The sequence below is a fragment of the Melospiza georgiana genome, chromosome 14 (genome assembly GCF_028018845.1).
Source record: "Melospiza georgiana isolate bMelGeo1 chromosome 14, bMelGeo1.pri, whole genome shotgun sequence".
NCBI classification, from domain to species: Eukaryota; Metazoa; Chordata; class Aves; order Passeriformes; family Passerellidae; genus Melospiza; species Melospiza georgiana.
In genome coordinates, this window is record NC_080443.1 from 16,598,706 (window position 1) to 16,742,884 (window position 144,179).

General features: G+C 40.3%; 1 protein-coding gene across 1 annotated transcript; it reads left to right on the forward strand.

The window, feature by feature from the left end:
- Positions 1-60,360: 60,360 nt before the first annotated feature.
- CDYL2 (chromodomain Y like 2) lies at positions 60,361-120,034 on the forward strand. Its single transcript, XM_058034314.1, has 7 exons — positions 60,361-60,528; positions 92,184-92,778; positions 100,787-101,004; positions 107,765-107,937; positions 112,369-112,579; positions 113,280-113,423; positions 115,525-120,034. Exons 1-7 carry the CDS (start codon positions 60,505-60,507, stop codon positions 115,681-115,683), a joined length of 1,524 nt encoding a protein of 507 aa, XP_057890297.1. The 5' UTR covers positions 60,361-60,504; the 3' UTR covers positions 115,684-120,034.
- Positions 120,035-144,179: the final 24,145 nt, after the last annotated feature.

Sequence of the window (144,179 nt, forward strand, 5' to 3'; positions counted from 1 at the left end):
AAGTTTCTCTCCAGCTGAACTGTGGAAATAGAACCCAACATCAACAGGCTGAGGCAGCTACTCCTGAATGCCTCTTACCCACAGACAAGGGCTTGTGCAAGAAAATATTTCTTCTTGGAGCCAGTACCATCAGTGGAAGTAAGGGCTCTTGGAAAAACATTTCTTCAATAAAAGTTTCACTCATTGGCATACTAAATTAAATTATTGCATTTAAAAGTATTAAAAACATGCCAGTATTTTAAGGTGTGCTTGTGTGCATGGGCAAAGTCTTGCTGTAATTTTTTAGCATAGGGTCCTCCCTATTTAAATTTTTATTAAGTTTTCCTGCAGTTCTTAAAATGTTTGCTCAGAGCTGCTCTGTGTCTGGTGGGACTGTGCTGGGTCAGCCCCCTTGAAAAGTTTCACAGCCATAGATTCAACCCAGCTCTGATGACAGCCAAGGCAGTTTGGAATTCTGCCCAGCCTCCTGCCCATCTCCAGCAGCATGGCAGGGAAACTCTGGGATTGCCAGGATCCTCCCTCCTCAGGGGCTGCTCCAGCACCTCCAGAGCAGGTGAGTGACCCCCTGAGAGCAGCAGCAGAGAAGATGGAACACAACCAGAAAGAACCTGACACATAAAAAGTAACCAGATCCACTGGTGATTCAAGCTTGTCCTTGAGAACAAAGGAGTACACACCATCATTTGATAATCTAAAATATATCACAGTGACTTCTCAGAATTTTCAGTAAAACAAGCTCAATAAAACTATCTGAGAAAATTGTTCAAATATTTAAGGGCAACCATAAATTATAATGCCCATAGAAGAAAGACATTTCCCAAGTTTTATCTGTCCATGGTCTTCTACTTAGTTGAGAATCTTTTAATATCCATCTACATGTGAAAATATGCTTTACACTGAAAGCAAAATCAAAGTAAACACTTGGTGTATAATATGCTCTCACTAAACTTTTGAAAAGCTTTTATAAAAGCAGTTATATCAGGTTATTTAAGAAAAAAAATATATTCTTTGAAAAACAAGGAACAGATATCCCTATAGTACAAGCTAAAATTAACCACAGGGGCATCACAGTTAATGAAGAGAAGTTATTATTCATTGATATTGATTAAATACAAAATGTATCTATTACAGCTCTATTAGGCAGGCTGTGACCACCATAAACACACTTTTATCTGCTAAATATAAACCTTATTAGAGGAGTTTCCTACAAACAGTCCTAGGGGTAAATTTAATTTTCCTTCAATTATCTTAGGCGTGAAGTTGAGAGTTCAGAGAGGTTTTCAATAGAAAACACTGTTTTAAATTCTCCAGCAGTTCCACACAGATATTCATTTTGAAACTGCTAATTTCACTGTCCTTACCTTTAAATAAGTTTATCTTTTTATGACTAAGAGACTTTTAATGAGGTTTTTGTTGACTTAGAGCTCTATTTCTAAGGGTATTTTTTAAAGTAAAAGTGGTTTTCAGGAGTTTATTGTCCTGTATTTAGGAAAACTGTATTTGTAGTAGTACATTTACATACTACTACTACTACTAGCACAACTGTTTTACACGTACCTTCCCAACTGCCATGCAGTTAAGCATAACAATAAGTGTTAAAAATTACATTAAGAAATAAGGGATGTGTCTGGGTATGTATGCCTTTGAAAAGGTGTGTTGTTTCTCCATTTTTTAAGTGTGATTACTGTATTTTCAACATGTCAAAGAAGCAATCAGAGCTCAACCAACCAGCCAGGTCTCCACTCTTCAGAGTGTACAAAAATGAGCTTTGCAGCTCCCACCATGGTGATCCTGCTGGACATGGCATTCCTGAATAACTCAGACTTGCAGGTTTTCAGTAGCACCTATTCCAAGAAATCAAACTGATTTATTCCAAGAAATCAGACTGGATTTTCATCTGCCCTTACCATAAATAGCTATTTTGCCATATATTTCAGTATCACCTATTCCAAGAAATCAAATTAATTTATTCCAACAAATCAGACTGGATTTTAATCTGCCCTTACCATAAATGGCTATTTTTGCCATGTGTGCACAAGAGGGGGTACAAAATACAGGCACACAAAGGAGTCACACACCCTACACACACATTTACACACACATTTACACACACACACATCACAGCAGCTACAGAGAGGCCCAAGGGCTGAGCTCCAGCTGGGTTTGTGCCTGCAGCACCCATGGCTGTGTCTCTTTGAGGGCTGATTTTGTGGGATGTTGGCCCCCACCCAGCTGAGGAGAGGTTGATCGATGTGTCACTGTTCTCCCCCTCTGAGCTGATCTGTACTTGGAAAACAACCAAGCCAAGGGACCTGGTGGCACCTGGATGACTGAGCAAGCATGGCCAGGTTCAAGTGCCCAGAGAGGAGGAGCTGCAGGTCCATCCCAGCAGCAACATCAGCATGGTGAGAGCTGGAAAAAAGCCTTGATATGGCACCAAAGTGGAGAACGCTGAAATGTTCCTGGGAATGGCTGCTCAGGCTGCCACACCGTCACAGAGAGATTTCCAGATGTCCAAGGAAGAAATTTATCAAGGGTTTTCTGGCAAAAAGAGGAGCATAAGAAAGAACCAATTGTTCAAACTAAAGCCACACAAAGTCAGATTAGAAATAGGCACATGTTATTAGCAGTGAGGTTAATTAATCATGGGAGAAACTTACTCATTTTGTGGTGGATTTCTCAATACTGGGTAATTTAAAAACCAACATGCATCATTTTTCTGAAGTATATGGTCTTGTTCCAACAACAAGCAAAGTTAGTGGATACAAAGCAAAACAGAAGAGAGTTGCATGACCTGTCTTAGGCAGGAGGCTAAATTTGCTGATCCAAGCAGCCATTCCTAATTTAAACTTTGTGGGAAAAGGGATGGTTTTGCAATGTGCAATTAATCAACATCCACTTACTGAATTGACATGAAACATTTCTATACAAGATACCATAAAATAACATTTCTGAATTAGGCTCATTGTTTTCCATAGAGGAAGTTTCATTTTACTGAAATGTATTGGTATTTTCTTTATGAAACTCAAAGGAACTGCAGAGATCATAAAACAAGGAAATTTTCTCCATCAAGTAAGAGGTAAATTTTCAGTAGGACAATACAAGACATTAAAAAAAAAAAAAATAACCTAGATTATTTCCTTTAGGAGGTTATATTTTGCCAGAGAAAAATATGAATGAATAATGGAGTAATTCTTGATTAAACCCAGTAGAATAAAAAGCAGCAGAATAGGCAACATAATATATGCAGGACCAGAGCATCTGTATGCCATCTTGTAATAAATACGGCAGGAATAAAACATTAAACTGGCAATGGAACTGGGTGTGGAAGTGTGAAAGACAATCGGGGATAGATTTTTTTGAGAGTTATAGTGTGTATAAAATATCAGCTGTGCTGGAGGACAGAAGAGATTCAGACTGAAATTATGCGCAGACGGAAATTACTGAAGGCAGGAAAGGCTGCAGCCTAAGTGCCTAAAACATGAGAGAGGTGAGATGTTATCAAACAGATAAAGCAAAAGAGATGGGAGAAAGGCACCACAAGTCATCTGAGAGGGTGACACCATTGTTTGCTGCAAGGCTCGGTGACATATGAAAGGAAGCACCAGTCTATTGCTATGCTCTAATTTTCAGTATGTCTGTTTGGTTTGTGAGAGAAAGCAAATAGCTTTTAAACAATTAATTTTTCATTGTATCAGTCCAATGGTGCAGCCCATGGAGAGGCAATTTGATGGATCTTTTAGTGGCACAGCTCTCCTGACTCTGCCCTCCCACAGGAACATCCACTCTGGTTTCCACGTGGCTGCCACACAACACCAGGCACTGACAAACCTGGTGCCCAGTTTTGATGGGCTGTGGAGGGAGAGCACAGGAGATGCACCCAGAAGTGCCCTGCTGCAACTCACTCTGCAATGTGGGAAACAACATCTCCATTCATGAGCTAAGCTACCTGCCCAGAGAAGAATGCATTGCTTCATGGAGAAGGGTGAAGTATTTCACCTCTTTCCTGGGAGAAGGGAAAGAGTCTGGATTCAATCCTGTGCCTGGAGGAGCATTTGTGCTGGGACAGACTGTACAGCTAGAGCCTGGTCCTACCCAGTGGCAAAACATTGGTTTTTCATTAAAAGAAATATATATATACTTGTTAAATTTTTTTAGCTTCTTATTAAATACACTCCACTTGTCTGAACAATAAAATTCAGTAAGTTATTAGCCATGTTATCTGAACAGCTTAATTTTATGCCACAAGAAACACTTGCATCTGCTGATTAAGATCTCTGATTTACACTTTGTACCCTATGAAAAAAAGTTACCTGGAGCTAGAAGAAAGGCAGAAAATTTCTTTTAATGAAATATTAATATAAATTAATTCAGTAGTAGTAGTAATTGTAACTGAGTTCATTCTTCAAAATTGCAATTTCAATTCACCATCTTGGTGTTTTATTACTGCCTTTTCACAGTGCTTGTGCAATGAATCACAGCAATATCTCAGCAAGACAAAGATATGCTGTGTGAATTACTCCTTGTTGTAAAAATCCAAAGTGCTCTGTTTACAAAACTGTACCTGATGTTTCCATGTGTTATCTAGAAGCCAAGTAAATCTGTGCCGCAGTCTGAAATAAGGTTCAATGTAAACTTGAGTCATGATCAGTAATCACCACAGTTTTGGATAATGGAAATACCAAAGAAAATTCTGGAGCAGTTTAGGAGTTTTTAGTGTGCTGCACATGGCAGTGACCTCCTCCTGGCTGCCACAGGCTTGTCCTTGGCACTCACTGCTCATCCATGCCAGCACCCCGGCACACACAGGGCAGCCCAGGACAGGGTGGATGCAGGGGGTGACTCAGGAAGCCATGGACATCAAACCCCAGCCCCACAGGGCCCAGGGCCAGGAGCAGGGATCAGATCTGGCTGAGCAGCAGCTCCTGCCCCACTAATGAGTCCCAGCTGAACGTGCTGAGAAGGGGTGACCACCTCCACATTGAAGTCATCTCCATCTGTGTTGAGTTTGGTGTTGTGTCTGTGAAAGTCCCCAGCCACAGCTTTTGCTCCCTCTGCCTCATCAGGGCTGGTGGTTTCTTTTATCAGTTCTGTCACTGACTCATTGTCTGACTGTGGGAAATTAATTTAGCTTTGTCTGCACTTCAGTTTTCTCCATTGCAAAATAGCAATAAACTGCTTTATATACATGTGTGTGCCAAACACTCAGAGAAGGCTTTCTAACATGCTTTGTATGTTGAGGTCAGCATTTCATAACAAACACAATATTTTAAACCTCTTGGCACACATTTCCATACACTGATAAGTTGCCCAATAGCAGTGGTCTAACCCAACAAAAGCATCATCAGGTTCTAAGCCAAGAGAAAGGTGATTTAAACATTAGTTTATATGCAAAAGTGACTGGGGCGTGAGGCATATTCACATCTAACTGATCATAGATGTAAGATTTTTATTAAATATAACATCACACTGTGTAGGCATCTCCAGGCACTATGAAGACAGAGCATCACATTTAATCTTTCAGCTTCATATAAATAGAAACTTTATGCAAAATATTCAGAGGGAGAATTATGGTTATCACTGGCTATTTCTTTCTTTTTAAAAAGTAACTAATCCCTTTTTCAGGCTAAATGTTTTCTTCATTGGTGATGCTGTTTTCCAACTGGTACAAGAGGTTAGAGAACAGTTGCTGCACTAAACTCTCACTTTTTTTTAAGATAGGGGAATAATTTAGAGGCAGCATTTCTAAACTAATTGGTCTAATCACAGTTTCTCAATTTTTATTTCACATTTCTTCAATGTCAGATCTGAGGCTGATTAATCTGTGTTACATATGCATTTGGTGGAAAGAAACTTGATAAGTGATTCAAAAAATTCTAGACATTCCCTGATAGTGTGAATTTCAAGTGAATTAGAAACAGGTTTAGAGAAGTCAATAATTAAAGATCCTAAGAAAGCCAGATAGCCAGGCAAACACTCAAATAATACTTGCCTAATCTATTTTATTTATTTGGGTATTTATATGGCAGTAATTAACCCTGACATCATTAATCTTGAATGAGCATGGAAATGTTTAATTTTCATTATTTTGCTTTCAGTGTTTGCTCTTGCTTCTGCAAACATCTCAAGACATTTAGCATCTTGCAAATGCTTTGGAAAATAATTTGTTGCTAATGACTTGGACAGATTTTTTGGTTTGTCTCCATTAATGAGCATGAACAGTGCAAGTAAAAAACAAGGGCAGCTTTCCAATGTTGCTGGACCTAAAGCACCTTCCACTGGAAGGCACATTTGGAGATCTCATCACACCCAGCCATTCCTGGGACACACTGCAATGCCACCAGTGCTCTGTGAAATTCAGCCAGCCCAGGTTGTGTCTCATGTGGAAGCACCAGGGCTTTGTCAGCTTGAACAACCTCTGAGCCTTCCACGACAGCTGATTTCCACTGGCCTTTGCTTTCAGCCCAGTATTTTCTCGTGATGAGTATGACTTCAGGTATTATTAACCTTGCTGTCTGAAGTGGACATTTTGTACACTATTCCCTCAATAGACTTGATGAAAGTCCCACTGAAAGCAATGGAGAAATTCCCATTGACTCTGTACTGGATGGAGGCCAGGAAAACTGCTCTGTGATGTTATTTTTGGTTACAATCCATGTTGCTTCACCTTTTATAAATTGCATATTATTTATTCACCCAGGAACTTCAACTACAGAATCCAGCCACACAAACAACTCCAGGCATCCAAGAAACTCAAAGACAAGAACTGAAACCCTGACTCTTCACAGGAACTTGTACAAGACACTAAAGTGCTTAAAATAAAATAAAACACAGATGCAGCAAACCTTCAGTTCTGCAGTTTTCATGAGAGCCAGGTGTTGACATGTGTATCCCTAATTGCACTGGGACTCACCTTTCTAGCAGTGTGGTAATAAAAAAAATTGTGTTAAATAAGGAATGCAACTTGCAGAAATTCTTTCTCATAGGACAAGCATATGAAGGAGAAGCTGAGATCTACATATGCACAGGGGAAGTGGAAACCAGAAAGAAAGGAATGAGAAAGAGCAAAGCTGGTAGGCAAATGGAAGTGATGAATAGACAAACTTGAGAGACAATGTAGGGACTGAATGTGAAGAAGTAAATGTACCTGTGATTCCTCAGGTTTTAGCTTTTATATTTTTCAGATTCTGTACTGCTTTAGTGTATAGTTCTGAGCTTCATATCAGAGGGTGGTGAACTCTCTTCACGGAGTAGGGAGACAAAACAATTCCTGCTCTAGCTGGGCACCAAGGACAAATGATCCAAATCTCAGCCCAAGAGCACAGACATCATGGACTGAAGACAGAAAAACAAGCAGGATGGGACTGCATGGGCTATAGCTGGAATTGGACAATGAACTTCAATATGCAAATGGAGCAGAACTTAAAAGTGAGAGACTTCATGACCAGTCATGGATTTTGTGACCATCTTGGTTCATCTTGGGTGCAGCCCTGGCTGGGTTCTTGTGCTACCCAAGGTGGATCCATTGAGGCCTTCTAATAAATCCCTACTTTATTCTTTAGTTCTGTCTAGCCTCTATTCTAGGTCAGCCTTCACAAGGCATCACCTGTAAGAATAAATTGGGTATTATTCCATTTGACCATCATCCAAAACTTCTTTTTCCTTCCCTTCCCAGCAGGACTAGGCTTTGTGAAGCCAATCTTGTTATTCTGTGCAGGTTTGGGCGTGGTTCAGTTGTTGTATCTTTCAACAAGCTCACTCACAGGTGTGTATGTGTCCCAGCTGCACTGGATCCGTGCACATTCCATGGACCTGCCAGCTCTCCCAGCATGGATTCTCATCTGTTGCTCACAGCAGGAGAGCCTCTGCTGCTCTGAGCAGTGCCTGAACACATTTCTCCCAATGCTGAGTGTCTGGGTACTCCCAGCAAATGGCCATTTCCCAGGAATGCTGAATGACCCCTGCAGAGGAGCTGCTGCATCAGCTGCATTGCCTGCACGCTGCCGAGGGCTGCACAGCTGGGACCTGTCCCGTTCACCCTGCAGGGACCCAGCAGCTGTGCAGCAGCCAGCTCTGAACAGGACCTGCCAGGGTTGATGGTACAGCTCAGCTCTGCCCAAGGGAGCTCCAGCACTGCTTTAGCCTTGGCCTTTCTGCAGCAGGTGATTCTCCTCCCCTGTACATCCCTTGATCCCTGGTTCACAAACCCTCCTCTCCTTTCCTTTGGTCTTTCTAGGCAAGCTGGTCCTGCAGCTAAAAACATTCCTCCTACCAACACAGCACAGCTCTCAGTGTCTGCTCCCTTTCTCAGAGATTATCTGCATTCCTCCACCTAGCAGGTATCTGTGTGCCAGACCCAGTCTTAACACACAGTCTTGTAATCCAGTTTCCAGAGGAATTACCACCTCCCAAATAGCTGAGGACAAACCTGGAAGTTATTTTTATTTAACCAACAGCTGTCCACTGCTCAGACTGGAATAGATTCTAATGTTTACTGACCCTCCAATATAATATCACTGTGAAATACACAGCCTGTGGATAATCCCACATCCACGGGGGAAAATGTTACCAGGCAGGAGCTTCATCACACCAGACAGACCTCACAGGTAAATACAATCCTGAACATCCCACGTTATCATTACATAAAAAACTAAATGTCAGATTATCATTACTACATTATAATTCCTTCTGGCATGGGAACTGATCTTGTTCCACTTAAACCAACTTGAGTTTTGCTACTGAATTCAATGAGTGGGAAGCAAAAACATGCAGAGGAAACACAATGAAAAAAGGAAGAGCAAGACCATTTACCTTTTAACACACAGTAAACTCTTAGTTTTTCCTTTCCTCAAGTGTAATTGTTCAGCATGGATATGCAGAAAACCTGTATGACCTCAATGAACTTCCAGACTCTCTGGGCACCAGAAGGATCCTCCTGGTGACCAACTGGAACATCCTGCCTGCTCTGTGGGGGTTTGCAGGAGTTCTGTTCCAGCCTTCTCGTGCTCCCCTCGAGACTCATCTGTCTCTGACATGAGCAACAAGGGAGACAGAGCAGCTGGGGAATCAATAGGGACAAGCTGAAAGTTATTTACAGATGTTAGCTGAGAAAATAGGAAACCCACAGAGCAGGGCAGCGTGTGTGACTCTGTCTCAGAGGGAGCGTTCTCCTGTAATTAGAATCCCAAAGGTTTTATACTGATTTTTAGCTTTTGCTGTGAGCAACAGCACCTAATGCCAGCAACTGGTGTCCAGATATTCTAATACTCCTGACTTGGAGATTCTAGACTCTCAAACAAAATGAAAGGGAAAAGCACTGTGGCACAGTTCCAATTATCTGCAGACACAAAATCTGCAGCATTTTCTGTATGTCACTTTGCCACAGCACCACAGCAATAGTTCAGAGGAACACAGGATGTTTATGAACCTTGGCTGAAAGAAACTGAGTTATATCAGCCTTAACACTGTCTTCAGTAAACTCAACTAAATCTGAAATCTATTTTTACATTTCCTGATGATTCTGACCACATCTCTCCTTGCTTCACCCATTGCACCAGACTCCAGCCAGTCTGTGATCATTTAACCTCTCAGAAATAAACAAGCACAACTGAATCATAATTATACCAACCATTATTACCAGCATCCCATCCTGGATGTCAGGTTTGGGAGTATGACACATCAATACTGCCCACAGATGTCTATTTGTTTCTGATCTTATAATTTAAATTGATCACTTGAGTAAAATTACACAAGAACATATTGTACTTGCAGGATGAAAGAACTGAGCAAATCTACTATATCCTTACAAATTGCCTATCAATTAGATTTGTAACATCACACTTCTCACTACTGCCTGTAATTGAATTCACACTTTGGAAAAACAGTCCCTGCTACCCAGTCCACGAAATCTAGTGTAATTTCTATTTTAATATTCTTCTTCTGCTCATAGAAAATAATTAACTCAAAAAAAAAAAAAAAACCAAAAAAAACTCCTTACTCCAGACAGATTGAAACAGTGCAGCCTTTAAATTTATCTCCCAAATATTTGGTGTTATATTCCAACTGCAGTTTGTTCATATAGGCCATAAATCCACATTAGCTTCATAGTGACCACTCTGAACAATTTTGACTAAAGGACACAGTAAAAATATGAATGTTAAAACATGTCAAAAAAACCAATCTGAACCTATTTCCACAGAAATAGGCCTCAATTTTAGGATAGATGTTCAACACAGAAAAGAAAATTTGACTGTGCCCCTGGCACCCACCTTTCCTTCGTACTTGCTAACTCCATGCAAGGTTTCTGCACCAGCATTACCAAGTCATTCAAGATTTTATTTTGTTAAGTGTTGTGTTTCCAAGACTGGCCTTAATTAGCCTTGTAATGCCTTCACAGCAGGCTCTTGCTCTCAGACTTCTATTAAGACTATAATTAATTCTACAGTTCTGAATGCTCCATAGCCATAATTTATTTATGGGTATAACATCTTCCTCACATCTGAAATTAGATTTGCAGCTCTTTTGTTTTTCCTAACTCTTCCCTTGATCCTTCTCTCTATATATGGCTACTACATTTTGCATTTTTATCTCCCTGATATGTTCAGAAAAGGCTTCTGGTACAGAACTTTTCTAGTTGAGTGAGTTGTGATAGTGTCACCCAGACTAAAGGTCTGGACTAGTTATTTTCTCTGGAAGGCTGACTCACTGCTATCATTTGCTTTTCCCTGTTTTAACTTGTCTTGAACAGCACATTAATATTTCTGTTCTCACCAGATATCATTCATTTTCATCAGTCTTTTCTAAGAATGTCAGAAATGCATTGTGTCTTCTTGAACTTTCAAAGCAATGGAATATCAGGACCTTAGTATTTTTAAAAATCAGTAAATAATCACTGTAGTGTAATAGATTAATTTATTTATTTTAGCCACTAATTATGTTAGGTGGTTTAGGACTTTGTACTCACAAAAAGCCAATATCTCCCAATCAAGCTGCCCAGCCAGCACATCCACACATCCTGACACAGCTCAAAGGCACTGCTGCAGCCCTCACTGCTAACCAGGATTCTCACAGGGAGATAATCCCCTCAGATAATCTACCAACAGAATAGAATGAGCCTTAACTGTTTCTTTTTTAAGATTAAGAGTGAGTATGTCTGCTTGGACTCACTTGTTTTGCAAACAGTTCTACAGACACAAGCATGGGAAGCATCTATTTCCCAGACATTCATTTCTTCAGTCTCTGTTTGCAAGGAAAGTCAGGGTGGTCCAAGGGAGAACAGAACAGGCATGAGTGAACAGACTGCTTTGTCTCTTCAGCTGTGCCCCTGGCATGCTGTGTGGAACAGCACATTTAGCTTTCCCTTGGTCATTTGTGCATGGCACAACCACAGCGGGAGACTTTGGGACCTGTCCTTACCTTATTATCTGTGTAAACTGGTTTAGTCCATCTTGGAAATGCTGCTTGTATCCTGCATTTCCCTGGCAGGCTCACTAATGCTGATCCATTACCCTGTGGTCTGTGCAGTTGATACTGGCAAGCTAAAACTGCCCCCACTGAAGAGAAAGAGCAAGAAAGATTATGACTTTTTTTTCCCAATAGTAGGTATTATGCAACTCCACCAGAAGCTTTTCCTTGGAAATCTCTCTGTTGTGTCCTCACATGCTTTCTCTGTCTCAGCCAGAATTCTGCCTTTCTTAAAAATTACCTCTCCAGGAACTCATACAAGCACAGTTTCTTCTGTTCAGGGGTGGAGAAGAGAGCTTGGAATGCCAGTGCCTGGCTGCCAGAATACCTCTCATCCTCACCCGCTTCCATCTACCCAAGAAATGATCCTCCGTGTCTTTACACATTATGTCAGGGCACAACTGACAATATGATGGGAATTAGGTATGTAGTGTAACAAGAGTTATGTTTGCTGATCATGTGTTAAGAAAACAGGAAAGTCACTTGGTTCAGTTTCAAGTGTGTAGGCAAACCAAGAACTTACTCCTGTCAAAGCCATACCATGAGCAGTCTGCCACGCTAGGGAAACCAGGCAGTGCCACAATGATCCAGAGTCTCCTTTCCAGATTTGTGTCACATTTATTCTTTCAGCTCAAAAACACACTTGGTTCACAGGAAAAAAGAGACAAGGAATGGCTTTAAATGACTCATTTATACCTCATCCATACTGTGCTGCTCTGCAATGCTTTTTCCTAAGAGCAGCCACTCCAACTCAGAGCCTGTTTTATTCAGAGCCCTGCCAGGGCTATGACAGCAGAGCTCCTGGAGTATATTTGCATATTAAATCCAAGCAGACATTTCCATGATGAGGGAACCACAGTGAGGGAGTGGAAGAGCAGGTGGGTGTCAAAGAAAACCAAGGAGCTCTCTGGAATGTTCAGTGGGACAGGAGCTGAGCTGGCTGCTCCTCAGCCATGAGACCCCACTCATGGCACAGTGGTGAGAAGAAAAGTAAACAAGAGTGTCAGAGGGAAAGGAACATGGTACTGGTGCCCCAAATTAAATGACATTATTGGCAATTCCACTAAGTGAATTGGATCAAGAAATCAACCTGATGAGGGCAAGGAGCCCCTGAGGAATCAGGGGCAGGGCTCAGTTAGTGAGCAAGGCAGCAAAAAGAGGCTCTACAATAAATTCAAAAGAAAGCAGGCAGAGCAGAGAGAGTTTCCAGCTGCCTGTGTGTAGAACATGTATCAGTGCTCAGGGAAAACATTGAGTCCTGCTGAATCACTTGTGATGAGGGAGGTGAGAGTCCATGCTACATATTCCAAAAGGAAATAGAAAAGAAACAAATATTTTTAAAAACAGAACCAGGACATGGGTAAATATTGGCTTCAGATAAGTATGTCTATGAATACTTTTACAGAGGGGAGAAATCTAGAGATAAAAATGCCCTTGTGTTCAGCCTTGGTTTAGGAAGTTTTAGGCAAGCACACTGGGTTTTCTAGATACTTATCAGGTCTGTACCTGAATGTCTTGCCAGAATTTCCCAACCAAACCTCTGTGTAACTCCAGCACTTGAAACAGGTGAGTTCCTACAGAATAAAAAGGGGAACAGAATAAATCTTTCAATTTTATTCATTTATTTCAACCTTATACAGTTCTTTTAACACCTGTGATTGAAACTCCTCACAATCACTTAAATTCAAGATGCAAGAAAATGATACTTCTGATTAGAAAAGCAAATAGAAATACATTTAAAATAATTAACTGTGAAAACATGTATTAACTATCATTATTCTTTATATGGAAAAAATGTGTGCCACCTAAGAACTGGTGTACCCAGCCATTCAAAATGCATCATTTATCCAAGGCAGGAATGTCAAAAATAATCTCTCCACATATTCAGCTACACAGACTTTTACATAAATCACTGAAGCTATCACCCTAAGGGAACCGAGGATGAGTTGCCAATTTCATTCTGTAGGCTTGCAACAAAACTCTCTCAAAATGAATTTTGTCAAATCATAAGACCAAGGGCTGTTTGGAAAAAGCACAATATTTTGCTGTACTCATCTCCTCCTACTTGTGCCAGTAGAGATTTCCAGAGCACACAAGTTAGACAAATAGTTGCACCTGAATCCAGCATTAATGCCAAAGCCTGTTGAATTAATCCAAGCCATGACAACTAAATTAAGGAATTTTGCTGTCCACAGAGTGACAGATCCATTGACTGAATCAGGAATCAGATTATCAGTGAAAGGCTGTGCTATCAAACCAAAGCAAACAGGTTTTATTGCAGGCACTACAAGAAAAGCCAAAGCACTCCAGCTGCCCAGTTTTAAAGGACAAATTCTCAGGATGCTGAGAATCACATCAGGGCCAGAATAAGCAGCCCAGGGGAAACTCCCCAAGCCAAAGAACAGAAGTGGGGAATTTACCACAGAGCATCAGGGAGTGAGGAACAAGCACTCAGCAAAGGCTCCCAAACAAATGCCATTGAACTTCCAAACAAATCTGCTCTGACTGCATTGCAATCTTCTGTGATTACCATCCATGAATATTGTATCAAATGAAGATTGCTCACTGGAACACTGAATTTTAAAGGAATGTTGCACAGTAGCTGAGGAAAGTGAACTATGAATTTTTAATTTAAGCATTCACATCAGAAACAAGCCTCTAAAAGTTTTGGGTCTTCCAATCAAACAGATACTTTGTGTGACCTGTGAGAGCAAGAAATAGAGATTAAATCTCAAATGCCAAATAAGAACAATGACTCCTGACAAGCAACAGACCAAGAATTAATAAGACATGACTTGTATTTTTCCTGACACTAAAATATTTAATATTTGAATTTTAATGACATGGTATTTTTCAATCTTTTTTTTTTTTTTTTAGTTTTTAGCAGAAAAAATACAAAAATAATTCAAATTCTATAGTCTACTGTCAGCCACATGTAGTAATTTATTCAACTCCAACCCACTCTAACTCCCACTTATACCAAAAGAAGTTGATCCAGCTGATTCAAGCCAGTGACTTAAGAGGAGGGGGATCCAACTGATTCCATTCCTGGAGAAATAACAGAACTGCAGCTCCCTGGCTAAATCCAGTAACAGGGAATTTTTCCTTCTATTGAGGCACAAAGGGTGTCCAAACTTCACCAAGCCTTAATGAAGCTGAGTCATAAACCCACATGACAGCAAGTGCATCAATCTCTCCCCTCTGGAACTTTGCAAGATATTTTTGCAACATAAAATTACTGGGTATCATACACAACAAAAAATATAGATATTAACCAAAAAAGCCACATTTTAGGTTACACTACACAGAAGTTCCAGCTGAAAAGAAATTCAATCAAATATACTAACCATCTAAATTTCAGGAGCTATTACAAAAGCATCAATGAGGCATTGAAGACAGTCATTATTAATTAAGGAAATAATTAAGAGAACATGTGCGCAGAACTTAATGATAATCCCATACATTGTCTAATTGATACAAGAACATGGTATAAACTTGATAGCACTCCTGTTAATAATAACAGCACCATTTTGTCATGCACAGCCAAGAGCATTAACTTCCTGTAAGGCTCACTGGAAGTTCTCTCTCCAAAGTGGAGCTGAGAGGAAAAAGAACAGGAGGAGACGACAGAGAAGGGGGAAAATACACAGAGATGTTATTGCAGAGGTTCTGCCGAGCTGGAAAGGCTCCATGTCACCCCAGAGAAGTGACTCCTGTGCCCCAGTGAGGCAGAACAGCACATTTTAAATAAAGTGTGGGGCAAAGGGAAATTTCTGTTTGCTTTTTGCAGCTGTGCTTCCAAAATAACTCTCTGCAGGAAAGAGCACCGTGGCAAGGGCAGAAGGGAGGATTAACAGCTCTGACCAGGCAGAGCTGGAGCCAGATATCTGTAGAAACCCAAAGGGGTATTAAAAAATAAAAATTAAAAAAGACAAAATGTCTGGAGTATTTAGGCCAGAATGAGGGGGAAAATTAATTATCCATATGGAATCTTCATAAGCTCAGCCCATTCCTCAAATCTGGGCTTCTAAGGACACCAGTGAGTTAGACAGCAGCTTTTACATGTTTTAGTGATTAAAAAATTAGATGGATTGTCAGTGGCTGGACAGGTATGAATCAGTCTGTAAACATCAAGACAGAGTCCTGGTGAAAATCTCATCTTCTACCAGGCTTCAGGGTTATTTAACATGCCAAGACACATGTCTTAGGCTCCCAGATTAAAGCTTTCATGACCTTTGCTAAATATCATCTTTCGTTCTCCTCTTTTATTCATGTGGTGACCCATGAAAACATCAAACCTTTCTTTCCTAAACAGCAAGTGCATAATACCTGCTTTCCATTGTCACACCTCTTCTGTCACTGTCACTCTTAAATAAATAAATGAATAATCTTTCTTTTACTCAGTCTCCTACAATAAATACCCCAGAAATGTTTGCTAAGGGCTACAATAGTCAGAGTCATTTCATGCTAATATTTCATGCTCTGATTATCTCTTTTTCCAATGCATTACCTTTCAAAAAAACCCTGTTCAATAATACTATATACACTTCATTTATGTCTTCTGATTGTTTTGTGCTTATTCATGATACTGTTTTTATTTCTTTGGTTGATGACACTGTCATCTGTCACCTCATCTGCCATTTACATCTCATTAATATCAATTGTGCCCTCAGGGATCAGTTTTGTCATCAGAAAATGGCACAGAGGGTCTGCAAATGGAAGAAATACCAAGCATCAGTGCCAAAAATAGCAGCGAGGCATCTCATCTCTGTTTCCCAGACCCCACAGATGCTCCTGTGGATAATCACAGCACGTTTGACATCATTCTGGTCACTAAGGTATAAGGAAGCTGTATTTAATCATTACACTGGTTTTATTGGAAAATGAACTAAATAGCAGAACAGCAAGCTGGTACTGACTGAAATCCACAACTTCCCAGTGCCCATGACCTTGAAACACAGAAACAGAAGCGACTGAAGACAAGGCTGGATCATTCAGAGTGAGACAGAAGCACTAGGATGCAAGAAAAGCCAAGTAGGATGTGATGTAGATAAATTCTCCTCAGGCCAGAGAGAGGAGGCAGAAAAACCATTTCTCTGAATACCCAAGATGTAAACTCTTTCCATGTTTACAAACCATGAAAAGTCTCTACATTGTGACACAGAGATGCCCTTTGGAAAGAAACTGAAATACTGTACCCTTCCAATCACACCACTGCAGCAGTGCTGCCACTGCACAAGGTGTGAGGCAGGCTGCCAGTTCAGCTTCTGTCTCATGACAGACACCTGATGGCTTGGATGCTGCAGGTTTTCCTACAGAAGAACCTCGTGAGCTTTCCTGCAGTTGAGAGCTTTGGGGTTTGTCCACCTGTGTGGCTTTGGAAGATGCAGGTTCAAGAAAATGCTGTGAAACACTTGCTAAAGCCTTGCAGCCTGCTGGGCTGTCCCACTTGAATGCTCCTGAGCATGTCCAACTCCTTCTTTCCGCTCATTTTTATTGCTGAAACACAGACCACAGTTTGAAAAAATCATTCCCCAATGAATGTCCATAATGTGGCACTGGGAGGCCCCTGTGAAAATCATAGCTGTAACAGCAAAATTTTATGTTCTATCAATGCTACAGCAATGTCACTCTCATTTCACACTGGACAGTGCAGCCACATAATAAACCAACTTTTAAACTATGGACATGCTTGGCTCATTTGCTTGCAATTATATTGGGTGAAAATATCTCATCCTGTTGGCTGCTCAGTCACTTCCCTCTGCACCTTATCAGCCTGAGCACTGGGAGAATCCTCCACTGAGTCCCAAAAATGCAGAGCAGCAGTCTGCACAGACATCTGCCTTACTGCAGAAAAATGAACTTGCATCCTGTTTTATTGCAAATAATGCCTACCAGATTTTCCAAGAGGTATGAATATCATACCTCCTCCACTACTTACCACCACCCCCAAAACCTTCATCCTAATTCCACTCCTCAGTGTCTGATGTCTTTATAGATCACATTAGCATCTAGCCTGCCTCATCTTTTCCACTCCAGTGGCCCTAGATCTCATTGTATGCAGTTTATCCATGAGGCCCACACCTTCCATGCTGCAGCATCATGATGACCACTCATCCAGATAATCCTGGTCAGTCCTGTCACAGCTTTGACAACACACCACTGTACCTGTCACATTAGATAAGCCATCCCATTTGCTTCACATTAAACAGCAGGGCAATACAGAGATATCATCTGTCACACGAGAAGCCTTGGTGAAAAGACAGCTCTATCACACACAGCACCCATGAAAAGCAGGAAAAGCCCAGCAGCTGGAAGAACTGTGTTTTAATATTTCAAAGATTCCCCTTCTGAATAAAAATCAGTTACAAGGAAAAATCTCACACACATACACCTAAAGACAATCACTTTTCTGAGAGGTTGGCCTATTGTTGCCCTTGACCCTGACCAGACATCTTGTTTCCATCAGAAATGCTCTTAATATATGATAAGTTCAAAAAATGTGAGGAATCAGACACAAATCTTCAACCAAGTGACAGACTCTGCTCCTTGCATTGGCTTGAACAGAAAATGCAATGATAAGGGTTTGAAAGTCTGTAAGCAGAGTCAGGGGAAAGATGCCCTGGAAACACTTGCTAAAATATGAGCAAGTTAAATCTCTCTTTATTGAGCTTTGTAGGAAATATATTGTATGAAATTCACACCACTTATGATGTTTTATCCAAATAGACTGAAGTGAATGTAAATTGTCATCAAGCTTCAGCTTTTCATTACCTGAGCAGACAGGATGCTGTTACCCTGGGCTCTGGAAACTCAGGAGCTTTTCCAGCAAAAGTCAGTGCAGCAAATGCCTGACAGAAAGGGGCAAAGGAAACCAGGTGGGGTGATGGACACCTGACCAAACCACAAGCATTTGCACAGCAGTAACAATTCAGTAACAATTCAATGTAACTTCACTGATTTAACTTCTGATTTAACTTTGTTTTGATATCTTAAAACTGATTTATGGCATGATATATATCGATTATTGTCACATTCCAAATGAGGTGTTAAAATCATTCCTTGTATGCAAGCAGAAGTGAATTTGGGAAATTATTCAATACTTAGGGGACTTAATAAACTCACCTCCTCTACTGTGTGATCTGTTCTTGTGAAAGGTCAGATAAGGGAAGCTGACAGTCAATTAGAAAGGACAGTGATTATTAAGGTCTGATGGCACTGTCCTCTTGGTGAAAATCTAGAAATCAAGTTCTTTTTAGCAGGCAAAGCCTGACTCAATATTACCATGCACTTTTCTAAAACTCTCCTGGGTGAGCTTGGGCTGCAGTGCTCAGCTGACACCACTCCAGCTCTCACACCAGGGCTGCAGGATCAGGTCAGGATCTCAGATTTTATGCCTGGACACCACTCATGAAAAAGAGCAACACCCAAAATCAATTTCCATGGCTGGTGGAAGAGGAGTTGGAATAGCTCAGAATTTGCTGTCTTCTCTCTCTCTTCCCCAATCACTAAAAATGTAGACTTTCTGTCAAAAAATTAAAACTCTCAAGTTATTTCATCAATTTTCTATATTTTTATCATTTTCATAGCAGTTCTTTTACTTTATGAAAAACTTAATATTTTCACTTAGTAAAAAATTCAATTTTACATCTAAGAAAGTATTTTATATAAAATTTTCAAGAAATACTTTCAAGGTTGAGTTTATATACCCTTGTTAATGAGGATAAAAACAACCAAAAAGTGCTAAGAGAACAGCAGGCTGAATTTAAGACAAAAGTGGAATCTTCAAACCAGATTAAATCCCAAACCAAACATGAATTTCCCACCAAAGTGATGCTCTGCATGATCACATCTGAAACGCTTTTCCATTCATCTACACAGATTATTAACAATCATATATTTGACTGGAGTGTGTACATACACAAAGCCACTTAGCTTTTAACCCAAGCAATATTATCATCTCAGCAGGAAGCTGTAAGGGTAGACACATTCAAGATCCTGCAGCATCCATATATTATAACAGCAAGACTAATACAAGAATCTTAATAGAATTTTCTGCCCACTGCTAACAGATTTACCCATTAACTCTGGGAACACAGGGAGCCTCTCAGGTACAAGGCAACATTTTCAAAACCCTCAGAGTGGTTTAAGAATTCCCACAGGACTTGGGCTGAGTCACCAGGGAGTGTTAAAAATGGCACACAACAAAACTTTAGCCCAGGAGTTTGTTTCCCACACAAAGGGCTTCACCCAAGGCAGAGACAGACAGGAGCCCATCTCTGGGGAGGTGACTCTCAGAAGGGAGAAGTGACATTAATTTGAGGATGCTTTCCAGGTGGGAGCAGAGGCAGTTGGAACATGCAGCTGCTGCAGCTCTTGCTGGTTTTCCAGGCAAGGTTTTCCATGCAAGGTCAGCCCCTGTTGGTGCTGCTTCAGCAGAGCCTTGAAACAGGGCTGGGGCTGTGGCCAAGCAAACTCAAAAACCCAAGCACACCCCCCGTGCCTCTGAGTGTGCTACAGCCCAGCCAGACAATAATAACTGTGAGCAGTCACAGGTGAAGTACAAAACTACACCTAGATGCTGGAATTCACAGGGAAAAATGAATGTCTGAGCAAGTGCTGGGTTTTGCTTTGACTTGGTATTTTGCTATACTTTAACAGAGCAGTGTCCCCTTCTGTGGGCTGGGGATGCTCTGGGATCCATCTGTGTGGTAGTTACTACCTGCTCTACAGGAGAACTGTCAGATTTCATCAGTTTATACCTAAATTTTCTAGAAATGGAAATTCAATGTCAGGCCAAAGTACTACTGTTGCTTAAGTACTACAGTGCAGGTGCAGCATTTCAAATCTCAGGTGATTAGAAAACAGGCACTACATAAAGCATAATACAAACATTTCATGTTTGGGGCAGCTGCTGCTATGTTGCTGTTATTATTTTCTTTCATTATTTAAATTCAACGTTAACAAAAAGTTAGGTCATACTGGAAATTACTGTTTAATATTTTATGAACTTCACACGTTTTTGTCTTTCTCTTACACTTGTTTATGTACTTGGAGTAATTAATGCTTTTTAAAAGGATCAATTCATTTTTAAACATGAATCACACAAAAATCTTACAGGGGAAAAGAGGAATTAGTCATAAAAACAATTGTGTATTTAAGCAGAGAAGAATGTGTAAGACAACATGGGGGGAGGGAGGGAGGCTGAGACAGACACAAAGCTGCCATAGCTATTTTAATCAGCAAAAATAATACTGTCATGGAAAAAAAAAGTAAAAGGAAAGGAAAAAAAAAAAAGCTGAACCAGCTTCATAGCCAGCAGAGGGAGCCAGGAAAAGCTCTTAATATCCACAGTTAGGGAATAAAGACAAATTAAAAGAGATGCATCTTTTCTAACACTATTTCTCCCATCTTCCTCTTTCTGGGGAAAGTCTCACACTCCTGGATTCCTAATCCAGATTATCCTTTTCCAGTCCGGTGGAGGTATATTATATACAATGAAGTATCTTCAAACATTTCAACTCACTTTCTATCAGACACCAACAGGATTTAGCCAATTTGTAGAGAAAACAGAGAGTTCTGCATGGACCTGGATGACTTGCCTGCTGTGGATTTTGATCCTGATATCAGGGACACCAGTTCTGCTGCAGCATTCTACAGAGCTGAGCCACAGAAAGGATGCATGCACTGATCCATGCTCGTGCTTCTCCCAAAATACCTCTCCATAGAAAACCATCCCTGAACTGAGGAACTGATACCACACCTGAGCAGAGAAATGACTAATGCTGGATTAGCCACGGGCTCAGACATTGCTGTCATTCATCAAATTGGACAGCAGATGATTGGAAGCCTTATTCAGCCAGCAACAGAAATGACTGAAGAACTTACTGGATAGATTAATAATATCACATAAATCAACTCTATTTCTAACTGAACAGACTGGATCACTATGAGTTTGGAAAAACCCAGGTGCACTTCTTTCATTGCAAGTTGTCTTATTTACACAGCTCTGAATTTCTCACCCAGGGCTGGGAAAATGCTCCTTTACAATAAAATCCAGAAAACTTCCTTTGGGAGAGGGGATCCCTCCTTTGCATCAGCTCAGCATTTCTTGGGGGCTCATTTTGGGCACTGCTCTTCAGCTACAGAATGACAGCAGCAACTGTTTGAGTAACCCAGAGTCTGAATGGTCTGCTCTGTCAAAGAGGTGCAGCAGCATTTAACTTTGGGCAAATTGTTCATAATTAATTTTTCCCCCATAAGAAAAACACTTGTTCCAGTACATGATCATTTTAATTTACACCATCAGAGTATCTCCACTAGCTCCAGTTTCACTATTGCTGTATCTTGGCTGTTCAAAGACACAAGGTTCAAGTTGCAGGCATTCTTCAAGCCAAGTTTTCCAAGGTTTCTGAATACAAATTTTTGTCTAATACTAAAAGAAAGATATATTCATATTCATAACCCTTCATGTTCACAAAAGGCATTTGAAGCAAGCCATAAAATTCAGCACAGCATCACTTCACTTATCCCACCTGAAGGACTTTGATCAACATTCACAATGTATCTGCTGTAGTGAGCCAGGGACCAGGATATTTTTTGAAACTTATTTTGTAAACAGTTCTGGAGTGCAAGGAAATGTCAGTCTATTCATGAACAGGATGTTAACAGAAAAATTTAAAATATGATTAATAAAACCCTGCTCTTCTTCAATATCCTTCTGTGCCCTTTGGACTGCCTGAACAAAAAGTAAAACCAGGCATTTTAAAAGTCTGTAAGTTGGTTATGAGTGCACTTAGGACAAAAATGATTTACTGAAGCTTACGTCATGTGCTATTATTTTCCACTCTGACACAGAATCATGGTTGTTCAGCCCATAACAGTGATATGCAAACATCTTCAGCCTCAAGCATTTGCTCTGTGACAAGGAATACAGAGCACATTATGTTCCCAGCTCTCAGAGCAGGGATAGGGCAGTATTCTACTGGTGGAACAGAAAAGAAAGGAAGAAAATGATTCCACATAGCCTGTATTTATGTAGAGTCTTCTGCAATGGTACAAATGTTGTGTGTTTGGCTGCATGCTTTGGATTGCAAATGCTGTTTGATCTACTAGAGTTACCCTGAACACAAACATATTTCTCTAGCTGTTGCATATTATTATTTCTCTTTGGTATTTTTTTTCCTGAATATTACTTAAAAGTCTTGTCAGAAGACTTTACAATGCTGTAAAAGCATGGTGATAAAGCTCAGTCAAAGGAAATACTCAGCAAACAGGTCCTAACTTCTTCTTTTTACAAATTCAGTGATTATAATAGTCCTGTTGTTTTTCCTCTTTGCAAAGTGTATACAAGCTTCTAAAGATACTGATATGTGTGCCTTACCAATGTCCTTTATCTTAAAAATAGCATTAGTTACACACAATATAGCAGTTGCTTTGGTAACTGATTTTTCCCCTTTTAAAGGCTGAATAAATAATTGTGTAATACCCATTTAAATTATCAGTGTATGTGATTGCATTGGTCTGAAGCAACTTTTATACCATAATTTTTTCTGTGGTGCCATGAATATGCATAAATGTTGAGGTATGGCATGATTACTAAGTAAATAACTGTGTCAGCATGGCATGTTGTGATTAAAGGAAAGTATTTGGACAATGATGATTTTGAAAAGAAACTGCAAAATTAACAAGTGTTGTGGAAAGCAAAACTTCAACTAGTTTCACTCTACTGGTAATCTCCATTTTAATGAGAGTCCCAAGTGTGCAGGACTTTGGGAATTAAACCATTTCATCATGTGTGTTTTGAGATGATCTCAGTAGCAAAATCCAAGCTTGTTGTCTTGGGATTCTGGGCAAAGCAACAGAAAGAGACAAATTTCTTAAACTGCACAAACTATTCCACTTCCCCTGAAGATCCTCATCTTTTAGAGCAGGCACAGCTCCCAGCAAGGCAATCCTGTCCCAGGACAGCAGGGAAACTCCCTCCAGGATTGACACCCTGGGCAAATGAGGGAGCAGCTCAGGAAGGGTCGGGTAACTCCAAGGGACTCCAGAGTGCAGCTGATCTCAGAGGGCAGGAGGGAAGGCACTGTCTGTCTCCTGCCAAAATCACCCACATGACTCAAAGCAGCACCACTTCCACTGACAAAGCTCTTGTGACTAATGCAGGAATGCATTTATTTTACATATGTATGGGCATACTAGGATATAGTTATTAAAAAAAAGATAAATCATACCACTGTGTTATATCATTTCTCCTCCTAGAATGAGTGCAAATACACTTGATCTCAACTATTATAACATCTTTCTAGTGACTTACTTAAAATAAAATACTATTTTATTACCGAGAGCATTAAAATGTCATGTTTATATAGCAGAGATTTAATTAAAATTCAGATTATAATAATAATTTAATACAGGAGCATAGAGCTAAATTTCTGTTGCTGAATTCAAGAGTACATTAGCAGAGACAGATGTGTCAGGAAAGCACCACACTATCACATTGGGGTATTAGGTGCAGATTGGAGCAGATGACCACATTCTTGAATCTGCTGTTGAATGCCCAAGTACATCATCCCAACCCAGTCAAAGATTCCTGGCAGTACCAGAGAATGAATAAATAAAGGTAAATATTTCCTAAGAGTGATTCCTCACAAAGATGGACCAACAGACCAAATGTATCTCAGACATGCACTACCAAAGTCAACACAAAACTTCCTACTGATTTTGGCTTTGGGCCTTAAAAAAAGAAGTTGCTTTGGAAAAGCAGTAGCCCTGCCTCAGACTCTCTAGGAATGTAAGGATGGTGGGTTCAGCAGCAGCTCCAGTCTTGAAAGTCTCAGAGGTCCTTCAAGGGTGACAATGTAGTAAAAAAACCCCATGAAACAGGCACAGCACCAAATATATTGAGATTTATTACAATACACTGTTTTATCAAAGGAATTTGTAGATTGGACACAAGGAGTAGCTGATACAGCTGACAGGAGTGACTTTGTGCATCACCTCCAAAAAAATGCTAATCCTTCTGCACTGTTTAATATTAAGGATTTACTTTTTCCTCAGCCTCTGAAAAAGACTGCCCCATTGCCCTGAAAGGGCAGTACCCCAAAATTAGAAGTATCCTGGTTTACTCTGTCCAAGTGCATGATCAGGTATCCTCAAACATCATCCTGACAGTGGCTACGTAAGAGGAAATAAGCAAATGGGTTTTCAAGTTGTTTCATTTTTCTCCTTAAAGGTCCATACCTACACCTTGGCCTGCTCAGAAACTTAGAAAGAATTTTATTCACTGTCATCAATTACTTCCCTGTGTGTGACAGTGCAGAGATCTATAACATCTTTGTTTGATTGGTTCCACACTCCCAGCCCCTATAAGGGTTTTGATGTTTTCAAACAGCCATTTCACATAATCTGATGCCCAGTGGGACCTTTGTTCATTTAATGCTTGTTCCATGGGATTGTCATATCTACTCTGCTCCTGTTTCAGACACCCCAACCTAATTTAAAACACACAGTGCCACTAACCTGCTCTGATGCCTCACATTAACCAGAAGTTCCACCAAGTGAGGCACTTCCCTTTTATCACTATAGGCAGTGAGTTTCATGTGATCTTATTTTCAACAGCAAATTACTTCCTGTTGTGAGTTCAACTGTTTGAAACACTCTGCAAAGGATCCTACGCTGCAGGAAATAGTCCTGTTCTATTTAAATATTTGCTAGTTATACAAATTACTTCCTTTCCAAATTGTTTTGTGCTTTTTTTTTTTAGTTTTTTATATTGTTCTGTTTAATTATCAAACTGCTTTCAAGTACAGGGTAGTTTGTTTGGGGTTTTTTTCAGAATACTATTAGTTTTAAGTTATTTCTGTAAATAATACATGTTTTTATTACATGCATTTCAAGTCCCACAGAAGTATTTTGAAAAGAACTACAGCATCAGAAGAAGTAACACTGGGATATTTAAAGGGTAAAGTTTAAGTGACAACTAAACAGTGATTTTTCCATTCTGATTAAGATAGACCTTGTAATGTCAACCCTTTAAAAAATCAAAATAGTTTAAAAAGTTTAATAGTTAAACATTTCCTTTCTTTCTTTTTTCAAAGCCAAAACATATGATGATTTTATTTCCAAATGGAAAATAAAGGTAGTCTTGACTTAAATTAATTGTATTAAACAAGTTCTTGGAATACTTGATGAAATGTTTTGGAGGCAAATGCAGAGTGACATGAGCCGAATGAACTTCCAACACTGGTCTGATCCCAGTGACACCACTTCCAGGTTGTTTGGAAAGGTCACTGTAAAAATAACCATGCAGTTTTAGGAGATTAGCCCTGATACCTGCTTGCTCAGTGGACCAGCAGGCATCAAGCAACAACAAAAGCAGTTTTCTGAAAGTTGAGTAGTTAGGGCTTAGCTCTGGGGGTGATATCAGGGTCTAATTTTAGGCGGCTGGGTCAGGCACTGGCTCTGCCCTTCCTTGGGAGCACGAGGAGAGGAGAGGAGAGGAGAGGAGAGGAGAGGAGAGGAGAGGAGAGGAGAGGAGAGGAGAGGAGAGGAGAGGAGAGGAGAGGAGAGGAGAGGAGAGGAGAGGAGAGGAGAGGAGAGGAGAGGAGAGGAGAGGAGAGGAGAGGAGAGGAGAGGAGAGGAGAGGAGAGGAGAGGAGAGGAGAGGAGAGGAGAGGAGAGGAGAGGAGAGGAGAGGAGAGGAGAGGAGAGGAGAGGAGAGGAGAGGAGAGGAGAGGAGAGGAGAGGAGAGGAGAGGAGAGGAGAGGAGAGGAGAGGAGAGGAGAGGAGAGGAGAGGAGAGGAGAGGAGAGGAGAGGAGAGGAGAGGAGAGGAGAGGAGAGGAGAGGAGAGGAGAGGAGAGGAGAGGAGAGGAGAGGAGAGGAGAGGAGAGGAGAGGAGAGGAGAGGAGAGGAGAGGAGAGGAGAGGAGAGGAGAGGAGAGGAGAGGAGAGGAGAGGAGAGGAGAGGAGAGGAGAGGAGAGGAGAGGAGAGGAGAGGAGAGGAGAGGAGAGGAGAGGAGAGGAGAGGAGAGGAGAGGAGAGGAGAGGAGAGGAGAGGAGAGGAGAGGAGAGGAGAGGAGAGGAGAGGAGAGGAGAGGAGAGGAGAGGAGAGGAGAGGAGAGGAGAGGAGAGCTCCCCTGGGACAGGCTCCTCTGCACCTGCCACCTGCTCAGAAAGGCACAGCCACATCTCATTTCAATGTTGACATTTCTAACACAAAAAAAAATGCTCAAAAGGAGAAAAAAAAAAAAAAGGAACTAGGAGAGTGCAATGATCATTCTGCATGACTTCAATCTTCACCTATTCAAAGCCCCCAAATGCAGATTTTGCCAACAAACGTGTTTCAAGAAACGCAATTAAATGTGTGAAATAAACTATTTCTAGGGTTGCTGGGTTTTTTACACCGTTTACTTGATCATCTCATTGACAAATTAGGGAGAAGTCCACAAACAATTTTCATCCACAAAAAAAGAAATCATCAGATGGGCTGTAAGCTCAGACTTCCAGGTGCTTTCTAAAAGCACCAAAGACTTGCATTATTTGTAAACTTACAGGAAATTTGTCTGCTGTGCAATACAATTGTGAAACAACTAAATTGTATAGGAGGAGGACAGCATGTTGTAAGTGGTGGAAGGCTCTGAAAATTAATACCAAAACCTGCACTTAAGAATGCAGGAAACTCTTTCAGTTTCTCATGCTGAAATGGAAAAATCAAATTGTAGCTTATCTAGGAGCCAGTGTCCAAAATGCCTTTGTTAATAGTGTCAATACATTCCTTCTATTTTTTATTGGCTATGCTTCAAAAATTTAGTCTACTCCTGCTAGATAATCTTTTAACTTCTTCTCCATTTACCACATTTTAATCTCACAGGGCAACAGAGAGAAAGGTCTGGTTAAATGAACTTTCTACAAAAATGCTGGTCATTATAGATAAAAGAAGTACTGTGAAGTTTGGGGATCTTTTTTGTAGGCATCATCAACCTTTCCCAAGACTCTCTGTTCATGATTTTTTGCATCCAGGGATTTTTACAGTGATGTTAAATGTTGCTTTTTTTACAGTTACAAATTACAATTGAAACTCTTTCTACACATTGAAGATTTTATTAAGACAGATGTATGTAATCATATCTGAGGAAGGAAATGTAATGAACTTATAAAATCCATGTTGTCTGATGAGTGAGCCCTAATTCTGAGTGTGCTGAATAACTCCAGTCTGAGGGAACAGGAAGGGTTACTAAACACAAAGGATATTGCAGTATGAAGGGAACACAGTATCTTCATTCAACAAAGCAGGGAGCAAGAGGGTTCTGAAATTAGGCAGAAGGTGGAGTGCTTACAGTCTTCCTTTTAATTAAGGTGATAATTTTATATGACTGTATTGAAAACAAAAGAAGGTGCCTGATCATTGCTGGGAAAACACTGCTTGAAGGTCAAATTCCACTGCAGCTGCATAGAAGTCACCTGCATTTCATATAAAGGGCAGAACTGGCCCTGTGCTAGGAAAATACCTCTAACCTGATTCTTCATCAGCTTTTGGATACTTACTGCATGATTATACTGAGGTTATTGTATAAATTTATAAATCTGAGGAGCCCAGTCTTTGAAGAGTCTTCCAGAACTCACCTACAACCACAAAAGAAGGCAGGTATTTGGAAATCTTAGCAAGCTTTGCCCATCAAGATATTTTCCGGCAAGTAAAATTATTTCATTATTTTACAGGCTGATGAAGTTGAAGCATAACAAAAGCCATAAGTTACCTCAAATACATAATGATTCTCGATATGTTCAGTGCAAGATACCAGTCCTGAATCAGGCAGCTGAACACTCTCCTTGTGCTGCCAAGCCTTGTAGGTTAATATTTAGATCAGTGAACAGCCACTCCTTCAGACAGTCATCTCCTTCTGTTGACACTAGGCCAAAAGGAACTCTGATATTTCTCTCTCATAAAGGACATTACAGTAAGCTTTTTGTCCTTCCCTTTCCAAATACATGTTAAAAATGCAGTCAGAAATTATAAAGGACATTGTTTAACTGGAGGAAGCGTGACACAGGTTGGAAGATTCACATTAATGGTGCTGTCCCCAGAATAAACTCCAGAAAGCTTAAGTGAACATCATCACACCAGCGAAGGAAGAAATTTTAAAACAATGTAACCAAGAATTTAATAACTAATGAGGACAATGACTCTTTAGTTCTGTGAGCTGCTAGGTGTCTGACTGAGGAATATTATGAAAACCATCCAACCTTGCTGTTTACAAACAACAACAAACCAAAACATTCTCCAAAAACACAACGTTGCTTCGTTTTGCTGGGAGGAAGAATGACAAGAGGTGATTGCCCTGCTCTGCTCTGGTGCAGCCTCACCTCAGCCCTGAGTGCAGCTTTGGAACCACAAATGAGAAAGATACAAAGCCATTAGAGAGTGTCCAGAGGAGGAGCATGAGGATGGTGAAGGTCTGGAGTAGAAGCTGTGTGAGGAGTGGCTCAGGGCACTTGAACACTCTCACTGGGATTCTTGCCTTGTGCTGGACTTGAAGTTGGACTTGATTGTTCCAACTCAGGATATCCCATAATTCTATGACTCAGAGTTGACTGAACATCAATACTGTTACCTTATAATATAACACAATTTAGCATTCACTCTCACTTTTCCAGAAACCTGCTGAAGTGAAATATTTAGAAAAACATCTCTGTCAGTAATACAAAGAGCAGAAAGTAGTCCTTTTACCATTCTTTTAGACATCAATTTTCATGTACAGAACACAAAGTTCACCTTTGGCGCTTTGCCTCACGCTTCCTTGCTTACACTATGCACACTTTCAGGTCAATATCCCTGCTCCTTCCCAGCTGCCAGGTGCCATAAACAGCTGGAACCTCTGTCAGCCCTGAGCTGCACTGGGCTGTGGGGCTGTGGGGCAGGAGGGTGGCCACGGCAGTGCACCCCAGCAGGGCACCCCACACGTCCCAGCAGAGGCTGCTGCTGCAGCAGGGCCAGGGATGGTGATGATGGCATCAAAGGGCTGCTGTCACACCCCAGCAGGGTCACACCCTGGGATCCACAACTGCTCCATGGTCTGACATGTGAATTGATTCCAGCAGGGACACTCCATTCTGGTTCCTTAGCAGATCTGGGCTTCATGCCAAGATGTTAGTAAATCATAATTAGGAGCTCAGATGGCAGGGATTGGTATGATGAAGAGATCCAAGCAGGGAACTTGGTTCCAATCCCTTTTTTTTCACCACAGAACTAGAAGAATGACCACCCAGCACTGAGAAAGCTCAATTTAGCAATGCTTATTGCTCAGTTGAACAGAGTGAATTGCATGTAATAATCTTCCACTCTCAGAGCAATCCGTCTCCTGAAAAATTCTACTTCATCATTGTGGACTAGCTCAAGAAGAAATTATTTTAACCTTGGCATGAGAATTCTGGATAAGATATTCAATACTCACAACTGGACAAAGAAAAAGGTCAGAGGAGACATTGTTCTGAACTCATTTTCCTTTTTTATAGCTTTCCAATTGTATTGGAGACTAAGAACACAGTAAGGAAACTATTGGTCAGAAACAGATCCTCTCCTTGTCAGAGCTCAGCTTGCTGCAGGAGGCAGAGCAGATATTAGTCAGGACAGAGCTCCTGGGCTGAGCTCCAGCTTTGCAGCCCCAGCAGGGAATGCTCCTCCAGCAAAGGATTTCTATCCCAGCCAGCTGTGGCTAAACCCCATGTCCTTTGCATAATGGAACACACAGACCAGGATGTCAGGATCCATTCCAAGGATTTTGCCAGATAACAGTTCACAAGGATACTCATTTTTACATATTTTATAGAAGCTGATGGCTTTTATATGAAGGCTTTGGGCTTTGGGGGAGAATAAGCATGAAAGAGTCTACTTTACTTCCTCCACTGAGGTTACTTCTCTAGTTCCAAGCAGCAGGACTGCAGCAGAGTCAAGATAAAAGGGTAGGTCATGCACAATTAAATATTAATTTCTACCATGTTTTTAGAAATACCAATAATATTATTCTCAGTGTGTCTGAGAATTTGAGTATTTCACCACTTTTCTTGAATGTTTTACTTGCAATAACCTGTTTGTGATATATTAATTAATTTAAATTTATTTTCACCTTTTATAATTAATAGATTATCTATATAAGATCTTATTTTTCTCATGCTGCGTATTTTTCCTCACAAAGTTATTCTAATACTAAAAGTAATTTCAGATTGGCTGCATCTTTTGAGGGAGCAAACATTTTTTCTTAGTAACTTTTTAAAGGAATTCCATGTTTGGAGCATTCTACTAGCATTAAAGTACTCAGTATTCTACCACTGATTTAAATGGGGAGATTAAACTAAAAACAATATATATGGCAAATGCCACCCCTACACTTGGTTTTGAGCAGGCACCTCATTTTTTTTTTTTTATCAGATATAAATAGACGTCATATCTAACAGGATCACATTCCTTCTTGTTAGTCAGCACTTTAATAGTAAAATACTTGACCACTGCAACATTTTTCTACTGGAGTAGTTAATGGAAACCTCAGTATAGCTCCTATTATGCATTCAAAGTGTTTGCCAATTTCCTCTCAGCATGTGAAAACCCTTATTTGTGAGCAATGTGCTTCATACACGGGGACTATCCCAAGGAAGGCAATTCCTGCACAAACCATGCTTACACTGTAACGTCCTCCAAAGCACAAAAACATCAGGCACAACACACCAAAATGGCTTTATTGTACCAGAGCCTGCAAAGCAGAGCCACCCTTTAAACCAGCAGCACCCAAGGCTGACCTTTCCTGAGGTAACTCAATCACATTCCATTTGGCAGCAGAGTGATTTTATCAAAGCACCTTCTGTTTTCATAATTGACTTCATCAATTTTTGCTGAATTGGCTGCATGTTAAATTTTTAATTCAGGTGCAGCTTCTCTTTCAGGAAATACAGAATATTGAATCATCTGAACTTTAAGATACAGAAGTAAAGAAACAGATTTACACACATCAGTGATGCCTCCATAAGTTTTATGGACATCTACTTTCCTTTAAAGTACCTAACAGATGGCTCACAAGTTTCCAGAAACAATCACAAAAGTCAAACTTATAGGTCAAACCATCCTCTCTGAATATTAACAATAGAAAATGCTGTAATTTAAAAACCAAAAAACCACAGCCCTACTGAAGTACTTTAATATAAAAATAAAATGAGCCTAAAATACTCTAATACCTCCTCAGAATTCAAAATGTTCACAGGAAAGAGTGAAAAAAATCCAAAAATCATAGCAAGGAAAAGGTGATTATGGATATGCAAAAAAGAAGTTTAAGAACAGTTGTTCAAAGACCTTTCAAAGTAGGGATGTGGAACTAAATGAGAAATAAAATTCATGTCCTAGAACACAACATAATCATCTTGCAAACTAAAAACGTGACAGCAAAACTCATCTCATATGAGCAATGATGAAGCTAAAAAAATAATGGTATTTATGACTCCTGTAACACCAAAACAACACCAGAAAGCAGACCCCAAAACACATCAACAACCATTCCCAACAAACACCGAAAGCAAGATTTTAAAAGTCAGCTTCAAAATGACTCTTCACACTTTAAATGCATCTTGTGTGATCAAACCCCTTAATTCCCTTACAGATCCAGTTCGTCAGGAACTGTGCTAATAAGCAGGGAACTTTGGACTTATGTTTTCCACCTGAGGAATTTTCAGCTGGGTTGCAGTTCCAGCTGTGAAGCCACAGAGCAGTGGCAGCCTTTGGACAAGCACAGTGGGCTGAGTGTGCAAACACCCTCCTGCAGGGGAGACTGGAGTCAGTGGCTGCTGTCAGTGAGCGTCCCATTTCCTCAGGCAATGGTGAGGGCTTTTTTTTATAACTATGAAGGTTTTCAGAGCAAAACACCCACATAATTTTAGCAGAGGCTTTGCTGGCCCTCTAAGCCCACCCAGGTGAAGATGACCAAACATTTTGGAGTATTTCAGGGATGACTTACACCCATTCATTTTTGTGTCTCTTTTGTTTGCTTGGCACCTGACTGGATTCTTCCCAAGGTAGTGGAAGGGGAGAAGAAAATTTACTTTTGTAGATTTTCCCACCCCCCTCACTGCTCTTGTTGAAATAGCCAGGGCAGCAATTTGTGAGTTTGGGTGATGGCTGCACAGTGAAGACAATATCCAAATTGAAGACAATATCCAAATTTGGATCTTGTGCTGGGGAGGGAAGTTTACTCCAATGTGTACAGATATTTCTTCTGGGGAGAGTTCTTCCCTCCCCTCTCATCACTGATCTCATATCTAAGATCCCCTTCCACCTTCTCTGCCTTTATATTTTTTAATATTTTGAAGTCTTTGCTGCTCCAGGGGAGGATCAACTCTTCTCATATGTCTAGAAGGAACATCATTGTTGTTTTTGTGAGTGTTCAAGCAGCATTTCAGGCCAAGGAACTGCTCAGGGCAGCAGGGACTGGAATCAGTTACCCACTGAGTTCCATGTTGTACCTCTGAAAGGATGACACAGCTCATGAATCACTTTTCCTTTACACCAGTATGGAATATGACTGGGAAATACATCTATAAACTATACAAGTTCGTGTACTATAAGGAAAGATGCAATTTCTTACCTTTCATTTGTTAACTTTTATAGGAATTACCCCTAAGTAATAAAACTTAAATGAAAACTGAGATTTTGCCTCATTTCTGAGGTCAGAGGCAGTTTTCCACAGCTAGACAGGTGATTTATCCCAGGCAATAGACAGATTTTTGCTTTGCTTTCTCACTCATGTCTTTAGCACTGCTGGTGTCCCAATGTACAAGTGCTCAGCCAGGGAGAAGGGATTTTTCACTGCATGGGAAGGAGGAGGAATTCCACCAAGGAGTGGAATGCTGTGTCTTCAGAACCAAACTCCAGGGCTCTGGTGCCACCTGCATTGCCCCATACAAATGTTCTTTCACCTTTCTTTGGAGCCAACCCTTTCCATGGAAGCACCTCTCTCACAGTGCAGCTCCATCTCTTTTTTCCAATTAAACCTTCTTACTCCTCGAATAATTCCTAAATTAATTGTCCCAATCCCATGTAAAGGGTGGGCTGGGTAATGAAATCTCCTCACAAATGGGAAATAGTTCAAGCAGAAGTGATAAGCATCAAATTGTTTTGCTAGGGCTCAGCTGAAGCCAGAGGTTGGTTCCACGTTTCCAGCTGGCCACAAGGTGTGGCCCTGTTCTAAAAGAGGTGGCAATGCCTGGAATGTGAAAATAACTGACGCAGACTCTGCTCTACCTGGGGATTTTCCATTACAGATCTGATATCTTAATGATAGGTTGGACTTCAATAGTCCTGCATGGAAACATTCTTTTGGAAATTAAAAAATCATAGTCTTGGGATTCTTTGAGAGTTTTTGCCCTCAAAAATCCTATACAATTTTCTAGGAAGCTGTGTCACTGGTATTGAATTTTACAAGCTACTGCAAAAGTCTGTCTGAGGTATCACTTACTGTTTAGTTCTAAGGGTAATCTTCAAAGTTTTGGTGGGACTTTATTAAATTCTTGTAGAATCCTACTATACTTGCTCCTATTAAATTTCCTATTGTTTTTCCACAGGGGTTTGCACAGCCTGTTAAAGTAAAAGCCTGGAGTCAGTATAATTTAATTTGGACATTCTGATGAATGAATTTAAAGGGGAAAATTGAGTCATCATTAATTTGCAACACATTGCCAGACTTAACAGTAAATACTATCACCATAGTTTTGGAAATATCTATCACAAAGCTTATGCTCCAAGTCTTTTACAAACTGGTTTACTACCACAAACAAACAATCTCAATAATTTCATGCTGATATAGACAGCTGGATCCTAAACCCTTATCCTTGAAAATATAAATTTAAAATTCAAAACAACTTAGCTTCTGCCTTCAAATATTCTTATAGAAAATAAAAACAAGCAAACAGAAAATGGTTTACTGTTATCTAATTAGAAAGCAGAGGTTTTTGTTTGAAACAAACACATTTTATGACTATCCAGGATGAACAAATTGGAGCTGAGAGCTAATAATTTATACCAGCATTGCTCCATGCATCAAGGATCTTTTATGCTCCTGGGAGGGCATTACAAAAATTAGAGTAATGTAGCAGAAAGAATGAGTTTGATCTTCCATTACAGCATTATTCTATCACTCTTGCTTTGCATTTCTGGCAACTTCACAAGGAACATCTCAAAGACTGAGAGAAGTGTGCCTGCTGGTCAGAATTCACTGGGCTTATCTTGGACTGTGAGACTTCTAAAAAATATGTAGCAGATGAGAAAGTGGTATTTCCTCTGTGCTTGCTCCCTTTCATGCAGAAAGTTGTATATTTGATGAGAGTATTAAAAATCTTCTCCAGCCCCTTTGATCATGTTGTTAATTTTGTTTAATTGGCTCCATCCCTGCCTCAAGAGCAGGGAATTTATAGGATTCTCTTTACTGGCACATGCGCATCACAAGGGGGAGGACCCAATGAGTTTCAAATGGCAGTTGGAAAGATACTGTGAAAATAATGTGATGAGCAGCAAGAAGTTATGCAAGTGAACTCAGGATTCACATTTTGAACTAATTCAGTACTTCAAGTGAAGGAAAAATTCATATACATCCATTATTATTGATAATAATAGTAAAGTAAGCACACAAAGCCCAACTCACAGGCATTATGCATAATCAGCTTTGCAGTGATCACAGAAGGCAGCCACCTTCAGCACAATAACCCAGGAATGGCCTCACAGGCAGTATAAATTACAGGGGTTTGATGCTGAACACACACACACACACACACATATATAAAATACATACACACACATATAAATTTATATATTCAAGATTTCCAACAAACATTTAATGAAAGTAAGATGAAAGTGGCTACTGATTTATACTCCTGTTCTTCAGATATCAGGATCACAGTTTCCAAAGGTGGTAAGAAATTAAACCAAGAAGGGATCTGCAATGTAATTCTCAGGCAGGCCATACCACCATATCTCCAGCTACAAATAAGACCCTCTGCAGAACTGTACCACAAAATGGAACTGCAGTTGCATTGGAACTGTTTTGTAGGAGATGCTGCAATGAAACTTCCCTGCAAAGTCTGACCCTTTAGAACACAAAATTAATAAAGACTTTAAGAAACTTTTTATTGAAATCATCAGAAAGTCTTTCAGTGACCCTTGGTTTTCATTATTAACTTGTAACACAGCTGAAAATAAATATTTTTTACTGTAAAATAACAAGCAAGGGCAAATGAGGAGGTTATGTTACTGAAAAATACATTTCAGTATGAAAGTTCACTGGCTAAGTAAGCACTTCACAGTACTTTTCCTAATGTTTTTTACATATATATTATAAAACCAACTTCCATTAATGATACAGAAGTGCATATATGACAATTTTGTACTTCTTGCACTTTCTCCATTCAGGGTACATTTTGTGAACAAACCTCCAAGACACAAATACTAGTAACTCATTAGCATAACAACAGTATATTAATAAATCAGTGGCATAATAAAACAACAAGCAACACTAACATTCTGTCACCCATGTATCTTCCATGAAAAAGAATACTAAAATCAATGCCACTGATAAAAGTGTGATTTCATTCTTCTGTCACACACTAAACATCACTACCACATAATTAATGCCACTAAACTCACAGGCTGTACACGTGTGTTGCTTTTATCCCCCTTGGAAGGAAATAATTCCAGTGGTTCTCATCATATGCAAGTCAGTTTTGCTTTTCAATCCTAAAAGAAAAGCATTGTTTAAGAATTCATGAAGCAGAGCGTTTTCAGCCCAGACTCCTGTGCACAGAAGGAAGGGCATTCACAGGAAGGGAAGGATTGCTCCTGCAATGGAGCCCCCTTGCCCATGCTTAGTTTGCCAACCTTCTGTGAGGGACTGAATCCTCACCAGCACTTGCTCTGGTTGATAAACTGCTTCTGCTTACCAAGGCCCTAAAAAACATCTTCCAGCAGTTGTTGCATTAGGCTCTAACTCAGATGAAAGCAAAAATATTTACTGCAAAGAAAGAAGAAATTGCAAATGCAGCAAAAGTACAAATGATATTGAGCCCCTCAAGATCTGAGCCTGCTTTCAGGACAGAATCAACAAGTTTTGCTCCTGACTATCCACCTGCTGCAGGCAAAATGGGGCTGATTTCTGTTATCGATCAGCCCACACATGGCAGCAGCTGCTCCAGCACATCCAGTGACGCAATCTGACCAGAAAGGTGAGAAAGGAGGTGAGTCACTACCCTGAGATGAGACACACACCGGCACTGATGCAACAGCAGGGGGGAGTCAGTTTTTAAATTAATGCTGGAGTGCCAAAACAGCCCTCAGTCCTGGGTGCTTTGTTAAGAAGACCCAAAGTTAAGATCCTCTCAGTCAGAAGAGGCAAGACTCATCTGGACCCACTTTTAGTGATGTTTCTTCCTCCCCTCAAAAGTTACTTGGGCAGGGATGAAGTGGAACCCACTGAAAGCCACCTGCAGTACCAGAACTCTGAAATGAGAGAAAGAAATCCCTCCTGATGTCTGGAAATCACAGCGATTTGATACTTGTCCATGTTACTTCTGACTAGAGGGTCATGCATTTAAAAGCCCTGGCCCTACACTAAAGCAGATGTGTGTATTAAGATCTCTTCTGTGATTCATTATCAATTCTAGAACAGAATTTTGTTTCCTGAACAGATCAGCATCATCATTCATTGCTTTTCACTTGCAAACAGCTGCTATTTGCATGTGAGTGGAGTCCTGTTTCTTAAAGACAAAGGAGAGAAGGAAGAAAAGTGTGTAGTATTGTTCCTTATGATGGCCAGCTCCAGCCCTCATTGCTGGGCATGAGGCCTCATAAAATAGACCTTGCAAAGCTGAGCTGTTCTTTGTGTTCTTCTGCACAGCTAAAACCATGCATCAAAAGAATGTCTTCTGCTGCAATGTCTTTTCCATACAGAAGAGAATATGTGAAACTTAAAACTCCATGATGAATGTGAAAAATCTTCAAGAGCAAAGAAGAATTAAATGCAAGCTGCTGCAGCCTGTGAACTCTGCAGCACAGCTCAGTTCTAACAGCATGAAAGGAAGAGGTGGAGTAGACAAATGATGGTAAATTGAATGAAGTAGGAGGTTAAAAGGGAAGAAAAAAGGTAGTATGTCTTCTGGAACTGAAATTGCAGGAAAACACCAGAAAGTTGGAAACCGAAAAAAGAAGTGGAATGAAACCTTTATACGCTGGGTGAATCACTGTTTGGCCAGAAACCAGGAAATAATTGCTGGAACAGGCAAACAGTGAAAAGCCATTACAAGACCCTCAGCAGGAAACAAGCAGGATGGCTCGGGAGAAGCTGCTGGGCTGGCTCTGGACAATCCCAATGGTGATGCAGGTTAACAGAAAACAGGGAAAACAGGAATTAGGGAACAGACTCCTGCTCACTGTGAGATGTAACACCACAATGGTCTGACCTGACAAGCTACAGGAAACACTGACCCTAAGAATCACAAATTAACTTGGAAAGAATTAATCTAAGTCAAAAGGTGACATTAAAATCCCTAAACTGGAAGCAAAAGATTTCTTTCCCCTCTCCTTCCATAAACTGGATGGCTACATCTGGTTTTAAATTGAGTCCTTTTTTGTTTCCTACTAAAAAAAAAAATTAGTTTTCCATAAAGTGTTGGCTTTTCTTGGTAAAATGCTGATTCATTAAAATAGAAAAAAAATCGTTGTGAAATACACAGAGGGCTTTAAACTGTATTAAGGTTCTAGGACAGACATGTAGTTTGAGTCTTGTACTTCCATGAGAGGAAAACTGTACTGTAACTCTGAAAAGCCAATAGCAAAAATAAGACACTGGAAACATTTCCAAATTCAAAATTTGAGATTCTAAACCAAAAATTTTGTGTTTTCACTGTTTACTCTTTTTTTTTTACAAAACAAAATCAAAAAGTATTTCCATTAGCTTTAAAGGCAAACTTTCAGAATAATTATCTCTAAACAGACAGATATTCACTTAGCTTGATAAATGAAGAACAGTTGAGTAGGGCATGCCTTTGAGAAGAGCAGGAGGATCAGATTGTACTAACTGGGTTTAGGCAAAAAAATGTTCTTCTCTCCCAAAAGAGGTTGAAGACATTAAGAGGTTGAAGACATTACTGCACTATATTTATCAAAGTACAAGGCATAAACAGTTGCTAAGATCTCCCTCCTGTGAGGTCAGATAGAGTCAGCAGCAGGAGGATGCTGAGGAGTTGCTGCAGTGTGAACCAGGCTGTGGCTCCTGGCCCACCCCAGAGCCCGACTCGAGGGAACTCTTGCTGTGAAGAGACTGACATGGGGGTATCTGAGCACTGGGCAATCCATAAAAATATAAAAATATTCAGTCCTCACTCTTGGCAAGTCTGACTTCTGGGTGGTCATTAAATATTACAATATTAATCCTTTGCAACAGCCATGAAGACACACTCAAGTGAAGAAGATTTTAGCCCTCAGCCATTAACATAATTAGCTTTTATTCTGTTTTTTTCAGGCCAACTCAGAGCATTAAATGCACATACAATTTTCCTACTTCTTATAGAGGACACAGATGTGAGCTAATTGAAACATCTCAGAAAACATGTATCTTTTGGAGGAAATATGTATTTCTTGTGCCTGCTGATGTCTTGGTAATTTCACCCTCTTAAGAGATAATAGCAATCTTCTTTCCCCCTTAAATTAAAGGTACCCTTATTAACTCAATAAAATAATAGTGGTAAAAGGGAACAAGTACCAGGCCATTATACTCTTGCATTGCAAAAAACCAGTATTCTTCAATAGAACTTTTCACTGTAACTGGTCTCTAGAAATCAGACCTCTAAGGAGAAAGAAATATTTACACAGGACTTTGAGATTTAAAAATTTAACTTTATTCTAAATTAAAAACCAAAGCTTATAAAAGCTGTGCACACTATCACACAAAGACTGCAAAGAACAAGTCTAGAAGGGAATGGTATTTCCCCCAGAATGCTCTTTCACAATACTAAACCAAATATTTTGTCTCTTAATTAATAGCTGTTGATTGATTTTTCTTTCATAAATTTTTCCAATTGCTTTTAAAATCATGACAATTTTTCCTTTGCACAGGATCTTGTGGCAGAGAGTTCCACAGGTGAATCCCATGGCTCTAAACTTTTGCTGTTCTGAACCTGCCTGATGCTGCTTTCATTTCATACCCTACATTTTGTTGGGAGACACAGTGAGCAATTTCCTCCTCACTTTTCCCAAGCCACTCTGATTTCATGGAGATCTATCATATCCTTCATTTACAGGCTAAAAAGTGCCACTCTTTATTCATTATCCAAGAGGAGGCAGCATCACTCCTTTGATTTGGAATGCTGTTTCCAAAATTTTCCATCTTCTGGAATTCTTCTGCATTTCCTTTGAGGCACAGAACCAAAAATTGCATACAGTATTATGGATTAAAAAACATAACATGCAGCAAGTTTATAATGCTTTCTGCTTTGTTTATATTTTTTCCTGATTTTTGTCAATATCCAGGGGTTTTTTTTACCAATCCTGGGTATTGAACTGACACACTGAACTGAGTGAGACTCGACTGAGTGATGCCCTGGCCCTGCTTTGAGCAGGGGGTTGCAGTATAAATTCCCTAGATGTCTCTTCCATTTCAAAAACTCTGTGAGTTGGGATTCAAGCTTAGGGGATGGCAGATGAAAGATTTCTATTTTGCCACTGTCCAAGACACTGGAATCACTCCTGTCTGTCCCAGCACAGCCTCAGCAACCCCCGCTGGAGAAAAATGAACACAAACTGGATCAAGCACAGAAAATCATTACTAAGATGAATGGGAAAGGCAGAGCTTATCTTCCACAAGAAAACTAAATGAACTTAGGCTCAGCCTAGCAGACTGAAGCCTGCAAAGGTTTATGATTGATGTCTGAAGTACATGAGAGAGCTAAATACATTGAATGGCTATTTTAGCTACATGACAGCACTGAATTAACAACAAATTGTCCAGGTGTATGAACCATTCTCAAAAAAACTCAAGCTAGAAAATATATTCTGTGAAGGTTTTAAACAACATTTTCATCTGCCAGTGATTCTGGCAGTACCAAAATCAAAAGCTTATTATATTTAATATTGAGTTTACCAAGTTTTGACATTTTTGTGTGCTCTTTCTTTCTTGAAACTAAGTGATGGGAGAGACAATGTAATTTTACAGTGTGCTTTAGCTTTCATGAAATTTCAGACTGTAATGGAATATGACACTTGAAATTTCTCTATCCACATCTATCTCAAGTGCAATATATGCAGCTTGAATCTATGAGCTATAGCAACAAGTCTGAGAGAGACTTTCCACAAATTCTGGATAAAATTCTTAACAATATAATGAGGAAAAACTTCAAAAGTCTCAGAACTGCCTATATTGAAAAGAGAAATACAAGCCCAGAGAAATACAGCTCTTGGAAAAGGTGATTAACGACTTAGAAATTATTGCTGCAAACTCTTTCTAAGGAGATGTCACAAATGTTTACCGAGCTAAAGCAGCAATGTTTCTATCACCTCAAATAAAGGCCCTTATTAATGACTGGAAACAACAACAAATTCCTTGAACATTAGGTCAGAAAACTCAAGACAACAGCCTATATTCTGCTTATTAAAACAGGAGAAGAAAGCACAATCAAAGTAATCAAACTGAACAGGCTTCTGCGCTTGCTTTTCAAAACCTCATGTTCCCTGACCTCCCTGTGCATGAAGCATTTAAGCTGCACAAAGGTGGGGCAGAGTTTGGGAACCCATTGGCCTCAGCCCTGGAGAGCTGTTCAGTGCTGCTGTGGCAGAGGAGCCACATGTCAGATTTTATTTGAGCTGCAAAAGTCAACCTGGTAGTTAGGAAGTGCAGAGCATGAGACATTATACACCTCATAAACTCTTCTAGTCAGAGCATTCTACACAAAAGACTTTGAGTCACTGACTTTTTCAGGACTAGTTAAGTACATAAAGCATGTCCAGAGCATTGCTGCTACAGCAAAAGGTCTGTCACACCATGCAGAGGGTTTGTGCCTACTCATAAACAGCTTGGGGAAGACCTCTCCCTCCTCCCAGGCTGTGCCCACCCTGACACACACGTGCATCTTATTTTGGGGAGCACCACATGCAGGGAAAGATCAGCTCAGGTGAGAGATCTGTTTGTTTCACAAAGAAAAAGCAACAGAGCTTTTCTAACTCTTTAATTTTAAACAGGAAAAAAATGTTGTTCCAGATTTTAGACAAATATCAGCATCTCTGAGGATCATTTTACTCCTTTGATGGAGCAGCATTATCACATTATCTCTGGAGTGAACACAAGTCTCCCTACAATTCACATTTTAATTCTCATTTTAATCACTCTCTCTTACCAAGTCTTGACCTCACTAAGGGAATGGCACATACATCATTGGCCTCAGGAGAGTCAGTTCAAGACACTCTTTTGTACATAAATTATTTCTGAATATGGACATAAGACATACAAAAGTGCTCAACACTTAAATCTTTAATTACTATTATTGCAGATTACACGAATCTCCCTCTTATTAAAGTGGTGAACTTCTGACAAGATTTAAACAAATTACTCTTGTGTGGAGGAACAGATCACATCTGGAACACCAGTCCAATCAATCACCATCCTGCTGTGGAGCAATAGTGAAGGCAGTTGCCTTGCAAACCTCCTTTGGAGAGCTCCTGGGGATTAGAGCAGGGGTGAACATGTTCAAGGTAAGCTCAGTTGTCAGTGTTTGCTTGTGGATCTTTTTTAATGTTTTAATTTAATTGTTTAACTGATTTTGTTTCAGAGCCTTTTGGACACCTGAGCTGATTTACCAGTATAATTAACTCATTTAGGCTTTAATATTCTGATCAAAAATTTAATTCGAATGTGAATACATTTATTTGCCCAAGTATATTCCTTTTTTTACTTAATTCTCCTGTCATTTTTTAAAATTTACTGCTTGAAGAGCACACTGGAATATTTCAGCCAAAAGGTCTGGCTCAATCCCATCTCATTTGATGGGAAGTCATTGAAAGACTTGGCTGGAAGTGGATGGGTTCCTCATGGTCCCTGAAGGAACACCAGGTCTAAGGGAGCTGAGTGGCCATCATTGCCCTTTTTTCACAAATATTTACCTAAGTGCCAATATACATTTTATACTCCTCCTTAGGGTCAACACACCCTGAACATTACATAACTTTCTACAAACTAATAAAAGTTAAAGAAAACTTCCTTGGAGTTTCCTGGAACTCTGGATGGAGTAGAGCTGAAGGCTTTAGCTCCACTTCACTATGCTGCCACTTGAGCCATCCATTTTCTTTACCTCAAAGATTTATGACGACCAGAAATGGTTCAGAGACCACAGGAATAATGCACACAGAATCCTCAGTGACACATATGTAATAATATGAACATGCTGGATCTTCATTAACTCAGATTCTACACTTTTAATATCCTGTGGCCCAGATTTTCTGACATCTTGCAGCCATTCACTGGTTACTCTGGTATTGGCCTGTATGGAACTACTAAGAGAAATTGTATATTAGCCTTGTCTCTGTAACTTACAGTAACTTCCCATTACACATAAATGGAATCATCTGGGACTGCATCATCCTAAATACTAAAATAAATGTGGAACAAATACTACCATCTAGCTGTAGCTACATTTAGCTCTATCAATATGTGCCATATTCTACTTACAATAAATAGCTCTTCAATTTTTGTGAACAACATTTATAAAATTCTGGTCTTAGATGAAACAAGCTTATTCCAAAGTTACCAGTTATAGAATATTACTTTACAAATTTACAGATTTTCAGCTTTTCTGTAAATTCCCAAGTTGACTCAACCATTAATGCATGAAATGTGTTGATGGTCAGATAATTCATCAAAACCAACCTTAGCTAGAGATTACCACCACATTAAAACAAAATTTTCATTGAGTTTTCCCCCAAGTGATCAAAAGTCACAAGACTATAGCTGATGCTGCATCTATCCTCTACTTCCCCATCATCATTTGGGTTTATGCCATGAGTCATATCCCACAAGGTCAAAATGTTAAACACAACAGAGGATTCATTCTATATAATGCAGCCCTCTGTAACATAATTTAGACTTACTCTGATGCAATATTGTAGATTACTTTTGGTTTATATGTTCCGATAGTAAAATTCATGTAGCTTATAATAGGTTTTGATATTATTATTCTTATGTTACTATAATATTGAACACATTAAAACACAACAGGATGTAAAGACTCCAGCTTGTACCACTTCAGTGGAATTAAGATCTTTGTAACCAAGAGGCAGATCAAACCCAAACATAAATTTTGCTATCTACATAGTTTAGAAACATAAGACAGGAACAAGTTCAGTAGGGCAAATAGTATAAAGTAAATTTAGTACTGAAATATATTTTCCATATAACAGGCTGACAAGTTTTTGAAGGTTTGCAAAAGGCACTTTATGACCCATTAGGAATCAAATGCAATATTTGTGGCACAAGTGCATATACTGTAACATTTATTGAGTCTATTTATCTGAGATAAAACACATCGGATACAAAATGTGAAAGCCATTACCACGTTTTGTTCCCATTTATTTACCTGGCCAGGATACACTATTGAATTTCCCAACTCGTTTATGACACAGTCCTGGGAATATGGCAATTGCATAAATAAAAGTCAAAATACAAAGCTGTAACCCTTGAAAAAGTACAATTGCCTTTTATAGCAGTTCTTAATCTGCTCTTTCCTCACCACACAAATATAGGACATTAACCATTTATTGATCTTTGATGTCATCATGTGACCTTTTAAATGAAAATGTGTGGGCTTAAACAAAACTCTGTTCTGTAACAGATTCATGCAGTTGGCCTTTGTTGTGACACTGGGCAAGTGTTTGTGATGCTGGATGCCAAATATCAGAATCATGGACAGAGCAACAGGAGAGAGAGGCACCATGGATCAGCATCATTGGTTTAGCCTGGCAATGAGAAGCAACCTTAAATAGAAAATACTTGGGTACATCTAAAATAAATCATGTCTTTGTTGGAAACAGTGATGAAAATACATGAAATTTGTAATGAAATTAGTTTCCAACTTCCAACTAGGCCATATACAGACTGCAGACATAAAATATCTTCCACCATGAACGCATCTCAAGATAGAAGTGCAGGAACCTCCACACACAAGGGATTAAAAAACACCCAGATACCTGGGTCCTTGCTGTTTTTAGGGAATGCAGTGAACTTACAGACAGCATTCTGCCTGCACTGACAAAAGATATACTAAAATAGAGCTATACACCTTAATTTCTTCTGCCTTTTCTTTTCTTTTTTTTCTACCAGTCATACTCAAATACCTGTAATCACATAAATTGCTGAGTCATTCAGCGTGCATTGCTGACTCATGACAGTTTCATTGTGTGAGGAAAAGCCTGAGAGAAATTATTTAGTTAAGTAGCTGCAGCAGAATTAGAATTTCCTATCCTGGTTCTACTCACATAATAATAATTATTATGTTTAAGTGCATAACTACCTTCTTGCCTGCCTGAAAGCTCAATAAGAACTTTGCTTGCACACAGGAAAAAAAAGGAAAGATATTCATTATGTTCTCAAACAAGAGGCTTCTAAACAGAAAAGGTGACATAAATCTCACCATTTTAGTAAATGCAAAGTTCTGCAGCAGTAAACAACCAATGCCTGCCATGGTTTTGGTCTCAGAATTTCCCATCATTTGGCATGTTGGAGTAAGTGATGTGGAGAGCTCTTCCTGAGCTCCCAGCATTTATTCCAGAGGCTTCCCCGCCTTTACACTCTCCAGGAACAACTGCAGTTGATGTTCTACATCTAAGTTGAGATTTCCACAACAGAAGTAATGGGACATATGTTTTCCAGCTACAACAAGAACAATGTGTGGAGAGATTAGATTCTCAGATGAGGCAGTGCCAAATCCTGCTCTGCTGCCATGATGTGGCCCCAGTGATTCCAAGATGTGGCTTTAGGGATAAAAGGAAGAATGGAAATGCAGCTACATCACAGGGCAGCTTTAAATGAAGAGGCAGAATATAGAGAAGTATGAGCAATATTATGAGTAACACATAATTATGTTTTAAAGCAGAACTATGAATCCAAACACTCATTAATGGAACCCCTGAATTTATTAATTTTGGTAAAGAGGTAAGCCACTAAACTGCCTTCGAAGTGGTGTTAATAGAAAGGTCAGTCAGTCATTACCAGCAAAAAGAATCATCCTGCACTTTGGAGAATTTGAATGCTTAGTAATGGATGTTAAAAGAAAAGCTGGAGTTTTTTCAGTGCATTTTAGCTGAAAATTGGAATATTCTTCGCATAGAAACATACTAGGAAAAAAATGATAACCTTTTCACAGCAGGAAATGTCAGTGCTAAACTAGAGAACAACAGAAATATTACATTTCTATTGGGGCTTTTTTGAAATGTGACTGTGTAAGCATTGACTAATGGTGAGTGAGAGCCACTCAGCAAATATTACAAGTGCTTTTTACCCTATTTATTGCAGATGTAAGTGACTCCAAATTCCCACAAACTCCACCTGTGGAAACCCAAACAGTGTAGAGCAAAGCCAGCTGGGAAGCCATATTTTTTATTTCATGGAAAGTTTTAATCAACAACAAAACTATTTCATTAGATTTGGGAAAGGGTCTGTATAAAACATGTTCTTGATTATCAGAATTGAGAACATTTGCATGTTTTCAGATTTGAAGTAAAAAAAAAAGATGTCCCAACAAAAGTTCTTCTTCCATCCCCAAAGTGGTATTTAATTGAAAAGCCACTTTCTTTCCAGCAAAAATAAATAAATAAATAAATAAATAAATAAATAAATAAATTTTGCTGAGAAATTCCTACTTGCAACTACTGGTTTTAATGCTCAGCCTAAGAGTCTGGAAACCATTGACACTGATAAATTTGCTTGCAGTAGCAGAGCAATGCTGCAAACTTCCTGCAATCCCCACTTCCCTTCAGGGACCCAGAAATAGCTGCCGAAATCCCACCGTGGGTTTAGCTGATTCATGAGAAATACAATTAGGCCAGGAAAAAAATGCACTGATTGGTCATTTCCCAGATAGGGTTTTGCAGGTGAGAGCTGCAGTCTTGGAGAGGCTTTTGGGTTGTAAGAAACTCAGCCAAACTGGAGAGGCAATACCAACTGCCCTCATTAACTGACTCTTAATCCACAAGTATAAAGTAATTTGTGTTCTGTTTTTAGGGATTAATCTAGGCCAGAGCCAGAGTTTCTAGTAAGCCTAATGCACAAGAAAATCCCAAATGCTGAAGGAAAAGCTTGCAAACAAGAGCATGGCTTGATACACATCTTATCACCCCCCAGTTTATTTGGTCCTACCCCAGAGTTCTACAGCATTTCCAATCAGTAACAAGATAGCTGTGTTGATAAAGGAAGTCTGAGTAATGGGCATGGAGAATTTAGTTACTGAAACAGTGCTCCAGACCTGGTAAACACAGCTAAATTTCTCTGGAAAATATAGGAAGTGTTTTACCAACAAATTAATGAAGAAGAACATTTCTTAAAACTTGTTGCCCAGTCTCCACAATGCTTGTGTAGGTCAGACCTGTGATTGCTACAGACCAGTCTTGGCCACAATTAATGCAGAACAGCACAATAATTTCCCCTTGACAGGATTATACCAATCCTTGATGAAAATGGAGCTTCTTCATCCTCCTCTTGTAGGTTAGAGGGAAGGATTTAGAAAGTTTCAAAAACCCTGTTATTGGCCATTATTGTTATTGGCCAGTCCAAGATTTATAATGCCTAAAACCCTGTATTTTAAAAGATTCTTAAAACCATTTTGACAGGCTACCATGGTTGCCACAGGTTTTTGAAATTCAGAAGGCAGAATGCCCTTAAGCTTAAAAAGAACCTTTACTTCATCCCATTGAATTGTACTCAAGCTGAGCCCAGTTACAAATTGTTTAAAATTGCCATTTTCTTCTTATACTTGAATTGCTCAGGAAAATTTAGGAACATAGGACTGGAAGGGATCTCCTGAGTCATCAGATGCAGTCTGTAGGCACCATGTTATATAATTCTTTTCATAAAAGCCTTGAGCTCCACCTTAAAAGCTGCTGTTCTCTTTCTGAACCCACTTCTTCATTTTCAGGCTGTTCCAGAACCTCATAAAAATAAAAACCTTTCCTCTGATTCCCAGTCAGTTTAGACACATTTTTTTTTCCCATAAGCAAATACTGCCCTTTAGCTCAATAGTTCTTTTCCTTGTCTTGTATTTATTCCCTCAGGTATTCATATTGTCTCTGGTTTTCCTCTCCAATGCTGAACAAGCCAAGCCTTTTTCAGTCTCTTATCCTAAAACAGGTCTTTTCACTCTCCTAATGAGCTTCAGGAGCACAGCAAAAATGAATGTCCATGGGCATCCATGGGCCAGGTCTGCAGGGCTAACCCAGAGCTGCCACACTGCTCTTCCCCTACCCAAACCATTAAACATTCATCAACAATCTCAGTTAAGAAATGGATTAAGCAAAACTCCTCCAATGCACCCATTTTTGGAGCTCAGCACCACCAGGGAACAAAAGGAAGACAGCACTGATGCATGTTTAGGATTTTAATTCTCAGGTTCTTTTGGAATTGATAATTCTGGAAGTATGTGATCTAAGGAGAAAGCCAGAAACATCAAGAAGGGTTTTTAAGTGTTGTATAAAAAGCCACTGAAATCAGTCTGAATTTTCTAGAAGCTCTCAGAAGGTTTTTAACCAATGGTGGGTAGGTTTAAACATTTAGTGACTGCCAAGACAACAGCAGTAATGGGACACAGGTCCTTGCAACAGCACAGTACACAAAGACTGGTGTAATTATGTTGCCTGTGGACTTGTTGGTGGATATAATAAACATAGTTCTTGAAAAAGAAGTGGGGAAATACAGCATCAAAAATGGGAAAGAAAAAAATCAGAGATTATATAATCACATTTGGTGAGTCAGTGTTGATTTTGATGAAGAAAAAAATAAACACATGGAAAATTAGCTTGAGTATTAGAAAAAGCTTATAATTTCGTAGAGCTTAGAAACTGCAAAACAGTGAAAATCTTAAAGTTTGTAGCAAAAATCACTGGGTGAACAAAGTAGAGTTGATCTGAAAGCATTTTAATGCTCTATATTTTCTGTCTTTTATTTCTCAGGGTTTGAGATGGTCGTTCTTTGCTGGGTTTTGTTGGCTTTTTTTGTATTCTACCCAATAAATTCCTTCTAAATTCCACCCTGAATTTCTCTATGTAGAGGAATTTCAGGGTGATGGATCAGAAAGGCACCACATCTATTTCTCATACAGTGACTACACCTGATGCCAGAGAGCAGGGAGAGGAGCCCACCACTGTTCCACCATTCCTTTTGTGCAAGCCCAGGGCTGAGAAGCTCTGGAGAAGGGCAGTGAGAGCAAGGGAATCATGTGCCAGCCTAAAAGATGAACACTCATCAGCAGCATTTATGAATGACTTAGTATTCAGAGTGCACTTGGGACACTCTTGTGCATCCACCATGGACACACACAAAGAAAGACACATAAACCACCAAATTAATCCTTTATATGTCGTTTCAGCCAGCACAATGTGTCAGCCTGACCTTACAAAATACATTCTAAAGATGCCACAGTGGGACAACAGCAATACATTTTAGCGAGCAGGAGACTTGTGGCTTCAATATCACATTCCAAAGTCCAGCCTAGCTGAAGAAAAGGTTGGTACATTGCTTCAACAGCTCACCACTTTTCTGCCCTTGTTGGACAGCTCTGAAATCTGCAGCAATGCAAATTAACCTCTTTAAAAGAATAGGAAAGGAGCTGTATATAATGAAAAGAGAGGTGAGAATTTATCACAAGAGTCTTTAAGGCCATCAGACACAGCTTTCAAGAGTAAACATGGGTCAAAGGAGCAGTTGATATCATAACTGATTATTCATTTGATTCACAAGTTCTCCTGAGTCAGACTTATCTGTTATTGCTCAATTTTGCTGTAGATCCCCACAGCAACTACTCAGTGGCTCCTGATACAGAGACAGTAGTCTCTGTCCTCTTATAAGAAATACAGTATCTTTTTGTAACTAAACATATTCCCTGTCCATATATGAAATTTCCTCCATGTCTGCATGAGAAAGAAATATTATTCCATCTGAAAACAAATAGTTCAATTTGAAATTAATCTTCTACTTTTGAAATTATTCTTCCTCATTACACATCTGAAGAAATAAATTTTCTAACTGTCAAGAACAAATACTGTTTTTAGAGTGCCACCTTCCAACTCAATTGAAATCAGTAGTGTGTCCTCAGTGTTCTGTTAAAGCCTGCTCATGGACTGAGTTATCTCTATCCTATTAATCATGTGAAAGTAGAGGCAAGGTTTGCTCTGTAAGGAATTTTACTGCCCAGGAAAGGTGACAGTTAACAGCCATAAAGTCTGAAGTGTACTCATGGATTTCTTGGGAGCAGGCAGCTGATACACACAACCTTTGGGCTAAGCACACCACATCTGAAGATGACAGTGACATTCTGGGTTTATACCCACCAGCATTAGTCTTTTGAGACCGATAAAAAAAGTTGCTGGTTTTGTGACATGAATAACAGTTCACCTAGACTTGAAACTCAAGATTCCAAACATATTTCACGGATACATTTTCCTTTTATGGTTGAGAGCAGACTACTGTTTTTATGGACCTTCCTCCACTTCAGCTGCTTTTCCTGTCTTTCAATTGCACTGACAGTCAGCAAGGAGGCAGCTACTGAGCACTGGCTGCACCAGAAGGAGCCAAAGGCAGTTCCTGCCTCTGCTGCTGTCACCACCATGTGACAGCAGAGCCACTGAAGCAATCTCATGAGTTAAGCAGAGTCCAGAGCCCAGCTTGTCCATGACCTGTGAGAAGTCCGTGACAGCAGCTGGCACAACACACCCACATGGCCAGGGTGAGACACCACGGGTGGGTCAGGCAGAATTCACACAGGCAGGGAGGGAATGACAACTGTGGACAGGAGAGGAGCTGGTGCTGGCATGGGAGTGTGCTATCAGTGGGGCTGTAAGTACTTTTTACCCTATTTTCAAGCACTGCCTCTGCTGCTCTGGGCAGCCAAGGAAACACCCCCTGTAACAGTACTGGACCCTCCAAGAAACTCTGGTTCAGGCTGCAGCTCCTGCTCAACAAAGAGCACCAGGCTGCAAAGGCAGAGGGTGACCAGGCACATCAGCCAACCCTACCCCTTTCTGAATGTCAGGTACACCCAAGAATCATCAAGCAGCCATCAATGACCATGTCCCTGGGTTGCAGTGCCTTGTAGAGCTGACATTCTGGAAAAGTTCATGGGTCAGACTCTGAAATAGCCCAAAACCAAAAACAAAGGCAAAATATGAAAACTGTAGCACATAGATGTAGAAAACACTGTCCTCCTAGCAATGCCAAATGCCCAAATTCAGGTATGTTTTACTAACCTTCGTTTGTTTGTTTACTACACATTTGAGTAGAGCATCAGCATCACAACAATAACAGGCAGACCATGATCACCTCACAGGCTCTCTTGCTTCCTGCCTTCCTTCAGCTGAAGCCACCCTGGTACTCGCACACAAGGCAGTGAAAAAGAGCACACAGCAATGCAGAGAGCAGGAGCTCCAGAACAGGATACATTCTGCTACCACCCTGGTTTAATTACTATTTGCTGTTCAAGGCTGCACAGATTACCTCCACCCACACAAGGTAATTTGAACACTTTTATTTCGTCTAACTATGTACTGACACGATGTTAACAGTTGCAATTTCAAGGAGTAAAATCCTTAGAACTGAAGCTACAGATCAAGGAGAAAAATCTCAGATCTCTCCCTCTGGTTTCATAAAATTGTAAAATAGCTGAGCATGGAAAGGACCTCTGGAGGTCATCCAGTCCATCTTCTTTTTCAAAGGGTTCATTTCAAAGTTAGATAAGGCAGTCCAAGGCCTTGTCCAGTTGAATCTTGAAAGCCTTTGAAGATGGAGAACCCACAAACTCTCTAGGCATCTGTTCCAGCACTCATTCTCTCTCATTATGATTTTTTTCTCCTTCTGTCCAGTCATATTTTCCCCATTTACAACTTTTGATCATTGCACCACATCCTTTTACTATGCTTTGCTCAGAAAAGTCTGGCACATCCTCCCTATTACCACCCCTTAGGACCACATCAGATCCACCTCAGCCTTCTCTTCCCTGCACTAAACAAACCTCTGTCCCTCAGCCCCTTCTCCTGTGAGGGTCTCAGTCACTCCAGCCACTTCAATGCCCTGAGTGCTCCCCCAGCACAGCCCTCACACAGACTCACTGTCCTCTCTGCACCAACCAGGCTGCGAGGGCTGAAAATCATCCCTACCCAGGACAGGGACATCAGGTGGGAGGCCCCAGTCTCCACATCAGTTTAAAGTTCACAGTGAAGCCAGGTGCTCACCTCTGCATTTACTGCAACATCAGAACCCAAATTCAGTTCAGGGGGTCAACAGGGTAGAGAACACATGTCAAAGATTTCTGCAATAAAGAGCAAAAATGATCAAAAACACCACTAAGGAATTGAGTAGCCGTTTTCACGGGGATACTTAGTTGACACATGCTCTGAAACTGTTATTAAAACTAGAACAGAAGATTATATGTTTCATTACCCAGAATTAGAATGAGAATGGACTGGTTTGTGCACAAAAGAGAGTGTCACTGAGAGGCTGTTCAAGATAACAAAAAAAGAAAACCAAGTCTGTCATCTGGTGATATCAGCACCAATATGCTGCACTGTCTTGAATAAAAAATTATCTGTATCAGCTACACTAAGTTGCAGAAACTCACAAATAAACAAAACTCAGGTCTCACTTCCATACAGTGAATTTAGGCAGACTGAGTTGGTTTGGTGTAACTGGTTAACAACAGAGGGAACACAGAGCAATACAAGTTAGTGAGAAGTACAACTACAACTGACCAGAAAGCCAGGCTGAAACAAAGTCCCAACTTCTGCTTTCAGGGGACTCTGAAAAGTAAGAAGTAACATGTTGCCAAGAGAGCAGATGTAGAAGCAAAATTAATGCACTGTTATAGAACTGGAATAACACTGAGTAAGACAAAGTGTGAGAGGTGAGTTGGGAGCAGTCCTTGGTTCCTACCAACATTATCTCCAGTTAAAGAGTCCAGAATTTCAGGGAAGGTGAATTGCTGTTTCTATGCTGACATCATTACTTAAATTCACTGGAAGATCAGATTCCAGGTTTTGGTTCTTACTACACTCCAGCCTGCTTTGGTCTGACAAGACCACCAGGAAATTTAGAGTTGAGTGTAAAGGTGCAGACCTGGCTCTCATATCTCCTCAGGTTTTATGTTACCTGATTTTTCAAGAATTACTCTCAATTTACACTGATGAATGAATTAGTCTTTCTAATTAAAACTAGGCCTTTTTTCATTGAGTTCCCTCACTCTAAGACAGTCCATCCTGGTTCAAGAAAGACTATTACAGAGGCTGTGTACCAGTTCATGCCTCCCACAAGTGGGCTGGCTCCATCTCACCTGTACTGACACACTGGTACAGGCACTAAAGAAATTTAAATGGTTTGTTATTTGGAAATCAGTATTACAAATGGATTTACTATTTTTAAAAATCACTCTAGCAACAACTAAAAAGAGTTAAATTCCTGACAATTCCGAAGTTGAGAATATTTAATGTCTAAAAAATTTAAAAGAATATAAAAACTTCAAATAATGTCTAATAACAAGATATTACAAGTTTCTAAGTTCTTTATGAAAAATTGTGTGAGTAATGCTTTGGAAGGGTACTTTTCCTGCAAATAAATGTAATGCAAATAGCAAGTCCCATAAGACCAAGTTTATAGCCCTTACCCTAAAAAGCAGTCCTAATGATTAGCATAGCTAAGTATGTACTGTAATGCAGAGCCTGTTGCATATTCATTCACAGTGGGTATAATTCTCTTCTTAGAGACACAACCAAACCACCAGCAGCCCTTGTATGTAAATGGAGACTTCCACTAGCTTGTATTTAAAGGCATCTATAATAACAAATAATTAACGTGCGATATATTTACACATTTTTTAAGTGCACACTGAATGATAAGGCACCATTAAACATCTATTATTTTAAAATGTAAAATGTCTTAACAAAATAAATAAAAAAGAAAAATATTCCTTTAAAATTTAGTTTCCACACACTTATAAAAGAAAAAAACTCCTGTGAATATATAAATCTTTCAAAAAGTGTGCCATTAGGAATTCCAGCTAACTTGGCACAGAATGAATTTCTGAATGACCAGCAGACAAAATGAATTCTCCTTCTCCCTGGACTACATTCACTTTCTCCCATTTTGCCAAGATCAAAAAGCCCTTATTTTAGCTTTCCAGGCAAAGAGTAGCTAATCCTTGACTAGCTCATAATAATAGCTTAGGCTGTGCTATGATATTCAAATACAACATATATTCATTTTCCTGAGTGAAATCCAACTTAATTTACAAAGGCCCAAGAATCCTAAAAGCACAACAAGAAGTCTCTCCTTAAAGAATGTCATCAGAAACAGCAGCACAGAACTGCCAATGAACTGATGGAGAAAGGGCCTCAGAGCAGGGGCACTGATTTCATCCCTGGCTATACAGCCATACTCAAACCCAACTGGAGACAGTCATGAGCAAATGAACTCCAGATGACCCAGGACTGAGCTGCAGGCTTGGAGCAGACAAGCCACAGAGATTGTCTGCACCACCACTATTCTATATTTTCTTATAATTGTATGTATTTTTAAACACTTTCAGGGTATCATGGAGTTTTTGCTTGTAAGCCCAGAAAAACAGACTTGAAGGTACCTTGTGGTTTCAAGCTCTCCATCCACACAAATAATTGCATTATGTAATCCTTTTCATGGATGGATCCAGCTCCATACTTTTTCTTATTAGTAAGGAATAATTCTTTTAGTTTTCTGAAATGTTATGTGTCCTTGCATAGTTTCAGAGTCATTATTAAATCATGCAGTGATTTTCCTTTTCTTGGGCAACCCTCATGAGCAGCCTGCTATGCACAGAGGGTTTGGGAGAGGCAAATACAGAGGTGCAAGCTGAGTCCATAATTAAAAGTCACAAAACATATTAGTGCTTAACATATACCATTTACACACCTAGATCCCAAACCCTGCATATTTGTAGGCTGGGTATCATTAATTCAATGCAATTTTTATAGAGCAAAGATTCAGGGAGAAAAATCAGCTTAAAAAATTAGCTTACTAATGTGCTGTAATACACTGTGATCACTCTGAATATCACATGCACTCTATGTGTAAACCACACTGAACATGTCAGATGGCTTCCCTTAAGAGAATCACTCAGATTAATCTGTTTCCTGTTGTCCTGCTGTTTATAGATTATTTATAACAGTTCTAATATATCTCGCCCAGATGTAATAAATAAATAATATTAATAAAATTAATAAATAAATAATATTAATTAAACTAATGAAGCATATCCCAACCTCCTTTAATTTCAAGTTTCAAATCCCATATTCTACTACAACGTACAACATTCTTAGGTGCTCACAACATTGTTATTTGTTGCTTAACAAAAGAAGCCACTGGAGCTCCACTTCACACTTCAGTTTCAACCCACATAAAAAATAAGGCCATAACCCAAAATCTCTAATACTGGGCTCTTTCCTTATGTTAAGGATATACAGGAATATAGAAAAACAATGTGTGCCATTTGTTCCTGTTAGATGTACATCATGATTTCCTAAATCAGCTGCAATTTTGAGGGTTCTGTGCACACAAGAGCTCCCAAATGAGACTGACTTCTACATCCACGATCTACACTTTGTCTTTTTATTTCACCTTAGTTGGAAAGTCAGCAAACTGTCCAACAGGAATGCTTTGGCACCTTCTTATTTTCTCTGACAACATGTCAAGTGGCAAAAAAGGCATTTGCAAACAAGAGGGAGAAGAATGTGCAAAGATTCTATGTTTGGTGCTATATTGGGAGGTACTCAATGTGTTCAGAGAAAGACAAAGTTATCATCATTTTATCCTTGGACAAAGTTTTTTCCCCCTTCCCCAGTTAAGGCAAAATGGTATTGGCCATACTAAAGAGAACAGAATAGACTCATAAAGTTGAAAGAAGTAAAGTCACTTTTCAAAACAGCAGCCATTAAAATGTACTGCCAACCCTAGAAAAGTTCTGTTCCATGGTGTGTGATGCACTACAACAAACAAACATTACTTTGTTTTCCATATATGACTGTTGGTTTCATTATACTGTGGTATTTCAGCTTCTATTTCAAATGTTTCCTCTTCATGATAATTAATTGCATGTTATAAGATCCAAAGAAGGGTATTGAGGAAGACATTAATTTAGCATCAGAATCAAATGATCACAACTACTTGTTTGCTTCCAAAGACAGCATGGCACGAAGCAAAGTACATGGGGCTTTTCCCTAGCCTAGTGCTTCTCACAAAGTAATGCAAATCAATTATTAAAAAACCATGCTGCTTTCTTAATTTTCTCATGTTCCTCTCATTTCTAATTTTTAGATGGTCTCTGTATGCCAAGGACACCCTCCTCTTGTTTTGCAGTTCCTTTTTGACTTCACATCTTGGATAATTTTTGTGATAAGCTTCCTGTGGTATCCTGGTGCTCCCTCAGACCTACCAGGTGAGTGTGGAGCCACCACAGTCCCAGCCCTGGGGAATCCCTGATCCTGCCTGTCTCCCATCCAGGTCACTGGTGCCACAAGCAATTCTCCTTTTCCTGCAGTAGCTGCTCACCATTTCCTGTCATCTGCTACTCTGTGAACCCACTGAGACACTTTTTTCATTTCCACTCACTGACTTTTTCCATGTTCTGATCATCCTCCCTTCTTAGGTTGGCGATAGACATCTTGCTACCTTGTTCCCTGCTTTTGCTTCAGTTACTGCTGCTAAAATATTCCTTTGCCTCCCCCATTTTTTCACACAGCCAAGGCTTTGCACAGCCTTCTCCTTGCATTTGCCTTTGGTTCTTTATTCTTCACTCATGCCTTGTTTTCCCCCATTCTCTCATATATTTTTCATACCTTAGCCCAGGAATTCTCTCAATTTCTCCATTTATTAATTTTGTTGCCCATCATTCTTCTTCCTCTTCAAGAGCAAACACAGCCCCTCATGGCAATTTTTTGTTTGCAAATACTCAACTGCACTCATTTGGGGGAACTGTGTCAGTGGCTGTACAGTTCCCACAATTTGTATAGCCCTGTACTGATTGACTAAGCAGTCAATAACAAATCAATAGCCCAGCTATGACAGCAGTATTTTTGCTTTCTGGAATAGAATACTTTTGCTTTTAAGTTTATTCAGACTGAGAGATAATTCCTTCAAATAAAGTAGTGGAATCCAGAGCATCCATCAAATCCAAAGAAGTGTTCAAATGTGATGTATCTTGCTTGGAATGCCTCCCTTGCCTGCATTACTCTCTTGGGATGGGAAATAGGAGAAGGCAGCAAAACAATAAGAGTAATGAATAATCACATACTTAGCAAAACCATTAAGTTTAGAGCTTGAAATTTGTACAACAATCTGGATTTTGCTGCAATTTAATTTCATTGATATTACCACTGAAAGGCAAATGAAACTGGAAAAGATGTATTCCCAGAAAATCTATTATCAGAAACCCTAAAGATTATCATAAATTTAGGCATTTCTATTTTTTACACAAGACTCACGGGAACACTGCCTGCCCTGTCTAGTTACAATAAAGACCTGCTGGGCAAATGAAGGTCACTTGAATTTTTTGAAACTTAAAACTTTGTCTTCTGCTCACTCACAGGGAAATACACCAAAATCGTAACCAACTTTTCCTGGGTTTGACAATCACAAAAGTTCTCTTTAAGTTCTCTCTCTCACTATTGACTCACAAACCACGGCATCCCAAGGGACTGTGCCCTCTGAAACGAGGAGTGAGTAATCAGGAAAAAGATGTTTCCCCTCTTCAAAGTATCCACTAAAGCATTCATCCTTTCAAAACTTCCAAGCTACTGTTTGTTTGGGCTGTAAATCTTACAGCAACAATATTGACAATGTTATTGTAAACACTGTACAATGTAAATGAAATTGTCAAAAATATAGACCAGGTCATGGAGACTTCTTCCAATATGGCACAGGGTGAGTTGGTCTCATTTCATCTCTCTGGGAATACAGGAACAGCAAAGCCCAGAAAGAACAGTTTGATTATTAGACCTGTCTCAAAATAAAAGACTTATACTCTTCTATAGCTTGGAAAGGGACTTTTTTTAATTCAATCAAGAAACCTTTGGAAAGAGTTGATACTATGAAGGAAGCCAACAGTTTCAGAGAACAAATATTTCAGAATGCATCTGAAAAATTACTCACCAGCTCTGACTGCCATTTTGTTTACTGCTGTGGAAGGCTGCAAAATGTAGTTGTAATAAAACAGACATTGAAGTGATTGTATTAAAACACCTACTTACTGATGGATATATTCTTATATATCTTATTCTTATCAACTCAGTGAGCTGATTTGCTACTGTAAACAATAAACGTCACTTTACAATAAAACAAAATAATTGATTTATCAAGAAGAAACCACGGGGTGTGATTATTAAGTAATGCACTGCTCGGCAATTAAAAAGTATTTGCTGCATTAATTATTGGAATTACTACACATGGGTAGTTTACAGTATTTCTTTATCTTTTCAACATTTTACTCCTCAAATACCAAATCCCAACAATCCAAATATTGCTGGCAAATTGGAAAGCAGCGGACAACTCTCCAGTTACCATAGTCAGGTAAAAAAAATGTCTTGTCCTTAGGAGTCCAACATCATCACACACCTCTGCAGACCACACAAACCATAAACGTCTTTGAGCTCCAAACTATCATTAGACAGTTTTTATTGAACTCTCAGTCAATACTAAACTGGTTAGCTGGCAAGTTCATAATCACCAGAGGTAATATTCACAGTTCAGGAGATGGGGTCAAGCAAGAGCTGGATGTACATGCTTGATTTCCTACTTTCATGCTAAAAAGTGAAAATCTTCAAAATACCCAGTATTGATATTTTAAAAAGGAATCTTCTCAGCCAGAAGAGTCTTTAGCTTCACATTACTTGAGCCACAGCAGGATTTTTGGTCAGAAATAAAATTTTGGAAATAATTCAGTGCTCAATACCAGCGACTTTTATTAACCATTATCACATTCAATAACCCTCCCCAACTTGTGCTCTGAGCAGTGCCAATTCTCACATTCACATGAAAAATCAAGAAGGGAAAAAGAACAAACACAAGACGATGAACAAAAGCCACAACTGTGGCAAAGCCAGACCATACAACCACCACTGATCCCAGGTTACAGGGAATGGTTGTGAGGTGAGAACAGCGAGTCTGAAACTCAGTAACAACTGGAGCTGGCTGGCTACAGAGCCAAGGTGTGAAGAGCTACTCAGAGAACACCCTCATGGTGCTCCTTCCTACCAATAAATAAAATATTGAAAGGACACTCAACTCTTTACCTGGAGAAGCACATCCTCCACAGCCCGAAGCCGCAGGAACACGACGTGGTGCTCATCAGCCTCCACAGAGAGCAGCCCTTACCTTTTTGGTGGCCCCGGCATCCTGCTCGGGGTTCTTCTCCACACCGCGGCTCCTGCCTCCTCTGGAGTCCATCACTGCTGCAAAGCGCGGCTTCCCATCACCATGAGCCCATTCCTCTTCACGGAATCACCAGTTCACAGCATCACTCATGGTGGAAGGGACCCGAGTGAGTCATCTGGTCCAACCACCCTGCTCTAGGGTCATCTTACAGCACATGGCGCGGGATTGCATCCAGGCCGTTCTTGAATATGTCCGGACTCGGGTCGCTCAGGGCCGGGTTCCTGTGGGAGAAGCTCCTCAGGCTCTGCAGCGATGGCCGGCGAAGGCCGCTGGTCAGTGAAGGCGCTGCCCGGCTCACTCGGCATCACCTTCACACGTTCCCCGTCTCTCAGGTAAGCCCAGCGGCCATGGGGCGGCATTTTTCCTCCAAGAAGCGACACGGACGGCTCTAAAGTGGCGATGGCCGGTGGCTGCGTGTGGCCGCGCATCCCCGAGCCGCTTCAAGATTCCAACCACTGCTTCCACGTGAAGGGCAGGTGGCGGCCGTCCGCTGGCTTTCACATCCCCGACTGGGCTGGCGAACCTGCAAAATGGCTGGGGGACAGCGGGAGAGGCATCGCCGTGCCCGGCGGGGAGCGGGGGCGAGTGGTGTCCCCGAGCCCCGCCGCGCTGCCCGGGCCGCCGCTCCTGGGGCGCTGCCGCCCGCTCGGCTCCCTCGGCGATGGCCATGGGCGGCGGGGCGGCCACGCGGCGCCGGGGGGGGCGGAAGGTGCCAGCAGGGCCGCCCGAGGCCCCGCGCCCGCCTCTCCCCGTGGTGACCTTGGGCGGGCGGCGCGGCCCTCCCCGCCGAGCGCCCGCTCCGGCACCCACCCCTCCCGCCCGCCCCTGTATTTCTTCTTCTTTTTTTTTTTTTTTTAATTATTATTTTTTATTTATTTATTTTGGCCGCGGAAAGAGTTTGAGGCGGGGGGGGGGGGGCGGGGGAGGGAGGAGGAGGAGGAGGAGGGAGAGGAGGCCGCCGTCAGAGCGGCCCGGGGACTTTCCCGGAGGGAGGGCGCGGAGGGGACCTGTCCCGGTCCCGGTCCCCGCCCGGGGCGGGAGGCGGCGGCGGCGGGCGGGGTGTGAGGGGAGGGCGGGGGGCGCCGGCCCCGCCGCCGCGGGGGAGACGCGGCTCCCGGCGCTGTGCGCCCGAGCTGCTGCTGCTGCTGGTTACGCCAGCCCCGCCGCCTGCCTCTCCGCTCTCCTCGCCTCTGATTCTGCGCACAGCCAGCCCCAAAGCCTGTCATTCTGCAAAACACAGTTTACTCAACAGAGAGAGCGAGTGGGGGAGCGGGAGAGGTGGAGAGAGGGAGACGGCGCGGAGGAGCCCAGTCCCGCACCCCAGCATGGCTTCGGGGGACCTTTACGAGGTACGGGGGCCGCGGGGCGGGCGGGCGGCGGGGGGGGCGCCGGCCGGGGCGCCGCCGAGGGCAGCGGGGGCGCGTTCGGAGCCGCTCCGCCGAGCCCTCGTAGTTGCCGAAGAGCGGAGGAAATCGCCGAGGGAAGGGCTGGGGTGGGGGGAAAAGGGCTGCCGTGTGTGCCCGGGGGGGGCAGGGAGGGATGGAGCGGCTCCCCTCCCTTCCCGCTGCCTCTCTCTTTCTCTTTCTCTCTCTACTTTCCATCGGGCTTGATCTTAGCAGGCCTTGCAAGAGGGAAGGAGGAAGGAGTGAAGGAGAGCGAGAGTTAGCGGTAGGATGGGGAGGCGATCGCGGTGTGATGAGCCCGGAGAGTGGAGAAAGTCCAGGTAAAGTCATAGGCGCTCTGGACGTGCTGAATGTGCAGATTAGTGCGAAAAAATGCGCCTTAGCGCTGCCGGGAGGCGCAGGGATGGAGGCGGCTCTGCGCCCGCTGTGCAAAGTGCAGGAGCCGGCGCCAGGTTGCTTCACCTCCTGCCCGGGGTGCTGCGGGGGTGGCGGGGGCGGCGGCCGGGCCGGGCCCCGGCTCCCCGCGGGCCGCAAAGTTTGGCGGGGGCCCCGCTCCGGGCGGCCCGGGCTGCGAGGTGGGGCGGGCGGCGGCCCCCGGCCCCCCAGCCCGGCGTGCGCTGCCCCCCGGCCGCGGCGGCGGCGACAGCGCCGGGGCAGCATCGGGCGACGGCCGCCGGATCGGGGGCAGGCAGGGAAAAAGGAGCCGGCGGGCTGTGGGTGAGACCCAGCCGAATTTTGACCTCCGGCACCCAGTTCCAGTGCCCCAAGTGAGAACGAGTCTAGCCACTCTTGCCACGCCAGAGAAGAAGAAGGGAGAAAGCTGAAATGAAAAATAAGACAGACTGGACATGGGTGTTTGAAATATCCAGTTCCAGTAAGTGGAATCAGGGTGGAAGTGTTAACATGACTGGATGTCCTACACTTCTTGGTCTGGAGCACCTCCTCAGGCTCCACATCTCCACATTTCCTGGTGAAATGGCCGTTTGCATTGAGGTTCTCTGGAGTGCACAGTTTAAGACATAGATCAGAAAACATCACCTTCCAGTTGGAGCTGTGTGTCAGTGATAGGTAGTGCTCAACCATCAGGGTGTGCTTGGGTGTAGAACTGCTGCTGTGGTTTGTTGGACGTGGTTGGACTTATTCTCTGTTTGATGATCTTGATGATCAACTGTAGGGTCTCAAGTGCAAGCAGTGCAGGATCTGACAGGTTTCACGTAGACAGTTTTCACTTTGTCTTTCAAAGTCTTTAGCAGAGGTCACAGCTCTGGGATGACATTGCTCTGTTAGGATGGTGGTTTACTGTGTGTGACACAGACCTCCTCTGAAGTGAGCAGCACTTAAACTCTCCTGCATGGTGTTAAATTATCGGAAGTACATGATGATCTGGATAGTGTCATTGACCTCCCCCCCCCATCATTTTGCAGCATCTGTCATTTAATTTGTAATTTTAAGGATATTGTAAGTCAGCTGTGTTGCTGTTGTGACTCCAGAATAGCCAGCAGGAGTTCTGTGAAGAACAATTTTGACCTAAAAAAGTTAGTGATACTCTTCTAGGATTAGTAGTTTCTGGGGTGCATAGAAGATCTTTGCCTGGTGTTGTCTGAGTTTTCTTTAGACATTTGGATTCGTTCTAGAAAGAAATGAAGCTGGTATGTCTTAGGCTAATGGTAGCCATGATGGTTTAGCTCTGACTCATCATTAAAAAATTCTGCTCTTTTATGATCCTCGTGTTGTAAGATGATGACGTTTGGTAGTTGGATGTGGCAGTGTCACTGTGTGACATCAGGTGAGGTTGCTCAAGTGGTCACCTGGTGTGTTCTGTGAGGGAGCAGACCAAGAGCCCAGTTTGCAGGCAGTCTCTTTGCAGGCATCTGCATGGAGGAATGAATTTTTTGGTACTGTGGTTCAAAGCCTCTGAATCACTTCCTTTCTTTGTTACTCCCCTCGAAATACTTTTGCTTATCATTGTACAATATGGAAGCATTGTCTCCACCAGAAGAGGTAGGTGGAAGAAGTGTGGCTGTTCCTTTCTTGTTGTGTGAGGTGTTTGGAAAATGACTTCAAGTGGTCATAGTGTAAAATCTTCATCCACATGATGGACACTTGGCAAAAATGTGTGCAGGGCTTCATTTGCATTTTGTATCTTCACTGGGAAGTTCTCCATGACAGAGGTCAGAAGAAATGTCTAGAAAGCTGAAGAATTTGAATATCTAATAGGTAGCAATTGTGTAGATGGTAGTGGCTTCATTTAAAGATGACTCAGTTTTGCCTCCCTGCTTTTTCCCCTTCCCAAAAAAGCAGCTGCATCCAGAGGATTTATTAGAAAGAAGCTCTTAGAGCTTGGATGTCCCACACCAGTTTGCAAGTGAGATGAAGTGCTTTGTGCCCTCAGAGAGTCCAAGTTCTTGAACAAGTAAAATATTATGTGGACCACAAGATTACCATTAAACAGTTTCAGGATTTTACCTTGAAATAATTTGAGACTGTGGGTGTAAATAAATGATTTGGATCTTATGGTGACATTCCAAAGGTATAGTGCACTCTTGAGTCCCGTTTCACTCATTAGTAATATCCAAAACTTTCAAGGATTCTTATTGATCTTCATCAAGTAAGACCAGTAATTAACTATGCAATTTGGAGAATGTAATACTGGCTGAAAAATTATTTTTAAAGCCAATCATGACATAGAAGCCCCGATAAAGCACATGGAAAAAGTGCAGGGTGTATATTGCTTGTATGAACTCATCATACTTTGGTGGTACCCAAGAAACTTCTAGAAATTTTGAAGTTTTGGAAGTAGATGTGCATATTTATCCTGTCAGTTCATTCATTTTCTACTGTCATGTCATCTTAAAAGGCTTTTCAACCTTTTAAACTTAAAGATAAACTCAAATACTGCCTTTATAATGAAGCAAAATAAGATCACAGACAAAATAACCTCAGTGTTTGGTTAGATGGGTGCCTTTTTCCAGTTAGAAATGGCTTTTAATCATCTGAAATGCCTCCTATTACATTTAGGTTAGGTGTGGGAAACAGGCACCAATTTATTGTAGAAGCAAAAGAACACCCATAGGAGTTCTGTGTTTCCTGGTAGTCAATTCTAGACCTGTGTGGTAGAACCAAGACACTTTACAGCCAAAGAATTATTCCATTATATGGTAAAATGTAGGTGTTAGTTGTGATGTTTTTAAGTCCATTTTTTCCTTTACCAGTAAAGGATGTTGTGTATGTTTTAGTGTAATTCTCAGGCTAAATGAAATACTGGTTTGCCTTTGCTTGACTTCCATGTGCTTATGATTTCAAGCTTTTATGAGTGGGTAAAAATGTCATGGAATATTCCTTTTTTTTTTTTTTTTTCCTTGTTTTTCCTCTTAAGAGGTAACCTGTTAAATATTAAATACCTGTGGTGCATGTTTCCTTAGAAATAATAATTTGAAAATAAAGGACTGACAAAAAGGGTCTTCAGAGTGGCCTTCAGTAAGGCTGCCCTGGTTTGCCTTGTGTTTTACAATCCACTGCTGGATGCATGGACAGGAAATACTCGTTCATTTCAGCATCAGACACAAAAGGAAATGTATTTACTTTTAAATACCAACTTTGTTGATTTCACAATAAAGTTTTCAGTAACTTGAAGTAACATTTTTCATTTTTCATGTACAATTCCATGTGCATTACCTGAACCCAGACAGTTATCTCACAGACTGTGGTATTTTAAGTCTATGAGATGGCTGTAGAGGGGAAAAAAATTCCATATGAGCTGTGCCCCTAACTTTTTCCCCTGAGCCTGGAGCATCCTTTTTACTGCAATAAAAGCCTCCTTTACTGATGAATGTGTGAGCCAGTTATCAGTGTTACAGAGATGCTCTTTAAACACATTTCAGTACTTTTTTTTATTTAATATTTTGGGGGTTGGTATGCAGTGAACATCAATAGACTTTCAGGGGTGAAGTTGAAATCTAAAGTGGTATTTTACCATTGTGGCAGATTGTATTACACCTTTGATAAGTGATCTAAAGATTACACCCAGTTCTCTGAAGGGGACTTAACATGTACATGTTTCTGTATCACAATAATAAAACCAGTCTTTAAAGCTCAATAGTTATTGCATTAAAGGGAAGAATGACATTTTTAAAAATGGCATCTTCTCACTGAAGTGATGCAATGCCCATGGCTAGGAGCCTGTCCACCACAGTGACACATTTCAATTCAATCTTAGCCTGTTTCGCCAGCAGTGGAAGAATGAGCTGCAGTTTATTTCAGCTCACGTGATCCACCAGAAAGATAAGATACTTCCAGATAATTGCAACATTTCCCATTTATACCTGCACTCAGGTACCAGCAAAGTCAAAACTTGAAGATAATAATGGCACTGTTTGGGCTGCTGAATCCCTATGACATGTGGAGACATGCAGATGTGAGAGAACAGAGTTGAGCTTCTGGATGCAAGGTTTGGCTTGAGATGCAGGGTTCAGAAAATCATCTTTGCTTTACAAGGAAACGCAAATTTTGTACCATTGTGCTTTCCATCTTGTATCTCTTTCAATGGAGTCACTTAGCAGAGATACATACTCAAACCTGCTTATTGAACTGAAAAGCAGAAATCAATTTCTTAATTATTTCACGTATGTATTTTCTAAGAGGTGACTTGGAAGAAGTTGGTGTATTTTAGTAAAGATTATTTCTCAGATCAGCCTCTGTATTGATACAATTGCTCTGTGGTGAAGGAATAGAACTGACTTCCCAAGCAGAAAACTGTGGCTTGAAGTAGGATTTGGGGAACAGTTAAGCACCTCCTCCTATACACTCCAAGCTGTGGATGCAATGCTGATTTCAGTAATACTGAGCTGGCACTCACAAGCTCTAAGATTTGGTTGTCTGTAAGTAACACCTTTTCAATTTTTTTAGTGGAAAAGCTTTACTAACAACTATTTTGAAGAATCAGCTATTTATCAATGCATTATCAATGATCTGTTCTCAAAATCATTGTTTAGAAGACAACTGTCCTCAAAATCAAGTAACCTCCAAGCAGTATTAACTTCAGTAGGTAGAAATCCAGAAATTTTGCTGCCTGATGAAAGTTTTCAGGACTCTGTTCCAAATGTGGTGTGATTTTCAGTGCAGACTGTATTCCTCAATCCTAAACTGGGCAATCATCTGAGGTACAAATTGAGGTATAAAGATGGCAACAAAGAGTTAACCAGAGGTCCCCTCTGCCCACATCATGGCACTTCTCTAAATTGAAGTTACCAAGCAAGGTTCAAGAGCAGACCTGGATAACTCTGGCAATATTCATTGTCTTACTAAGAAACTCCAGTTTAGAGCTGCATATGGAACATTGCAATGCCCATGACTGTCTTATTTGCCTACATCATCACTGCTGCCACAAGCCCAACTTCCTCATTACACTGTAAAATGCTGAGCATATTTTGGGACACCCAAAACCAATTTATTTCTTGTTACAATCTTGATAAAGTGTTTTATCAGGCTCAAGTGTAGCTTGCTTCAAGGTACAAGTCTTTGGTGTGCTGCTGCTTGGGAGGGACACTGAAATACACCCTTGTCCCTCTTCAAAGCCTGAACATTTGAAGTGAAGGTACCTCCAAAGCCACTGAACTGAACAGGCTCCCTTCCCTTCAGTGTCCAAGTTCAGTGCCCATAACTATCCAAACATTCAAATTGCATCATTTTTTGTAACACTTCCTGAATGACAAATACAGTGCTTTATTTTGGGCTGGTCTTTGATTGAATATTAAAATCCAGCAATAAACTCATTGCTTAGTAATTGCTTCTGAAAGTTAAAATATTTTGAGAGAGACAGCTCAAATAATGGCAAAATTTAAATGTGGTCTAATATTGAAGGAAATGGGCTAATTATTTTTTTTAAATCAATGGAGTGATTGTGATGGCCAGCTATGTTGTAAATAGCATTTCTTTGTCCATTCATTTGACTTCTAGCATTAGTACAGTTTCTTGGCTCTGTACATTTTCATCAGTGCAATCCCTTTTTGTTGTTCCTTCTTATCCATATATTTTTCAGATCGTTTTTGCAGCACATTTTATGACACTGGCATCCTAACACTGGCAAAAAAAATTATTAAATGGTTAACTGTTTCTTGTATTCAAACTATTAGAACAATATAATTAAAGTCAAATGTTTGTAATGTACATTCATGCAAATACAAATATTTTGGTTTTGACAAAAGGAAATTCATCCTTTCTGCCTGTTGAATTACAATGCCACACTCTTTGTTTACTATTAAAATTTTACATTGGTAATATTGCAACACTAAAAGAAATACACTTGAGTCTGTTTTCTTCTATTACACAGAACAAATGTAGATTACAGTACTATTTCAATACTATCTCATTACAAGTCCTGATATAAAACATTGCTGCAAATTTATTTGGTCTCTAAAGACTTTCACAAGAAATTGATATGATTGACCTGTGTAGAAAAGAATGATTCTTCTCATGCCTCACCAAAAAGAGGAATTAGGCTGACTCTTGCAAAATGGTAAAGGGTAGTATGAGCAGGAGACTGCAAAAAAACACTAAAACAAAACCATCATTTTAAAACATCTGTCAGAAAGACACTTCTGTCTGAAAATAGCAGTTCCCCTACTTGAGCTTTCCTAGATGTCTCATAGAATATCCACCAAATTTGCACCCCATTCCTTCAGAGAAGCAAACCAGAAACGATGATATTTTCTTCCTTCAGGTTCTTCAATGCATTTATTTAGATTTTGTTGGGGTTTGGTGAAATCATCTTATATTAATCACTTATATGTGCTCATACCAAATGGATTAAGGAGGAATACGAGGGACTGCACAGTGCTGAGAGCCATTGCATACAGATTAGTAGCACCTGTCAAAAGAAAGAGACGAATAGAAGAAAAGAAATAGAATTAGCAACTACACGTGAGCATGTCTTGGTTTGGACAAGAGTTAACATTTTTATAGGACATCTCACAGATCTTAGGGTCAATATTTAGAGAAGAATGACTCTGGCTGGTGTAAAGGGTTTTTCAAAAAACCTTCTTCTACGATCCCACAGGAGCAGCTGGTAACAAAACCAAACTATGGTCCAGAAGGTTTAGTCATCTCTTAGACCACCTGGCTTACAGAGAGGTGTCTGTGAAAAGAGGTTTTAAACACTGCTATTGGGACCTGTGTTGTATAACAGAGCCATCAATTACTTGAAAATAATCACATTTACTCCTGATAATTTATAGATTATTATTATTATAATTGTCAAGACAAAAGTTGGCAGTGAAGAGCTGAATGACAGCAACTGAAATTCAGTGCTTACAAATGCGAGCTAATGATCAAAGGGAAAATAATCCTGACTATTCATGCATAAAAATGAGCCCTGAAGAAGATGTTACTATTCTGGAGAAATCTTGGAATCATCGTGGAAGGTTTCTGGGTGTGTCCATGTCAGTATTTTAATTTGGATCACGTGCATGCTTTTGAAGTGAATCTCCCTGTGATCCCCAGTTACCACACCCCTGCTTGCATCACAGCGCTGTCCTGGAGAGCAGTGACCACACTCCCTTCCAGTGAAACCAAACCAGAAAATGTGTTTCAGCTCCTAATGGGTGTCCAGTCCATAGGGACCAACTTCTGGCAAACAGAAGTTTACATGTTATTAAAAAAGCAATTGAGAATGAAAGGGAAGATGATGATCCTTGTGTCCCTGGGGAACATGGGGCTTCCACCTCTGCAGTAGTGCACCCACTGCCAGGAGACACAGAACCAGAAGTGATGCAGAGAAAGGCCATCAGGGATGGAGTGGCTGTCACTGAAATGACACCTTATGAAAACTTTCTGGCTGGGTAAAGAAGTGATTGAATGGTATAGAAAAGACAGATGGGGGATATTCAGTTAAGTCAGAGATGAATGCTATTTCTCATTGCACAAGAAAATATATGCAGCAAAGGAAATAATTAGGCAAGTGATGGAGACAAGGGAAGTACTTTACAATATTTAAATACTGGAACTCTTTGCCATGGGATGTTGTGGAAATCAGAATTGTAAAAGGTTTCAAAGAATGGTAAAACAGGCTCTTGGCAGATTGATCCCTTTATACTTTTCAGCACAAACCAATCTTTAAACTGCTAATCATGAGAAGCTGTGAGGGCAGAGCAAGGGCAGCACTTACTCTATAGATGCTGTTTCCTAAGCATCCAATACTAATTTCTGTTTGAATATACAACACGTTGAGCTAAGTGGACCTTTAGTCTGACCTCGTATGGCAGTTCTTAGTTTTGTACTTACTACAGTCATTAAACAAACATAGTTATTGACTAAGGTGTTGATATGGTCTGCAGAGATCACAAACACACTTACAAGCTGTATCCCAGTATTCTAATTCCTAACCCTTGTGAATTAATATCTTTGCAAAGCAAAAGACAAAACAGAATAGTTTGGTTTGGTTTCTACTTTAGAGCCCTCACAGTCTAGATTTAGAATCATAGAACCATTAAGTTTGGAAAAGCCTTCTAAGACCATTGAGTCCAACCATTAACCCAGCACCACCATCTTCACCTCTAAGTTGTGGTCCCAAGTACTTTTTGAACACCTCCAAGGATGGTGATTCCACCACTGCCCAGGGCAGCCTATTCCAGACTTCTAACAAGTTGGAGTGTGTGGTACAAACCAACAAAAGAGAAGAAGAGAGGAGGTGATAAAGTAACATCAAATCAAACTTATGTAATAAAAATGAAGTTTTGATTCTTTGTTGTAGCTCTGCGTAATAACTGGGGCTAAAGGGTTAAAGATAAACTAGAAAACATTCCAGTAAACGCATGGCATGAGGCAAATGATTGAGTCAGTGTTACTGGAAAGTCACATTAATGGAATAATATGTTTCTGATGAACAAAACAAGGTTTCTCCTATGAGAAAAGCATTTCAGTATCTAAAAGGGTTTATCCACAGCTTTCCCACATTTATGGTTTTGAATGGGATTCATAGACTTCCTTAATACTGTACAGAATTGTCAGTCTGCCTAACCTCAATATACATCAAAAAGCCACTAACTTTTAATTAACTTTTAACAAACTCATCAAGTGGTTATTCTGTTGTTAGGGGTTTTTTCCAGAAATGGTGATTATTAATATACTGATATATAAACAATCTCATTTCTAACTGACCAGCCTGACCTGTCAAATTCTTTCACACATGTACAATGAACTTTTTGTGACATCACTTGGCAATCACTGCAACAAAGGAAAGAGCATTGCTCATGTATCTTATTATTCTTAGTAATATGAGAGATCTTAAAATAAAGTGTGACGTTGCATAATTTTTTTAAAGACTACTTTGTGAAATTTGTTTGACTCTGCTAATGTACTTGCCTTTAAATGTTACGCAGTTGAAATCTGCTCTCCTATTTTTCATTTTTTTGAGAAGGGACAATTTTGCAAAATATGAAATGACATTAATGCACCTAATGAATTTGTGATAAGTTTCAGGTATTTTAGCATAGGAAATCTGACAGAAAAGGTGCTGGAGAAATGCTGGGTTCACATGGAAGGAAAAGGCACAGTAATGCTTACAGGGCTTGTAAATGGGTCTTGAGAGAAACTGCAAAGATGTTGATCACAAAGTGTTTTGGTGATTAATGTAAGGGAGGAATAGCAGACTGCAAATGGAAATGCATGAATTTAGGATGACACAGCACGGGAAGACCTTGGTTGATGTGAAGTGACTGAATTTATCTCTACATAAGCAGAGGAAGTAGGAAACTTAAGTTCAGCAATGGTGCAACATAGCAAGGTTTCAAATGAAACAGGAATATGACTCACATATTAAAAGCTATACAGGGAAGAGGAGGAAAACTTTAGATCCCAAATTAAGTACCAGGAATTAGAGGGAAAACTACATTTATGTTCAAAAATTACTTCACATGATTCCAGAGGAAATAACCTGAAAGTTCTCGAAGGAATGATAAATAATGGCTGAGGAAGGGCAAGAACTTTGTGATTTGTCTGCAGTAACTGGAAGCAAGAGTCTGTAATAGAGTCCAGGTGCATAAACTCAAGCTTTCCACAATCTGAAAATTGGGAAAGTTGAGAAAAAACTTGTGCTATTGTGTTCAGTAAATATTAGCACTGCTTCATCATTTTCTGCTGTGCTGACAAGTGAGAACCAATGTACTGTACTACAACAGTCTGAAAGGACATGGTAGAGATGATGAAGAACTTGACAGTGTTGTATTCATGTGGTCACTATTACAGACCATGTGCTGCTGTTTGCTGCAGATTAATACATGCAGTGTTTGTACAGTCAGCAAAATGCATCGTGGTATGGAAACAGTGATAAAAGTGACAGGAAACTGAAAGAAGCAATGAAAAAGAAATTATTTCTGGGGGTGTGTTTTTGTGTGCGGTTTTTAGGGTATTTTGTTTGTTTCATTTTTTACAGTGGAACATCAAAATGACCACTTCTCTGTCTTTGTGTATAAAAACAGTGTGAAATAGGTAATTAAACAGACAGGCAGTTCAGGTAGCAAAATTCAATAAGACTGAATGTTCCTCTAACTTACCTTTATGGTCTGTTAATGTCTGATGTGCAGTAGAAGCCATAATCATCTGTGAACTGATGATACACAGAAGGTGTAACAGAAACACCAGAGAAAGTTGTGCTTGATAATCTGTTCTAACATCTACCAATGAAATAGCTTTTCTTTCCCCCTACACACAGAGAAATCCTCAGGTTTCTTAAGAAAAGGAAAAGAGTGAGGTCCTTGGCCAGCTTTTTTAGCCTTCCCAGTGCTGCATTTTATTTGCCTCTTGGTGTCAAAAATGGTGATTGTCAATTAACTGTGGGAAATGTGGCTCTCTCAGAGGAAAATATTTGAGTATCAATGTGCTGAGCAACACTTTCAGAGCCCATGTGATTTGGATCAGCTCCTTCCTGTACTTTTTGCAGGTTTAGGACCTTATGCAGCATTCTGCACACAACAGTGATGTGTTAGTGCTGACAGGGAAGCTGAAGTGTAAATACACCATCAGAGTACACAGCAAGCAGGGTGCCTGTGTGGCCTGGTGGAGCTCAGGAGCACCAGAGAGCTCTGCTCCTCCTCTGGTCTCACTCTGCATTGGAGGCCATTGGAAGGAGACTTTTCACCAGCAGCAAATTCCATTGCCTGTCCTATGCATAGCATCAGGTGATGGGTTAAAGCAGGAGTGCCAAGGTGGCCTTGTCATCTCTCCCTGCTGACTAAGGCCTGTGTGAACAGTCTGTTGTATGGCATTTATCAAATGGATCAAGATAATAAAAATTACAAGCTTCAAGGAAGACACCCCTTTTTTTTCATTGTACATATCTCAAGCTTTGCATTATTATTCTCATCAATCTTTTGTTACACTGAGAATGGGCTGTCATTGAAGAGCAGCATGGCTCAACATGTGGACTACCAGTTACAGTTCATAATCTCCTATGAGCTGCCTCCTGCTGCCTCAGGAAGCATTAAGAAATTGCCAGAACTGATGGAAGACTGTTCTTTCTCCCAGCTGAATAGCATCTCCCCAGCTTTGTCATGGGCACCACAAAGGATGACAGATCTTTTTCCTGCATTGTTTGACCATGCTGTGCTTTGGCTTTCTGACATGACATCACTTTGAGTATTTCTGCGAGTGCCTCTCGGAAGCGTATCAGGTATTGCAGGGGCACAGGGTGACCACTTACTGACAAGGGCTGTGATTCAAATTGTTCTGCAACTGTGCTGCTGTTAGTTTTTGTGCTTCATCCACTCACGTCAAACACCACTGACAACCTGCTCTGTTTGGAGGCAGGTCTCCTTTTAACATGAACTGAACCTTCTGTTTGTACCATGAATGATGCAATTTCCTCCCCTGCTATTAACTGCTACTCTTGTAGCCTATTTAGTTTACAGGGGAAAGAAGTCTTGCTTACTGATCAATAAGAGATGTAGTTTACATATAGTTTTTATTTTGGATATGCAGTTTGCATTGCTGGTATATCTTAGCTTACACAACCCTTGATTTTCTACAGTCCATTTGAAGATTTGTGTCCAAAGGACAGGTTACAAACCAAGGACAATATTTTTTAAAGTTTTGCTACAAGGCAGAATTCCTTTATTTAACTGAAATAAATTCTGCTTTAATATAACTTTTCTAAGATGTCCAGATTCCCTTATTAACTCTAGGATTTTGTGGAGCACAGAACTGCTTTAACATAACTTTTTCTAAACATCTTTCTTACTTCATGTCCATCTGCTGTTGCTCCTGTTACCACCAAAAGGCAGCCATTCCACAATAACTAGCATCTTAAAAGTTGCAGTGTAATGGCAGTTGATCTTTCCAAGTGCTGGGTTAGACACCAAGGATGTTGTTTAGTGCTGAGAAATCACCAAGGTATGTTTTGGATGTACACTTAAATACGTACACATTCTCAGGCATTGAGGGGATATCTGGGGATTGCCTACAGATATTTAGTAGTTGATATATCACTTATTCAAGATTTGGAAAGTACTTGAGAAGTAAGCCTCAGGGTTAGCAGAGGAGCTGTGTGATAAGCCTTAGATCTCACAGAAGAACTGATAGCAAGACCTACCTTTTCATTCCCCCTCTGATTATACAGCAGTGGAGTAAGGCTTTGCAGAGACAGATACAGCCTAACTGAGGGAGGCAGAGCATGAACCAAGGCTGGTTTACAGCCAGTTTTGAGGCTTTTTTTTTTTTCTTTTGAAGTGACTAGTCTGCAGCTCCATTTCTGAGAAGGGTACTTGAACGTGTGACTCAAACAGAGACATCTCAGAACGGGGTAAAGCGGTGACTGCAGCCCTTGTGGGACAGAAAGTGCTGAGTGCTCAGAGCACCTTCCCCTCTGCAAACATGGCAGCAGCTGCTTTCGATCTGTGGCTTCTCGCTGCTATTGTGTGAGGGAATCACACTCTGAGTTTCGAGAGCCACAACAGAGAGTAAGTAAAGCTGTGGCTCATCTAGGACTGGGTGTTATTTTAATGAGCTTAATAAATCCTATATAGGACTGAAAGTTTCTCTGGAGTTCTCAGTCCTGCAAAGCAGCGCTCTCAGCCTGACCTTTGAGCTTTGTACGCTGCAGAGCTCTGAAAAGCTGCTCCAGTTCTACTCTGCACCAATTTCAGCAACATCAGCAACCCCAGTGGAAGTAGCTCACCCACTTTAGCAGCTGTTCTCAGCATCAAGTTGATCAGACATTGTACTACAAAGGGCTTCCACAGCTCACCATAGTCACAGACACTCACTGAAGTCCAGGAGATCCACACTCATGTAAAAACAAAATTATTTGCTTTGTGTAAGAAGTACAGAAGATAAGGAGTTGGAATTTTGTTAACCAAACTCATCACATGATTAAAGCTGAAATCTTAATGAATGTTAATATTGTTCTTGTAAAGCATGAATGGCAAGGATTCATTCCATGTATAGTATGGACACTGGCCTTCGAAAGGAAAAATTCATTGCAGCAGCTTTTATCTCACTTTTGGCAAAGCAGGGTGATGAACTAGTATAATTTTTTTTAAAAGTACTATCACAGTTGTTTTCTGGCTACGTTACAATTTCATTAATGGATGTGTATTGTAAGTTATCTATCCTTGGACAGTCTACTTTGGAACAGTCAAACTAAAAAATCACTTTTATAAAATTATTTCAGTGTGGTTTAATACCAAATGCTGAGAAATATGGTAGCTATACCAAGAAAATTAAAAGCCCTAGGGCTAAATATTTTTATAAAGGTCACTTAAAAACAGAACTTCAACCAACTAAGTTGACCTTGGTTGTTACAGTGATGGAGAGCTTTAGTTTTGCACAGCTATAACACTGTTTGAATTACTTATCAGAATCTGCCAGTGGTGTAAGGCTGTGACTTCTAATAAAAAGTCTGCAAATTTTGATTGAGATGATTAGAGAAATGTCCAACATGCCATTGAAAATGTTTTCAGGTAACTAAAACCAAAAGATACCTGAGGGTTTGGCCCTTAGGTGAAAATATTCACAATTTTCCAGAACGTTCCTGGAGCAAAAGGTTGTGTCTCTATTCCAGGAGAAGGATGGCATCCCAGAACACAACAGGATTGCTGCATCATTCCTTATGGTAGATCTGTGCTGCTCATCTCTGTGTGAGTGTAGCACAGACCAGCAGTAAATCTCCCATGTGGACAAGGCAGTCACTTCACCAGCAGGGATGTACAGTTTGGGCAATCCACACGGCCACTTCCAGATCATTCCTAATCCCAAACCTTCTGAAGGTTCTCTTCTGAAGGCTCTGTAAGGAACTCCTCCAATCCCTGCTCTTCCCATGCCTTCCCTTTGTGGCGCCAGGGCATTTCCCTGGGTGTTGTTGGCCTTGTCCTTGGGAGGTTCCCTGGCAGCCCTGCCCTGCCCGTCTGCAGCTCCCTGGCACCCCCTGCCACTCTCTGTGCCCCCATGCACAGGGGAGCCTGGAGGATGACACAGGCTGGCACAGCTGACTCCACAGAGAACTTGGCATCAAAACTAAACTCAGGGTGTATTTTGGAATGTCACGTAGGCTCCAAACGTGCTGCAAGGACAGGGAAGTGTTGCTGATGTGCTCCCTCTGTCTCTTCACACTTGGCTGTGCTGGACCAGGGAGCTCATGTGCCACTGATGCAAACACTCACTGCACTTACCCCGTGGAGTTCCCTGATGAGGCACAACTGGGTTATTTCAGTGGAAATTGATTCACTAGTCATGAATTTCATTGGAGAAAACCATGTAATTTTTGCTTTACTGTCTGCTCTGAAGTGGCAGCAGCTCTTTTACATACCCCAACAGGCTCAGCAAACTATTTAGTCAGTTTGAGATTGAGAAGAAAACAATGTTACATCTTCATTTCCCAAATGCAGCTGATGGTGAATCACTTGTGCCTAGTGAATGGTCTGTCAGGTCAGCAAAACCAACACCTTTCTTATTTTTGGGCAGATATCTCCAAAAGACACTAATTCTTTGGATAAAACATGTGAATGTACTTTACTATGGTAGAAAATACATGAGACACTAATTCAAGCTATTTAACTCCTTACACTTTATGAATGTTTCGTGTGTCTGCTTTCAGAACACTCCTAGAGTGTTCTGTTTCAGTTTGTTTAATTGGTATTTTTGAATTCATGGCATACAATTTTTCATAACCCAAACACTGAAATTATTTTTTTCAGGCAAATTGTTAATTTTTTATAGTGGTGCATCTTTCATAGATTACTTCTTTTTAAGCTTTTGCACTTAGGTAGTATTATGGCTATAAATGAATCCAAATATATATTTAGCACTTGAACTTTTTGCAGACAAACAAGGCTGTTTTCCTGTTTCCAGCAGGGTACAGATCTGTGCAGATGTAAAGCAGTTTGTAGACAGATGTGGGTAATTATACAGTTGTTTGCAGTGATCCAGTATAGCACAGTGAAGACTTCTCTTTGGCCATGTGACTGAGCACATGGCTACAGATTTAAGACAATAAGTAATAAACTTCTTTTACCAGAAATAAAACTGAGGCACAGAAGTGAGCACATCTTCCTTGCATTTAATTTTTCCATTTTTGTTAGTCAAAATTGTGCCATTTCAAGAGGAGGTGCATTGTTTTTCTAAGGAATAAAACTAAGAAAAGAAGTTACTTATATTGATCTGGTGAATGCAGTTATTTTAGTTACACACTTCATAAAAGTGTTCTCTCCCAAAAATGTACAAAATAATATCAATTTGAACTTTAAACACAAGTGATGAACCCTAACAGCTAGGATGAAGCTGCAGAATATGACTCTAAAGCAGCTACAAAATTTTAGACAGAGCCATCACATTAGCTCCCAAATTTTAAAAAATGTAAAGAAACAGAGACCATCTGTTCAAGTAAGTTGCAAACCACTTTGCAGGATTTAATGTCTGGAAAATTAAATTAACTAAGAGATATAAAACGTGCTAGTGGCTGGAAGTTTACCCTTCAAAATCAGAGTTGAGACACACTTTTTAACATTAAGGTTATAGCATTCTATTTATGGGACTTGGATTCACTACCAGCAATGGTGTACTTTCTGTGGATCACTGCAAATTAAGGCATGATAACTTTGGAATAATGTGGTTTAAGTATCAGAAATTGGGACCTCGTGCAGAACATGGATGAAGAACATTCCTGTGCAGCCCAGGGTGGGTTCAGTTGGTGTAATTGTCCCTTTTGGTGTTCCAATCTGTAACTGTCAACCTGAAAGTACTGTCATGACACACAAATGAGCAAATCTGGACCCTCATACTGAAAAGAAACATGGGCTCCTCTTAACAGAGTGGCTCTGGGACTTCTCTGGTGCCCTGGTATGAAAATGTTTTTCTAGATCTGCATTAGAGTTTTAATTTGTTTTTATTGGGGTTGTTAGTGTTATCAAGACACTATATCCCCAAAGGTTTATAGCTACAGAATAAACATTTGTCAAATAAGGAAAACTTTGGTGACATTGAAAAAAATTTGTGAAGAATCAAGAGAAGCCAAGTTGGCAAGCTTGTAATTTACTCTAACAGGTCGCTATTATTTTAATAACTTTGTGTTTTCATTGTAGACTACACTATACACTAAACACCTAAAATGCTAGAAACCTCAAGCTCATATATGCAGAGACTGTCTCACCATTATTTTTTGAACATTTGATGAACAGGATATTAGTAGCTTTTTATGTTAAACAGTGGTTAAAAATCTATAGTTTGAAGAAAGGCATGGTGACCAACTGTTGGAGAGTAAGTTCTAGTGTGTGAATAAACTATAAAGTGCAGATCACTCTAATGGAGCAGAAACTTGCAGTACTTTTTGCTGTTTCAAATAACAAGTGATTTCAGACTCTAATTCTTTAGAATTACACATTTTTTCACTGGACACACCGTATATTTAGATTATCACTAGATGCCCGTCATTGAACAATGACCACAATCACTTACATAATTAGATTTAATGTAGCTGATTTAGGAGTCTGTGACTAGATGGGCACGAGAAAAGGGAAAGAGCCATGTCTTGGGGCTATGGGTTTATTACCCCATATCATTTTTGGGGTTCTTGATCTGTTTGTATCCGGAGTGGCAGCTCTCCCTGCCCCAGCTTTGGGCTGTCTGTCTCTATGTTTGGGAGCCAAGATGGGGTTTCCAGAGGGAGTTAGGTGAGGGGTGGAAGGCAGCCCTTTCATTTCAGTATGTTGCCTTCAACTGGATATACACAGCCAGTATCTCTGACCAGGGATCCTGCTGTTTCTGTGGGTTTTGCCTGCTTCTTTTTGGTTTGGTTCTTTTTTTTAGCTTTGGCACTGTGACTGAGCTTGCCGGCTTGGCTTCTCTTGCTGCTGTGCCATTGGGAAGCCCTGAGCCAGTGCATGCCCACCAGGACTGGGTACACCCTCATTTAAGGCTGGTGAACAATCCCAGGGACTCTGTCCCTGCCGTGTTTGGGAGCCAGGCTGCTGCTGCCCAGTCCCTGCCATGCTGCTCCAGGGTTTGTGGACATGGGAGGTGCCACGGTCCAGCTACAGCTGCAGAGCTTCTGCTGCCTCTTGCTTGCTGCCCCAGGTGTGCCTGCCCTGCTGTTCCAGCTTGCTGCTCCTGAGGTTTCCTGCCACAGCTCCTTGCACTCTCTAGAGTGAAAGTCCTTCACAAACGCACGCACATGGGTTTGTGAAGGAAGCCCCTTCCCCATCGCACGCCATTACCGTGTGGAGAGACGCGGCCGGAGCCCGCAGCACAGCGCCCCCTGCAGCCCCGGGCAATCATCGCAGCCCTGCCCGCCCGGAGCCAGCAGCGCCCCCGCTGGCTGTGCCCGGAACTGCACTGAGGGGAGAGCACCTGCGGCCCTGAGAGGCTGTGCTTGGGTGTCTGGGGGGAAGCTTCCACTATTCAATATTTCTTCCATTTTTATTTTTTAAATAAACATTGTTTTTTTCACTTTCACCCCCTGGTATCTATTTCTCGCATTGACAGAAGAAAAGGGAGCCACTGAAGCCCTTTACTCCTTAGAGGAAACACTCATTCCAGGGCGTTTTCTCCTGAAATTTGTCTTGAAACTGAGACAAACCAAAATCATAAAATGCACAAAATCTCTGGGATAAAGAGAGCCTGAAAAATATCTTTGTTCCTAAAAGATCTAACTTTTTTATCATATTTTTAAAGACTATTTTTAAAAATTTTGAAGCCGAATAGATTTTTTTTGTTGAAGATAAATTGCACTTCTGACTCTTGCAAAAAAATTGAAGTGGCTTATTGATTAATTTGGACAGGACTGTCCATTTTGATACGTATAGTATTTCGAAAAGTTTAAAAACTGTGAAAGTGCATCACCAAACAACTGAAAGTAGAAAAATTTCAGATATTCAGATTATCTTGAATAAAAATTTGATATTCTGTGGCCATCAGAGAAATTTATTAAACACATCACAGTGCTCATCTGAATAAGGACTTTTTCCAGCAAAGTAGGAGATGTACAGGTGATTCAGACATGTTTTTCTTACTGTCACCTTCGGAAGACCCTTTCCAGCCATTTACAGAGAAACCAGAGACTATTCCATCCCTTTTTCCCTAGAGTCATCTAACCAGTATTTATCATTACACATGTCATCAAATATCTGTGATTCCCTCTAGAAGTAATTCACAGGTGCAAACTTGCCTTTTAAAACCTGCCATAACTATTTATGAATGTTGCATTAATGGAAACAGCAAGGCAGGAACTGTAAAGATGCTGGAGCAGAGGGTGCTGCCTGTGCCTGCACTGCACAGTCCATGTGACATTCAGCAGCCAAGGGCAAGGTCCTTTCCAGAATAACACCGAATTTTGGCACAGCAAAACTAACATTTCTGTCTTTGGGGCACACTGGGCAATCATTAGCACTTTTCTGACAGACTGTACTAGATTTTGTGAGTAACATATTGTGACCATTTCATTTCAAGATCAAGTCAAACGTTATGGCACGCTACATATTTCAGGAAAGTGCTCACTGCTCCAAGCTCCACCTGTGATGCTGCTAAATAACAGTAATGAGCATTAGTGTCCATGTAGTAGGATAGGTTTACATGGTGCTTTGTAACTATGAAAATAACATTTCAGAGTGGTAATTGGGGAATTATATACTCTCTAGGGAAATCCTGTGATTATCTAAAAACAAACTTGGTTTGTTTAAATCCTTCTAGCATGACCACAAAAGTTTCTTGTTTCCTTGGAATTAAAATAAAAAAATTGAACATGTGCACATCATCTTGAAATCGTCAAAACATGAAATACTTTCTTGTTATCTAGACCGCAATATTACTTATTCCAGATACCTTACATTAGTTATTAGCCCTAAAAATATTCCAAAAGGGTGAGGGTTTTGTTCCTTCATTGGATTACAGCATATAAGCACATATAATGGATTATAAGCATAATAAAAGCAAAACTTTTCCCAATATTTTTGTATTTCTGCTGAGGTAGTAAGAATATAGCACCTCTCCATTGTGGGTCTTATTGTTTATTTCTGTGATATTCTTTCTATGTATGCCTTTGTACACAACTGCTCTTTGGAGAGAAACAACGGTTGAAGTGTGATCAGAAATTCCATATGTTATTGCAGAGCCATATAATCCAGATGTAGTCTTTTTCTTGGGAGTTTCTTACCCCTCCCAAGTTTGCCAGGAATGTTTTGGTCTCATCAGGCCATTATATTGCATATTCTGCCCCCAAACTGTGAGATGAAAGCAGTGAGCACCAGTACAAAATGCACATATACAGAACAAGTTACCTTGAGATTTTTCCCTTTTTTTTTTTCACTACGCTTCAAAACAGATCTGCTCCACCAAAATTTTTATTTTGTACACTGCTCTACACACTAATTATTTCAATGCACCTTTTCCATTTTCCACACCAGGTCTGAAATTACTTCACAGAGTGGGCTTTCTTTTTGGATGAGGCAGATAAAAGCAAAGAGAACAGTTGAGATGATGATGAGTAGAAACACAAACTCTGACCTTGAAGCCCTATCTAAGCATCCTACCCTGCAGAACACTCTATTACTACTTCAGCACAAACCTCCAGGACAGGTACAGGAAACACAAGTATATTTTGATTAGCGTATTTCCTCTTAGCTTTGTGGTAAAGGTTTGGCAACTTATCCCTCTTATCCCAGCCTTTGATTCCATCATGTTGAACAAAGAGCAAATACACAGCTGTTGCCATGAAGCATGTTACATGTTACATGTTCACACCCCAGCTTAGCACATTCCTTCTTCTCCTTATACCATGAATACTCAATGTTCATTTTAACACTGAAAAGACACTGAGGAATGACTTCACAATGTATCTCAACACTAAAAAGCATCCATTTAATAACTAGGAAAATTCATGAGCAGCTGACCTAGGTCTTCAAAGCCATCTTTTTGTACATCTCAAAGAGTGGATGGCTCTTGCTGTATGACTGAAGGCAAACAAACCCTAATGGTACCAGGTCAAAGAAAGTTACAAGTTCAAAGCTGGCTGTAGGAAGCTCCCTTCCAGCTGCCTGGTCAATCTAAACTCAGATTAATTGAGTCAATTCACATCCACACAAACTTCCACAGGTTGCACAGAACTCAGTTTTCCAAATGGAGATGCCTTTCTAAGTGAAAAAGAATGAATAAAGAATTAGTAAGTTATTACTAAATATTTTAGGCAAAATGTATTACAGAATCATATAATAATGCAGGTTGGAATGGACTTCTGGAGATCATCTGATCCCTTGCTTAAGGCAGCACCAACTTAATTAGGCTGCTCAGGGTCTTGCTCAGTCAAGTTCTGAATATGAATATCTCTGAGTGTGGACATTCCACAGCCTCTCAGGACATCTGTCCCAGTATTTGACCACGTGTATGGTTTGTGCTGGGCATGACAGTGAGGACAGCAGAAGATTCTGACCTACTCATTAGAATCAGATTAATTATCTGTCCAATTTGTTAGAGTCCTAGAAGTTAAAAGTCCTTTTTGTAAGCTCATAAACCATTTGCAAGTGGGATCTTAGTATTAAAAGTGACTCAGAGGTTTGTTACACTAAAGTGGGAATTTAAGTGTCCATTCATGAAGTATCTGGAAAACAGTTTGGGTGTTGGAGCACCAGTGTGCATTGGTCTCTGCACTAACCCTCAGTTAATAACCAGCAGACAGCTGCAGCCTTGCCCAGCTCCAGTTTGGGACTGGCATAGTGCCACAGAAAGAACGTACACTAACCCAGTCCCAGTGAGACATATGTAGGGAACCAATCTTAGAAAAACCTACATTTATAAAAATATAATTCTGTAATTGCCCTATTCTGTGGAGGGACATGGAACAAAGCCCTTTGCCACATTGCTGCAAATGCATCCAGGAGCAGCTGAGATATTCACACAGCCGCCAAGTTGGGAATCTGACTAACAAATACATGGAAAATTTCCTCAGTAATATATTCACTGCTTACATATTCAATAGTGCTTCCAGCATAGACATTTCTAAATGGTTCCTCAGCTTCATCAGAGTTCCAGTCTCACCCTGATGCTTGATGGGTCTGCACCATCTCTGAACAGAAACAGGAGGTAGCTGCAGCATGGAGATGTGCACATGCCTCCACAGGAACCCTTGGAGTGATCTGGCAGGAGTTTGGAGCAGGGTGACAAGATCTGTGCCCTGCCACCTGAGAAACCCCAGGGCTGTTCCTTAGGACCTCCCTGAAAGGAGTAATGGATTCCAATCTACAGCAACCCCTACTACTAGAAGTACTGCCTGGCTGGAAGTACTGCCAACACTTGGCTGAAACCTTATCATCAGGAATCATGATGACCTGAAAGAACTCAGGACTCATCAGTTAACAGGTCCTTGGCTTGAGTGAATGACCAAGGCTGACAGAGGACTCACTGAGATCAAGGACTGGTGTCCATCTGTCCAAAGGCAGCTTTAAAGAGATGTGGGGCCTGAGGAGAGCAGGAGGGTAAGCTGAGGTTGTCTCCTGGGCAGCACCATCAGAGGCTGTGATGGCAGCTCCTGGGGACTCTGCATTGCCAGAGGAGTTTCAGGGCAGCCTGTGGCCAGAGCGTGCCCTGCAGAGTGCTGTGCTCAGCCTGACTCACTGCAGGCACTGGGACAAGCCCACATGTGTCAGTGCCTTTCACCCACCCTGCAAGCAAACAGCCTCCTCAGAGCCCAGCTCCAAAGCACACAGATCAGTGGATGTGCTTTCACACCCTGTGTCTGTGTTTAGAGCACTGGGCCCCATATTTTAAATGGAGATTATTTCTCATTAGCTGCACACTCAGATGACTTAAGATGCATCTGACTGATGCACATTGACAGCTTTCATAACTGCCTTTGCTGCTGTCCATAAGATAGTTTGTTCCTTCCAAGCTCCAGTAGGAAGTTGGTTTTACATTGGGCAGAATTCAAATCCCAAACAAATTGAATCTGCAGTGCAAACCAATGCAATAATTGAGGCCAAAACTTGGCCTACTGACCCTGCTCATCTGAATGGTATTTCTATGGGGATAATGATGTATTATTCTTCCCTTTTGACAATTACTTCTTCACAGATAATTTTTGAAATTTTCTGTGCCATTTTTCTGTGATGTTGCTCTGGTATCCTGGATACTTAGTTGTAATATTCTGTGCTCCTGTCATGCCATTATAGTTGCCTAAAGCATGTTTCTTTATTCCTTTTTCTGCTCTACCTTTCTTTTTGGCTCTTTCCTGTATTCTGCCACCACATTAACTTCATTTGTGTAACCACAAAAATGAAGAATTCTACTGAATTCTGAAAGAAACCTTTGTGTTTCATGAGTTTTCTTCCCTTATTATCCTGCTACTTCCCAAACTGCTACTTCAGCTTTTCACTCAAACGATCACCCCTCGGCCTTCTGTATTGTACAAAGTCATCTATTTTTAGCCCTTTCCCTTTAAAACCTTTCCCTGCATGGTATTATTCACAAATTTGACTGTTACTACTTTTGCTATATGGATCTTCCAAACCAGCTGCCCCTTATTCTAGTCTGGATAGAAAGTATGAAGTGGATTTATGATTTATCCTTCTCATATCACCTTATCCCTGTCCAGTCACTCATATAACATGGACAGGGTTCTGCATTTTATTCTGCCTTCTGTGTCAGTGATGGGGAGAGATTACTGTCCTCCTTCACATGCAGATCCAGGGATTATTTTTGATTTCTCTGTCAGGTATGTATCATTGTTGTCCTAGTTCTGGCCAGGACAGGGTTAATTTTTTGTGGTAGCCAGAAGGGGCATGGCCAGAACCCTGACGTTTTTCTATATTTCCTCACATAATTGTCAGGGACAGGAAAAGGGACTCTTCCAGGGAGAGAGGGTTTCTTCCAGTCAAGAAAATGTGGTAGAGGGAGCTGTCTGGTGTTGTTTACTTACAGGGAGTTTTTCTGTGTGAATTATTTATTTTCTTATACCTCTTGTTGTTGTTAGTGTTAATTTTTATCCCACTGCAGTTTCATTGTTGTTCATATCTCAACCCATGGTCTTTACCTTTTGTGTCTCCAGTTGGAGGGGGAGGGAGAACAAAGGGTGGTTTTAAAGAGAGTACTAAATTGGAGAATATAATTTCTAAGCCATGACAATAATTTAAAAAATAGTTCTATCTCCCTGTGTGCAAGAACTACAAAATGCATACTGCCACTGGAGATCCTTTACACAAAAACTGCTGTTTCATATCCTGGATCTAGAGTAACTACATCTCATTGTCCATTTGTCTTGTTTTGCAACCCGGCGCCTTCATTCTTACCAAGCTTTCACTTCAATCCTTGAAAATCTCTGCAAAACTCTTGCATTACCCTGCCTTAGCTATCCCTGTACAATGCACTTTGAGCCCTTTAATACAGGACTGACCAGTGTCCCCTTGTAGCCCCCTCTTGTCCCTCATGTCCTCTTTGCCATGTCACCTATGCAGAGCCAGCAAGTTCACTTGGTAAATCTTCTCTGGACATCTGAAATCCCAAATCCTCAGCTCCTATAGACACATGTAGTGACACAGGGCTCCCCAAAACCAAGGCTTTCACATCTCTGTGCTCAAGTTTACCACTTTGCTGTAAAAGGGCTAAGATAATATTTTTCTACCTACCCCACAAGAACATGTGGTTTGTTTTGTGACAGTCGTACCAGTAGCATTTGCAAAGCAATGACTCACTGAGTGGCAGTACAGCAAAAAGTTCAAATATTTGTTTATGCTGTATTATAGCTAAACCTTTGTGTTTTTTTAATGTGGAATCTTCACTTCTGACTAAGCTTTGAGATGGATGTAAAAGTGTTGAACTGAAGTCCTGGCCTTGAGTTGAATCTGAATGAAGCCCATATGGTGAAGAAAAATACTGTGTAAACTGTACAAAAAACCAAAAAAAGCCATAACTGAACAAGATAAAGAAGAAAAAACTGCCAATGAATATAAAAGAAAACAGAATTAATCTTTTTCTAATTATTTCAGGTAAAATTATATGTAAATTAATAATTGCTTCCTGCACTTCTGGAGTTGCTTTAATGTTGAGGAGCACCTTTAGTGATAGTCATATTTTTATTTTTTAAGTATTACTTAACACATTTCAAAATCTGTTTGGAAACATGAGTATTTTTAACAAATTCCAAGCAGTTCTACTGAGAGAACAGGGATCTGTTCATCTAAACACTGGTTTGCTTAGAAGTCTCTTCAAGTCATGCTCCTGTTCCTATAAACTTGTTTTAAAATAAAAAACCTAAAATCTTCTTGGTTTAAATCCCAGGGATTCCTACTTAGTTTTACTTGCATGTAAGTAAATAGGGAATAATTGTGCTGACTTGTAGTACTTAAAGGAAGTACAGGCAGAATCAGAACCATACTGTGTGTGCTGAGCCCTTCTTTGCTGATAAATGCACACATTTCCCACACACGCTCTCAGATAGTAGAAAACTGGAGATTCCCAGTAAATTTGGCAGAAATGAGTTGTGCCAGCAAGTTTGTGGTGGGTGTGTTCAGAACTGACCACGTTTAGCACAAAGAACAACAAGAATTTGGAATGTCCTGCTTCTTGCTTTCTTTTCAATTATTACCAATGAAATACAGTAGCAAACTGATTTATTGTACAAAAGAAAACAGAGATTTGATAAATAAAATGTGTCACTGTGCTTTAAAATAAACAGAACCATGTTTTTTGGATTTCCAAAATGTGTGTGGTATGTGGTGATAATGCCTGTAAGTCAAAAGTATTTAAACCTTTTATGGAGGAACAAATCCAGAGAGGTCTCCCCCATATTGCATGACAGTTTTTGGTGATATGGATGCACTCTTTGATTGCAAAGGAAAAACTCCTGTTCTGTCTCTCTATAAAGAATATTCTCAAGATTACTTAACCTGCTGCTATAAAAGATCTTGATTTTTTCATACACTTCTTTTGCAACTTTGAAAACATACTTGCCTGCCAAATGAAAGCCTAAGACATTTTAACAAAATCAATGCATTTAGGAAGGAACAGCTCTTTGCTGTGCAACCTATGAGCAATAAGCCTGGACAGAAATATGTTCTGTCTCACAAACATGTCCAGTATGAAAGGGTTTGTGTGATGCAATTGCCTACAATGGCAGGGACTACATCAGTTGACCAAAAAGTTTCTTTCTGATCCCTTTGTCATCTGTCAAGTTTCCTGTTCTAGGGGACAGTATCAGTTTGTACAAAACCACCTTCCCTCCAGTCCAAGACTCTTGTGTATATTCTTATTCCTGTTTGCTCCAAAACCCACAATGATTGTGGCACTTCCCCCACAGGTATAACTTATACTCTTCCAAATCCTAAGAAAAGAAAGTGATGTAGATTACATCCTTAAATTTATAGTGGGAGAGTGAAATGGCTTTAACAGACTGAGAGATTTGAGCACTCTTAAGTTCTGACCAGGAAAAATCTTTTGGAAACAAAACAAGAGAGGACAGGGCTATGAAAATGGGTCCTGTTGGTAGAGTGAGCAGCAGGACAGATGGAACCAGGGGGAACCAGGGCCCCAGTGTGGGAGTGGAGATGCAGCACTAGGACAGGGTTGAAGAGAGTCAGGAAAGAACAACAGAGACCAGAGCAGAATTTCAGTTTCAATGAGACTGAATTTCACAGAAAGATGAGACTTCCCAGAAGCTGGTATAAGGTCACTGAAGATATGAGTGTTCTTGGAAGTGTGGTTGGTTCAGGCCCTCAGATTGGATCTCTGCTGCTAATGAGGGGAAACTCCCTCTGCCAGGAGGCCCCTTAGACAAATGTTGCTCAGGGAAGGTAACTCACACACTGTACTTCTGCAGCAAAGTGTTGGGTCCAGAAAAGGGCAATGAGAGAACACCACATTGAGCAGTAACTTCTAATGGCTGCACCACTACTGTAAATACAACTGATGGCATTGCACTCCTGGTTTTCTGTCTAAACCCCAACCATGGAATCTCAGAGCAGGACACCTCTGAGTGTTACTGTCTCTCAGGAGGGGAACATCAAAGGTGCAGGACAGGGAGCAGCAGGAGATGTCACAGCATTTGTTTATCCTGTTTTGAGTCTTCCCATGCCTGTGTTGAAGGACACACATACCCAATGCAGTGGTTTCCATACCAGGCTGATAGGCTCTTCCCAGTGAAAATGCAGAAGTTCCGGGAGTTCCTTACTAAGTTTTACAATCTCTTCTGATTCTAAGGAAATTGGAAATCAGAAAATAAAAACCCCATATGCTTAAAAAAAAAGGAACTGAACAAAAAGCAGTGTCTTTTGAGATTAATGGGGTGTCCACTGGTTTTCTTGGGAAGAGGTCATTTGATGTTTTGCCTAAGAGTAATTCCAATGAAGAATGGCTTCCCTTTTGTTTTTAAGACTCTCTAGCCCTTTTATTTCATTGTGACCTTCCAGGTAACAGCACAGATTTAGTACTGAGGGGGTTTCATAGCTGGACCTACTCCATGGGTCAGATTCTCAAGAGAGTCCCAGCAGCCATTCCACTGTTATTTTCCTAACTTGAATACTGGCTGCTTCAGAAGATATGTTGCCATATTTTTTGTACATCTGGAACAAATGCTCCAATTACCAGATTTTGTGAAATCAAATACAAAAACAAGAAAAAAAAAAACAAGTTACAAAGACAAGAAGGCAAAAGATTTACTGCTAATGAGATAGAGTATTTCTCAAAGCAAAGGTAACAACAAGGGGGAAGTTAGGGCAATAGTGAATTTTTAAAAGACAAACATGTTGAATCAGATGGCCTTTATCTCTCTCAGAAATCTTACTGCCTTTCCTTCTTTGGCATTTTCTTCAAACACTCTTCCAACACCCTCAGGCACAACATGGGACAAAGACCTCCAATGAAAAAAACCCACATAAACCAGTACAAGTCCTGTAATCATAGCAATGAAAGGCAGTTTTTCCAGTGTCTTTCCTGCAGTGGCTCTGATGCTCTGAGGAGTTCACTACCAGAGACCATCTGAACACCAGTGATTACAGTTTCAGTTGCTTCCATGGATGTGCATGGCAAGAAGAGGAGATGACATGTGTTTATTTTGGAAATCACTAAGTGTATATGCAACCTTCCAAATGTTTCTAGAAGTTTACTGATCTCCCAGAAGGTGTTTTCTGGGAACACAAGGATTTTTATTTATGCTCGTTAGAGCTGTGAACACAGATGAGTGTGCTGTGCTTTGACATTATAGTTACAGCTGTAGAAATAATTCCATAGGAATTACCCTTTTTAAACTTAGCCTAAATTTAATTTTTTTGATAAGCAAACAATAACTTTGTGTGATTAAATGATTTTGATCCAGAATTTTCTGTGAAGGAAGGGTGGGGGGTTGTTGTACTCTGCATTTATAAACAAAACACTAAAGTTTATGAAGCTCTAGATATTTGTACTTTAATCCACTAATGTATTATTTTATTTCATATGAAGTATAGAATGCAGATATATTTTAAAGGCTTTTTATTTATGACTTTCATCCTAGTTTGTGCAGCTGTGTATAGAGAAAGGTTTAAGACTACTTGGAAGCTAAAAAGTTTGTTGCAAATGCATTTGCACAGATGCCTTGTTCTTATTCTATTTGTTCTCTTTAAAATTATTTATATGATAACATATCAGAACCTCAGTTCATCCAGAATTGCCCAGCAGGGGCAGGGAGAGAGAGAGAATCCAGGGAAGTGATGGTACATGACATTTCTGGCAATCTTTTAACTGTGATACCTCTACAAGGTTTGTTTGTAGTCATTGCACTTTTATTAAATTTAACTCCTTAGTTTTCCAAAGCAAATATAGTGAAATCATGGATATGGCAACTGTAACTACCAGGGTCACTTTTGGGAACATGTTACTCAGTTCTGATTAAAGCTGGAACTGAGGGGGGAAATGGAAAATAAGACACTGAAGCCCTAGATGTTTCCTGCATATTCTCAGAAATGTGTTGCTTATTCTAGGGGAGGATTGAAGGTATTATTTCTATTAATCACTAGCTGTCACAGAATTATTTCTCATTAAGAAAACTGATATGATTTGTGCAACCTTAAGTAAATACAATCAGATTATTATTTCACATAGTATCTGTTAAAACAAACATCATGCATCATTAAAAAAACAAAGTAGTGATGTTTGTTGTTACTGTGGACTGTGGATGGGAGGGAAATGAGACAGACAGCAGCAGGTGTGGCTAAAACCCTGATATTTATGCCTCCACTGAAGCACTCCCCAGTGGCACCTAAAGGGGATAAATATTACTGAAGAACTTAAAGCCCTGTGGTAGAAAAGGATGTTGAGAGGTCAAGTATATCTGATGCTACCCCTCAGATGCATTCAGTGAACAATGAGGCAGTAATGAGGACAGGAAAATATCTACTCAGACTTTTTATGCATCATTAGTCAAGCTACTGGGTATTATGGTTGAACTAAAAAAATCAAGGAAAACAAACTAATTTTGGATTATACCACATTTTTTTCATTTTCTCTTCAGCAAAACAATAAACTGAAAAGAGGGTTGACCAGAAACAAAACTTTTTGTCTTCAGTTTATTTAGTCTTCATTTTAGTAAGTTAAATTTGAACATTGATAGTTTTGTTCTGAAAATGCTGTCTTACCCAAATATATTTGCTTTCTGAACATTTTTTCAGAAACTATTTATTAAATTTGACCCAATTTCATGACTGCTTTTATTCTCCCTTCATGATGTGTTTAAGTGGTTAATCACATCCTCCATTGCCATTATTTTATTTCCCAGGAACAAAGACTACTCATATTTTCTCCTTTTATCCTCCTAATTGAAATGCAGGATGCCTCATCACCAAAATACTTGAGTGTGTTCCATATTAAACAACACCCTCCACAAAACCTCTTCACATAGAGCAACAATGTCAAAATAAGAAATCTGTGTATGTGCCCAAGTGAAACAAGGTGAGGGTGGAGAGATGGTTTTTGTATGTGATCCCAAAAAAGGTATTTGTCCATCCTTTCTGAGGTTCTTCCCTTAGTGAGCAAGTTGGGGAACAAAGCTGGTGCAATCCCCCAAAACAAAGACAAGTAACTCTCAAGCAGCACCAAACTGACACAGAGTTTGTGTTCCAAGTGCAAAGTCCTGAATGGAAAGGGAGGGGAATGCATGTACACTGTTTATCTGGTACAGACAAAGACAGAAAAGCAGGAACCCACACTCTCCAGTACTGATAGCTGTGGTCTACCAAGTTTAGCAGCAATTTCATTTTTTCCCCAGGACACACATGTATGTGTTTTGCTCCTTGCTTTAGCAAGCTGCAGTAATTAAGGTAACAAATCCACAGGCAGCCCACACAGAGTTCCGTGGTTCAATGTACAGTTTTTCTGGCTAGTCCCTGATAGGAAGATGAAAGTATTTTAAAGCCAAGGCTAATTTGGACAGCTGCTCTCTATAAAGTCAACAAGATCATAATAAGTCTACTATTAGTTTGACAATTGAAAGCCACACATCCCACATGAGGAAAAAAAAAATGCCAGTTCATTCATTTTGTGAAGACTTTTCCCTCTTTTTAGACAAATTACCTCAAACCTGCCCAGCCTGAGCTTCAGTTAATTGTTTTGCCTCTCTGAGCAATCCTGAAGGGGACTGTGCTAAATTCAGAGTAAAGAGGATGCCTTGCTTTGCTTCTGAGGTGGTTCTGTGTAGATATTTGATAAGGCAGAGCACAGGAAGGAGCTGTTTGAGATGCTGCAGTGGGAGCCCTGGAGATGGAGGAAGTTGCCCACTATGACTCAGAGACAGATATCTCAGCACAGTTCCCATGTAAATTAACTGAGATAGAACTATAATGTTTAGTTGCTAATTACATTTAGACTCCTTTGGGGAACCCACCAAGATTTCTATGAATGTACAGTTCCAGGCAGTGAACAGACAGAATTAATCCATTAGTTTGCTCTAACAAGAGACCTAAAATGAACAATTACTTACACTGCTGTGATTGCCCTTCTTCAAGGTTAAATTCTCCTTACAGATTCCACTGTTGTTCTTCACATGAGATGATTTTTCATTGAGGAGCAGTGAAAGCTGTTACATGATCTGTCCACTTATTTATTCTTCTAAATTAACAATACTGCTTTGGGTTAATGATAATGATTTTTTTTCATTAGTGGCATCTTTATCCTTCATAAACCACATATTAAAAACAAAATTTAAAAATTAAACAATGAAAAAAGAAAACCTGGGAGAGTCTTTGAAATTTTCCTTATCATAACTGATCTTCCAGCATTGACTTTTCATGACAGATTTATGTAACAAAAACTGTTTTTTCTCCCTACCTTTCCCACATTACCAAGTATTATTCCTACTGTCATTACAACATTTTTCCCAATGACTTGATCTGAATTTCACTTGGTTCAGTTTAATCCCCACTTGCTGCCACTGGTGTGGTGTTTGGATTTTTCTCTGCATTCTCCCTCTACTTGAGGCTTGACCAGCATCCAAGTTGCACAGTATAATGTTGCTGTTAATTCATATTTAGGGTGCATTCCCAATACAGTCCATTAGCCCTTGGTGTAGAAATGTTCTTACAATGACATTCTCCAGCAGAAGCTGATAAAATTCATTCCTTCAATGTAAGAATCCTGACTTAATGCCCTTTCTTTGCTTTTTTTTTTAATTGGTGCATTCAAAAATTTGTGTAAGTTGGAGGCAGCAAAGTGGATGTATACTACTGCAGACAAGATCTCTGCTGTGAAATACTGCAATTTGTTGTCATTAGTTTTCTGTTCAAGGTAGTTTCAAGGCACAAAGAAGACTGGGGAATGTTATAGGGACAAAATACATCCGTGGATTCAGGAGAATTATCAGTAACAAACAAAGCAGCAAAAGCCACTTTATTTGGCTCTTTGAAACAAGAGGTAGCTGAGGAATGTAAAGCAAGAGTCTCATTTTGCAACCAGATTTTCAAAGACATTGTGCTTTCATTAATGATCTCAGACTCTCTCTTGTTTCTTCACATTGGAGCAGATCAGATTTGGGGATGTTTATGTCTCTTTTAATGTTTTCAGAAGGGGCAGTGGCCTTGCTGTCAAAATACCACTGGCGCTCTGCGTTTCACTCCTGTACTGCCAGGTCTGTTCGTGGGAATTCTTTCTAACACTGTTTTGGTTTTTCCTTTTAGGTAGAGAGGATTGTAGACAAAAGGAAGAACAAGAAGGGCAAATGGGAATATCTGATTAGGTGGAAAGGCTATGGGAGCAACGAAGACACCTGGGAACCTGAACACCACCTGCTCCATTGTGAGGAATTTATTGATGAGTTCAACAGACTGCACATTACCAGAGAGAAGCGATCCCGGCACGGCAAACATGGCAGCGCTCCCAAACTGCTGCGGGAAAGCCGAGGCTCGTCCGTGGAGAAAATATCACACAGACCTTCTGAATCTGGGAAGCCTAAAGGATCAACACACAAAAGGAAGAGAATTAATCCATCTCATCAAAAACAGAAACGAGGATATGCAGCAAAGCCAGGGTCTGCAAATGACAGGGCTGCTAAAACTGTGACTTACCGAACTACTCCCAGCGGTTTACAGATTATGCCACTGAAAAAGCCACATAATGGTCTGCAGAATGGAGATGGCAGCCATGAGAAAGATTCTAGACATTTTGGGAATGGCTCACAGCAGCAAAACGTGGATTTAAATGATCACGAAGGAGAACAAAACTTGCCCAGCGTGTTGGAAGTCAGTAACAATTCCCCTGTGGTGAATGGCATTGGTATGTGATTTACAGAACTCGCTGTGCGGGAGGGAGAGGGTGTTCATTGCAAGTAGGGCCCACTCGTGGAAAAACTGTTGTCACACAACTGATATGGTGAGAAGCACACAAACAAGTTCCACACTTTCCCTACATATTATACACTTTTTTTATCAGTTGGCTTCTCTCTTCCCTTTCCCACAGAGTGATGGTGAAGCAGTGTGGGCTCTGTCACGAGATTTGCAGTGTAAATCCCCATGGGAAGTGAGGACAGGGCATGGAGTAGGAATGACAACTGAGATGTGTAATAGTGCTGCAGCTTTGGGTTTGTGTATCACCATGTAACAAATCACTACTCAGGTGTGCTCAAACCCAGTGGTCTAGAGAAACCAGAATTATTTTGGAATTAATACCACCCTTGCTAAAGTCCCCTGGTAAGTGTGGCTGAATAACATTCAAGTTATTCAGTATTAATGCTTGTCATAATCAGGAACATTCAGAACAGCCAGGTCCTTGTCTCTGACAGTGACTGGACACATCACAAGTCCTAAGACAGACTTTAGAGGAAGGTAGAAACAGTCTTGAAGTGAACAAGAAGATATAGGAGACATTTCTCTCTAATCATCATAGTTACTGACTTGCTTAGTTCTCCAAGAATAAGGTTTATATTCTCTATAAGAACTATTCAACTTACAGGAAATCAAATAGCTTCTCATTATCTGTATGTGTCCAATATTTTTGGTTTGTTTTTAATCCTACCAAATTTACAGCCTCAATGGTGTTTTGTGACAGTTATTTTTAGGAGCTAACAATAAGATGCACATTTTATTTGATCAGGATTTGGGATTTGGGATTTTGTTGGGGGGAGCTGACCTTTCCTTTCACTGAGTGGCCTCTTGTCCCTCTGTGAAGGGATGAGGTGGAGGGTGCCCTGTCAGTCTGTGGGCAGCCCCAGCCCTTTCAGCCTTCCTGCCACCTGGAAGGCTTTGCTGATTCCTGAGAGTGCTGAGTATCTCCTTGTGCCATTGTTGTGGGGGGTGGTTTTAATACCTTTTGAAAACAGCAGGAGCTGTTCCAAATGATTTCCCACTGCTTACTGATACAGTGATGATAGAACCTTTGGAGAATTATTTTTTCTGCTCTTACACACTGCATAAAGGTTTTCATTGAGTGATCCACAGTTGCTCTTGGGGTTTTTTTCCTTCCTTGTTACAGTTAATTTAGAACACAGCTTTATGTATGATCCCTTTCACTATGCATTTAATCTGCTTTACTGTTGCCAATTCACCTTTTTATTTTGATTCAGTGAAGCTCTTCAAAATCTTTCCCAGTTTTCACTCTACTTATTTTGTATTGCCTTCGAGTTTTCCTCTCCTATTTCTCTTCCCAGCTCATTAATACATACATTAAATAAACTAATCCTCCTGCAGATCCTTGGGACAGCCAGCTTGACATGATGAAAAGTAACCATTTGTTCCAATTATTTATTTTTATTAGCTACTTTCTATAGCCCATGATAGTACTCATTTCCTTAACAGCTTCTGCTGAATTGCCCTGCCAAAAACTTTTCAGAAGTCAACATAAATTATATCACCCTGCTTTCCATTTTCCAGCCTACTGGCAACCTGGCAAATGGTTGATTTGGGAAGGAGAACTGACCTTGCCCAGTCTTACTGGCTCTATGTGACAGCTACTGGAATCTTTCAAACCAGGCATCAAATAATGCTACTAAAAACTCCCAAACCAGCAAAATGCATGGTCAGATTTAAATGCATAAGTACTCCTGATGAAGCCAATGAAATTTGAGGTTAAATCACTTTAAAGTGTATTTTGGCTTTTGCATTGTGAGGAGTTTGAGCTCATGTAAGAATGCTTAAAAGTTACCTGCTTCTTTAAGACAATTTGCATGTCTAATTACAGATGTGTATAAAGTTTTGGTGGGTTTTTTTACCTGTTTCTAATTAAGTTTTTCTAATATTTTATGTTATTAGTGGAGAAGTTCTGATACAAAATGTATCTTTGAAATGCATTAATTCCCATATTTTAGAATTTTTTGTTTAATGAAGAACTGAAGGGTCACAAAGAGCTGTAAGGTCAAATGAGCCTCTCCTTTGTCCCCACAAGAGCTAAGGAGTGGCTTCCATCAGCCCTGATTGAAAAATCTCTGGCAGAGAGCTCTGGTTCAGGGGAAAGCTGCTTTTCCTCAGCAGCCAGGTGTTCTCTCCTGGCCCGAGAGCTGATCTCTGCAGCTCCTCTCACACAGCTCTTCATTACAGTTTTTGTGTTCTCCAAATCCATCACTTGGGTTCTGTATTTTCTTCCCCTTGCATTCTGTAGGCAAAAGGAGGAGATCTTTAAATCTCTGTCTGGTTCTTTTCTGAAAAGCCCAAACTCAGCAGCTCTGCCCAGGTCAGGAATCCCTCGAGTCCTGCTGTGGGATACCCAGCACATGCAGAGTGGAGAAGGCTACAGAGAGGAGAGATGAGACTGTCTGAGGAATAGCAGACAGAAATTGGTGAAGAAGGGTCAAAATCAAATCACTAGGTTTTTTCCTAATATTGCCCTGCAAGCTTGAGAGGAGCCACATTTCCTGATCCAGGGGTTTGAAACATCAAGTGGAAGTAACTTGCACTACTCTTCACCAAGTCCAACAATTTCCTGAACTCCCTCAGTATTCACACTCACACAGAGGATGCCAGTGTGATCCTGCCCTGTGTCCCATTATTATCACAGAAACCCACACAAAACCAGGCTGAAATTTTACAAATTACAAATGAAGAAAGTTTCAGAGAAAAATGCCCAATTTGTTGAATAACTGAAATTTTGTTCCAAACATTTTGGGTTTCAAAACTTTCTCCAAATCTGAGCCAAGGTCCTAAGGCTGTGTCCCTAGGGAGCAGGAGCAGTGTGGCAGTCTGCTTGGCAGGACTCCCACGTTTAGCTTGGAGGCAGCCAGCTATGCCAGAGGTTTCAGGCAGTCTGCCACTGAGTCTGCAAGTTGAAAGCCTGGCATGCTCCATCAGTGCTTGCAGGGCTCCCAGGCTCTAGATGTGGAACAAAGAGGGAGCCTGGAGGACCTGGTTTGGCTCCCAGAAGCTGTGGCTCCTGGGCAGCCCCGTTCAGAATCTGAGGGAGCAGACATTTGTGTCAGCTTGGAGATTGCCTGTATGGAACCCAAATGAATGTCAGATTCATTTCTCAGCTAAGTGTAAGACTGCACAGAAATTATGTATAGAAATTTAAGGTTTGTCATGACATAAAGCCTAGATTTGGAAAAGTCAAAAATTCCCTACAATTTGCAAACCTGGCTGTAGGCCCAGCTCTGCTACCAGTGTGGGCCTGTGCTTGAAGGTCTCCAAACCCACCAACCTCAACCAGTATTGTTTCATATTATAATAATGTTTAACCACCAATGCATTGAACCAAGCAATATAGACAGTAATATTAAAACTAGAAGTAATCAAATAATGGCTATTTTGTTTGTCTGTCCATGGCAGTTCTGTTCAAACAAATAACACTCTTTGAAAACCAGCTTTTGATGACTCCTTAAATGAATATCCACCAGTCTCTCTGGTTTTGTGCATAAATCCACTTGGGTACAAGTGTTTCTTCTTCTGCTCTAGACAAACTCCCATCAGGAAGCTCTTTACCCCAGAAGGATGAGTGTACCTACAGGTGTGTGCACAAAATGTCCCAGTGGAGGCCTGGGACCTTGTGGAAGTAGAGACAGATCTTTAATACCAAAAACTGTCTTCTACACATCCTGCCATAAGGAGAGCAGAATCATCTTTACTGACAGTTACTTAAGGGTCTGCAAATTGGAAAATATTGAAAAACTCTGTGAACAGCATCCATTGATGCTCCCAGGAGCTAACAATAGTGGTCTTTCTGATGATATTTGTTGTCTTCTGTTATCACATTTCTGCTTTTCTCCAGATATTGTAATTGAGAGTTATTGTTTTGTCAAGTTTCTTGACAGCATCAAAAAACATCCCCTTTTAATTTTATCTTTCCTTTTTCTACATCTCTCTTTCTGTGTACCATCTGCTGAAGAATTTCTGCCTGTCATGTATCACTAACCACTGTTTTTCTCCACTACAAAAATCTTTGTAGCCTCATGGTGCCCTTGATTTAAATACTCTCTGTGACTTAGTCACTGCTTCCTCTTGGTTTTTTAGCTCATTCTGTTTTATTTCTTCTGAAAGAATACTGGCAGTAAAAGACAAGCAAATATGCATGCTCTCTTACTTTGGATAAAAACTCATTGCTTTTAGATATCTTACAGATGCTCCCTTAGCTGGAGAAGTCTGAAATTATTAGTAAATTATCAACAGAACACAGCTTTTAAGTATGTACAGTATTAACCATTACCCACAAGAAAGACAGAAAAGAGGCAGTTAAAGGCTGTTGGGAAGGCTGAGGAATGCCAAGCTGCTTTTCCAGGGAGAGTGAGGGAGCATGGCTTATTTCACCTAGAAAAATTAAAGCCTCAGCTCCATCATCCCTTCCATCCAGCATAAAGGCATACTGCTAATAAAAGCAGCAGTCCAGCTCTCCTTCCCATGACACCCTGATTGTTATTCCCATCCCTCCCTCTGCACCAGTTTTAATACTTTTGAGGCTACAAGGTGAACTGCATCTATTTGAAAATTAACCAGTTGTGCAGGGTGAGTTATCAGCCAGAGCACATCACCAGGCCAACTCATGGTGTGGCTGCTCTTACCAGTGCTGGGGTTGCTGTGGGGGGTGGTGGCACCATTAAACTGGCTCTGATGAAACATTCAGAAAATATGGATCTGAAAATAACAGGAGCTTGAGGTGTCCTCCAGCAGTGGGCAGAAGCAGTGAAGGAGATGTGGAGCTCCCCCAAAGCACTGAGGATCAGTGCAATCTTTCCTCCCTTTCCTCTCTTTCCTCTCCCACGCTTTGTCTGCCTCAGCCTTTTAGAATATAAATTTCTAATGTGTTTTCTTCAATCCCTGGGAGAATGGAACCCCAGTGTCAGAGCCTTTAGCAGTGGTGCAGTACTGTAGAAGATGCAGGGATGGGCAGCTAAAATGAAGAGGATTACAGGAATAAAAGAGCCTTGGAGAGGGGGTGGCTTAGGGCAGCACAATCAAAGTTTACAAAATCATCAAGGCCTTAGATGTACTAAATGCACAACTGCTGCTCCTGAAATCCCTTGATAGCAGAACTAGGACCACTCACTGAAACTTGTGGAACATCAGATAAAAGCACAGATGAAAGAAAATTCTTCTCTGTGTAGTGGCTACCCAACTTCTCAAACTCATACCACAGGAAGCTGTGGAGACAGACAGCATCAACAGGCTCAGAAGGGGATTAGAGAAATCCATGAAAAGGTCCACAAGCAAACACTGAAGGAAACAGGAGGGATAAACCCTCTCATATTTCTATACAACATTTAGGGATGATACTATGGGAAAGGACTGCAGAAAGCAACCAAGCTTGCATTTTCTCCTTAAATAGCATCCTTTACTGCCCTCTTTTACTGCCATTCTTGGAGAAGGATTACTGCATGCAGCAGTGGTCTGGGAACTTCTTAGGTTGCCTTAAAAAATATTGAAGCTTCTTACAAATATAAATGTTGGCTTAGGTATTCAACAAGTTCTACTGCTGATTAAATACAAAGTAATAATTAAACTCCCAGGAAAGAGCATTTTCTCTCATTTTTTCTGTTTTCTTTTTGTATTTAGACCGAGCACCAAATACTCACAATTAAGCCAGAAATCCACACTTAGATGTATCTAAAGCTTCCTTAGTTAATTGGTGACATCCTTAATTTGTTCCACGTGCAGCACAAATTCCTTTGGGTCTTTGAATGTCTCTTTTTGGCTGTCACAGTCATTTTTCACCTTGACATGCTCAGGTGCTGCTCCCCTTGTGTGCTGATATTGCCCCTCATGCAGGGCCAATCCCAGTGGCTCCAGAGCAGGAGCTGCAGCACCTCCCACAGTGCTCAGCTGGCCTGGTGCCACAGCAGGGCTGTCTTCAGAGTGTGCTGATCATTTTCTCCAGTTTATCGGATTAAACCCGATTACAGGGGTGCACTGGAGACACAGAAACAACAGGCTACTCACTATATATTGTTCTCTTAATGATCCACTTTTGGAAATGGCACTTTTTCATTTATGTTTCTCTCACATTGAATTTAGATCTTTCCTCTGATTAAATTTCTTTCAGCTGGCATCCAAACAGTTAAAATACTGTGATAACATCTATAGTTTCTTACATCATGCATTCATTTACAAACTGAATACATAAGAAAGAATAAAACAAACAAAAAAAATTACTGTGAGACTTTTTGTTGAGCTGGATTATCTGAATGAATTAATGTTCTACTATTCTCTTACCATCTGTATTTAAAATAGATGTAGCATATCTTCCAGGTAGATAATCAGTACAGTTAGACTGACACAACTTCCATTCTATGGGCATTTGTGCCTCTGATTTTGTAAGTTCTTTACACTTTTTTGGGAGTTTGAAATCACAATTCAGTAGCTTATTGCTTGTTAAGCACTGATTAGATAAAAGTGTAATATTTAATAGCCTGCCTCAGTCAAAGAGTTAATTAGTTTCAGTACATTATTCCCAATGACATTGGTGTTCTATTAGTAATTTCAAAAGATGATTTCTGTTGTAAGAATACACTAAAAAAAAAAAAAAAGTTAGGAAAACGAAGAAACATGCCATAAGAAATTATTCATAGCATTTAAAGTTCAAGCACGTGGTAATTTCTACACTTGTGGACACTTTTTGTCAAGAAAACAAATTTCCAATTCTTTTGGTTTCAAATGATTTTTTTTAAGTGATGATTTAATGGAATTTGGCCATGTTTGCATTGCACCAGGCAAATCCTCTATTCAGTATAACCCAGGCAGTGCTTTAGATGGTATCTCTTAATTCAACAAGAAAAAAGAGTTTCCTGATTGACTGAACAGGCTCCTGGACCAGGTGGATGTGTGAGTACCCACATGCACACCCCACTGAGCACTGGCTGTGTTCTCACATCCCATCTCCTGGCTGCAGTGCACATAGAGGATTTCACACACTGTGAACAATTGCACAGGCCACTGCCCACTGGGAGGTGTCAGACAGATCAGTTACCTACGTAAGCACCAGCTGAAACAGAGCTAATCCAAAAGGAGGGTAAGTGATTTTGGTTGAGAGGCATCTGTCATGAATTCACTGCTCAATTCTATTCCAGCAGAGCAGTTTTAATTGGATGGTGGTCACTTAAACTCTAAAATTTAAACCTCTATTCTAATATTCATGTTATCTACCCTTTAAAAATTCCTGGATATTTGAAACCAGGAGCTGGAACAGGTCAGCTTTGGCAGGAGTAAAGAACAGAGCAAACAAAGGTGTTTTCATTCAGCTCTCTCTTGGCCTTTATTAAAAATACTGCATTGTGGGCTGGTATCTATAAAAACAAAAAACAGTGACTTTAATCTCTGTCCCTCAACAACCTGTCTCTGCTTTATTTTTAATGGCAATGGTGTGAAATACCTGTAATTAGAAAAGGATTATTACATAGAAACCTCATAAAGCTCCTTCAACACCCCCACTCAGCACTGTTACCAATCATCATCTATTGCCTATTACAGAAACTCTGTAGACAGCAAAGGAATGGTTTGCAGTTCATACACAGAGTAAGTCAGAATAAACTGTCTTTAAAAACTGACTTACTATTGCTCTTACTTGTTTTTAAGGAGGAATTACATCTTTCTTCTCATAGTTCTCTTTTTTCCCTACTGCTGGATACTCTCCAAAAATGGCATCAGTTCCTTGGGTCCAGAGGTTGTCTGATCAGAGAACAAAAAGTTCTGCACGTTGGAATACAGAATAAGAACAAGGGCTTGAGGCCACATTTGATGAGCCAGGCACTTTTTCAAATTTTTTTTTCCTGTTATTTTATATTTTTCTATTTCCATTGAAGCTAATAGAGAGTATCACTCCATTTCTTTGATGGTATAGAGGTAATTTTGCTTCAATTCTTTCCATCTGCAAGGTTCTTCCCTGGCCAATGGAAGCTTGAATCTACACAGCACTGTGAAAAGGAAACTTGATGGAGAGAAAGATTATGTGTTTGATAAGAGACTGAGATACAGCGTGCGCCAAAACGAAAGTAACTGTCGCTTCAGGGACATTGTGGTCCGCAAAGAAGATGGTTTCACTCATATTCTGCTGTCAAGTCAGACTTCAGAGAACAATGCACTGACCCCAGAGGTAAGTGTTTAGCCCTAAAAGCCAAAGAAAGCCATCCTAATGTGTGGGTTATCTTGCAAACACTGCACTTGAATTCGATTTTATGTATTTTTTTCCCTAATTGATGAACTTAGAAAAGAAGTCTGGAGTACAGACATATCTAACTTTTTCATACTTGGGATTCCTATCCAAAAGAATGCAATGGAAATTAAATTTTAATTCACATGGCTGAAAAAAATAAAAGTCACTAAAGGAATGGCAGAATCAGTATTTCCAGCATGGAATTGTGTGAAGCTGCTTTTCACACATTGAAGTTACTGATATTTACTATCCTAGGAGAAATCTGCTCTCTTTCCTTTTACTAATTTAAATAGTGCTCCAGTTGTATACAGAGAATTTCAGTCTATATCCTGAGACAGCCTTTCTAAATTCCATCTTGATCCCTAATTACTTTTTCTCTGAATCACTGTATTTATTTATGAAATCTTAACCAATTAGGGGCTCTTTCCTCAGCTGAATTGCATAAAGTCATATAACATATAAAAGATAGAAATTAATTCCCTTGTTCCAAACAATATACACACAAAGGCAGACTCAGACTTGCAGCTTGTACCACCCCAGTACACACACGGATCACTGCAAGGGCTGAGGAGCTTTTCCTTCTGTTCCCTGTGGCTGCAATGCCCTGTGACACCATTCCCATGTCAGAAGAAAAGGGGTGTCCATGAGTGCTGGCATCAGGATGGATGTCCTGGAGAGAAGAGGGCACACCTGAGCCTGTTTACACCTGAGCCTGTTCACACCTCAGCCCTGTTCACACCTGAGCCTGTTCACACCTGAGCCTGTCCCACACCTGAGCCCTGTTCCACACCTGAGCCTGTCCCACACCTCAGCCCTGTTCACACCTGAGCCTGTCCCACACCTCAGCCCTGTTCACACCTGAGCCTGTTCACACCTGAGCCTGTCCCACACCTCAGCCCTGTTCCACACCTGAGCCTGTTCACACCTGAGCCTGTCCCACACCTCAGCCCTGTTCACACCTGAGCCTGTTCACACCTGAGCCTGTCCCACACCTCAGCCCTGTTCCACACCTGATCCTGTCCCACACCTGAGCCCTGTTCACACCTGAGCCCTGTTCCACACCTGAGCCCTGTTCACACCTGAGCCTGTCCCACACCTCAGCCCTGTTCCACACCTCAGCCCTGTTCACACCTGAGCCCTGTTCACACCTGAGCCTGTTCCACACCTGAGCCTGTCCCACACCTGAGCCTGTCCCACACCTGAGCCTGTTCACACCTCAGCCTGTCCCACACCTGAGCCCTGTTCACACCTCAGCCCTGTTCACACCTCAGCCCTGTTCACACCTCAGCCTGTCCCACACCTGAGCCTGTTCACACCTGAGCCTGTTCACACCTGAGCCTGTTCACACCTTAGCCCTGTTCACACCTGAGCCCTGTTCACACCTGAGCCCTGTTCACACCTCAGCCTGTCCCACACCTCAGCCCTGTTCACACCTGAGCCCTGTTCACACCTGAGCCTGTTCACACCTCAGCCCTGTTCACACCTCAGCCTGTTCACACCTCAGCCTGTCCCACACCTCAGCCCTGTTCACACCTGAGCCCTGTTCACACCTGAGCCTGTTCACACCTCAGCCCTGTTCACACCTGAGCCTGTTCACACCTGAGCCTGTTCACACCTCAGCCCTGTTCACACCTCAGCCCTGTTCACACCTGAGCCCTGTTCACACCTGAGCCTGTTCACACCTCAGCCCTGTTCACACCTGAGCCTGTTCACACCTGAGCCTGTCCCACACCTGAGCCCGTTCCCCAGGCAGTAAGGGCCTGCTGGATGGCCAGGGCTGCCATGGAGCAGGGAGGGAGCAGCAGGAGCTGCCTCCCAGCACCAGCCTGGCCTGGCTGAGCCTCCTGCAGGCAGAGCTCCTCCAGGGGCTGCCCTCACTGGGGAGATCTCGGCCTTTTCTGCCCCCTCTGTCCTACACAGCACCTTCAAGAGTATATGAAATACCAGTTTGAGCAGCACCTGAGGGAAGAGTAGATTGTAGCTGTGGGGAATCATGTCATTCAATAAGAAAAGGAGTAACTTTGAAGTTAATTACCTACAATGGGCAGGTATGATGAGTCCCCTTCCCAAATGCACACATACACATGGGCAGTAATGCACTGAGTGATATTAACTGGCTAAAACTGATGGTACACAACATTTATCACTCCTAGTTTTTAAACTATGTAATATTTAGAAGGACTGTCTTGGTAATTACCACAGAACACCCAACACTTGCTTTTAACACTAATTTCTTAAAATGCATTAGATTGCATCAAATCCATCACTCCATCTCTGTCTTAATTACCACTAATTGACACTGCAGGTAATTTAGATGAAGGAGCTCAAGGGCCTGAAAAAATATGAAATCATGGACTCTCTGTGTTCAGTCAGAGCAGACATACCTTTACATTGCTGGCTGTGCTGTTCCACATCAGCAGAGTTCAGATGCTCTAACCAGGGGATTAATTCAGCCTCTTTGGATCTGCCAAACCAATCCATTTCATCCTTTGAGAGTTTTCAATATGCCAGGAACCCACCTCTGTGGAAGAATAAATGATAAGCATGTAATAGTCCTCTCCCTGCATCACCAGCACAGACTATTTCTAGAACCTTTACTGCAGCTCACTTGGAAACCAGGAAATGCATTTTAGAAAAACACTTTACTGACCAGGATGGTCAGGAATTAATCAGGTATTGAGTTCTCCACATGGAAATTGTCTGTTTAAACCTCATCCAGGCCAAGAGCAATCACAGGCTCTTGCCCTTGGAAGACTCATGGCTGTAAACATGAAACACCTCATTTGGCCTCAGTCCAGGCTGCTGCCCATGATCATTCACACCACAAAATCCAGCACCTCCAGGACTGGCAATTTCACATTCTTGCTGGCAATTACAGCAAAAACCCAGGAACTGAAAGGAGGAAGGTGTTGAATGACTTGTCCCTGCAGTTTGTCACCCATAGCCATAGGTGAGGCAAACTGACAAAGTGTTTTAGGGATGTTCAGAGCATTTTCAGTTTTGATGCCTTTTATCCCCAGTGAATACGAAATAATAACACACAATTCCTACAAAATGAAAAAAGTGTGTTTCACTTTGTGTAAAGTGCTAACTTCAAGCTTTATTAGACATTCAGTAAATTATGTTTGCCAAATAGCAAATGAATCATTTATTCAGAGCAGGTTTATTTGATGTGCTTAAATAGTGGCCTGGTTATACTTGGCCATCAATGTTAAAGAAAAAAAAGGTGTGCACTGCAAACAATCATTTTAAACTTTTAAACCTAAGTTTATACAAAATCCCATTCACCCCTCAATAGCTCTGCTTCCCTTTGAGCTTTATAGGAATCTTCAGATGAAATTAATAATTGTGTTCAATAATTGGCCCCTGATATTTATGCCAATTAAAATAGCAAAGAACTTATTTATACCCAAAAGAAACAAATAAAGTCTAGAGAAGTCTACCTGACTCCTCATATTGGTAACCCCAGTTGTGCAGGTGATTTTAGCATGAAATGTGCCAACGCTCTTTCCAGCAGCCTTTGCACTGATTGATGTTGGCTTGGTGCTTCTTTAGTAATTGAGTTTTTTCTACAGAAGTGTTCAGGGCACTTCAGAAATTCTTTCTTATTTTTTACACGAGCTTATAAAACTTCCAAGACAGTTCACAAAACAGCACAGTTTGTTCTTATTTCAGTAGCTTAGGCTTGCTACTTTTGTTTGTTAAATACATTTCTGAAATATTTAATTATGAATTCCATTAGGGCTTTTTTTCTTACGGGACTTTTGCTGCTCCTGAAGTTTTTTCTCCAGAGGTGCTGCTGCTGTTTTAACTCAGCACATCTCAAGGATCCAAATTCTGTTTCAGACTAAATGGACCCATCAGCTCTTCTCATTAACACTATTAACAGAGCTAGGAGTTAATATTCCCCTGAATTAAAGTGAAACATTCTCTAAACAGCCAGTGCTTCCACCCAGGAGTGACAGAACTACCTCAAGTACCTTCTCATACACAAGAATCAAGTTTCAAATTTCAATGTGAATAACAATGTTTAAAGTTCTCCCAGGTACGTTTTGGAGCACTGGTTTGCCTTCACTTTTCCTACCCTGGAAATAATAAAAAAGAGGCAGGTACAAGTTTACTGTTCTGTGTAGTTCTGCTCTCTACACAAAAGTAAATTGTGGGTTTGGGCCAGTGTTTGTGCCTTCAGCTTTCAAGGTTCCCAAATCCTTTAGGTGCTGGACAGAAAGGACTCAGAATCTGTAACACAGAATTTGTTTATGTAAAAAAGCACAGCTGGGGAAGAGGTTCTAAGAACAACAGAATGGCTTTAAAATTTGGGTTTACAGTAATATTTACAGAATAAATTATCTTTAAGAATATTCTTAAATTACCTTTAGAATATCACAGTGAGTCCTCAGAGATTCAGAAAAGTTAACTTTTATTAACTAGTGCTTCTGTTTATGTGAACAAGAGACTTCTGTTCAAGATACTTTATGTAATTGTGGTGATAAATTCCTAGCTCTTTGATTTTCCCAGAATGTAAGCAAGATGGAAAGCAAAGGGCACCAAATTCCTTTGGAAATTTCCTACTTCCAGCAAAAGGCATTAAAATAAGCTCTTAGAAGTTTAATTAAGTTTTTAACTGGTTCATGTTTATTTTGCAATATAAGATGTCCTGTTAAAGAATTAATGAGATTACATACTTGAGAGGATTAAACATATAAGCAACTTCTGAGAAGGTGATAATTTTATGATATATTTGTGTTTCAATAAAACAGTAAGTGAAGCAGTAGGTCTGGTCTAAATTTACAATCCAGTCAACTACCATAACCTAAATAACTGGTCCATACTGTTGTGTAAATACTGCCTCAGAAACTTTCATCAAATGCATTCAAATAGAAATATTGTCCCCACAATTGCTGAATGGGTATCATCATGGCATCATACTTAATGCAGCATTCCTCACTGGATAAAAAAATGTATTCCCTAATATTATTTATACATTCACCCTAAGAAAGAGCAGATTGTGAGATTTTTTCCAGTGAATTGAGAGGATAACATTGCATTCAGATGGAACTAGGAAAACCAAAATACTTTCTTTTTTTTTAATTTTATTATCTACCACATTCTAAAGTTTCTCTTTTAACACTGATTAAAGGTTTTAGGGGGTTTTCCCCTTTGTTTCCCCATTATATGTGCAGTGTTGCTGTGTTTCTCCAAGCTGAGGGCTGAGACAGCCTCTGAGACTCTCAGAATAAACAGTGCTCCTAAAATTGCTGATGACATTTTTGTACCTGCATAAGAATTTCGAATACACTTCCAAATTCTGCAGCTTTTAATTACTTCACTTCCACCCACTGTCACACACTCAGTATTACAGACGTTCTGAAGTGCTCTTGTGGAAGTGAAGCATCTGAAAGTTCACCAGCTGCTCTCTCATGGCCAGTCCCAGCAGCCAGTAATACTCATCCTCACACAAACCCATAGGGAAAGCAGCACAATCCATAGGATTTCTATTAAAAGGCTAACCAGGGGGTGGCATCAACAAAACTTCAGTGTTCAGGGACATTTCTTAAACAAGGCACTTCAGAGATCTAAAGAAGTTTTGGTAACAGAAAGTAGTGAACAGAAATAATCACAGGCTAAAAAATCTTGGGTTTCTCTCACATGGAAACTCTATTTAAATCCCCAGCCACATTTAGCTCTCTCTTACCTAAATTTACACCAACAGCAAAGCTTTTGGTGCAAAAGAGAAAGCTTTGAGACAGCAGGACCATGTCTATAGGAAATACTTTGGCACATGGGTATGATGAAGGACAGGAGGTGTCACACTAGATGAAATCAGGGCCCTTGCAGTGAGGAGCAAATTATTTGTAATGAGGAGCACATTATAGAGGAGAGGGGCCTGAAATGAGTTCCAGCTCACAAACCATGCCCAACTGTGACCAAACAAGAAGTTACCCATCAGAAGTTTATGAAATAAAATTTCCTTTCAAAAATCATTAGGAAACAATTCTCTGCTCAGGTGAAAGGCCATTTTCCTACAATACCAGCAGCTCAATTCTATACAAATTTTTATTAGGTTTGATTTATGGTGTAATTAATAGCTTGGTCCAGTTTTAAAACAAAGTCAAAACGTCTCTTTTTCAAGGGACTTCTATGATTTAACTTTTGTAAACTGTAAAAATGAATAATATATTTGTCATGTTGATGTATATGGTGTCCTCTTGTCCTGCTTTGCTCTGGTTGTAGTTATATAAACCAAAGTAGTTGAAGTACTGAAAACTGGGGTTTAAAAATTTTGCTTTCAAGCTGTTGAGGTTAATAATAGGCTTTTGCTGTGATAAATATGTTCCCAAGAATACAGTAATGTACACAATGAAAATTAAAAAGTGATATTTGAAATTATTAAATTGCAATCAAATAGCATAATCTGGGTAGAATTTCCCATACAACAAAGAATCCCCAACTCCTAAAAACTCTTGGAATTAGTAAAACATCAACAAAGCACTGCCAAATAGAAAATATTCTGCAAACTCTCAGTGTTACCATTCTAATTATTCTAATATCATTCTATATTAAAATTCTATATATAATTGATGTAACTATTGATAGTGCCCAAAATTGAAGTCTCTCAAAATCAATAAGGTTTGTAAAAGTAGGGAAATGATATTGCCACGGCATGCATGTCGAATTGTTTACTTTTCTTTATCCACAGATCATGAAGGAAGTTCGGAGAGCATTGTGCAATGCATCAGCTGATGACAGTAAACTCTTACTTCTCAGCGCAGTGGGAAGTGTATTCTGTAGTGGCCTAGATTACTCATATTTAATTGGCAGGTTATCCAATGACAGAAGAAAGGAAAGCACTAGGATTGCAGAAGCTATAAGGTGACCCAAGCTTACCTATGATCTCTAAATTATGAAATGCAGTGTGTGATTATAAAGATATTTATCAGGTCCAAAAATGTTGTATATTTAAATGTTGATTGCATTCCAATTATAGTCCTGCAAATTTGTTTAGTAAAAAGAAACTTGGACCTTTCCATATTAGAAAAGAAAGCACATTTATTCCAGTGCTAATATCCATAGGGATTTATTTTATTCTAATTCTCTGTATTTAATATTTCAAATCATTCCTCTAAAATCAAATACAACTTTGTTGTTGTTTTTCCAAATTCAGTATTGCTTCATGTTCTAAAGTGGTTCCTGAAAGGCAGATCTTTTACTTGTTTTAATATTCATAATTTTAATTAATTTCAGTCCAAATGGGAATCCATGGCTTATATTCTGTTGAAATAGCAGTCTGCCACTGTATTTCAGAACCTTACTAGAAGGGTCTCCACTCTTCTTCTTAAATTTAAATTACTTAATATATATGTAAATGTAATTTTATTTTTGTAACTAAAATGCAACTTTCCTTATATATATATATATCACATCACCTTAATAGAATTCCAGGGTTTATGACATGCAGTCTGCAAATCAATCTGCACAACACATCACCAAATGTTCCATTATCCACTAGGCAGATTTTCCAGTATAAATCAATATTATTCCACTAAAGCCAATGGTATTTCACCAGGAGACAATTTGGTCCCTTTCCCTCCCCCCATTTTCTACAAATAAATATTGTTCTGAGAGCTTTAAAACTTTTTTGCAACAATACTATGAAGGAAAATGAAAGAAATTTTTACAAGATATGTCTACTTGGGATTTATTAGTATAATGTAAGATCAGGTTTAGATATTACACAAAGTATATTAACCACCAATTATCTTGGTTACAACTACTGCAGATCAGCTTGGATTCCAGGTTTAAAAATTGTGAAATTCTCAAAGTAGCAATTATTTTGAAAGACTTTAAAAGATACTTCTTAAATGTAGTAAGTTACAAGCTGTTTATAAGACCCTAAATATGCTCAAATATCATGCAGTGATATTTTTTAAAAGAGAAACCCTTTGAAGGACACAGTCTAAGTTTATTTTTTAAATGTGAGGGGTTTTAGCCAATGTAGAACAAAAAAAAAAAGTGAGGGTAGAAAATCACAATTCTTGTTTGAAAACACAGGCACACTCACCACCCACCAAAAGGTACAAATTTAATATTATTGTAAAAATTGTGCAGTTTGGTGTTTTCATATAAGTTTACATTTATTTGCATACATCTAATATACAGGTGTACTTATCAATCCAACATTTAAATAAGTATAAGCCAGACTGTGATACTCAGTTTTTCCACCCTTGGACTCCCAGAACACTCTTGAAATACTGGTACAATGTACTGCTTGTACCTTGTCAAGAATGTCGGCTTCAGGCCCACTGAAAATAGATTTTTATTGTACTTCTGGAAACAATACCCCACGTTTTCCATTTAGCACTCTCTGTGCTTTCTGTGAACAAAGGACTCAGCTCATGGAAAATAAACTGTAATAAGAGAAGAAAAAATGTCCATTGCTTTTTTCAGTGGTTTCAATGTCCTAAAATACAGCCATGGATCTCTGCCTCTGCTGCTTTACATCAAGTTAGACTTGGATCAAAGTGAAACTGAAGTCTTGGTTACCATGTGTTTCCACTTTCCAAGCGTGGCTCTCCTGTACCGGTCACAAGTTACAGCTGAAGTTTCAATCCCTATCAAGTCTCCTCTCCCATGAATGCATCAGTCATTGGTGCTGTGCCTCAGCCACTGGGGTTGCAGTGAATGGATGTGCAGCACTGCAGCTCCATCCCAGATCCATCCCAGACCCAGCAGTGAGCTGCCACCATCCACACGCTGTCCTGGAGCAGGGAGAAGGGAGAGAGGCTGCACAGTGTGGCCTCCACACTCATGGAAGGCATTCCCACACTGGGCTCACACCACCAGCTGGGCAGCGCTGTGGGACCTGAGCCACAACGTTCTGGGTATGCTCAGAAGAAAACAGACAAGGACAAATTTACTTGCTCAGCTTCTTTACAGCCCTGGATGTAAAGCCTACAAGCCCTGATCAGCAGCAAGAGCCTGGAAGATGCAGAGGTGTCTGAGCATCCCAGCATATATTCCATGGTCAGCCTCCCAGATATGCTCTAGCAAATCCAGAAGCCTCCTGCAGACACGTTCTCCTGTATTTAAGCATCTGGATCTACTGTGCAACAACAGCTATAATGTGAAATCCTTTTCAAAGACTGCTTTGAATTGAAACAAGGATCCTGTAGCCCAGAAACTCCCTGGGTGAACTTATGGTTTGGAGACAAGGAAATGTGCCAGGTTCAGGGTACAGAGACAACCCACTGAAACAAGGCACCAAACAGGAAACAAAGATAAATGGAGTGCTGGTCACTGCAGCTTCTGGAGACCAAAGGCAGGCATTTGTTCCCCTCATCATCTCCCAGTACTGTAGCCTTCCACTCCATCCTAGAGGTAGCATGTTCCATACCCATCCATTTTACCATCCTCTGTGCTCCCCATTCGTCCCTCACGACAGAGGCTCGCTGTGCCTTCTCAATGTTGTGTTCCACTCTCTCCAGGTCCTCCCTTCCTTGCTCACTCATCTGAAGACTTCTTCAACTCTTCCCCTCCATTAATGTGTTCTGCTTTGTTCTTCTTCCACATTATGTTTCCTCTCCACATCCCAAATTGCCTTTCCATATTCACTTCCAATCCCGTTTATCACCATGCTTCCTGCTTTTCTCCACAACACTGGTTTTATCTGCCTCCACAGGGTCCTCAGATTTACTGCCACAATTTATCCTTGGTTTGCTTTCTTTTTACCTATCATTCATCACATCCCTATTCACAACTGCAGTCCTGTCTGAAAGACTTACGTAACTACTGAGGTTCTCAAAATTCTGGAATTAATGAGGTGCAGTGATCACAGTCACTGCTCAGTCATAAACAACCAAAGAAATAATGAGATAAGGGAACAGCATTGTATCTGCAACAAAAACTAATCACAACTCTCCTTAACCCTGCTCTCCTCTAGACAGAAATGGTCTTGAACAGACAAAAACCATGTTCCTTATTTCACTCTCTTTGTCTTGACAGTGATCTCCTGGTTTACTGCTGTGAAGAGAGCTGCATCAATTCTCTATTTTCCCATGGTCCTCCTTACTAGAGGACTTCAAAAACATAATGTATTAATTGAAAATTTAATGCTGGGTCATCTCATACTCTTTGTCCTCATGTAAAACACAGCCAGTGCCCCTGCACTTCAGCCCAGTTGCCACATGTGCTCTCTAACATGCAAGGCCCACCTGTGCTCAGGTACAGAGGCCTGGATCCTTTTGACCTCAGTGGGAGAGCAGCAACTCATCAAGGGCACGTTTGACAAAATGTTCTTTCCTAAAATCTGTCAGCAAAGATGCACTCTGGATCTAATAAATAACCAGTGCAGGGACAGAATCTCCTCTTTTGCTTGGAATTTGATTTATCCATGTCTTTTTTCTAAAGTAACTGAGCATCTCATTTGCCTCCATATACCTGCTGTGCACTGAGCTGCTGAAGCCCATCATTTGTCCACAATTACACTCTTGCTTTTTCCTAATTGATGTAAAGGCCGTTCCATTCAACAGATGTCTTTCCACAGCTGCTGGTAGGTAGCTTATTTAAAAGATCTCCTCATTGCACAGAATTCAACATATTCTAGTTCATTCATCCAGATGAATCCAATGACATTTAACTTCCCTGTAATTTCTCATCACATTACTGGGGTAGTCAGGCAAGGGCATCTGCTATGTAATGGCTTTGCTGAAGATTTTTGCAATGAAGATCCAACTGAAGATCACTCATCGTGTTCAGACTTTCTCTGACTCCTCTTTACATGTCTTGTTCTTTCTGCTGGTGCCATAAACATTACAATCTCCCAATTCACTGATGGGACTTGCAGTAACCTTTGACACAGGATCTTAGGAAAACTTTTCGAAAAAAATTTAAAAATCAGACTGTTATATTTCATCAGCAGCCAAGCAAGGTCCATCCCAGCCACTGTGGAGCAAACCAAGAAGTGCTGCGTGTTCAAACTCAAGAGTTACTGGTCCAGAAGCAAAACTAACCCAACCAAACCTTCCTGCAAAAAGTATCACACTCAGTGCAATCCACTTAATCAGACCATATACAACATACACAAAACTATGCAATAGCCCAGGTACTCAGAAAGATTAAATAACTAAAAATAAGCAGACTTTTCCATGTGCAAACTAGAAAGTATCTTGCAGTTCTCACCTCATAAAACTGGGCGTTTGTTGTGTTCTTTTGTGGTTCTAATTTGTTTTCAGATTAAGTACTTTAAACTTAGATATTTATGTGTTACTTCTGTATTCAAGATCTTTCTTTTATTTTTTATTTTAGGGATTTTGTAAAAGCTTTTATTCAATTTAAGAAGCCAATTGTGGTTGCTATCAACGGCCCTGCTCTGGGGTTAGGAGCTTCTATTTTACCACTCTGTGATATCGTTTGGGCAAGTGAGAAGGCTTGGTTTCAGACACCATATGCAACAATCCGACTCACTCCAGCTGGCTGCTCATCATACACATTCCCACAAATTCTGGGTGTTGCACTGGTAAGGTTTTCCACCTCAAATTGCTGAAGAACCTTTCATAAATTCCTGATCTTCTTTCTCTCTTTAAAAAGTAAACAATTTTCTTAATTGTCTTTAACGGAAATTAAAATTGTGGAAAGTTCATCTAATCACTACCAACTTCTTATCATGAAATAATCTTGGAATTCAATATACAACACCTGCTGTACAAAAGAAAGACTGAAAAAGCAGATTGACAACATCATGGTAGAAAAATGAAGAAATACATTAGCAGAATAACCTTGCAGAGTAGTTGTCTGCATCATGTTAGGAGTGGGCAGTAATACAGGCAGATACTGCTCTCTGCTCTTTAAAGATAATCCACAATGATTCCAGTAAGACTGCTTAGCTTTTACCAGTATAATAAATCAGAATTTGTCTCACAGATATTTCCTACTGGGTTCCATGACTCTCCACACAGTATCACTGATAGTTACTCTTGTAAGATCAGCAATACAGATTCACCATGCATGCCAGCACATTTCTCTTAAATTAAACCCATGCTGTGCTCTGGCCACCTGCACAATCCTTAAATAGCTACTGAAACTCCTTTTAAAGTATTTTGCAGTATGGAAAGATACAGAAGAACATTTGTAATTTAATCGTAAAAATAGCAGGCAAGTATGAGAAAAATTTGAAGGGAATTATAACCCAAGATTACCAGAGTCTTTTGGTTTCACAGGCAAATGAAATGTTGTTCTGTGGGAGAAAGCTGACAGCACAGGAAGCCTGCAGCAGAGGACTGGTGTCACAAGTATTTTGGCCAACAACATTTAGCCAAGAAGTGATGCTACGAGTGAAAGAAATGGCATCCTGCAGTGCAGTGGTAAGAAATCAAAGTCCCTCATTAAATTTCACAGACATTTCACAGAGGTAAGGTGTGCTCCCAAGGCTTGTCACATGTGGGACCTCAGTTTCCACAAGCATACCTGTGAAAGAAGGCTGACATCAGAAAACCTGGATAGGAATCAGTGAGCTCATGGAGTCTCTCATTTTTCAGGGATCAGGATGGGAGAAGTTATTTCCTTTCACAATATTGGCATGTATTCAATGAGTGGCACCTCCTTGCCCCAGATTTTGAAAGGGGATTTTAGCACAGGTTTCCTGCATGAAGGTGTAACAGTCTGAAACTCTACAACTGTACTGGGAAACCTGTAAGAAAACAGATTTGCCCTTCACTTTGTCCTGGCCTACAGGACAGGATTTCAGCTGAATCTGCCTTCTTTCTGCACCTGCACTGCTGGTGCAGAATGTTCCAGACAGAAGGGTAGGATAGTGCCAGCTAAGCTCTGCTGTGAAGGAGAAGTGAGATCCAGACAAGGGGGATTTGAACACATTCTGGTCACAGTGTATTATAACTTTCCTTTTGTGTACACAAAAGTTGAAAGAAAATCCTTTTCTGTCTTTCTAGAGGTTTTTCCCTTCAGGCAGATGTACTCCTATTCTGGGCACATCCTTGTTTAAAAACATGCAGTGAAGAAAGTGATACTGGCTGCAATAAAACTGCAGTAATTAAAGTGAAAACTGTTACAGTTTCTTGCTGTATTTCCTATGTCTGAAACTGTCTCAGCATCCCTCAGTTTCATTGAAAAGATCTGCTGTAAAAGGAGGTAGAGACACAAGAGAATTTTAATTAAATGAAGTGTAGATTAGATCTCACAGAAGACATTGAGAATGAAACTCTCTGGAAATGTAGCAGAATTTTATTTGATGATGCTGATATAATGTGTATTATTTGAGTAGAGAAAACCTCTGGGCTTTACTGTGAATTCTTCCTTCCCTCACTGCTATTGGCTGTCCATGAAATTTTCTCAAGACGCCTTGGAAAGACCAGTGCTGACTTGTGGACAAAGATAAACCTTCAAAGACTTGTTCACAAACAGACCACAAAAAATGCACAGGGCCCTTGATTTGCTACTAACACCATTTACTTGAGCTAAAAACAAATACTACTTTGCAATAGCAGTGTTGAAACCCACAACATGTAGGAACTGGGCTTAACATGAAGGTCTGGACAAAGCTGAATGAAGAGAATGCACCTCCCTTCCCACAGAACATTGTGTTAGTTATATTAAATCTCCTGTCCTCAGCAAATCAGTAATGTAGGAATTATTACTGGGTTTGTTTGACCAGTTCATTTCCTTGTGAGATACAGACTGGTGTTGTGCATTTAAAAACTAATTTAAAGGAATCAATCTCAATGTGTTTAAAAATGGGTCTGGGAGAAAGGAGCTGAACTATGGGAGCAACCATGGACCTGCAGTTTGTGCCTTTCAGAACTTGCAACAATTACTAAGAACTTGAGGTTGGGCTTTCTATTGCAATGATCTCAGGTGATTTGATGTATCTGCCAAGTAAATCTCACTCCAGAACACAGTCAGAGGATGCTTGTTTTGCTTAGCACAAATCTTTTACAAACTATTTAACTTCTATAAAAATGTAAGCAGATAGACTTAAAAGGGGATTTGCAGTAAAGGCCCTTTCCTATTAATTTCTGTATTGATAAGGAAATAATACATGAGGGGAAATTCTGAAAGATAATGGACATCCACATTTGGGTTTCCAACATGTCTACCCTTAAAGGCCACCTTCCAGAAAACAGGTAGCCAGTATATTGTCCCTCACACATTTTCATTTCAATGTGGGGGAGTTCAGCTCCTTGTGCTTCATGGCAGACCTTCAATAAACTAAGGTACTTTAGAATCCCTCATTCTTTTAAAAACCTGGCACTAACCCATCAACCTCAATTCTTAAAGATGCTGACTATCAGCAAGTGGAGTTGTGGCTAGAAATCAAATGTAATTTCTGTGCCCAGAGGAGTTATTTAGATCGTAAAACAGAGTCAGTATAAAAATGCTGGTCATGCCAGTATCCACAGTAATTTTTTCAGATTCAGAATAAAATACTGAGTTGTATCTTGGCTTTAGGTGTTGGAAGAGTCCAAATGTCTCGTGCGGAGCTTCCTGAAATCCGGACTTGAAGAGGTGAACGAGAAGGAGTGTCAGATGTTAAAACAGCTGTGGAGTTCTTCCAAAGGACTGGATTCATTATTCAGCTACTTGCAAGACAAAATTTATGAAGTCTGATATCTTGGCCTAACTTAAAGAGAAATTGCTCCAGTTGTGACCAGAGTCAGACATGACCATGTTTGAGAAGCAGAGGCAATGCATCAGTGAGGAATTTGTGACAGTGATCCCAATGCCTGTGGCTGTGTGAGCTGCACAGCTGCTCGTAGCTGGTTTGATTTTGTGTAACCAAGACGTGGGCAGGCGTTCAGTGCACGTAACCTGTGCAGAGGCTGCATCTTTCACATTGCTCATCCACATCCAACTCTACATTCCATGTGCTGAGAAGCACCACTGAGGCCCAGCAAGGCTCACCCCCCTGTAAGGGTTTCTTTTGTCTGTCCTTCTTAACTTATTCTTGCTGTTGCAGCACACCAGGGCTGACACAGAGGGCTCAGTCTAAAATCCAGGTCAGCACGACCTTTGATAGACCCAAAAACCATACATTAGAAATATGTTAATTATTTTTTTCTAAGTTCTAACAGTTTAATGGAAAAATCTGATAATTTATCTGTATAATATGTAAAGTTAGTTTACAAAAACTTCTAGAATTTTTTTCTTTGTTAAATTTATTTAACTTATTTATTTTGTGTTCATATTCAGCTGTTTATTGATCACAGATCTTATTTTCATATTACCCTTTTGACTGAATTAAAGGTATCACATGAGAATGCAAACACATTTTTAGCAGCAAACAGAGTAGAAAAATAAAGAATATATAGAAAACCCACAGAATATTGTGGGCAGTAATTGAAACAGCCACGTGCATGCTCCTCTATGTGTAAAACTGTACAAAAAATGTATGAAAACAGATTCATTTGCCAGGGTTAAGAGAAAAAAAAGTGGGTTCTGACACAGTGAGTCCCCCTTAAGTCTCTCTTCACTTTCTGCCTTCTTGAGGAGCACTGAAGGGCTCACCAACCAGATGCTTTATTTAAGTTTACTATACTCCTGTTAGCCGATAGCAGTAACAGGGTGAGTGGTGCCCTTGTGTGGCATCGTACCGTTTTTCAGGTTTGAACACCCCTTATGGTCTGAAGTCTAAAAGCAAATCCTTATGAGCCTTAGTCTAGCTGCCTGATTCCTCAGGTGTGAGATAATTTCTGCTCTGGAGGCCTTTGGGTGTGGGCCAGCAGTTTATACAAGGTGCTAGGCATTGAACTCAGTGGAGGCAGAGGTTTTGTTTTGCTTTTCCCAGCTCTCCACATCTGGCCACCCCAGCACCTGTTGCAAGAACTTATGGCTATCCATAAAAGCAGTCCACAATAAAGAAGGAAAATCCAATCTGCTCTTTTGGAATGTGATCCTAGTACTGTTCAGTGACACTGACAGACTTCTGAACACTGGATGTCTCTCAGTTCTTTCCTGCCATGGGCAGTTTGTGTGGAAAGGACAGGAGCATGCTCTGAGACTTCACCTGCCATTGTAGTACGCCCAAATTGAAACCTCTTGAAGCAGAAGCTTTGCACATTTGTTTGCTTTGTAATTTGTGCACTTGCTCTCCACCCTTGAGCTCAGTGACTTATTATGATTTAAACCTCTGCAAATGAGGCTGCTCAGCTTTCTCCCTCTTAGCATTTCCATAAAGAGTTTCAACAAAGCCTTTGTAAAGTTAACAAACAGGTGATTACAGTAAACAGTAGCCTTCAACATATTAATGTAACATTTCTTTTTCCACAGATAATTAGAAGTGCTGTTTTTATGCCCTAATTGTACCACTGAATTTTAAGGAAATCATTACTCTAAATGCAGAAGTTCTCATGGCAATTCTTCATTAAAAAGACAGAATCTGGCTTCTAATTAAGTTCTTCTGTTAAAAATGTTTTTTTAAAAGCAACTTATTAGCTTATTTTAAAATGACTGAAAGAGAACTCTTTCAATAACTATTTGAAATGATGGGTGCACCACTTGTATTATACCAACTTGTTTTTGTCCACAACTTGCCAGCAGCACCATGGGGCATGTTGGATTGATGTCCTGGGCTCCCAGCAGGGCAGGTGCACACGGAGTCACCTGGAAAAGAGGGGTTACCCTAGTGAAAACCACACACACACACACACACGAGTTTGCACAATCAGGCCTCCAGCAGACACCTTCAGAAAAAGAAAAAAAGGCAATGGAAAGTACCACAATTCCTCGATTTCCTTTATTTCCTTTACTCCCGTCCAGAGAGCCATAACTCCTAGTCATGTGTTAATAAGATTTTAGGAAGTTTATTTCAATACTATGCTTAGTTTTTGTAGATAAATATAGCAAGACTGCTCAGCAATGTGAAGGAATGCGTTCTGAAAGAGATTTGCAAACAGAGAAGAATCTTATGTTGTTTGATCTTTTAAACTGCACCATTTCATCTGAATTTTCAGATATCTGTATCTTAGCATTTTTTATGACAAAGGAATGGTTGAAATACATTTTCTGTAATTATTTTTCCATTAAAGCAAGCGCTAACCATAGTTAACATTTTTAATTATTCATATCTATACAGTTACAATCTAGTTTTCATGGAATCTATTTTCCCTTCAAAAAAGAGTAATAACAATGTTGAAAGCTTCTTTTCCAGTATTTAAACATCAGAATCTAAATTTTCTCTTGTGTTTCTATCCTTACTAGGTATTCAGATATCTAGATGTACTGTACATATTAGTCTGGGTACCTTTACTAATATTCACAGTATTTAAGATTAAAAATGCAATTTGTTGTTTAAGTATGTTATTTTATTCTTGTGTAAATTGTTTTGTACAATCTTTAAAATTCTACAGTTTTGCATTTGTAGATATTAAAGGTAAGCAATTTATTTTGTGTTGTCCTGCATGTATATTTTTGCTGTAGATAAGTGTTGCTTAGTTTACTATTTCAGTACATTTCTGTTTAAATAAATAAGCTTACAAACTTTAATACAGTATATATTTTCAAAATATAAACTTTTATATTTCTGTGGTAGGTTAGGGTATGCGTTTTAGGCAATCTTTTTCACTACTATGAACTGTTCTTTTAATCTATAATATAATGGTTTTGTGCCAATAGTTTTTCATTAGAATAAAATGCTCTTTTAATGTTAGGGATGAACAAACAGTTTTGGTTGGGGTTTGTTTTATTTTTGGTTTTGGGTTTTTTAATTATTTTGCCAGCCTTTACAGTTTTAAATATAATTTATAAATGCATTGCATTTGTGAATAAGCCTTACCATTAGGTACAAGAAATCTTTAAAGCTGCATAATTGCTTGTGCAGCACTAAGGACTTCCCCAAATAATTGCTGTAAGAAAGTTAGCAAATCAGAGTACAGGGCCTTAAGTTTTTCTTGTGAAAAGGATAATACGGGTTGTTTCTTTTGAACAACATAGGTAGGCTTGTCAGCATGGGCTTTGTTATATATAAACTGTGCATTTGTGCTCCCAACCATGGTAGTTTAATCTCAGGCTTTGTGTGGCTGGGTCTATAAAAGTCAAATCTGGCTAAAGCCAGCACTCTTTAGGAGACACTAAAGAAGTTTACATAAGAGACTTATAGACAATCTTATCATAGTACATTTGGGTACTCGTATCCTCGACGTGTTATCTGTGTCTGCCCAATTAACCGTATGTTTTAAGCCATATTAAATCTCTTTACTGCTACTTTAAATACTACACTGAAAGTCAGTCACTAGCTTGCTTGCTCACAGACAGGATTTCGATTTTTAGTGAATAAAAATGTTATGCCTTCCATAAAAAACAAAGGACCAAAGAATTGCATTATTCTAATCAAGCATTAGTTCCTTGCCAGTGAACTAGTTTGACATTTGTACCGAAGATCAAACAGTCTCTTTCTGCTTCAAAACTGCATCCTCATCCATGTCAGGTGTAAGGGGGAAAGATGTATCCACTGAGCTATTGGGAAAGGAGTGATGTTCAGCTGGGATGGCATGTCTATTGGTAAGGCTTATTACCAAACCTCTGAGATGAAGCAAAGAACCAAAAATTCACAAGTTATGTCAATGTAAATTTATTTTCAGAACTTGCACAAATAATTAATTGTAGAACTTTGCAAATTAGGCCCTTAAGTTATTTTGTCAGAATGCCATGGAACAGACTAAAACAGTTTCTAATATTTGTAATGATGAGTACATATTATAATATTATAAGGGTACAGGCACCCCTATATCACAGTGTTGTAAATATTTTCTGAAACTGGTACAGTACTGAGGGACTTGTATCTTCTGATATATCAAATATTGACTGTCTAGATCAAATTGTACACAATTTATTTGTTGATGGTCCTGTAACTAGTGTATGGACACATTTCTGGGTGCCTTAGAAGTTGTATTTTTCATGTGTGTTAATATGCAGTATTTATACATTGTGAGAAGCTGCTTTGAATAAAAACATTGAAACTTCATTTCACTGCAGTGATTTTCAGTTTTACATAATCAGAATGAATGTGGTAAGTGGTAGCCATTATATATGATAATGCTATTCACAGCCTCCTGCCTTTCCAAAGAGACCAGGCACACAGTGGGCTTTTCAAAAGAAAATGAATTTTTTTTCAAATGGCAAAACCCAGGGCACTGAGAGACACTGCATGAAGAACTCTCTGAAATCAATTATGATCCATTTCAATTACCATTTCTTGATCAAGTCCAAGAAAACCAGCAAGAACTGTCTCACAAAAGCACTTCTAGGACACCATTACCACTTCACATACTTGGTATGTGCACAGCACCTAAAGCATTCGTGCCCAGACCCAGCTGCTCCAGGCAGGATTTTGGCTCCACGTGAGGGATTTGATTTTGAAGTGGTGTTTGCCAGACTCAGCCCAGCCTGGTGCAGGAGGTGGATCAGCCTGTGGGCCCCCATGGCTCCAGACAAAACTCCTGCCAGGGGCTCTTGTGTTCCAGGGGATTCTTTGCCCACAGCATCCACAAATGCTGTTTGCAATCATGGATCTCCTGTGATTAGTAACTGTAAATTACTTCTGCCTGGGGCAGAAAAGGAAGGATATTTTTACAGAGAGCCAGGGTTAGACAACCCAGTTATCCAACAAGGTCTGAAAAAATTACCTACACTCCACTCAAAGGAAACAATTAGTTCTGGCAATTACTGGGTTGGCTTTAAAGGCACTGCTAGTAAAAAACTGTGGTCAGCTATTTGGAGCAGAGGATTGAGCAGTTTAGTCTTGCTTCACTATCAACAAATCCAATTATTTATTACAGTGACTCTTGTCAGGAATTAATGTAGCATCCAATGGACTGTGAGCAACATGCACATGATGAACAGGGTGTGACACCTTTCCTGTCTAACAGTTTTATTGATAAGTTTGGTTTAGTTTTGACACAAATTGTCAACATGTGAATTTAATTTTACATAACTCATTTTTAAAACAAAACAAAATTCTTTAAAATTAAAAACTTCATCCAAATATTTGGAGAAGGGGGGTTTCAAGCTGTTTCAAATGCCAATCCTTGTTGCAGCAAATTAATAGACAAATTACATGCTAGAGGAATCTTTTAAGTAGATATAAAGAAGTAATTGCATGTATAAAAGAACAGGAAGGTATTAATCCCAATTAAGGTATAAAAACAGGTCAAAGCTCTGCATACACCAAGATGTGCCACTTCTCATTTTGAATAACAGAAACAATATTGCATATGGCAAGAACAAGGAGAGGAAATGATAGCATGTGAAAAACCCAGAAAGACCATTTTAAACACTGGAGGAGTTCAAAGCAAAACAATTGTCAGAAGTTGGACTAGGGGACAGTTTGGTTGCAAAGGAAAAAGTCAGGTTTGATTCTGATATTAACTTCAGGAATTCACCTCTCCTTGAGTGTCTTATTTGTCATGAAACCCCCTCAGAAGTAAAATTTAATCAAACATAACACATCTCTTCACAACTCTGACTTAACCTCAAAACCAATCTCCAGTCATAGCGTGGAATTTCAGATTACTAAAAAAGCCAACAACCCCCTCTAGAATTCAAACCATTTGAACTCTGTTAGCACCACTTTGCTTTAATTTATACTCTTTCCTTGGTTTTACAAATTTGCTCATTACAGATATATAATAAAACCAGAATTGTTAAAAACTTTGTTAAATTCCAATTATTAAGTCTGTCTGGTGACTCGGTAATTTTCATCTGGAACAGTTAAGAGTACTATGGGAGAAATAAGGCAATTTTCATTTTGAGAAAATTAAACATTTCATATTTAGCAACTTTAAAAATTCTATGTTGGACTGTATTACCTTTCCTTATCACTTCATGACACTGGTGTCACTTGAACTAAACCCATGGATCAATAGAGATCCTCCTCCTGACTTCACTTGCTTCTAAAGAAACATTTTCAATGTTTTTGCTGACTCCTGTTAGTAGAAAGTCATGCCCTGCTGTGTTTTAACCTTCCTCAACTTTTCAGTCATATTTATCAACTTGAATTGTGGATGACTGTGTAACACATCTGTGAAACTGATTTTATACATTGGTCATAGATAGAAATATATTAGTGAACAACTGTAAAGAGAAAAGTGAAAAATCTTCTTTGCAACCAGGAGTCATGTTTGAAACAAGGGCTGTTAAACTGCTGCTGCTTCCTAAGATGAAATAAAAAGTTTCATCTAACACTGGAGTTTCTAGAATGAAAAATTATTTAAACACTAAGCAGCAATCTTGACTCGTTAGAGCTGAGTTAATTACTATCATCTAGAAATAAGTTATTCACAGTCATCCAGAAATGTGTTTCTGATGTGTCTGTAAATAAGTACTACACTATCTATTACTCCAAAAAAATCAACAATTTCCTACTGCTGTCCTTCCAGATGCCTGCTTACTCCAAATGCTGCCCACCAATTCACTTGCATTAAATGAACACAGGAATTCACACTAAACTCATCCCATGCCTAATTATTTCAGCCTCTCACTTGTTTATTTTCTATGCAGCTGCAGCAACTTTGTCAGGGGCTCAGACTCTGATAAACAATTCCCTTCAAGTCTATCTTTTGCCCATTAGACCCAAAATGAGCAACAGCTCCAAGCTCCTGATGGCTGCAGTGCTGAGGGATGCTCCTGCTGCAAAGGGCAGAGGAGCACAGCTTTGATGGCTCCAGCAGCATCCCACTGCTGGACTGTGGGCTCCAGTTTCCCTTTAGTTCTGAGAGCAAGCCTCACTGGGATCAGTGGTGCAGCCCTGAGTTTTCATGCAATGACCTTTTATCACTCCTTTGCACAGGGCTGCTCCCAGAGTGAGCTCTGAAGCCGTGTCATTTATTAACAATAAAGCAACCCACAAGCTCCTTATGCCCATGGCCAGGGCATCTGACAAGAGCCCCAACATGGTGCTGATAACACCACACCACCCCCAGCACCTGCCTTCATCAGACCAGAAAAACAGCAAATTTTCTTCTTCATGTATTTACATGTAGCAGGATGAAGCAGACTTATTTTCCTGGATGCTAATGTGATGCCAGTTGGAAAGGAATATCCCAAAGCAGTAAGACCTGGCAGAACTCACCTTCCAAATATGGCTGTAACTAGTTAGAACACAAAGACACTGTCTCCTTCTAAATGATGCTTTTTAAATAAATGCTTTTCATCTGAAAATATATTCAAAAATTAAAACTGAGCTTTAAAGGAACAGTCTGCTATGTGGCTGATTTGAAAGGCTAAAAGTTTTCCCAATCATTTCAAGTATGAGAAAATCCAACAGCTCTCCATTTGTGACTCAGGCACTTGGTAAACACACTCCACAACTGCACCGTGGCTGTGTGCCAGTGAAATGGTGAATCAGCAGCCAGGGAGGGAATCAAGGCATTTAACCCTCACTCACAGAACATTCTTCTTACTAACAGAATGAAAGCACACCATAAAAATGTAAAAAATTACTGGAATTTTTAAACCACTAATACAGGCAACTATCTCAATTTTCTTCCAACTTTACAAAATTTCTCAACTTTTAAATTAGCACAAACACTTAAGTAAAATAGCAAACAGCAAACTAATGAGAAAGAGGTTCATGAACACACATCAGCCCTGAAATCCTTACTCTGACAAAAATCCCAGTGATAACCCTGGTGAGACTGAATGCTGAAGAGCATTAGAATTGGTAATATTTAATACTTTCACAGATAAGAAAGGAGTACACTTTCCTAATGAAAGTACAGTTCAACTCATCTGTCCTATTCCCAAAGGAGTATCTGTGCACATGACTTTGCTTCACAGTGTTCTTGTCGAGTGGCTGATGAAATCATGAGATTTCCTAAATCATTTTTAAATTAACCCATCATAAAAAATTCCCCACTGAATTCCATCACTGGGCTTGATGGAAGAGTACCTAGAGTACTCTAGGTACTCTATTCAGGATGGAAAAAGAGCACAAAAAAGTGAGGATTAAAATATATATATATTTGAAAGAGCACTCAATCATCCACCTGAAGATCTGAACACTCATTTACAAGGTAGTTAAACACTGCCAAACCTGAATGACAGCATTTTATACCTACTTTCTTCCTCACTCCTCACAGGTGTAAATAACCATGCTGGACACCTGGGGAGGAGGGGAAAGGAGTGGGGAGAAAAGACTGCAGTTATTGCCTTCAGAGTGTTAGTTAAGGGTAATTATAGAGCAGCTGTGAATTTCCAGCTTGCCCCCATTAGGGAACAGATACAGTTCCCAGTTATGGCTGAGGACAGCTCTGGTGTCCTCATGCTGCTTGAGCCTACAAACGCCTACACAAAGCAGTTTTTGCACATCTGGCCCCACTGACCTCCATGGCCAGAGCCATCTCCTCCAGGAACTGAACTCACAGCCACTAGCACCCATTCAGTGTTAGCTTGTCCTGCCCTGATGAAGCCTGGGCTGTGAAATGGCAGAGATGAGAATCAGTTTGTGTAGACACCTAGTATGTCCAGGGTGGAAACACAATAAGTGTCCCCTCAGAGATCTATGAAAGTCCTTTCTCCCATCTAATGGCCCTCATAAAGTCTAATCCAAAGTTCAGAAAAAACAATCACCTATGGCATTAAGAGATAAGGCCTGACAAACCCTGCTGGAGTAGCCAGAAAGACCTTCCCCCATCCTTCAGCTCTTTCTGCCAGATGTTAACAACTGCAGCAGGGCTTGCAGATCACACAGACACATCTGAGCCAAAGGAGATAAATTTGAGCTGACAGTGAGCTCAAATGGTTGACCAGAATCTAGGACATGAAAAGGTGGCAATGTCCCACAGAAGAACACAGCAGCAGGAAGGAGATTTTCTCTTCAAACACCACATTCCCCTCCATCATCTCACAGACTGGAAATACAGAACTATGACCAAAGAATAACTTCATTAAAAACCAATGTCACTCACTGTGAAGGATTCTGCCACAGGTTGCACTTGACCTACAGAAGTGTGAGAAGAGAACCAGGTCCTGCAGATCTTCAGTTTAGAAAGCAAATTCCCCATGTATGCTGCTAAATTCCTCCATCTGAGATTCTGGAAAAAAGAGAAATATAAAAGATTGTCAGTGTGCAGTATTAAGCTTGCAGTCTATGGAAGAAAATCAAGATACATCTTTCTTGTATGCAGAAGGCTCTAAGTAATCTTCCATAATTATAATAACACTAATTCTCAGAAATCCTGCAGAGTTCCAGAACTCTCTAGAAAATAATTTTATATAGCCAGAACCCCTCCATTAAAAATTACTTTTTAAAAGAGTCCATTTACAAATAGGAAATTCTTTAACTTTTTCTCCCAAACCCAAACACTCTTTTGGTTTTCTTTGTGTACCTCCCTGGGAAATTACAATATCTCCATGTCATTCCATTCTACACTGCTTGGAACCAATGGAACACACCAGGAGAGTGAGAGAGCAAAGGAAATGACACATGCAGTGACACTACAAGGGTAACACAACTGTTGATTTAGCACCAGAAACATCTGAACACTTCAGAGCTTGGTGGCTTGTTGTATGAAGGCTCTTCACCCAGATAATGTGAATAATTGTTGAGAATTTTATTTATATAATTACCAATTGTTTTGCAGAAAGCATTAGCAGATACTGTTTTAAGTAATTTCCAGTACTCAGCACTAAACAAGTGGTTCACTTTCAAGAACCAACCAAGAAAAAACATTCCCCAGAATGTCATATATTCCTTCAAAAGGGGAGTTACATTTCATTAATATGGATGCTTAAGTGGAATAAGTCTCAGTATGGGGACTGTTTTCAGCAATAGTTGGTAATTAAGTAGTAAATACTAATAAAATGTTTAGGCAGGTTGCATTTTAATAGCAGTATAATGATATATAATTACAAGAAAAGAGAGCCAAAACCATTCTGCAACAGACCACGTTCAGTTTTCATGCACAATACAAATCCACTTGAAAACAGAAAGGATTCCAATGTCCACTGTTCAGTGGCCAGGGCACAGACAAGCTGTGAAACTTGCATTCTCAGTCACTGAGGAGGAGCTTTTATTTAAAAGCACACTCTAAGTTTCTCTCACAGAAACTACAGAAATTAAAAGAAAATATTCTAACACATCCAGGAACAAATAAGCATGCAGTAACAGTGAGACCAGCAGCTCTTCTGCAGGGTCATGATGAAAAACCAGCAGGAAAAGAAGGAAGAGCCTGTGAGGAAGGATAATCTCACTGACCTCACCACGGGGACACAGCAGGAACCTGTCCCACAGGAGCTGCCCAAGGGGAAGGCACTCAACTCAGAACTAAACCTGGTGGAGAAGGTACCAAAATGTTCTGCTGCAGCAAGCTATGGGGAGATAAGTGCAATTCTTCATGGGTAAGCAAAACATGCAGTAAGCAAAAGGAACTTGGCATAGCCAGAACGAATTTCAACCAAAAGAAAATGCAAATATTTAGAACTTAAAATGTGTCAATGAAGATAAAGGCTCAGTGGAAAAAAAAAAACATGAGGGCAAAGCTGAAATGCACAAGACTGCCACCAGAGGAGAAATTAAATAAAAACACTGCATAGACAAATGTTTATATTTTAGATATAACTTATACTATTATCTCTAGAAGATAAAAACCAGTAACACCAAGTACAGGGATATTTTGATTTTCTAAGAACTCCTCTTGTGATGACAGTAGTTCTCAAGTTGTGTATAAATGCAGTAAGTAGCTGACAATCTAGTAGGTCCCAAAATTGCTTGCAGGATCTTTATATTCTTTATAAATCTTTAAATTCCTCCATAACAGCCATTGGTATCTTTTAGACTAATTAATAACAGGTTGCCAGGAACATGGGCCCCTGCTCCAAAACAGATCCTGTTTGTTCTTAAATCAAATCTAAGTGTCACTCATATAATTACTACAGTGACAAATAGTTTATAAATATAGATAATAATTGTGAAAATTTTAATTTTACTGTCTGTGAAGCTAAAGCTTGGCAGGCCCTTCCAATTTAAATTATTTTATGATTTGCAAACTAACAGAGTACATCTCTGCACTACTTTCCAAGGCCAGAGCTGCACTTGTGTTCAAGGGAAGCCATGGAATGAATCATGGCAGCCCTGGGGCTCCTTCCAAGTCAAAGACCAAGCATCTCCTTCTGTGATTTTTTTTCAAAATTTGCATCACTGGAAATTAGGTACCAAATGCACAAAGCTGCTTTGAGGACCTGTCTTTTGTGTCTGCCCTGGCAAGATTTCAGTGTTTTGGCAAAGCCTTTGCTCACCTAGAACTGTGCCAATAATCCCTTTTAAAATACCAAAGCTCCTGCTTTTGTGAGCACTGCCTGAGCCCAGCATGGCAGAGAGCATGTGCTCAGCAATGCACCTTTCAGACAGTCACATTCTTAACACGTCCATGTGTTTAAAATCATTCTTTCTTGGTCACAAACCTTCCTATCACCTTTCAAAAAACAGGCTGATATTTGGATTATTTTTGCCTTTGTATTACTTGCAGACGATCTACACAAACACTAAACCATTGGTCTGTTTTATTTAATTAAAGCAGCTGACCACAGGTTACATGCATGAAAATAATACCTTTTTAAAACAGGAGGAAGGTCTTGTTCATTTGACAAGAATGGTTCATTTTTTAGAGATTCAAATCTTATAACTAGAAAAAATAGGTCATCTTCAACTGATACAAAATTAATTATAACCAAGCAAGTACAAAATCTGAACCCACATGCTTGGGGTGAGGTTCTCACCCTGTAAGCCAACTAATGCTCTAAAATGTTCTCCTTTCTATTCTGCAAGACCTCCCAATTCCCTGTGTATAATCTGTGCTTTGAACATTAAGAAAGATGACATTTGTATTAAGGGAGTAAGATATTCAGCAGGTTAATGTTCTACTTTGTGAACAGATTACCAAGAAAGAACCTTCCCCTGTTCTAAAAGGCATTTCTGCTCTGTGGATTCTGAAAGCTGATTTCACCATGGAACTGAGTCATCAAGGAAATGCTGAGCAGCACCAGCCAAGGAACAGAGACCAGGTTGCAGCTACTGCTGCTCAATTCTGCACCTTTTTGTGCTCAAACCCATTTGCACACAGTCACCTCAATCTCTTTAGAGCTGCCCTTGTACAGCAGTTTGGTTTCCAGATGTAATAATGCACAAAGTGACACTGCTGAAGCACAACAGGAACCTCATTCCCACCCTCCCAGATGAGTGTCCTGACCCATAAATCCCAATGCTGGGTTTGCTCTCTCTCACTGATCTGCAGAATAAAGAATTATAAAATTGAACAGACAGTGGGCAAATTCACTGCTTGCAATGTGACAGCCAGGTGATCAGGAACACCCAAATATTTTTCCCCTTTTCTTTCCCAGTCTTTGGCAGATGTGGCATTAAGGGACACACTTCAGTGGTGGACTTGGTAAGGTTTGGTGTTATGGTTAGACTCAACGGTCTTAAAGGTCTTTTCCAACCTAAATGATTTTATGATTCTATTACAACAGAGATGAGATCCTAAACCCAGATTTGTCTCTGTTGCCAAGATGCTGCGGTAAAGCAGACAGAGATAGTTCCTGTCCAAGGAGGAGGAAAATTCACCATCAGAAATAGTTATAAATACAGATACATGGAAATTTGATATTGACCTTGCTGCACTAAAAACAGTAAGAGATTTTTCACCAGCTTGAATGGATCAAGCCCACAGATGGGAGATGTGCCAGCTTTGCTCATCAGCCTCTACCTAGCCTTTGCACAGTCTCATTTATTACAATCATCACTTCAGAGGGAGGTCTTTAAGATCAATACAAAAGAGAAACAGACACAGTAGGTTTGTATGAAATGTAAAAATGGGGTTTGAAGGTGGGGATCAAGAGACAATGAGACAAAAGACAAGGAGGAAATAGCACAGGTTAGCAGGTGATACAAATCCTTACAACTCCAAGGGAACTCTGAAACATCTTCATGAACACAGGGCTTGGAAACCAACAGGGTAAAGCACAGTGAATGAAGAGATTGAAAATGGGGCTTCACTCCAAGAAAAGAGGATGGTTGAGTGCATTTTATATAAAGGTAGTCAGGGGAAATAAAATGTTTCTCTCAAAATGGGGACTTGGAATCACTCCCTGGATTTGCTGTCAGCCTGCACAGTGACAGGCACTGGGTAAGAGGGCTCCCAGTGATGTGAAGTGGGGACCAGTCTGAACATGAGGGACAGAGTAATGCACTGGCTGATTTACACAGCATGCTCAAGTCTGAAGCAACAATTGTTAAAATAACCGCAGAAATTTAAAAATACTGAAAATGGAGTGTTCTCAGAGTGCACAATTACATTAATAAGCAAACAAGCTGTTAGTGGGTATCACATGATTGATTTTTGGGTTCATTGCTATGAAGTCTTGATTCAAAAAACAAAGATACTTCCACTGTGACTGACAGCAAGACAAATGAATTAGGGGCTGCCAGCCAAAAAGTTTATTTTATCTCAAGAGAAGAGTTGCTTACTCATCTCTAGTCAACAGCCCCTTTTAAACATACTGGAAGTAATTTTAAAACCCCAAGGAACAATGGAATTTAAATTATTTGTGAGGGTGGAAGACTCAGAGGTTTTCCTACATGACCAGTTATTTCCCAGAAAAATATCAGATGCTCTATCACCATATTTGTGATATTTCCCCCAAATTAAACTCCAGCCAATACAGTTAAACTCAGATTCACCACAGCAGATCGAATTTGCTCTCCCTTTCTTCGCAATGCTCAGTTGTTGCAATCTGCTATTTCCTTTTCTCATGGTCATATTTCTGAATAAATCAGTGCATTCAAATAATTCCAGTGAATCAGTTAATGCTTTAAATGAAGTTCAAATTAATTCAAATGAATCAGACAGCTTAGAGAGAAATAAGTAAGTAGGTCAAGGTGGTGAGTTTAGCTCTATGAAATCCAGGTTCAATCCTCTGTTCCAGCATGAGGTACTCCACACACGGGGTGTGACATGTGAATTGCTTTTGGTGTGAGTCTGCAAAATATTCAGGCTGAATATTCACTGAAATCCCCTGAATCAGACAATCAATGAATAACCCTAGTCCATCAACAGCTTCACAGAGCCACAGAATGATTTTGGTTGGAAGGGTCCTTGAAGATCATCTCATTCCAACCCCCTGCCATGGGCAGGGACCCCTTCCACTACATCTGGTTCCTCCAAGCCCCATCCAACATTTCCAGGGATGGCACAGCCACAGTCTCTCTGGGAAACCTCTACCAATTTTATTTATTTATTTTTTATTTTATTTTTACTTTTTTTATTTCATTACTGGCACACCAAATCCCCATTTCCCTGTCCCTGTCAGGAAATTTCAGAGACTCAAATGTCATCAGTTACATCATTGGAGACATTCTAGTCCATGGCTTGCATTTTTACATAGCTAAGGAATTTCTAAGTTCTCCACAGTTTTTCTTTTCCAGAAGGGTAATAGCAGTTCCTTGTTTGGAAGAAATGTGTCCAAGACAGAGAGAGGCCACCCTGGGGAAAGAGAAATGAAAGCAGGGACAAGGAAGAAAGCCACAAGAGTGAAATGGGGTGAGGTTTGGGGAAACAAAATGTCCAAAAAGATCAGAAATGTGGCTTGGCTCGTGAACCTGATGAATATTAAAAGCACTCAGAAATTATTATTTGGTCTGAATGTGGATAAGAGGCATGGGGACAAGAAAGGAAAAGAGAGATTTTGCAGTCTTTCTCAAAATCTAAAATCATAAAAAATCTTCTTCAAAATGAATAAAAAATCTGCTGAAAATAAATTAGTTTGTAAATCAGGCTTACTGTGCAAGTCTAAATTTAACCACAACATTTATTACCAAGCACATTCAAAACACATCACACCCAGGGAAGGTTGGGTGTCTTTCTAGATCTCAAACTTTGCTTCCTTGCAGCATCAACCTATTTTAACTTTTGAACTGAACAGCTGCAGGGGCTTTGGTATGACCTATGAAGGAAGTTACACTCAAGCAGAACATACCTGAGAATATCAAGTGCATAAAGCAAACACCATATTGAGAATCACCTGCCAGACTGGTGTTTTATTTACTGAGCCTTTTTCCCATTGTGCCTGCACGTTCACGAGCAGTAACATTTTCTGATGTCTGCTGGGAGCTCACTGGGATGCCTCTGAAGCAGTAAATAAACATTTTCACTCACTGTGTGTGCCAGATCAGCTGGGAGCTTCCCATGTCCTGCCCTGCAGCTGAGAGCACTGCTGACTGCCCCTGAGTGTGGATTCACAGGCTGGTGAGTGGGAGAATATGACAGTTCCCTGAGTTACTCGTTCATCCCAACACACACTTGGTCTTTTATTACAATGTACAGAATTCACTCAGGGGAAAGAAAGTAAAGCTATTCACAATCTTCAATCTACCCTTCCACTAGCACATTTCAACAACTTCCAATCATCCCTCTTCTCTCTGTTCTCTTTAAAATGTTCAGGTGCTCATACCCCCAGCACTGGAGATACAAGTCCTCAACACTGGGCATGTCAATCTCTGAGTTTTAGTTTACAGCTCCTGACTTACACACACAAGTAAAAGTGTCCACAAATTAAAACATAATTACTCAAGCTGCACCAAGGGAAATACAGGTTGACTATTAGGAAAAAGTTTTTTACAGAAATGGTGATAAAGTTCTGGAATGGCTGCCTTGGGAGGTGGTGGAGTCCCCATCCCTGGGTGTGTTTAACAAAGCCTGGATGTGGCACTGGGTGCCAGGGTTGAGTTGAGCTGTTGGGGCTGGGTTGGACTCCATGATCTTGAAGGTCTCTTCCAAATCAGTGATTCTGTGAATTCTGGGAATTCTGTGGACTACAGATGCCCAACTGCACATACCTGCACATTTAGCACAAGCAAAGGCAATTTGTACTAGAAAAGGGTAACACCAACTACAGACTCTCCATTGAATAAACTGCAAATGAAACCACAGATCATGGCCAGTGTTCTCTTCCATTGTGCTGTACCTCTCAGAAGTGTTTTAAAATAAACACTAAATAGGAATTGCTTAATGCACCTTAACCATGCCTTTGGGATGCTCTGGGACAACTGCAGAAAGTCACAAGTCCCACAATATACACAATATACATTTGAAATATTAACTTCTGTTAAAATATAATTATTTTCTATTGTTACCTCTGCAAACAATAATTGCCAAAGGATTTTGTACAGAAAAATTCACTTTTCTGTGTCTGATTAAGGCTTCAATACAGTTCCTCAATCAATGCAATACAATGCCCACAGATACACTGTATTTTTTTCCTACAGTCATAACCCACAGTAAAACCTCTAAGTCAGTAGAGAATCTGCTGTTGAACACTAAAATTCTAGGATGCCTCTTTATTCTTATGCACTGAAGAAAGTGGAGGGATATAAATACAGTCAAAGGTTAAAACAGTCTTATTTTATACACAATTGCAGAGTCAACATGGTAGCACATTCTACATATGAGACTCTGTACAACACATAAGAACACCTACTAGGATGGGAAAACTTAATTTTCACATTTGGAACAAAAATCAAACTTGTCTTGCACACTCACAAGTGAAGAGCACCTTTACTGAAGCAGGTAAATGTTCTTGTTCCAGGTCCAAGGTATGATCTCCCAGAGCAAGTCTGTCTATTAAAGAGGTTTCATTGCAAAAAGTAGTGAGAGGTTACACAAAGTGACTGTGAGTGCATTTAAGAATGATACTCAACCTGATTATTTGCTTTATTCTTTAGGTAAACCAATCCTTACACCTGAAGCCTGATGCCCAGTGCCATGCCTGGGAATTGCCCAGCAGCAGCTCAGGGAGCCACAGCTGAGCTCAGGAGCCCCTGGCCTGGCAGCCCCAGCAGGGAGAGGGAAAGCCCAGCTCAGCAGCTCTCCTTCCAGCTCCCAATGCCTTTGCCAGACTTTACACAGCCATGCCAGTCATTTGTCTAGATGGAGGAGAACAGCAGATAAATAGAGAAGAGAACTAAAGCACATTTGGTAGGATAAGACTTTTCAGTGGGAAGGGAAAGCAGAGAACTTGGGAGGTGCTGTGCAAGGTGCCAGCAGAACCAGTATTTGGAGCAACATCCCATAAATTATGTAGCACCACATGGCCCTAGATTATGTCATTTCATAATATTCCTCTCCACAGTCCCTGGTGCTCAGGACAGAAACATGCAGCTTGGTTTTGAAGGAGAAGGCTCCCATGTTACTGTCCAAGGTCATGAGCACATTTGAAATGGCAGGGAGTGGGCAGAGGAAGGCAAGCAAAAAGAAGCAGGGCTCATGGTAGGACACCTGCAGATTGCAGAATGGAATGGGATTTCATCCCCATCTCTAATTTACCTTCTCATCATTGGAAAATCTTTCAACTTAAACACATCCCACAATTTCAGGGATTCTGACAGGATACAACGATTCTGACCACCTGCACTGGAAGCTGTTCCCTGATCATGGAGTGATTGGGCCACCAGGGGGTTGAAAACAGGAAACTTGAGTTCTAGGTGTCACAATTTAGGCCATCAGAACTAGTCACAAACTGTCATTAATTTCCTTTGCTACGGTTTATTACCTATAAAATGGAGGTGCTACAAACATTATCAGACTGTTTTGAAATAAAAATGATAATCCAAGAACAAACATGCAAGAAAGTCTCTGAAGGAATTAATCTACTTGTCCATGTGGTTGAGTGTGAATGTTGTACATAGGTCCACTAAAAAATCAGAAAAAATCCCCAAATACCAAGTTCCTGTCCATTTTAATGTACAAGGAGTTCATTCACAAATTTCACTCTTGAAAGACAACCTTTCCAGCAAATCTGACAATGTGCTTTCACCATTTTGCATAAAACAGAAGGGATATCACTCATCATTAAACTTGGCTGACATATAAACCTACAATGAGCTGGAAAGCAGCAATCAAACCTTCAGTTTTTTGATGGGGGTATGCATATACTGAAATTCCCTTATTTTCTGAGCATGACAAAGGAGGCTGCAGAGTATTTTACATCACAGATCTCCCTCAATATCACTATTTTCTCAACAAAACCTATTTTTCTATTGCACTCAGTTCAAGTACAGACAAATTCTTGCTGTTAGAGAGAAGAAATTAGCCAAGAAGTAACCCTAAAGCTTCCAAAAATAACTTGCTCCTTTTGAACTCTGACTATAACTACTTCAGAAAACACAGAGTCTCCTGCAGAACCATGTGTTTATGACTGGAAGCCCCAGTTTCCTTACTCCAGTCTTTGTATATTGGCACTATCAGCATCTGCAAGAACAGTTTCCACTGCTGCTGAAAAGAAGAGGAAGAAACACAATGTGGAACAGAAGAAGTATGTGCACAGCTTATTGTGTTAAAAAGCAGCTGTGAATGCATGCATTCATGTGCAAGGATTACTGCAGCAAAGCCTACAACCACAGATAAAATTAAACTGATTTTTTTTCAGCCTCCCAGAGATATTGCTCATGTAATATCAGATTTTTACTCTTCCTTTCCGCCATGCCCTACAGCTTGCTGCATTCCAGTCCCATGGTGTTCAGCAGGGCTCAGAATGAGCCCAAAGCCCTTGCTGCAGTCAGCTGCTGTCCCTCAGACCTGCTGGGAAGCACCAACACTCACACAGAGCTGCTGGGGAGACTCTGAGCTGTCTGCAGCATTGACAAGATCACAAATCAGTTCATTGTACACATTTCACCTATTTCATTCTTTGTGTTTTAATTCAGAAATGAGAAGTGGGGTACATGAGAATGACATTGCAGAAGCTGGTGGATTTGGTAACCACAGTACTTTGTCATAATTTTTTTTATACAAGGAAAGGCAAAGCTAAAGAATATAATATTAAAACAAATTCTAAACCCAGTTCTTGCTTTTTATTGATCTCTAGGAAGCAATATCAGATTTTTACTAGTTTGTATCATCTGCTAAAAACAACACTAATCTATCCAAGCACACCAGCACTCAATACCCTTTTACAGGTGTCAGTGAGCACAGCAGGAAGCTGAGATCACATCAATTTCTCAAACTTGTTTCTCAGTTTTAAAACAACATGGTCCCAGCCAAGACTTTTGTCATTTTCATGGCCTGAATGGAGCATGAAGCTCAAAGGCAGTACTTGGACTGGCTCTTTATTCTCTCAAACTTCTCAAATAATGTATTTTCTGCTTGTATTGTTTTTAATGTAGATATTTGCAAATCATTTAGATTATCATGGCTGCCAGAAAGATAAATATTCATGGCATCAAATATTGGAAAGGAAATTCTTCAGAACAAGATCCCTAAGTCCTAAATTATATAAGATTATCTAGTAAAATGTATGGAGCTGTCTTAATTTACATCCATGGAGAATCTTGTTCATTTCACATGTCTCCTAAAATATTTTGTCCCTTGGTCATGATACAAACATCAAATTTAGGATTCTTTCATTTTGCAGGTCCTCTAGTGAGCACTACACTACAGAAGGCACTGAATTGAAAAAAAAGCATCCAGATGAAATAGTGTCACTAATTTCAAAACATGCAGCTGATTTTTATCACATTTCAATAATGTTTCTAATCTCCTACCATAAAATATAAACCAGCTCTCTGAAAGGCTAAATAACCAACTTCAGCTGCTGTGATCTGCACAAAGACTCTGCTTTATTAAAAGACATTTGCTTCCATCATTTTTAATACATCAGTTTCTGCTGTACTAGATAATCACTTATCCAAGTTTTAATTTCCAAGCTCTGTGCTGTTTTATGGTACTTTACATTTTACAGTACTTTCAAAACATGAAAATCAAGAACAAAAACATGACAACCAAGAGGATGGTGAAGATGATCTAAGAAAATATTTCTATTTTTTTTAACTTGCCTTAAGTGTGTTTTATATTGTGTGTACTGAAATCCTGCAATGACAGGAGTTCATATAAATTACTTATTATTCTCTTAATAAGAATGTTCATAACAGATGCTGGTTCATCTTTTGACATGATCAAGAACTCAAAGTTTAAGTACACTCTGTACACCCACAGGAGATGCCACATACAGAAACATTTTTCATTTATTCCTGTTTAAGGGCATTGCTCCCAATCTTTAAAAAAGGAACAGATTTGCTCTGCAGACACACAGAAAGTGTCCCAGTGCTCCTGGGGACAGCCAAAAGCTGTCCCCAACTGCTGCTCCAGAGCAGAGGAGAGCTACAGCCAACACTCACTCATAGCCAAGTTCCCTTCAAAAATTTGGTGGTACAGCTGGAGACAAGAAATAAAAGTTCACACTTTGTTACAATCTCATTAAAAAAAAAAACCAAAAAAAACAATGTCACAGGTTCTTAATCAAAGCCTCATTAAGGGCACCAGATTGGCAATACCATAATACACAACTTCTACCATCAGCTCTTCCCTACTTTACCTTGCTACAGATCCTCAGAGGCCTTGACCAAGAGATGAGAAGGAAAATGGGGTTATTAATTCCTGAAGAAATGTCATTGAACTAATGGGAAAAACAGAAAGTAAAGAGCAATATATTCTCAACACTTTCTTGCACCATGCAGAAGGATCTGTGCCAATCCTTTAACTGGCAGTATGTCCAAGTGTGTTTTCCTGAGATATTTCATAGCAAAACTTCCTTGGGTTCTGTATTCCAATGAACTAATAATATTGGAAAGAAAAGAGAGATTGGGAAATGAACATGGAGAGCTTCCCACAGCCAGTGAGTACCCAAGGGTTTGCAGACCTCTCCTTCAGCAGACCCTTCCTTCAGCCCTGCAGAGAAGAATCTGGGGTGTGAACAAACAGCCACCTTGGAAAAGGTTTATCCCCAGCTGTTCATCACCATCAGCTGCAGAGGTTTCTGCCCCTCCAGAGCAGCTCCCAGCTGTCCCCTCTAACCAGAACCAAAACCACTGCAGCCAAAACAAAGCAGATTAGCACAGATCTGCCTCTTAATAGTGTTAGAAAAATGCCAATGAAAGCTGGCAATGCACCCCCTGCCCTTCCCTCTGCAACAGCACTTAACTGACCCCTTCAGGCATCACAGGATGCTAAATAGACAAATAATGATTTTTTTATTGAACAGGAGAAAAAGCAGAAGGGGGAAAGTAGGAAAGCCTTCTTCAGTTGCCAGCTTTGTGTCTTCTGAACTAAAGTAACCAGCAAGCCATGCCTTTATCTCCAGTACACAAATGGGAGAAGGAAGGTTAATTTATTTCACTTAATGAGAAACATAATGTTTCCTCTTTAGCAGATAAAACACAGAATGGGCCAGCAAAGTGTAAACTAAATATACTGCAAGACAGGTCTAAAGTATCCTAGGTCTCCCTCTCCTTTAGAATCACAATCTTCAATCCTTCTCATGACAAGGAAATATTTTACTGCTCACCATTTAGAAAGACTATTCAGATTGGTTTACCTTACATTTTTCAAACCTGAAACACAGAATGAATAATTACAAATGTTCACCTTTTCTATTACTTTAGGGCCCTCTAGAGCAAGCTGTTTAATTCTTGCTTTAAGGCTAAACACTATTTTTCCTTCTTGAGAAGCAGTTCAGAGAATGGCATGGGTTTGATCAAGAAAGATTTGAAATACAGAATAAAAAGAATCCTCTTTTTATTAAAAGCAATAAAAATTATGGGCAGATGCTAGGAATCTCTTCCCTCCACCTCTTTTTTCTGTCTTTGAGGAAGACAAATCACTGAAAGTTTAGACATATAAAAACTAACAGCAACATCAATTTTGAAGCAATGTGTATTTCAACAGACAGCACATCAGTCAGTTTGGTTTACAGAACCTGAGAAATGATGTTTTAACCTTTACTCTTGCTTCTGTCAGAGTAGAAAAGATGTAGTTTCTCTGCTTTGGAGTACAACAGATAAGGCTGTTAAATTCAAAATTATACTTATTGCTTACACAAATAATAATTACAGCATTTGTCCTGCATTTAATTTTTTGTCTGAGTTCAAGTGCTTGCTTGGTTAAAAAAAAAAAAAAAAAAAGGAGAGAAATAACAGTGCAAGTGTGTTCTGCAGATAAGTGCATTTTTTTGATCTTCAGCGTCTAATGTGGGACAAGGGGAAAACAAAAGGAAGAACTGTTGTGGATTTTAGGGAAGGTAATGCAAAAGCCTTAAATTATTAACCTAAAAGCTAATTACACCTCAGCTATGGCAAGTGCACTTCTGTAACACAATGGCAACAAACTCGGACCAAAACTTTCTGGACTCTCCAGTTTCTCCTGCCCACTGCACAGATAACCTTCACCAGCAGTGTTGGTCATAACTAACATGTTTTAAAGAAATAAGTAAAAATCTTGCAGTGACAAACTGAACCCATTCACTAAACTGCCCTGCACAGAACTCAAATATGAGCTTTTCTTGCAGAAGGTAAGGCCTGAGTAATCGTGTTTGTAACCCATGGCAAAAACACCAGGTTGGACATAACACTGATGTGAACCAAGAAGAGATGTCTCATCCCTTCCACACTGAAATGGCAGCTGGAGCTGAGCCCCCATACAGCCCATCCCTGTCCCCTCACACAGCTGAGGTACAGCTGAGGTGAATTCAAGTAGCAAATAAAGCACTGAGGGTTACTCACAGTCCCTTCCCTCCATACCTGGAGCCCAAGCTCTTCTCATTCCAGCACAAACATTAATCTTTCCTCCTGAGACATATACCCAGAACAGCTTAACTCTATATCCTAACTCCAAGTGCTCAATTCCAGAAACATCAGCTTGTTCTCCTTCCTTGAAAGCTGGCTAGCTAAAATGTTTTAAGTGCCAAAATATTAGTATTAAGCCAGAAGTGCATTATTCAGCCAGTCAAATAATACCTCAAAAGAGCAAGTACAAGTAGCACTGCAGCAGGATCAATAACGTCCAGAGGACAAGAGCAGAACAGATCCCTGAGGATCAGCCTGCTTGAGTTCACTGACAATAACAGAGACTAAATACAACAGGTATCTCTGGCAGCTGAGGCACTTCTCAAATGCAGTGCCCTGGAACAATGTTCTCTTTGGCCCTGATGGAGGTAGCCCCTTTAAACAACATCCTCCCTCAAAAAATCACTACCATAGACAGTCTTGAAAATTATTGATCTATTCCATCTGTTTCAAAAATGACAGTAAATCCTCATAATTTCACACACTTCCTTGTTCCTCTGCCTGGCCTATACAATTGTAAGCTCCTCAGGGCAGAAGGTAGGGGCATTTTAATACTGCAGTGAAGAGCACTAAACCAAATATGGCTTTAAGCACTACTTTATTGTCAAAACAATAAAGGTCTACTTCATCCAAATACTGCCTGCTTTGTCCATAAAAGCACCATCCAGAATCCTCCCCTTTTCCGTCTCTTTGTTGTAAGATAAGTAAGCCTTTCGGTGGGTTCGTCACTAAAACATATATTTGATTCAAAAAGGACCTCTAATAAGACTTCCTCAAGATGGTTCTCTTTCCTCTCTGCTATGACTTTTGGCTGGGGACTCTTCCTTGTTTTGCTGACTCCTCCTGATTTCCCCGTGTGTGTTCGTGCTTGCGTGCGCGTGTGCGCATTTCCTCCTGCACTGCCGAGCCCTTCAGAGCGAGCCCAGCGCTGCACAGAGGCAGCGAGGGGAACAAGGAAGCCAAGGTGCCTCAGAGTGGCTGTGAGGAGACAGCGGTGCAGCGGCTCAAGTCAGCATCAGCACCGCTGCAGCCCCCCTGTGCTGCGCTTCCACAGAACGAACCGTCCCTCCCCCACAAGGAACCCTCCCTGACCTCGGCTGCCAGACGGGAGTGACAGCCCAGAGTCAGCTCCTCCTTTGTCACCAGCATTGGTGGATTGATCTGTGGCCCTCAAAGCACAGAACTCCAGCTCAAGCTCAGCTCTCCCACCACAAGCTGGTTTAGGTGCTGGGGCAAAGAAAATATGACAGAGACCCCCTGCACAACATTGGCTCTTCACCCCTGAGCTGGTATTTCACATTTCCCAATGGATAACCTGCCCTGCAGCCTTTATACCTCAGCTGTGAGTGTCAGTGCAAGCTGAGAGGAGGGAAGATGAGACATGCTAAGGTGACACAGCATTTCATTTCTTTAGCTCATCCAGCCCTCTTATTATTGCTGGAATATAACATTACCTCTTTTCCTATTCTGGATGATCCTGGCCTTATAATTTTAACACCAAAACACTCTACTGTCTCAAAGAACAGCAACAATAGACACCAGCAGGGAAGAAAGAGCCTGACCTAATGGTGCAAGGGAGAAAAACCACTGAAAGCCTCTGTATCCTCACTGTGATCTGTTTGTCCTGCTTCTCCAGGATTATGGGCTATGTTTTTTGTTGGTATGAACCAACACAGGCTACATCTGCATACACAGGCTTGATATCACAAACCTTGTAAACACACAAATGTCTAGAAGGAATTTGCATCCTTCAACACCATGCCAGCACCACCATCTCCTCAGACACGCTTAGCAAGCACTGCCCCAAATGTTTCAACTAAATCTGACATGGCACAAGAAAAAGCTGTAGAAGAGGTCTCTAACTTGACAGAAATAGGTTGCAGGGCTGGAAGATGGCCCCCTGTCCACAAACTATTGGAAATCACAGACAGACATCTTAGCCAGATTCAGCTGAAGTCTACACCCATCTCTACCTTCTCATCAATATCCACCAGGACTGTGCCCTGCAGTGAAGGTGGATTAACACCTCTAGGAAGAATTTCCCATGGAATGCTCACATGGCTTCTACTGCAATACAGAAACCTCTGACAAAGAAAAGTTTCTGAGGTCACCAAACTGTCCCTGTAGCTCAGAAAAATAAGCTTCATTTTATGGTACAGAAACCTCTGAAGCAGATGAAATGACATAAAGGCAGAAACAGCTGCAGTGTGGATCTAGGAATTACACAGCTGCTTATGTGACCATGGAGAGCATACAAAGAGGCAATGCAAAGCAGAGGTGGAGGTAAGGAACAATCCCTCCTCAATGGATCTGTCCCTGTGGAAGCAGCAGCCCTTTGGATTTAGTGACATTCTGCCTGTACTTTGCACAGGTACAAAGCAAGCAGTGCTGGAGCCACAACTCAGGGCAGAGAATGGCACTTTCCTGAAACTGCTTTCACACAAAAGCATCTCCTGCATCCCAAAACCTGTCTGAAGTACCTAAATCAGCAGTTATTCTCCTGATTGAACAGTTTGAACAAGGGTATTTTCAGAACAGCTTTAGGTATCGATGTGTGCTAACCACTGGCAGTAAGAAAAACCATAAAAACCTTGAGGGATGATACAGACTTCCCAGGTGTGAAATAGCCACTTGTCTCTAAGAGGCAACAATGGCTACAGCAGTGAATGCTGAGAAGCCTCTGCTGCTGTAAATGTTGTGTTATTTTAATACAATCTTGCCTTTATTTTCACACAGAATCCAGCCCCTTTCCTGCACTGGTAATTTTACACTCTCTAGAATGCAGTACTGTAAGAAACACTCAACATTGTGGTGAGTTCCAGAGAACTGGTGATGACAGGATATTGTCAGCATCAGTTTTAACATCCATTGAGCTGGGACACTGAACAGACATGGGGAGCTTCCTCACAGACACACAGAAATAAAAGGCCTCTGTTCCTGTAACAGGATCAGTATATGCATTAAAGGAGATTCAAAGTAAAAGTATTTCAGAAAAGCCTATGCAAATGGAAAATCAGGTGCATTGTTTTCAGTATTAGGCAGCCTGTTCTGTGATGTGGCAGAGGATGCTGGTGTGTCTGAGTTCCTCTGACTCACACCTTCTGTAATATGTTCCATACAGGCAGGTCACTGTCTTCCAGCCCCGCTGTCCTTGCCATGAATTCACAGGACTCTGATGACACAGAGAAGCCTGCAGCTGGTTTTGGTGGTAACTCCCTCCCTGAGCATCCCCATGCAATGTCCAGCACGTGCTCCTCAATCCCGTGCAGTGACCCTGCCCCAAGGAGCTTCCATGTGCAAGCTGCCTGGCAGAGCAGCCATGGAGCACGAGGAGAACAGGGAATGTGATCCCTGCCAGCACTCAGCACTGCCCCAAGTGGGATCACTCACTTCAGCACCGTATAGCACCATCCTAGTTACATTTATAATATTTAAGTGCACAGGGCTTTCTGGTTTTTCCTTTTTAAGGCTAGAAAATGAGGTCATTGTGGACAGCTCAGGTATCTTGTAAGATGCTTCTGTGGGGTTTGCAGTACCAATTAACTTTCCCAAGTAATGAGGTGTAATTCCCCCTGAGAATGCCTGCTTCATCTGCTATATACGCCCCACAGAAAAGTGGAAATTTCACAGCCAAGGCTTACATACAGGAGACTTTTTTTCAATATTCTTTGTGAAGCAACAGGAATAAAAATTTTCATGGGAGCCCTTCTACTGTTTTCCTCTCTGGGACAAACACTACATAATCATTGAGAAGTGTTTTAACAGTGAGAAATGTAACAATATTTTATAATCAGTGCCCATGTAAAACTATGTGTATTAAAAAGTTCAGTCAATCTCTGCAGAAAACAAAGAAGATAAATGATGCTGTGAATTAGTTTAGGGCTGCTCCTACAAGACAGCTCAGTTTCTCTCACATAATAGGTAGTGAAATTCAAAATTTACTCTGGTTTTTATTCACAGCCACTGTAATAAAACACCCCAACAATTTGGCAGCAATATAAATGGTTTCCCATCAACATGAATAGTGCCAGTGTGTGGACCTCTATCTATTTTTACGTGAGCTCAAGTAAATCAGAAGTTAAGCACTTCAATGTGAATTACAGAGATACAAGTTTAAGAAGGAAGAAATCAGACCTGGACACTGATTCTGCATGGCCTTTGCTAATGAAACCAGCTCTGTCATTGTTTATACCCTCACTGAATCCTCTCACAACCATTTGGATACAACAAAAAGCTCTTGCAGATGGCTGACTGCTAAAGAGGAGGGAAAAAAGAGGTGTATAATGGCCACACTAAAAGGCTTTGATAACAACACATCAACTTCATAAACTTGTGTCCTGCAGCAACACAAGTGAACATTCAGCTGACCACAAGAAACAAAGGAGAATGTGGATGACTTCATCAGCCATTAAGTCTGTTGTGCCCTGATCTAACAGTATGATTCAAAACTAAAATCAAGGAAATTTGTCAACAAGCATTTCCTCAGCTCAGAAGAATCCTCAATTGTTGTGGCTTTTCCTCTGCACCCATTTGGGAGTGCCACAGACAGTGAATGGGGAGGACTGGGAGCAGACTGTCCCTGTATTTTACCAGTTCTGAACCAATAAACCCAGTCAGTGAGGCAGAGGCTCAGCCTGTATGGGGTTTGATTCACTCTGGGGATGGAACAGATCTACCCCAGCTCCCTCCAGCAGCTCCAGCTCCTCCTCCTGCCCCAGACCTGCCAGAGCAGCCCCTGCCAGCCCCAGTCACAGCAGTCCTGAGAGGGGAAATCCAGAGTGACTTTCTGTGGCTGTGGGAAGGTGTTCCTCAGCCATGGGAGTTACACGGAGAACCAAGAACAGATTAGATGAATATTCATTATTCAAAGTAGGATTAAGAAGTAAATGATGGTTTGAGGATGTAAATTATGAGGGAGAATGACACAATCCCATACCATTTAGAGAGTGCCTTCTCAACCTGCCCCCGTACTTTCACTCCCACACTTTTCCCTTCCCTTAAATGTTAAAGAGCTGGGGAAGAGGCCTCAAGCACAGAAACTGCATATGGATACCTACCCATTTTTTCATATATTTGTGAAAAAAATCTGAGCACTGGAAAATGCAGGGAAAAAATGGCATACAGAACAAATTACTTCAAGGCATATTTCACCCCTCGAGCCAATAAGTATTTCCAACTCATACACAAGATATTATTTTGCTGATCTGGAACCTTCTTGTATAAATACCAAGCCAGTTTCCAATACCAGTAAGAGTATTTCATACACATCTTAACTGACTTCACATTTTGCTTTATCAATTAATTCAATCATTTTCAGCAATTAATCTGTTGAAGTTTTATTTTTAAAAACTTCTGATTTTATCTGATGAACTGCAACATAAACTAAGATCTTTATTCAGTTTCATCCTTTAGAAATCTACTTTTTGGCAGGTGTTCAAAGCAGCAAATGTTTCTATAAACTGCAAGTACAAATATGTCTCACAGAATGCATTGAAAACAGAAG

Bases quoted from the DNA above. Each gene is read 5' to 3' on its own strand.
- CDYL2 (XM_058034314.1), top strand. From the start codon at position 60,505: ATGGCTTCGGGGGACCTTTACGAG. The intron at 60,529-92,183 runs GTACGGGGGCCG...TTTTCCTTTTAG, and splicing joins CTTCGGGGGACCTTTACGAG to GTAGAGAGGATTGTAGACAA. The intron at 92,779-100,786 runs GTATGTGATTTA...TCCATCTGCAAG, and splicing joins CCCTGTGGTGAATGGCATTG to GTTCTTCCCTGGCCAATGGA.